At 41.9% G+C, this 126004-nt stretch overlaps 4 protein-coding genes across 4 annotated transcripts; 1 reads left to right on the top strand and 3 right to left on the bottom strand.

Annotated features, from left to right (window-relative positions):
- The first annotated feature begins 4955 nt into the window (after positions 1 to 4955).
- Positions 4956 to 41657, top strand: LOC139445425 (glycine receptor subunit alpha-2-like). Its single transcript, XM_071226571.1, has 8 exons — positions 4956 to 5149; positions 29017 to 29123; positions 30491 to 30558; positions 32955 to 33175; positions 35057 to 35139; positions 38470 to 38607; positions 39340 to 39692; positions 40259 to 41657. Exons 1-8 carry the CDS (start codon positions 5088 to 5090, stop codon positions 40436 to 40438), a joined length of 1212 nt encoding a protein of 403 aa, XP_071082672.1. The 5' UTR covers positions 4956 to 5087; the 3' UTR covers positions 40439 to 41657.
- A 3998-nt stretch (positions 41658 to 45655) lies between these two features.
- LOC139444702 (tissue alpha-L-fucosidase-like) lies at positions 45656 to 63514 on the bottom strand. Its single transcript, XM_071225631.1, has 8 exons — positions 63160 to 63514; positions 61035 to 61141; positions 59475 to 59605; positions 58498 to 58631; positions 57049 to 57146; positions 55757 to 55889; positions 53553 to 53723; positions 45656 to 51624 (listed from the first exon to the last, which is right to left on the bottom strand). Exons 1-8 carry the CDS (start codon positions 63510 to 63512, stop codon positions 51369 to 51371), a joined length of 1383 nt encoding a protein of 460 aa, XP_071081732.1. The 5' UTR covers positions 63513 to 63514; the 3' UTR covers positions 45656 to 51368.
- An 8242-nt stretch (positions 63515 to 71756) lies between these two features.
- LOC139444703 (melatonin receptor type 1B-B-like) lies at positions 71757 to 75176 on the bottom strand. The gene is made up of 2 exons (XM_071225632.1): positions 74924 to 75176; positions 71757 to 72577 (listed from the first exon to the last, which is right to left on the bottom strand). Exons 1-2 carry the CDS (start codon positions 75174 to 75176, stop codon positions 71766 to 71768), a joined length of 1065 nt encoding a protein of 354 aa, XP_071081733.1. The 3' UTR covers positions 71757 to 71765.
- Positions 75177 to 104449: 29273 nt separating this feature from the next.
- On the bottom strand, positions 104450 to 123668 carry LOC139445739 (glycine receptor subunit alpha-1-like). The gene is made up of 8 exons (XM_071226944.1): positions 123580 to 123668; positions 117372 to 117610; positions 115899 to 115966; positions 114136 to 114356; positions 110147 to 110229; positions 108819 to 108956; positions 106607 to 106965; positions 104450 to 105076 (listed from the first exon to the last, which is right to left on the bottom strand). The coding sequence occupies exons 1-8, from the start codon at positions 123582 to 123584 to the stop codon at positions 104861 to 104863; spliced, it is 1329 nt and encodes a 442-aa protein (XP_071083045.1). The 5' UTR covers positions 123585 to 123668; the 3' UTR covers positions 104450 to 104860.
- Positions 123669 to 126004: the final 2336 nt, after the last annotated feature.

The following is a 126004-nucleotide window of genomic DNA, read 5'->3' as shown; positions in this document are numbered from 1 at the left end:
AGAAACATCAACCAAAAGTTAGCGAGGGCGCTTTTCAAAGCATTGATGTTTGTTTGTTTGTTTGTTTATTTGTTGTTAAACGCCGCACTCATCAATATTCCAGCTACATGACGGGGCTTTGTAAGTAATCGACCAGACAATCCAGTGATAGCCATCGTGAGCATCGATCCACGCAATTGGGATACAATGTTATATAGTTTTTCTTTATGTTCTTTACCGGTGTTGTTCAATAACCATTCTGACCAAGAAACCCCCTATCGATCAGCCCATATTTTCAATACATCATTCCAGCTGATTTCATGATGTGTATATAAATTACATTGATAGATATGGTAGAGACGAGATTCTTTACTTAACCACCTGTGTTGTTTTAGAGATCACAACACTCCACTGCTTCCGTATCTTAAACGTTCGATTCTCCACATGGGTACAATGTGTGAAGCCCATTTCTGGTGTCCCCCGTCGTGATATTGCTGGAATATTGCTAACATCGACGTAAAACTCAACGCATTCACTCAACAGTAGCTGCCGGTGTAGCCAGACCAACGAATTGCATACTCAGACGACTGGGTCACCCGTGCCCCCCCAAGGAATCGGGGGAACGATTTTACTGCCTGTGTGACGGATAGGTAAAAAAACATACAGTGTATACAATTATTTATTCATCGTACTGAGCAGCAATGAATCAGACCAAAAACAAGAACTATTTTGATTTTGTTCATTCTTGAACGTTCATTAGAATAGTACTCGATACAGAGCTGCAACGTCTTCGTATATTTGCTCTATTTAGTCATTCGGACTTTCCTCACACATTAAGCTGACATGCCGTAATATGACTAGAATACTGTCCAAAGCCGTCTGAAACCGTTTGAGCTTTCAATGTAAAAAGGGCCGGTGTCCTATTTGCTGAATAAAGCATTCATTCACACTGTTCAAAGCGGCGTTAATTCCAACTCACTAACTGAACGAAGAGCATCAAAGAATTATGACCACACGGACTTCCATACAACTGTAATTGAGCAAGTCTCCGGAACAGCACAACATGACGCAGCTATTGGCCCGTTGATTAACATTGGGTGGTGCAGTAGCCATACCTTCAAACACACCCATGCGTGAACGTAAGCAATGAGCCTCTAAACTTCTAAACACAATACACTCTTTTGTGCCGTGTTTTTCGGAACGAGGAATTAAGAGAATGTAATCGTTCAACGATAATGACTTCAGTCACGTGGTGCAGTCAAGCACGGTGGTGTTTTCAAAAACTGGAAGTTGGTATCGATTGATTACATCTGAGAATACTTTCTGGTAAGTCTAACGGGACACGAACCGCTAAAATTGTGTCAATCTTGCAAGAATAACACGTGGACGCCAAGAAGTTCTCCAGCTCGCTTGCATAATTTTGTCGGAAATAGTTTGTGACATCGACGTTATTATTACATCAGGAGCACGGCTGGCCCAGTCGCCTAAGGCACCGCAATTCACTGTGCAGAGTTACGTCCCTTGTGTATGCCATGATCCTATGGTAGAGCGTTCGAATCTTAGGTTGCCCTGATAATGAACATTTGAATGGTTTGTCAGCACCATACCCACTCTCGTGGGTTTCACCAAAGAGGTAAAATACCTGCATCTCCTCGGGCTCTCATCCTCCCGCTTCTTGCTAGGATGTAACTGAAATACATGGCCAATCTAAGGGGCGGTCGGGTAGCCTAGTGGTTAAAGCGTTCGCCCGTCACGCCGAAGACCCGGGTTCGATTCCTCGACATGGGTACAATGTGTGAAGTAAGCCCATTTCTGGTGTTCCTCGCCGTGATATTGCTGGAATATTGCAAAAAGCGGCGTAAAAGCATACTCACTTACTCACTGACTCACATGGCCAAGCTGTTTGGCCGGGATGTGAGAACCAATATTTAATGCCCCTGGCGAAGATGTGGAAAGACATAGATGAGAATATTCTTCAGCTCTCGGGTTTCCTGATCGCATTGTGCCAGCATCCCGACTAGAGGGCACAGGAGACCTGGCGTCTTTGGCACCGCAATTGTGTTCTGTTCTTCAGAAGTTCCCGAATCGTCTGATTGTGGGTTCGAATTCCAGATTCGCCCTGATTATGTTTCTAGATTTATCAGCTACATTACAGAGCTCGTGGAAAACGTCTAACGTATAACCTACCTCCCTCCCTCCCTCCCTCCCTCACTCCGTAATGAGCATTCAACAATTAGGGGAAATGTAATTACAATTGCAAATATGTGAAATCTGAAAACTTTGTGTAGTTTTATAGGTCAATAGTCATACCCCACAATTCTAGCTTTTAATAAATGGTCCGATGTGATGTTGAGTTCCTTCAGGCCAAACTTCATGTAAATGCGATAATGCCAATACCACAATAGATAATTGCCTCACCGACAGAGCTAAAACTGTTTTAGAGCAGAGACAATATTGACTGTTGCCTGTTAAATACAACATGTGTTTGCAGACAAAGAATGTATTGTCAAATGATGCTGCTGTGTATATTATTAGCCTCGCGTGTAATGATCAGTGATGTTCAAAGCGTTCTGACAAACGTAATACAGTAGTAACCATTATAAACGTGTGTACTTTTATACCATATATGTTCAAATAGTCAAGGTAATCTATTTAACCTTAATAAATAAATATCCCCGGAAAAAGCACCATATATTTCCATATAATATTGCAACAGTTTAAAATGGCATCCTTCATTAATTCTCAGACGAAATACGTTTGTTTTTTTGTTTACAGAATGACATACTCACATTTGAACTACAGATTTTGGTTTGTTTGTTGTTTAACGCCGCACTCAGCAATATTACAGCTATATGACCCCGGTCTGGAAGTAATCGAATCTGGACCAGACAATCCAGTGACTGACATCATGGGCATCGATCCATGCAGTTTGGATGCGATGACATGCATCAACCAAGTCGGCGAGCCTGACCACCCGACCCCGTTAGTCGCCTCTTGCGACAAGCACGGGTTGCTAAAGACCTGCCCAACCCCGGATCTTCACGGGGCGAGTTATTTACAGATAGTCATGGTACAGTTAGAATATTGCCGGCTGTGGCACACAACAACATGCAAACAAACACGACTGTTTGTTGCGTCATACTGATGTTGTATAAGCTTTTGCTTGTTTGTTGTTTAACGCCGCACTCAGCAATATTCCAGCTATATGACGGCGGTCTGTAAATAATCGAGTCTGGACAAGACAATCCAGTGATAGACAACATGAGCATCGATTCACTCAATTTGGATATGATGACACGCATCAACCAAGTCAGGGAGCCTGACCACCCGATCCCGTTAGTCGCCTGTTACGACAAGCATAGTCACCTTTTACGGCAAACATGGGTTGCTGAAGACCTATTCTACCTTGGAACTTCACAGGCTGTTGCATAAGCGCCTGGAGAGGTTTTTTTGCATTGGATCGGGTGCTAAGTGGTAAAAACTGCATCGCGAGGGTTATTTTTTGTGTTAAAAGATCAATGTTAATTGCATGTCAGGGTGTAATGCTTTCCGACATTGTATTCCCTATTGTTCGACTTCTCTAAACCATCCTTCCATGACGCAAACAAATTCATCGATTCCTTACATAAATATTCACGTTAATTCATATTGATTCATCTTCATTTCTTACAACGATACTGAACTGAACAATGGTTTCAAATGATAATCCTAAACTCGACAGACTGGAAACGTGACAATGATGAGACAATCTTAATAGCTGTTTAACCAATATTAACGACATCAGGTCGTACACCGTTACAGATGTTCTATTACTTTTGTTTTATTAATAGTGAGTATATCACAACGAAAAAATCCAAATTCCATACATTGATTCATTAATTGAAAGATAGTGCGCAGTCGGAACAATATGAACCGCGTATAGAAAATATACACTTGGAAAATTAATTTGAACGCTAAAACATTACAAATGTTATGAAAACGTTACTAAGCTGAAAGGGCCGTGAAGATCCGGGATAGAGTAGGTCTTCAGCATCCCATGCTTGCCGTAAAAGGCGACTATGCTTGTCGTAAAAGGCGACTAGCGGTATCGGGTGGTCAGGCTCGCTGCCTTGGTTGATGCATGACATCGATCCCAATTGCGTGGATCGATGCTCACTGCATTGTCTGGTCCAGACTCGATTATTTACAAACCGCCGTCATATAGCTGGCATATTGCTGAGTGTGGCGTTAATCAACAAACAAACATACTAGGCTGAAAACAGTCGCCAAAAAAACTGCAAACTAAATGTCCACAACACAGCTATGATACCCGTGTCAACTACATCACCGTCGAATAACCATTTCTTGTTTTTGTCATTTTAGCCACCATGAGACATAGTTGTATACTTTCTTTTGCCCTTCAGTTTAGTCCGGTATAACGGGGGTTCACTGTGTTTCAAATGACCATTCCTTCACAACGTGTTACCCCGTGACAGTCAGGGACTGAAGTGGCCCCTAATACCCCATCCTTATCGTAGGAGCTGAATAAAATGGTACCCGGATGATCAGGATATGTGGTGTGCTCATACTATCAATCACTAGTTTGTCAGAGCCAAACGTCGTGATATGCTAGGGTATTGATGACTGTGACGTTAAACAGCAACAACACACTCACACGGTATACAATAGATTATTCATCTTTCAAGCTGATTAATTACATCAAACAGTCAACGCAATTAGGAATTGTTTTTAAAAAACTCAATCGAATGGAATGACTGGAAACTTGCGTATTCAAATACAACTTGACATCAACACAACTCTTAATGACAGAATCCCAGCCAAGTGATTGAGTATGTCCTAGACGCGTTGCTCTGGTTCAATAATATACGGCTCAGCCAAGGTTAACAATACCTATGTCACTAGAACACCGCACTGTTGAGCGAAGGGCGCTCCAGTAGTAACGCCCGTCATTCAGTTAATCCAACCCCACTTATAACCCGCGGAAGGTGATAATCCACAGGATATAACTCTTCAGTCGACTCGGGGTTCCTGTCTGACATAAGCCGGGCTATTTAAGCCGTGTGTCCCCTGTTTTTGGAACGGAACACATTCTCTGTGGAAAAGCGAGGATGGCGCGAATGGGAGGGACGCTTGTGCTTTTCTGCTATTATTTGATCACCGTGGCGTTCAGGTGAGAAACATTGTTCTTATTTGTGCTACGAAATACTTATCTGTTTCATACTGCTAAACGTTGATTGCATCAGGTGAACGCTAAACGTGTTTTGACAGTTGTTTGTTTGTTTGTTTACATGTTGCGAGGATCATGAAACCTACATTTAAAGGTACAAAAGACAGTGACGTCAGTTTTAAATGTCAACCCATTTATATTTATACAACCTGACAGTAGTAGTACATATATACTGCAAATGTATTCATTATGAAATCTGTTGTATGTCGCATGTGACCTACATACGCTCATAAAATTATGTAAAAATAGTCATGTATAGAAGTATGGATCGTAGAATATATAACGAATAGCGTACCTTCGACGTGTAAAAGAAAAGGATCTGTTCTAAGATATGAAAACAAACAAAACCATTTAATAATAAACAGGCCGAATGAAAGCATGCACCCACGTTTGATGTTGGCTAAACATGAAACAAACAAGAAATGGTTATTCTGTTGTGATGTATTTGATACGGGTGTCATAGTTGTGTTTTGGACGTTAAGCTTGCAGTGTTTCGGCGACTGTTTTTAGCCTAGTCACATTTTGACAACATTTGTTATGTTTCGGTCAAACCCAGTTTCAAGCTGCTACTTTTTTTGGCCTGACAGTTGTCTTGTGTCAATACAGTAAACTACGGTTATAACGAACTCAAAGGGACCACACGTTTTAGTTCGTTATAACCGTAGTTCGTTATAGGCATATATATAGCATATGTACGGCAAATGGCCGGGACCCCAAAACAGTTCGTTATATCCGCCAGTTCGGTATAAGCGTGTTCGTTATAAACGTAGTTTACTGTAATATATAATACAAGTAATTATATAAACTCATGTCTATTTATTATTTGAGCAATGTTCAGAATACCCGAGCTTGTTGCTGTTACGAGTTTTAATGTCAGTGTCAATTTTAAATGAGTAACTATTGGAATTCAACGAATTCAATCATTGAATTATCTATAATGCCGAATAATACGCGCAGATTAAAGCTAATTCAATTCATTATTCAATACCGAAAGTAAATGAATACCACCAGCGCACTTGCTTAGCTTACCAATCACATGAAACTGCCCGGTATTGACTAGGACAGAGAAACTAACAAAACAATCGTGCAATGGATTCAAAATGAGACGTAATTTATAACGGGCGTCTTCAATCTAATAGGCACTTGTCATGCTAGGACTTTTGTGATAGGTGATTGAACGCTTACATCATGGTGTCGATTCGGCCACGGTAAGAAGCCATAGAATTAAAATTTACCTGTTTGACTTTGCCTGTTGAAAGGGTAACTCTCACGTGTTTCACCTGCATTCCCACCTATATTCTCACCTGTATTCTCACCTGTATTCTCACCTTTTTGCATCGACCAGCGGCAATCGTTTCTCGCGGTTGTGTATCAGTAATCATTGGCCTTCATAATGCCCTTTATGCAGTAAGCGCTGCACTATGACGGCGGTCTGTAAACAATCGAGTCTGGACCAGACAATCTAGTGATTGACATCATTAACATCGATCCACGCAATTGGGACACGATCGCTTCACAATTGACCGTATTGTGTAGGATCGGGACACGTCATCGAGATCCCAGTATACTAATAATGGACGTTGCACATATAATTGAAATGTTTATTAAAGCCATCTTGATTTGTATTGCATAATTATTCTACGTTATTCAATACTATACAGATCCAGACGTTGTCGTTGACAATGGAACGCGTGCATATTGTACATTTATTTTAAGTTGATTTTTTCATGACCTTTCATTGATATGAATGGGATTTGATTTTTCCCGAATATACATACGAGCTCAGCAATACAATTATTTGAATGTCATAAAATGTAGATTGATTGTCGGTTATTAGCAGGTATTTCAAAGGATAATATAGCGTATGGCGTTAGTTTGAGTAAGAAACGACTAACGGGATCTCGTTAGTCAGACTCGGTATGATATAATATGAATTGGAACTGATTTTACCCGAATATTTGTACATACGAGCCCAGCAATACATTTATTTGAATAATGTAGCGTATGGCGTTGGTTTGAGTAAGACACGACTGACGATCGGGCGGTCCGACCCGGTCACTTGGTTGATATATGTCATCGTAACCCACTTGCGTTGATCGATACTTATGATGTTAATCGCTGGATTGTCTGGTCCAGTCTCATTGTTATCATTTACAGTCTGCCGTCATATATCTGGAATGTTGCTAAGTTCGGCGTAAAACAACAACAATGATATAAATAATGTGTTGTGGTTCCAAAATTAATTTTTTGAAGACCCCATTTGAGAAACAAATAAATTGAATTGCTGCTGACTACAAAAATATTATAACTCAATAGTCTGTCTGCAACATTCACCAGAATATTAGAAATATACCAAATGGTTGATTCTTACGGCAACACCCTACCATTCCCAGGACTAGACTATTTCACAGAAGAGAGAAAATTGAATGTGTACAACCATTTGTTGGTTATTGCTTCAAGTATGGGGTATAGCGTCATGAATCAAACGGATTTAATACGTACCTCGAAACCTTCAAATTCAATTTAGCACCGTCATATTAACACGTGGCATACATGTAGCTCTACATCCAAAACACGGTAAACCGAAAGCCGAACCCACATGATGTCTTCTGGGAGAAACTGTGCAGGTATGTATTTGGGTGGGGATTGAAAAACCGTAAAAGTTTTGGTATTCAAATGCTCCCTCGTAATTGTAATTGAGGGAGTGTTTTTCAGCGCCGCGTTGAGCAGTATTTCCGTTATATAACGGCGTGCCAGCTTGACGTATTATGATGCCACACTCAGCAATATTCCAGCCATATGACGGCGGTCTGTAAATAATCAAGTATGGACAAGACAATCCAGGGATTGATATAATGAGCATCGATCGACGCAATTGGGATACGATGACATGGATCAACCAACTCGTAAGTCGCCTCTTACAGCAAGCATGGGCTGCTGAAGACCCGGGGTAGAATAGATCTTCAGCAACCCATGCTTGCGGTAAACGTTGAGATGAATCAATATGAATTAACGTGAATATTTATGTAAGGAAACGATGAATTTGTTTGCGTCATGGAAGGATGGTTTAGAGAAGTCGAACAATAGGGAAGACAATGTCGGAAAGCATTACACCCTGACATGCAATTAACATTGATCTTTTAACACAAAAAATAACCCTCGCGATGCAGTTTTTACCACTTAGCACGCAGCCCAATGCAAAAAACAACTCTCCAGGCGCTTATGCAACAGCCTGTGAAGTTCCAAGGTAGAATAGGTCTTCAGCAACCCATGTTTGCCGTAAAAGGTGACTATGCTTGTCGCAAGAAGCGACTAACGGGATCGGATGGTCAGGCTCGATTAGCCAACCAAGCATAACTTTTGTGTTTATAATTCCGAAAGAAATATTAGGCCACGTCCACTAAGAAAGTACTGTCTCCTGATTGGCTGATAATAGAAATTTACACAGTTTGCACAACGCTTTTTACGTTTATACCTCCCTAAAGCAAATAATATTAAAGTCTTTTCTTAACCATTGTGAAATGCGTCAGGGAAAATTAAATATCGATTGTTGATATATATAACTCAACTTTGATTAAGATTTTGTATCCCTGGTTGGAGTTCAAAACATGTTACTTTGAACTTTCTTGTCATTTGCTTCAAATGGAAGGGGTAAAATGTCAGTTTTGTCAATAAAAGCGACAAAAAACATTTCTGTAACCATAACAAATCCATAAGAGTAATGTACGATTCAAACGATATGAGCATGTGTATATAAAACACTAGCAAATATTGATTTTTAAAAATTTAAAAGTTGTGTGTTGTCGCAACGGATGTAGTTCTATTATATATGAGGTTGCGTTCAAAGCGTTTTATTTCGGGTTCTGCCATAAGTTCAGGATTAGAAATTTACACTCGCCTGTTAGCCCGGGGCTAGTATAAATGTCTGTAGGCTCGTACAAATTTCCAAATTTCCAAACTGTTTCAACATTACAAAGGCAATTTATCTTTTAAATATCTCTTAAATTTAGTTCTAACCCTGAATTTACCGGTATGTATACACTTGTCAGAGGGGTACTCAAAGTACGTGATCTAGACTACCAGTTGTCGGACTTTCACTTTGTGGAAGCCTCGGTGGCTGAGTGGGTTGGATCGCTGACTTTGTGTGCTGGCGATTAAGTGCCTCACTCTGGCAAGTGTGGGTTCGAATCCCGGACGGGACTCAACCCCCCAAAAGTACGAGAATCTGTACTTTACTAAGAAAGTGTTATCACAAATATAACATTTGTTACACCTGAAGTTATGGTTGATCAACACTGGCTTACTCAGGGTGAACTCCTCAAGCCTGGTTGTCAGAGACCTGGTAACCTTAGGTGACTCAGTTGACACAAAGTTGAATAATCAAACGCCCGTTCATGTAAGGTCTCTCGACGTCGCCTTTAGAGTGTGTGCATATTGGTTCACTGTCTCCTGGGAGATAAGAGTGTCTGTGAAATATTTATCACCAGTGCTCAGCATGTTCATTGCACTAGTTGCCTTGTCATTGCCGTTAAATTGTTGTTTACAAAAAAATATTTCAACGGACGCTTCAAACTTAAAACGTTCAAACGACCACCTTCTTTATTAGTGAGTAAGTTGGGTTTAACACCGCTTTTAACAGTATTCCAGTTATATCACGGTTATATTCCTTAATGTGGGAGGAAAGCCCGAAGTGATGCAGGTCTTAGACGTTTACCACTTCGGTGAAACCCACGAGCACGGGTATGGTGCTGACAAACCTAGAAAAATAATCGGAGCGAACCGGGATACAAACCCACAATCAAAGGTTCCTGGCGTGTCCAAGGGACGCAACTATGCACAGCGAATTGAGGCGTCTTAGGCGAATGGGCGTAGCTCCTTACATTACCAATAGATAGTGTACGAATCCCAGAAATCCTCCGACCACCACCTCTAACCCCATCCCCTACCCCATCCACACCCCTATCAGCACAAGCCTTAACAAAGCGGTAAATGGCAGCGGCCTGCGTTAGGGATTTCCGAGTCTGTCTTCCAGACCCTGGAGAATATACGGGGCGGTCGGGTAGCCTAGTGGTAAAAGCGTTCGCTCGTCATGCCAAAGACCCGGGTTCTGTTCCCGACATTGGTTCATTGTGTGAAACCCATTTCTGGTGTTCCCCGCCCCGTTCCCCGGTGTTGCTGGAATATTGCTAAATTATTTAGCAAGTCTAAATTGTCTCAGCTATGAAATTAAATGACATAACTTTTTGACTAGCACTGAACGTAAGTCGAGGGATTTCCTCCCACATGAAGCTAGCTCGTCATGATACAGCCAAAAACTGCTCAATGTCACTTCAAAGTCTACTCAACTCATGGTCATGGATAATTAATTCCTCCGTCTGCAATCTTACATCACTGGAACTGCGCATAAAACCGACACGACCAACTGGTTAACACACTATTTGGGCCCAGAGCAGTTTCCCTGGGGCCGTTCCACAAAGGGTCTTACAACTAGTGCTGCATGCACTACTAACTCTTTAAGCTCAGATAGTGAGAGAGAGAGAGAGAGAATGTGTTTATTTAAGTGTCACGTGCACATTATATGATAAAATACAAAATGTACATTCATAGAATGATAAAAAGCACCCGGCCATATGGCCTATGAGACACTATAATCTAAAATATCACAGACCAACAATAAGTTAAGAAAGCACAAATGACAAACAGTCCCTACATTCAATATATAATTAAAACATGAATTATACCCAAACCTGCATGAGAACAATCATACAGGTCTATCAACAACATAGATTCTCGCACAGACATGCATTCGCCGAACGCATACACACATGTACATACACACACGCATACACACATATCATACACCTAGACCCACAGACCATACATACACACATACCTACATACACACACACATACACAAACACACACACACACACACCTACACCTACACACAGCCACACACACAGCCACACACACACTTACTTACAAACATTACAGAAATTACGTTAACTACGTAAATCATAAAAGAGCATTCCTTCTTCTAACCATGAGATGAATCTTAGAAGCAAGTAGGAGTTGGCAATTAGGATTTTGCATTAAAAACACATATTTTTCTGTTGGGTTTTTATGCGTAAATTCAAGAAGACGTCGTACATTATATCTGAGTACAGTGAGCAGGTGATGGTGAAATGGGCTTCATCCTCGATCTCTAGGGGGCAGAGAGGACAGATTCTGTCATGAAGTGGAATAGGCGGCTTAGAATATCTGCCTGTCTCTACACACAGAGGCAGACAGCAGGCTCTCAGTCGTATGAAGGACTTGCGGTGGTGTCTAGACATTGTATTGGTTACATAAGCTTCTGGGTACAGGTCTTTCTTAAACATGCGATAAGTCCTACGTTTATTTCCGTTTGTTAAATTTCCTTTATCGTCCCATATGTCAGTACACCACTTCTGTTCATCCTGAATGTTCAGCTGCTTGCGAATAAGTAGTACAGTGGATTTAAAAGTAACTGCGGTTAAGTATTGCTCAAGTCCCAATGCTTTACTCAGCTTCTGCACTCGGTGTTCCCAGGATCTCCTCCGGTTGAGTGACCACTTATGTATCTTGTGTGGTAGTCTGGATTCGTGCATAAGTCCCACTCTCATCCACAATCTGAAGACCTCAAGACGTTGTTCGAAGTTTTACGACTGGCTCCAAGGAAGAAGCGACACGCTCTGTTTTGGATTGTCCTAGCACTAAGGTCGCTTTGTGGAACCTCCACTAATCGGACACCAGAAGAAAGAACAAGAATGGACCAGAATGATGAGGTCACCGTTAGGGCGATTAGTTCTCTCAACCGTTACCGTTATTCAACATTCCGACAGGATTAACCGTGAGAAAGTTTGGACTGGCATCTAAAGGTAGAGACTGAAACTCATCGAGCGTGTTGTTGTGTTAGGCGAGACTAAAAAAATCTTTGTCTTAACGGATGACTTTGGAAGTAGACAACCTTTTTCAGGAGTCTGAACTTTATTGATGTTTTCACGATATTTCGGTGACAGTCTATGTTTTCGCGAAAGTCCCAGCATTTCCGGAGATATTGGTGTTTGGTAATTGACTCATTATGTCCAGCAATAGTGAGTGAGTGAGTGAGTTTGGTTTTACGCTGTTTTTAGCAATATTCCAGCAATATCACGGACACCAGAAATTGGCTTCACACATTGTACCCAGGTCGTGTCCAGCAATAGATGAATCACGGGGTTTAACGAAGCCTTTTAACAGACTGGGTGTATTTTAGTCGGTGTTTTGAGGGGAGCATACAAGTATTACAATAGTGTTGGTGCACCAATCACAAGAATGGCTAACATTTAGTATTCAAACAGCAACAAAGCAGATCAAGTAAAATAAATGTACCAAAATATGTGACCGGAAAGGATGTCCCCGTCGTGCACCGAAATGGTAGACAAGCGCGCTGCATTGGGTAGATCTTTGTTTGTTTGTATGTTTGTTTGTTTGTTCGTTTGTTGTTTTACGCCACACTCAGCAACATCCCAGCTATGTGACTGCGGTCTGTAAACAATCGAGTCTGGAGCAGACAATCCAGTGATTGATATACTGAGCATCGATCCACGCAACAGGGATACGATGACATGCATCAACCAAGTCAGCAAGCCTGACCACCCGATCCCGTTAGTCGCCTCGTACGACGTATAGTCGCTTTTTACGTCAAGCATTCGTTGCTGAAGACCAATTCTGACCCAGATCTTCACGGGTCTCAGGGGTGGACCTGGGAGTTTTAAATTTTGTTTGGTAGGGGAAGGTGTGGGTGTCTAAATCAGACAGTCATAGGAAGACGGGGGATACCGCTGGGTTCTTCTGATCTTACATAATACAAAAGCATTATTTAGTTCACCCGGAGTGCATAAAGTTCTTACCTCCAGATACTATGGAATCCTGGAAGGACATTGTCGCGCTGTTGCCCTTTGACCATGTGTTGCATTGTTGCATTGTTGCATTGATTTAAGTGAAAACAATTATTCAAAGGGCGACAATGCGACAAATGGTCAAATGTGGCGTTGTCGCATTATCGTGCTTTTGTAATTTTTGCTTGTTATAGTACGGGCGTCAACGCGACAATGTCCCTTCCAGTATTCCATAACATACATCCTGCAATTGTATAACGGTTCGGATCAGAAGCTGGCCTCGTGTTAATGCAAGCCTTTATGCCCTGGTGACTCACCTGTGTCCGAGAAGAACTAATGCAACTAAATTTCATACAGAATCAACGTTGACATTGAACGTCGATAATGACGTTTCATTGTCCAATTGTGTACTCCGTATCTGGGTGTTTGCGGAACACCAATGCGTGTGTGGGTAATACTGAGTGTGTGATGTCGTGTTCTCTAGTATCATCAAGTGCCAAACAATGAAAAAAAGCGACCTGACAACTGAACACGCGCACCTGCACAATCCGTGCAGCCTATAACAACAGGTTCGTCCGTGGACTACAGTGCAAATGTATCGAGTCACGGCGCATGGGACCCGTGAAGATCCGGGTTGGAAAAGGTCTTCAGCAACCCATGCTTGCAGTAAAAGGTGACTATGCTTGTCGTTAGTGGCGAATAACGTGATCGGGTGGTCAGGCTCGCTGACTTGGTTGATGCATGTCATCGTTTCCCATTTGCATAGATCGATGCTTATGATGTCAAACACTGGATTGTCTGGTCCATACCCGATTATTTCCAGACCGCTGTCATATAGCTGGATTATTGCTTGGGTGCGGCGTTAAACAACAAAGAAACACACGAACAGACAATACATGGCGCATGGACGAATATATATTGAGCATGATCCCCACGTGCAACGTCTCACTCACTACCACGGTCCCCTGTTCAGTGGAAATGGAATCTTCCAGTACCCCATATTTTCCTACAACGGGTCACGCCCATTTTTAGTAGCCCGTTTGTCTTTAAGTACAGGGCCGAATCTCGTAACGGTCCTCTTTGTACAGTCGAGGGAGTTTGGATTAGATATTATTTTTGTAGAAAAAGATAATGTTACCAACGTTGTGGTACGATTAAAAAACTTCTATATGAAAGCATGAAATTGTTATGTATTGGGGATGAACAAAATGTCTGCCACTTGGGTATAAATTGGCCGATGACAGAGCTTGATCAACTTGTAGCTAAACAATGACGTCTTCTCGTGACTGTGTGTATAGTGTCTATCGTGTGTATCTTGACTACAATGAAGCAAAACACGCGTGAGTGGTTTTATTAGCGTCTTTGTAAAACAACAAAAGATATCTCTTAATATACACTTCTGAAAATACAATAGATTGACGTATTTTGATATATAAAATACAGGCAGGTGGTCCGTCTTGTGACAGCATGGTCCAGATCAAGTTGCCAAGTCATAGGTTCCGATGGCTGAGATTGCATTTTAATGCTTGCAAAACCTGTTGTATATAGACGTTGGCTGTCTGTGTCACCGTGGCTCGTGTTTACCCATGTCACGGTCTCATGCCGATCTGTTCCTCGGGTTTATTTTCGACACCGCTCGGCAAAGTCCGGCGGGCGTCATTGGTGAGATCATTCTGTGTCAGAGAATTAATGGCCCGACCTTTTCATTCTCTGATGATCTGATGACACTTTCAAATCATGTATTGACTGGATGGATGTTATCTCTAGGCGCCTTAATCTGTTGTATTCCCCGGTGGTCCAGGAGAGAATATCACCTCCGACTCCCGCGCGCAGTATATTTAAAGACTTTCGAGATCTGGTATCTTCCCCCTCCAGACTTCGTTTAATCGTTCACGATTTTCTCGCTACTGGCGTGGTCACGATCGAAACTCAGGTTTCGTCGGTAAGTGGGTTCGGGGCTATGTCGATCTAGATTCTGACTTAGTCTGGTTGTACTGAACTAAACTTAGTTACTACGGTTTGTAATACTTAGTTTTGCTTGTAATCTGTGGATAACAAACCTTCCCTTATGTTTCTAGGTTTGTCAGCACCATACCCGTGCTCGTGGGTTTCACCGAAGTGGTAAACGTCTGAGACCCACATCACTTCGGGCTTGCCTCCCACATTAAGCTGACACGCCGTGATGTAACTGAAATACTGTTAAAAGCGGCGTTAAACACAACTCACTCACTGTTTTCGTACAATAAGACTGTTATAACTACAAAGGTACACAGAAGAATAGTGTTTGTTTCCGGTTTCCATGACAACGTCAGTTAAGGAATGTCTAGGTGACATAGGGGTCCTCGACGGAGGTCATTCCATTAACTCTAACGAAGTATCTTTAAGAGTAATAAATATACATGAGGCCAAAGTAGATGCACTTAGTAGCCTACTGATGGAAATGAATGGGAAAAGGCTCTAGTCCCAGCAAATGTGATGCTAGTCCATCAAATACAACTTTGTTTTACTAAGAATTGATTACGTACATCAGTCTATCTGTAAAAGAAAACCCTTTTAGAAGCCACAATATCTTAATGTTAAATAAATCACGAACTACAATACCTTGATTAAGACTGAATAACCCATTTCTGAGTGATAAACAATATGTCGGTTTGCAATACCAAACTGGGCGGCAAAAGAAAGTATAGGTCGAGTTCCATGATCGAAAAAAAAATACCAAGAAGAGGTTTTGTTGTGAATTATAAAATAATCTAGGGAGGGATAACAAATGGTTGATCAACCACAGTTTGAATGAATTGTGCAATCACAGGTAATGTAAGCTCAAGGTAAACAATGGTGGGGTAAGAAATTTCATTTTCAAAAGTTGTCGGAAATGTCACCAAAAATTGTCAGACACACAACAAGTTCATTGTCGACACAGTTGCCTTCAATAGCGTGTATGACCTCAATACGCCGCCTAATCGATGACGTCAGTCTTCTGATGACGTGGACTGGAATCCGTTGCCACTCGTCTCTCAGGGCCTGCTGCAATCCCTGTCTGTTGACGGGAGGCTGATGGCGTGCTCTAATCTGTCTGTCAAGATGGTCCCACAGGTGTTCAATAGGATTCATATCGGGTGAGTGGGCAGGCCAGGGCAAAACGTCAACGTTTTGCTGGTTCAGTTTTGCAGTATGGGGCCTGGCATTGTCGTATTGAAACAATGTCCCCTGCTGTTGATTTTGTAAGAACGGAAGCACAACTGACTGCAACACTTGGTCTCTGTACTGCACAGCGATCAGGTTTCCCTGTATAATCACCAAATCAGTCTTCTGATCACCATAAATACCGCCCCACACCATGACATCTCCCCCGCCGAATGGATGGACCGCTCGAATACACGCATGAGCCAAACGTTCCCCTCTGCGTCGATAAACTCGTTCTCTGTCGTCATTTCGAAACAAGTTAAACCGACTTTCATCAGTAAACAGCACTCGACGCCAATTTCTTACTTGCCAGCGTTGAACCTGCCTCGCCCATCGCAGTCTCAGGCGTCGATTTTGAGCAGTCAGTGCCATTCCTCGGAAAGGACGATACGCTCGGATTCCAGCATCACGCTGTTGCTGCCGTCGCCGTCGTCGTTACGAATCTGTTTCGCAGGTGAATGAGCCGTATCTGACCGTCTTCCACTGGGGTTGTCAGTCGGAGTCGTCCGGTTCTAGGCCTGTCCTGTGTCAATGGTGTACAACCAAACCTTCTGGCAATTTGGACCTGCGTTGCCCCCATTTCGGCCATACCGATGTCTCTCTCTCTCTCTCTCTCTCTCTCTCTCTCTCTCTCTCTCTCTCTCTCTCTCTCTCTCTCTCTCTCTCTCTCCTGTGACAGTCGTGGCATATTTTTGTGCGCTTTCATCACGTCTGGTTATACCCTGCAGACGAACGCATTTATGCAGCTAACATGCACGTGCAGTTTATGCCATTTTTTTTTGTCAACGCACGAGCGCCATCAAGGGTGGCACGTTCGGCAGTCATATACCAATTTTCCACTAGTTCAATCAATCAATCTTTATTTCAAGTACTGAAAAGGCCATAGGCCTATAGTACATATATACATACAGTAGCAATGGGTGCAATAGGAATTACATATATCGTAACAAAATATCACATCTATAATGCAGAGGATCTGATGTTCATTGCATGATATATATACATTGAAAGATATTTTGTGACTGTTTCATTTTGGGATGACATGAGGATATAAAATTTGTCTATTCTAGGATTCAGATAAAAATAGTTATGTATGTATTCTTTTCTGATATTTGCATACAATGGACAGACTAGCAAAAAATGGTATTCATCTTCTATCTCTTTGCAAGTACAATATTTACACAATCTGTTTTCCCTTGGTATCGCTAAATGTCTACCTTTTTCTATTAGAAGGTCATGAGAACCACATCTGAAACGGGATAGTGCTGTTCGGAATTTCTTAACATTTATATCCAAAAGATATTTTTCGGTCAGAATGAATGATTTAAAACAGGTGTAATGCTTTAACTTATTATGTAAGTTTAGTGAAGAGTACCACTTTTGAAAATACATATCTTTTAGCCTTTGTCTTAAATCATATATGAAACGATCTGGTACATATCCACTAGTTATTGATACTTTATAAAATATCAAGGTACTTAGCAAACCTTTATTATGGGCAAGGTGTAAATGGGCCTAGTTGTCCGAACACCTATAAAACAGTTTACTAATCAATCAATCAATCAATCACTAGTTATTGCTGTTTTTAGGAAAATTACAAATTGCCAACGTATACTTTCTTTTGCCGCTTGGTTTACATTCTTCATTTTAATATTTGTTAGACGAAAACATATTGTTATGGAATAATTATTCATGCAATATGTATTTTAATTGTCATAAAATAGATATACTTTTATGGAAAGCCTTGCCATGTACTGAGATGCGTAAATTGAAATGAAGCAATATATCGACTTGTTTATATTGTCATAAAATGATATTTTAATTTAAATTAATTTAATGCAGACAATAAACGTGTCATATTAGGATAGGTAAGCACTGTCAAGTACTAAATATGTAAATGTAGAAATAACGCGATATGTAATTTATGTTGCCACAAAATTAATTTTTAATTTAAATTGATTTAATACAAAGAATAAACATAACCTTGAAGTGAACCTCCCCAAGTACTTACGAATGTACACGTGTTTAGAAGCATTTTGTCCCAAAAAACAAAGCTTTGGTTTTTGTTTGTTTGTTGTTTAACATTTAGCAATATTCCAGCTGTATGACGGCGGTCTAAATTATCTGGACCAGACAATCCAGTGATTGATATCATGAGCATCGATCCCCGCCACTGGGATACGATGACAATGCACGAACCAAGTTAGCTCGCCTCTTACGATAAAAATAGGTTATTGCTTGAGTAACTAGTATGTCTTAATTATCTGCAGACCGCCTCCGTGGCGTAGTGGTAGAGTGTCCACCCAGAGAGCGAAAGGTCGCAAGTTCGATTCCCGGCCGCGTCATCCCAACCCAAACTCGTTAAAAGATGGTACTTGTTGCCTGGCGCTCGGCATTAAGGAGCCAAAACAAGGACTGATCGGCTCGGAGTCAGTTTACTGTGTCTGAGTGGGGTATTCATGTTCAACTGCGGCATGGTATCTCAGTGGGCTGGCACTATAACCTCATCTCACCTCACCTAATTATTAACACAATTCAGTTTTCCCAATAATCTAAAAGCCCCATCAGAGGAATAGGTTAATGATAATATTTCATATGACCTCTAGGAGCTCGTTGAGTGCAAAATGATTACTATCACTGATAACAAGAAGGAGGAAGAGTGGGAAAAGCTTGTCAAGATGCAGATGTCGGCATCGATTTTGGAGCACTGAAACATTCCTATAGCAACATTCTATCCTCGATGCTGATGTTTCCTGAGTACACGTACTTGCAAAGTCGATTTCTACCAAATTCATGCCTTTTGATATGAAACATGTATACAAACATTTAAAGACGATGTCACAGGTAATGTGAGGGTTACATTTTACACAAGGATCAACAGATTTTAGACTTAGTCTGCAGCAACCCATGCTTGTCGTAAGAGGCGACTAATGGGATCGGGTGGTCAGGCTCGCTGACGCATGATGCATGTCATCGTATCCCAATTTCGTGGATCGATGCTCATGATGTCAAATCTGGATCGTCTGGTCCAAACTCGATAATTTACAGACCGCGGTCATATAGCTGGGATATTGCTGCGTGCGGCGTTAAACAATAAACAAACAAACAAAATGCATCGCAATGCTATTTTGCTAGATAATAACTGGTTGGTCATTCCAAAATGATAATAAAGATGGATCGCTTTTTGTAATTCGACACTATCTAAAATTACTTGTTTTTAAGTCAGTCGGATTGTCAGGTGTGATTATGTGTAAAGTCAATATTCCAATGTCCTTTGTACAAAATGAAAGGAACAGACATGAAGGAAAGCCACCTTAAGCCAAATATCGACTTATCAGTGTTCAAGACATCTAGAAGTCGATATATTAGTTATCATGTCACACGAATTCCTATTATACTGCATAGTATGAAATTTATGTAACGATCACAAATATATCCGCATGAAAAGCGAAATATAGACTTCGAGTTAACGATTAGCTTTATGTCTGAAAACATTCTGACGCTTGCTGAATTATTAAATACATCAAGGGAAAAAAACTTCTCTGTACACACGTGAATTTCAATATCATCGAAATTCTTCGATTGCAAATCCATAGTTTATGTATATGCACAGGGCAGCGCATTGAAGACTGTAAATAATGTTTTAGGAGAATCTATGTTTTTTATCAAAAGCATTCACAATTCGTAATAAAAAATAATTCTTACTAATAAGATGACTACGGAAGCCTTTTAGGGCCGTTTGTTTTTTTTAATTTTTTCGATACTATCTTGAAATTTCAAGATACTAAGTTGAAATTTCAACTTAGTATCTTGAAATTTCAACTTAGTATCTTGAAATTTCAACTTAATATCTTGAAATTTCAACTTAGTATCTTGAAATTTCAACTTAGTATCTTGAAATTACAAGATAGTATCTTGAAATTTCAACTTTGTATCTTGAAATTTCAACTTAGTATCTTGAAATTTCAACTTAAAATCTTGAAATTTCAACTTAGTATCTTGAAATTTCAACTTAGTATCTTGAAATTTCAACTTAGTATCTTGAAATTTCAAGATAGTATCGAAAAAAAAACAAAAAAACAAATGGCCCTAAAAGGCTTCCGTAGATGACTCCACGTCGATGCATTTATGTTCTGTCAAGTTGGCCCTGTAATAGATAAAGTGGAACCTAACCGTAAGGTAAGTTCTATAAACTATGTTGATCATGCGATACTTAATAAGTTGTTTGGGCCAGACAATGATTTCATACAAGATAGAACAGGACGTATCAATAAAGAATTGATCTATCCTGTTAGTGGATGCTGACGATTACGTCCCCATCCCATTACGTCCCTGCATCAAACTGAAAGATGAAACCCACGAGCGAAATATCTTTATTTATAGTCAAAAGGGACATGTAATTGATTTACCCTGCTTCATGGTCGTGTAACTGGTATAACATGACGTAATGATGTAAATGATGTACTTTTGTCCTCTTTAAACAGACGAAACTCAATTATTTATGGCTGTTTAAATATTGCAGGAAGTGCATGTCTAATATTAGCATAGAGCGAGAAACTCTCTATGTTTAACCACCTACTTATCTGATACCAATTGAGCATCAGTTTAAGGTATTCTGTGACCCGTTGAGCGTCAATTTAATTTATTCTGTGACCCGTTGTGCGTCAGTTTAATGTATTCTGTGACCCGTTGTGCGTCAGTTTAATTTATTCTGTGACCCGTTGAGCGTCAGTTTAATTTATTCTGTGACCCTTTGAGCGTCAGTTTAAGGTATTCTGTGACCCGTGGAGCGTCAGTATAATTTATTCTGTGACCCGTTGAGCGTCAGTTTAATGTATTCTGTGACCCGTTGAGCGTCAGTTTAATGTTTACTGTGACCCGTTGAGCGTCAATTTAATTTATTCTGTGACCCGTTGTGCGTCAGTTTAATGTATTCTGTGACCCGTTGAGCGTCAATTTAATTTATTCTGTGACCCGTTGTGCGTCAGTTTAATGTATTCTGTGACCCGTTGTGCGTCAGTTTAATTTATTCTGTGACCCGTTGAGCGTCAGTTTAATTTATTCTGTGACCCTTTGAGCGTCAGTTTAAGGTATTCTGTGACCCGTGGAGCGTCAGTATAATTTATTCTGTGACCCGTTGAGCGTCAGTTTAATGTATTCTGTGACCCGTTGAGCGTCAGTTTAATGTTTACTGTGACCCGTTGAGCGTCAGTTTAATGTATTCTGTGACCCGTTGAGCGTCAGTTTAATGCATTCAGTGACCTATTGAGCGTCAGTATAATGTATTCTGTGACCTATTGAGCGTCAGTTTAATGTATTCTGTGACCCGTTGAGCGTCAGTTTAATGTATTCTGTGACCCGTTGAGCGTCAGTTTAATGCATTCAGTGACCTATTGAGCGTCAGTATAATGTATTCTGTGACCTATTCAGCGTCAGTTTAATGTATTCTGTGACCCGTTGAGCGTCAGTTTAATGTATTCTGTGACCCGTTGAGCGTCAGTTTCTGTGACCCGTTGAGCATCAGTTTAATGTGACCCGTTGAACGTCAGTTTAAGTTATTCTGTTACGCGTTGTGCATCAGTTAAATGTATTCTGTGACCAGTTGAGGATGAGTTTAATGTATTCTGTGACCCGTTGAGCGTCAGTTTAATTTATTCTGTTACTCGTTGTGCATCAGTTTAATTCCTTCTGCTACCCATTCAGTATCAGTATCTTAGCATTCGTCTAGGCCCGTGTGGTCATCTCGTTCTGTCACACGTTATACAGCCAGACTAAGCCGTTAATCGTCCTAATGACCAGCCCCCGTCAGCTGTTTGACAAGGGTGGCCCAGTCGTCTATGGCGCCGCAATTCGCTGTGCATTATAACGTCCCTTGGCCATGCCAGGATCCGATGTCTGTGGGTTCGAATCCCGGGCTCGACCTGATTATGATCCTTGGTTTGTTAGCTTTATTGTTTCCTAAAGCCGTATATTATTTGGGTTCACTCTCTGTCGCTCGCTCGCCCGACCACACCCACTCACATCACCGTCAATAATACACATACGCCGACATCCGACGGTTTCTTAATGTCGGCATTACCCAACCCCTGGGGTGTCAGATCACAATATACATCCGCGGGTCTATAAAGATTTGCGGCAGTGTCATCCGGTTTATGTGTTTACACAGACAATGACAACATTTTGTTGTTTGGCATGCGTTCAATACAGTCATGGATCCACACCCTGTGCTGTGTGTTCATGAAGAGAGGGGTATGGATTTATTTGGATGGAGAATCCTTCCTTTTAAACGCACCTATATTGTGAACCTGGTCTTTATGAGTGAGTGACTGAGTTGGGTTTTAACGCCGCTTTTTAAACAGCATTCCAGTTATATTACGGCGTGTCAGCTTAATGTGAGGGGAAAGCCAGGTTTTTATGATGACGTCACACTGTGCCATTTGTGAAAGTCGATGGGTTTGACCATGTCAGCTTGATCTTGCCCGTCAGTCCTTGAACACCCGTGTGTGTCTATGTGTCTGTCATATCTCATGTCCACCTGTCTCTGTACAATTGTTCTTGCGGCCCGTTTCACAAAGCGACCGTAGCGCTACGACTACCGTAACTCCTACACTTTGACATAGACTTACGACCGTCTTAGTGCTACGATCTCTTTGTGAAACGGGCCCCTGGTCTGTGAAACACGGGTGTGAAGATCCGGGTTAGAATAAGTCTTCAGCAACCCATGCTTGCCATAAAAGGCGTCTATGGATCAGGATGTCAGGCTCATTGAGTTGGTTGATGATGAAAAACATGATATGCATGTAACAAATGTTATATTTGGGATAACACTTTCTTAGTGAACTAGAGATTCGCATACTTTTATAGGTTGAGTCCCATTGGGATTCGAACCCACACTGCCAGAGTGAGGCACCTAATCGCCAGTACACAAAGTCAGCGTTCTGACCCACTCAGCCAACGAGGCTTCCACAAAAATGAAAGTCCGACAACTGGTAGTCTAGATCACGTACTTTGTGTACCCCTCTGATAAGTATAACATGGCACATTTGTTACATTTGACCACTTTCTAAATGGCATTGTGTGTTCGTGACATGAATGCTTCTAAATGGTGGCTGATTGTGTATATACGTAGGTAAAAAACAGTTTCCTGGAGAAATATTCGAACACAAACAGAATTGAGGAATAAATCGAAATGTTCGATCTGCCAATGAACGTCACTCACGAGAGTCCAGTTATTTCCGACCAAATGCAGAAAACAAGCCTTTATCAATATACGCCATGATGTGCATTAAGACTGTACACAGCTACCTGAGTTTCACCGATATATTCAAACATGTCTGTGTCATAACTCTATTGTGTAAACCATCCATAATTTTACAGTGATGGACAATTGGTTGTCAATTATTCATGCCACATTATTTTGAACACACATTTTAATTAATGTACACATGGAATTGACGGAACTACATTCTTGTGTTAACACTCAATTACTTTTTGTTGGAAGAAAATGTCCAAAAAATACGGGTTTTTTTCAAAATCTAAAAGTAGTGATCTGTTTTAAGTAACTTTCCGTAACTATTCGACCGCCTCCGTGGTCCAATGGTACAGCGTCCACCCGGAAACTGAAAGATCCGGGGTTCGAGCGCCAGCCGCGTCATACCAAAAGACGTTAAAAGATGGTACTTGTTGTTACCCTGTCTGGCTCTCGGCATTACGAATGTTTTGTACGAAGGCCAAATAATGCCACTTTGGTACCATAATGTTATTTTTTTCATATCAAAATTTCTCGTTATTGCAATTATTTTCTCGTTATTTCGATTGTTTTCTTGTTACTTCGATTATTTTCTCGTTATTTCGATTATTTTCTCGTACTTCAAGTATATTTCAAAAACTCGAAATTTCGAGAAAGTAATTGAAATGACGAAAACATAATCTAGGTAACGAGAATAAACACGAAATAACGATAAAGAAATCGAAGTAACGAGAAAAAAATCGTAATTTCGAGAAAATAATTAAAATAACGAGAAATTTTGATTAAAAAAATATGATTGTGGTACCAAAGTGGCCCCATTAGGCTTTCATAGTTTTGAACCATTTGGGAGCGATGTTTTCCAGAAGAGCTTTTTTTCATTTACAAAGATGATGAAGGGAACAACTTGCAACAGTTCTGTGACTTATTGCACCAATCTAAATGCTCAACGTGTAACCGTGTCTGTGTCTGTCCATCTACGCGGACATCAGCTTGACCCTCTTGATCACAAGAGGACAACATGATAGCCTAGTTGAATAAGCGTCAACTGCGAACCTTATAGAAGATATATTGCAAAGTAGATTTCCATCGTATTATTTCCAAAATCGTTAAAACACATATGCTACAATTTCAGTATTGATTTTGATACCATGTGTCTTGATGTTGTTATAGGCATCAGAATTAATCTTTAATTTTGGTAAGCAATTTAAAAAAATCAAACATATTTTTCAGAAGTTAGGCGGCTTTGTAACCTGAATGTGTACATCAAATTTAACTTTTGCATGGAAGCAGTTTCTGCACTGCTACATTATGTTACAGTTCTGTTCCTTTGTTCTGTTTGTCCAATAGTAAGCGACACGTGTGTGAGCAAAATGTTTGTTTGTTTGTTTGTTGATTAGCGCTGCCCTCAGCACTATTCAAGCCTTTTGACGGCGGTCTTAAATAATCGAGTCTAGACCAGACAATCCAGTGATTGATATAATGAGCACCGATCCACTCAATTGGGATACGATGACATCAACCAAGTCAATGAGCCTGACACCCGATACCGTTAGTCGTCACTTACGACAGGGGGCGGTCGGGTAGCCTAGTGGTTAAAGCGTTAGCTTGTCACGCCGAAGACCCGGGTTCGATTCCCGACATTGGTACCATGTGTGAAGCCCATTTCTGGTGTCCCCCGCCGTGATATTGCTGGAATATTGCTAAAAGCGGCGTAAAACAATACTCACTCACTCACTCACTTACGACAGGAATAGACGGCTTTTATGACAAGCATGGGCTGCTGAAGACCTATTCTAAACCAGATCTTCACAAGGTCTGGTCATATGTGTTTGAGCACAGCATCTTTGGTATTGTTTTACTGGATTCAGAATGCTGACCCTGATGAAACGTCTGTCATAGCCTTAAATTCAAATCAAAATATACTCAAGGCCTTTCCTTTTGAAATTTCAAAAGCTACCAGAAATTGTGGACGTTTCTGAATTCTGTAATAAGTCACTGGTGTGATAATGAAACATCCATTTTATTATTTGACCCCTTCACCTCGACAAGGCTTCCTGGAAATGATAGATTAGCTTGCAACTGTGAAGCTGAATATTTCACTATTGCGAACCTAGGGACCAACCATCATATAACATTGGGGGTCTGGGATTTAATCGAAAATATTAACTATCCCTAAAATTCTTGAAAACCCTTATTATCCTTCTGGCAGTTGTTTGTTTGTTTGTTTGTTGTTGAACCCCACACTCAGCAATATTCCAGCTATATGACAGTGGTCTGTAAATAATCGAGTCTGGACCAGACAATCCAGTGATTGACATCATGAGCATCGATCCACACAATTGGGATACGATGACATCCATCACCCAAGTCAGCGAGCCTGACCACCCGATCCCGTTAGTCACCTCTTATGACAAGCATCGTCGCCTCTTACGGCAATCATGGATTGCTGAAGACCTATTCTTTAGGCAGTTTAAAATAGAGAAGTTGACTGCCACAAAAAGAACATTGTTGCAAGATGTTTTCTTTAAAAAAAATAGATTTAAATTTTAAAAAACCCGTCTTTTTAAACCTTGGTCTTGTATAGGGGACCATTTATATTTGTAAAGCTTAGTAATTTGTTTAAAACACGTTTAAGCTTTTAAAATGTAATGGATACGTGCTAGAATATTGATGTTGGCAGCAATTATCTTATGTGGTTTGCTGTTCTTTCTCAAAGTACCCCAACCTCCGTGTGATTGTCCATTAACGGGTAAATTTACATCCAGGATACGCGCTTGAATATTGATGTTGACAGCAATTGTCTTAAGTGGCCAGCTTGTCTTCCTCACAGTACCTCAATCTCCATTTGATGGTCCAGTAACTGCTAATGTTATATTCAGAATATTCTAGTTATTGAATGTTCAAGTCATGGCACCGTGCAGCCAAGTGTTTATGTGGGACAAAAACACCGAGTCTAATGGCTTTGTTTCTATACAGCTACTGGCGTGAACTGACTCGGCAACATGTTAAATGTATGGTACAGTGGATCTTTTCGTTGATTTCAATATGGTGATAGATGAATAAATATTGAGGCTAAAGTGAACAAGTAATATAAACCACTTTAATACAAGTATCGCATGGGTAAAATATCTAATATGCATTTATTTTCTAGTATTTCAATGTTATATAGGGTAAAGAAACATATACTGTTATTTAAAATATGGAAAATGTTAACGAAGGTTAACAGGTGAGATATTTTCTAATATATCCATTTAGATTGTTGTTTTAGATTTCATAATATGTTGAATCGTGGTTTTAAGAATTACAAGGCTAAAATTACTTCAAAATCTAAAAAATGGCAGGTACGTGTGGTTTTAATACAAGACACACACACACACACACACACACACACACACACACACACACACACATGCATACAACAGAATACATTTTTAAACGTGTTTGTTCATGAACAGGTAAATGAAGTATGTGACTTTCGCTTTGATCCTTTGATCTCTCTCTCTCTCTCTCTCTCTCTCTCTCTCTCTCTCTCTCTCCCTCTCTCTCTCCCACTCTCTCTCACAATCTATCCCCCACTCTCTCTCTCTCCCTCTCTCTCTCCCACTCTCTCTCTCTCTCTCTCTCTCTCTCTCTCTCTCTCTCTCTCTCTCTCTCTATGGTTATAATCCTTACTATGGGCGGTGGGGTAGCCTACTGGTTAAAGCGTTGGCTCGTCATGTCGAAGCCCGGTTTCGATTGGGCTATGAATTAACATCTAGTTGGCTTCACACGTTGTATCAATATAGGGAATTAAATCTGGGTCTAAAGCGTGACAACGAACGCTTAAAAAGCTAGGCTAGTCCTCAGCCGGATTCGGAAAACAAAATGGATGATCACTTGTCGAAAACGTTACGTACCATATGTGAAAACATACGTTCAGATATAAAGGAAAATGTTAGCGAGCACGATCATCAATTTGCTCTATGCGCAGCTGCCTGGAATCATCCTTTGAGGAAAATACCCGATTAGGAACACGATGTCAATCACGTCCGACGGATCTAGGCCGAATCGCCAAGTATCAGGTGCTTGACTTAATCTCGTCAAAAGAATCTGCCGTTCATCATTCGCTGGAATATACAGATAATATATTAATACCTCATTATTGAGGTGATATTGTGTCCTCTAATTACCATGAATTATTGAACAACTGCGATCTGGGTTCAAAGGTAATTATAGCGTGGTCGACAAATGTGGTGAAAAAGCGATCGGTCAAGCGTAAAGGAGATTAACGCACATGCTATTAAGTCATTTGCGATTTCCAACACACACAAAATCGAACTTATTGATGCAGCTCCGTCTTTCATCTTTAATGCTTCCGGATATTGATATGGTGAGGTTGTGGTGTGGGATGATGTGATGCTATTGATTGATTTGTAACGCGGCTCTGTCCCTTAACTATGGTTTGGGTTGTATGTGAATGCATGTTCATAAAATGCGAAGCAGCGATGTTCCTTACTGTATGACAAGACGACTGAGTGTACATGTATTACAACACAGAGATCTTCCCAAGGCAAGGGAGTTAACTGACTATAAAAGTCCAATTACCACCCTTGCGGAAATAGGCTGGAATTATGGAGCTATATTTTGGCTGGACTAACGAGTTTATTCATAGTCCGATAAAAATTGCTTAACGAAATAGAGAGTTTCCAAATCTGTTCATCTAGGTGTTCATGCGATCTGATGCACTTAGCGAAGTAAGACCCGTTTTATTGCAACATAAGACCCGTTTTATTGCAACATAGATCTTGATTATCGATCAGATCGTCTTGACTGGGCGCCGCCATTTTGTTTACATGTGAGTGATATCAGCGGTGGAATCTGATTGGTCAATAAGAGGACTGGTGGCGCTATGATCGAGCCCAGAATTTCCAGCCAAGTTCGGCAAGGTTGGAAACTGAACTTTTACAGTCAGTTAATTAATCGAGTCTGGAACAGACAATCCAGTGATTGACATCACGAACATCGATCCTTTTCGGAATACGATAACATGCATCAACCAATACCACCCGGTCCCGTTAGTCCCCTCTTACTGGTCGTATATGTAAGCAGAGATAGGGGGAACATATTTTATTAACTGACCAATAACGAGATCCTGTGCATTCTGAGTGTCGTAGCTGTCTGAATTTAGTACTAACGCGGCACGCTTCGGACGGTCGAAGTATGCTATCGTTTCAAATGAATTCTGCAAACAGTATAGATCTAAGTCCAGTTACAGTATAATTTACTTGCAAGTCTTGTCACAGGTATGTAAGGTGGCCCATACCCGCCACTGGTGGGATCATGTTCCCCTGTAAACTTCTATATGTTATCTCACCAGTGGAAGTATTTGGCGGCCGCCAGATAAAATATAGAGGCATACAGTGAAAAATGATCACACCAGTGGCGGGTATGGGCCACCATAGGTATATATCTATGACATGTTCTTATTTTCACTTCAGTGCTCCTGAAATCGGCAACAGCTCGTGGAAGATGGAGCGAGACCTCATCAACAGGCTGCTTGACAGTAGCAGATACGATGCCAGCATTCAACCATCATCAATTTCCGGTAAGGGAGATAACTCCCGATGTAAAATATGCCCACACTTTCCTTCCTATTGAATATTGTCAATGCATGTTTCCAGTTGTGTGGTTCATTACAAGGATTTTGTATTGTTCATCTCATTATTTCTAAACCGAATAAGATACAGTTTTACCATTGTAAGCCGGATACCATACAGTGTCCCAGTCGTCAAAGTGGCCGTACTCGCCGTGCAGAGTTGCGTCCCTTAGGTGTACCAGAAACCTACACTCGTGGGTTCAAGTCCCAGATTCGCCTAGATTATGTTTTGGGATTGTCAGCCCCATACCCATGCTCGTGGGTTTCACCAAAGTGGTAAACGTCTGAGACCTGCATCACTCCAGGCTTTCCTCACATATTAAGCTGACACGCCGTGATATAACTGGAATAATGTTAAAAGCGGCGTTAAACCCAACTAACTCACTCACTACTATTACTATACATCTACCACTACGACTACCACCGCTACAACTACATTCTACAATTATTGATGTTGCTGTTACTGCAGCTACTACTACCACATCATTATTACTACTACTACTACTACTACGACAACTTCTACTACTACAGTATAACTAGTAGAACAACACACAAACACTCACACACACCCGTGAAGATACGGCCAAGTTCCATTTGTTTTTAGCAACCCATGCTTGCCGTAAAAGTGACGATACTTGTCGTAAAAGGCGACTAACGGGATCGGGAGGTCAGGCCCGCTGACTTGGTTGATACGTATCCCAGTTGCGTATATCGATGCTCATTATGTCAATCACTGATGTCAGTCTCGTCAAATAAAGATTACTGACCGCCGTCATATAGCTGGAATATTGCCGAGTATGGTGTTAAAAAAAAAGAAGAAAAAAAAGAAACTACTATTGCTGATGCTGGTCCTGCTTTTTCGATACAAACAATTCGTCTGCAAAATTAACTAATGTTACTTCGTTCAATCATCACAAATTACTCTCCAGTTCTTTTATTCGTGGGGGGCTCGGGTGGCCCAGTCGTATAAGGCGCCGCGATTCGCTGTGCAGAGTTGCGTCCCTTAGGCACGCCAGAAACCTAGGATTGTGGCTTCGAATCCCGGTTCATCCCGATTATGTTTCTAGGTTTGTCAGCACCATACCCGTGCTCGTGCGTTTCACCGAAGTGGTAAATGTCTGAAACCTGATCACTTCGGGATTTCCTCCCACATTAAGCTGACACGCCGGGATATAACTGGAATACTGTTAAAAGCGGCGTTAAACCAAACTCACTCACTCTTTTATTCGTAGTAAGAAAACCGGAGTCAGTGGCACACCTGTTCACAACCCTATATACTCTACGATCTATATGTGATAAAATGTGTTCTTTTTCAGGGATTCCCACAAAAGTTGAAATAGACCTTGTGCTCAATTCAGTCGGACCAGTCAACGATATTGATATGGTAAGATGTCAAGTTTTCACCACGATCTACCACCATGTATCTGAGAGATCCAGATGAATTCAAGACACTGCGAAAAATGTACTGCTTGCTGATAGAAATGATTAGCTGTCAGGCAATAGAAGAGATTTTATCGGACATGCCAACAAACAGATGAGCTTAAAAAATTATGAAAACATAAAATAATAATTATCCACATAAATAGTTTTATTTGCTAGCATAGATGTTTTTGATCCCAATTTTGTTCAATTTAAATAAGTTACACAAATGTAACTACACTAAAATAATGATGAAATGTAACCCACTTTATAAGCTGATGACTTCAAAATTGAATCGCGAGTTGACTTCGCTTACGTCCCTCAGGCATGTAAGAATCCTCTGATTGTTGGTGGGGGCACGGGTGGCCCAGTCTTCTAAGGCGCCGCGATTCGCTGTGCAGAGTTGCGTCCCTTGGGTACGCCAGAAACCTATGATTGTGGGTTCGAATCCCGGTTCGCCCCGTTTCTGTTTCTAGGTTTGTCAGCACCATACCCGTGCTCGTGGGTTTCACCGAAGTCGTAAACGACCGAGACCTGCATCACTTTCCTCCCACATTAAGCTGACGCGCGGTGATATAACTGGAATACTGTTAAAAGCGGCGTTAAACCCAACTCACTCACTCTGATTGTTGGTTCTTCCTGCTTTTAATTATGTCTTACTAGCACCTTCTTTGGGTTTCACCAAAGTGGCAAACATCTGAGACCCGCATCACTTTGTGCTTTCTTCTACACTTTTAAACTGACGCCGTGATGTATAACTGCTTTTGTTTAGAGCAGCGTAAATAAGGCGATAAAATCATTTCAATAATCAAAATATACGACAGATAACAGCAGAGTCCATTATTATTAAACTTCCGACTATATCATAATCTGTTGTTTATGAATGTATATCACACGGTGATGGTAACAGGTGTTCGCGAAAGGTGAGCGTATCCTCCTCCTCTGGTTGCACCCGTCGCAAACACATGCAGAGGCCAGGCAAGTTTACACTTAAACAAACACGGACACACATAGCACGATTCAAAATAGGGAACTGCATGAGACATAGATTTTGTCAGTGATGCGTCAAATTTGGATTATGTTACCTTAATAATTTCTGAAAGCCTTTCTAAGTCCCCCGACCCGTGAAGATCAGGGGTAGAATAGGTCTTAAGCAATCCATGCTTGCTGTAAAAGGCGCCTATGCTTGTCGTAAGAGGCGACTAACGGGATCGGGTGGTCAGGCTCGTTGACTTGGTTGATGCATGTCATCCATCACAATTGCGTGAATCGATGCTCATGATATCAATCTCTAGATTGTCTGGTCCAGACTCGATTATTTACACAGACCGCTGTCATATAGCTGGAATATTGCTGATTGGTGCGTTAAACAACAAACAAACAAACAAACAAACAAACTAAGGCCCCCTGTACTGACAGCCTAATCAGACAACTGGTGAGTCGTTTGATGCTGCTTGAATTATTCCAAGAAAGGACACGCTCGATTGTATCTCAAAAGTGGAATACACTCACTCACTCCAATTAGAATACTTGGTCAGAATGACTAAATGAAAGTGACAATGGCAAGAAACTCACTTCTTCCATTATTTCTTTCTTTCTTAGATTACGGCATAAGGATTTTCAGATCGACAAATCTCTTAAAATTACTCACGGTTACTTCCTCTAACTAATAGCTCCATGATCAATGTTTTAGGTGGGTGCAAAAAATATTAGGGAAGACACCGAATAACCTATCTTTTCTACATATTATATCTGCTAATGGCGTTATTTTGGTTCGTTGGGATATTTGTGTCATTAACCGTGTATACGTATCCAGCATCAGGGATCAGTTATCAGTATCAGGACACAAAGTGGGAGAGTGTCATCAATAGGTACTGTTTGTCCAGCTGTGCCACCATCGACCGGGGGACGGACTCGGGACATATTGATCATTCCCAGGCTTTGTCTAGACGCTGTCATGAGTGCTATCAATACAATACAGTCTTATCATTGTTAAACCGGATAAGATACAGTTTTACCATTGTAAGCCGGATACCATACAGTGGCCCAGTCGTCAAAGTGGCCGTACTCGCCGTGCAGAGTTGCGTCCCTTAGGTGTGCCAGAAACCTATACTCATGGGTTCAAATCCCAGATTCGCCTAATTTATGTTCTGGAATTGTCGGCACCATACCCGTGCTCGTGGGTTTCACCGAAGTGGTAAACGTCTGAGACCTGCATCACTCCGGGTTTCTTCTCCTACACCAAGCTAACAGGCCGTGATATAACTGGAATACAGTTCAAACCGGCGTTAAACCCAAATCAATCACTTCAGTAGGCAAAGCAATATGTTCAAATCCGAGTTTGTATTTTGTTTGTTTCAGGTGTTTCGTGCTAGCTTTTTTCTCCGTCAACAATGGGTGGACCCACGTCTTAAATTCAACGAAGTAAACCACAGCATCGTCCTGAGCGAGAAGCGACTCTCGCGGATGTGGGTGCCAGACATCTTCTTCCCAGAGTCGACAGAGGAGACTCGTCACATCATCACGACGCCAAACGTTCTCATTCGTCTTCATCCAGATGGCTCCATCCTTTACAGCCAGAGGTAAGGACCAATAAACCTAAAGAAATAAATGAATAGCAAAATAAATAATTATGACAGAGGATTGAAAACAGATAGATTTATATATTTTGAACCAAAACGAAATCCGCACGAACACCTTTGAGAAGAACCAATACCAGGTACCCGTGGGGCGTTAATCTGGAAATGTATCAAAATATATAATTAATTTATGATATACAAATGTTTACAAAACGTCAAGCACTACTCTTTGTAGTTTGTATTTATCCCGAACTTCCGCGTATCTTTTGAAAATATACTTACGGGCATAACAAAGTATACACCCATGTTTGATGGTGGCTTAGAATGAAACAAACAAGAAATTGTTGTTCGATGGAGATGTATTTGATATGGATGTCACAGTTGTGTTATGCACCTTATATGGCAATTCCATTGGTTAATCTGTACCACGTGACAAAACAATACATTTCAATGTTGACCCCGAAATCATGTGACTGACTCGGAACTAAAATATTGACTCGTCACATGATCAGTATTGACCTGTCACGTGATGAATATTGACCCGTCTGCTAGAAAACAAGATGGCGTTGGGTACGATAATTTTACGGTTCGCAGCTAAGTCACCGTAACGAAACAGAAGACGGTTTAAAGACTTCATAAACTTTAAAGTGAATTTCGGTGTAACAAAACGAATGATTACTCTTGACGAGGTCAATATGCGAAAACAACGACCCTCGGACCCGACCCCTTCGGCTGTCTGACCACCTTATGGGTCGGATCCTCGGGCCTTGTTTTCGCATATTGACACAGTCAAGAGTAATTATTTGTATATTTGTATGGAATGATACAAAACAAGTAATTACGCCATCGATTTCATGGTCTCTATTTGGATACGTACATGTCACTATATAACAAAAGGGAATGTGTGTCAACGGAAAACAAATACAGGATACAATTATTACAAATGGATGTTTCTGTGGACATGTACTGTAGTGGGGCGGAATTATTTTCTTGGTGTATATTTCGCAGGTTTAGGTTTAATACACCTCGTCCATTGTTCAAGACCGACATTTGAAATAAATATCTTTCTTGAAACAGCGTCCGAAAAACCCAGGATCGCCAAAAATATTACATAGTTTAGGTAGCTTGACGCAGGCTCTTGACTGATTATTTTGATATTTTTTTAAACAATCATTCATTCCACGAAAAACCGGACAAATAATTCAGCCTCGGGTATTACGAAAAAAAATCTTTGTTTGTTTAACGCCGCACTCTATATTCTGCTGATATATTCCTGCTATATGACGGCGATCTGTAAATAATCGAGTCTGGTGGACCAGTCAATCCAGTGATTGACATCATGAGCATCGATCCACGCATTTGGGATACGATGACATGCATCAACCAAGTCAGCAAGTCTGGCCACCCGATTCCGTTAATCGCCTCTTGCGACAAGCATAGTCGTTTTTTACGGCAAGCATGGGTTGCTTGAAGACCTATTCTAAACCGGATCTTCACGGGTCGGTTTTACGAAAGAAAGATTGTTTGTTGTTAAATATACTGAAGAAATCGTGTTGTGAAGGAGGAAACATGACCCGCATCCCCTTTAAACAGGAAATAATTGTGTGTCTCCAGCGATACTCCCACACAATAATCTCAAATGGTCGGGACCTCATCTCAAACGATTTCACCTGGATTGGTATCTGGAATGGTACCAACGGGTTTGTTTTGGGTTTTTTTGCATCAAGGACGAACAAGGTCCTATTTCAAAACACAGAATTAATGGTATGCTGAATTGAGTGAGTATGGTTCTACGCCGCTCTTGGCAAAATGCTCCAATATGATGAATTGACCAAGACGTTTAGTAAATGATAAGTATAAGATACGCCCTGTCTTTTGTCGTAGGTTGTCAGTGACTATGCAGTGTCGGATGGATCTGAGCAAGTTTCCACTCGATCGGCAAGAGTGTGGCATAAAGATGGAAAGCTGTAAGTATAGAGAGAGAGATAGAGAGACAGAGGGAGAGAGAGAGAGAGAGGGGGAGAGAGAGAGAGGGAGAGAGAGGATCAAAGATCAAAGGATCAAAGAGAAAGTCACATACTTCATTTCATGAACAAACACGTTCAAAAATGTATGTTGTTGTATGCATGTGTGTGTGTCTTGTATTGAAACCACACACGTACCTGCCATTTTTTAGATTTTGGAGTAATTTTAGCCTTGTAATTCTAAAAACCACGATTCAACATATTGTGAAACAGTAACATGGACATATTAGAAAATATCTTACCTGTTAACCTTCGTTAACATTTCCCTTATTTTAAATAACAAACTTGAGTATATGTTTCTTTACCCCATATAACATTGAAATACTCAAACAAATGCATATTAAATATTTTACCATTGCGATACTCGTGTTAGGGTTTTTCATATTATTTGTTCATTTTAGCCTCAATATTTATTCATTTATTGCACTTTATTTCAACATAATGAAATCAACGAAAAGATCCACTGTTCCATACATTTAACATGTTGCCGTGTCAGTTCACGCCAGTAGCTGTTTAGAAACAAAGCTGTCATTAGACTCGGTGTTTTTGTCCCACATAAACACTTGGCTGCACGGTGCCATGACTTGAACATTCAATAACTAGAATATTCTGAAAATATAATTAGCAGTTAATGGACTGGAGATTGAGGGACTGTGAGAAAGACAAACTGGCCACTTGAGATAATTGCTGTCAACATCAATATTCTAGTATTCGTATATTCGTATCCATTGGGCTCCTTAAATTGGGCTCCTTAAACTTTAAAAGGGTACATTAACAACATATTATAAAGCTTCACAAATCTGTATGGTCCCCTATACAAGACCAGGGTTAAAAGAGGCATAGAATCGGCTCCCTGTCTAGGCTTATACAGTGTGCGCCTTTGTTTGTTTAAGTTAACAGTTTACTTGCTTTTGCATGTGTTTGTGACGGGATACGCTCACCTTTTCGCGAACTCCCTGTATCGTCACTATTTGAAAGTGATTCATAGACACATGCTCATGATATAGTCGGAATCGTACAGTCGACAGCAATAATAAGGAAAGGTTGTGTGCTTTTAATTTTACGGTGCAAAAATTTGTATTCTTTGACTCTAACACAAACTTTTAGTTTTGGGAGGCATTCTTTTCGTAAGCCGTAAGTGATGTTTGAAAGACGCAGCTTGCATAGTTTCCATTCACAGTGTTCAAATGTGTTGTTGTGTATGTTTGTTTGCAAAATGCTATGTCAATGACACGTGAATCTTTGGACACCCAATCCACAAGCTCCTTCCGAGCGTTACACCTTCGTTACACTCTCGGTAACATCGCTGCCACCAGTGTGGGCGCGGCCATTGAAAGAATCTTGAAATTTGCCCTCTAACCCCAAATGTAGTAACGTGCATTCTTTTGTTTGTGTCTTTGTGAATACCATCATAGTTAATTTTGAAAAGGTTTGCGACTGAACATGTTTTCCAGATGAATTTACTTTGTTGTCTGTATAATCAGATGGGTTCGAGGTTGCAGACTAACGGAAAATCAACTAACTTCTCCCTTACATTCTTACTATATCAATTACATGATAGTTTTAATTAAATGAAATTCCAATTGACAAACAAAGAAAGTAATTTAGCAGGGGTAAGTGTATTCGGCGTCACGACAGTCGTCACTTGTTTGTAAACATAACGGTCACTTGGTTGCGAGTTCAACTCCAAGCATGGTTGTGGCCACCCATCACAGTAGGGAGTTTTGACTGGTGGCAACGCTTGTATAGAGAGCTCCGCGAATGGGCTATCGCTGTGAGGAGCTTGACCCAACCATTGGCATCATTGAAAAACAAAAATACAAAATTAATTCCAACTATAAGCTGCATCCAGGTCGATCTGAGCTGACCATTATTTGTAAAGTCACTCAGAGAGTATCTCTCCCTCTCCATCTGCAACACATTTAACGAATGAAGTGAATGAATGAATATTGGTGATTGCCGTTTGTAGCCAAACACATTTTGGGAATCAACCGGAAGTTGTCAGCGTGACTAACTCACGCCTTAAGCGAGAGACACACTATGCCTCAGAAGGGTAATTTCATAATTTCATGGTCACGCTTCACATATTTCAGTTTCCCTTGTTCATACTGCCGAAATTTGGATTGTTTTGTGTCGCGTATGTTCCCAATAAAGTCAAGACAAGATTTCTTTTAAGTAAGGATAAGAATTTATGGATGAACAACTTCTTTATTACAATTAAGAGCGACGTTTCGGTGTAGGTTCTAACACCGTTATCAAGCAAGTGAACCTACACCGAAACGTCGCTCCTAATTGTAATAAAGAAGTTGTTCATCCATAAATTCTTATCCTTACTTAGTACTCCAACTTCTAAATGCCTATCAAAGAAGATTTCTTTTATTCCAACTTGTCTCATTAAAATTGTTTATCGAGGCAAGCTCGACATAAAACATTCAGAATTCCTATAAGTTCATTGATTAAAGTCATAGTCCCGACAAGACAATCTTGGGTTTTTTCATCTTATCTGATTTAAATTGTTTATCTGAACAAGCTCAGCAGTAATTGTCTCTGCATCCTCTCCGGCCATCGATTGAAGGCCTGCTGAATACTTCATAAGTTAGCGGTGATATCGATGCTTGCGATGTGCTGTCTTTGTGCTTGACGATGTAGTCATGATAAATTGCATCACGAGAAAGATAAGGCAATTGACAGTGTCTGATGACGAGTATATTGAGTAAGAAGACGAGAACACGTTCATTATATATTCTGTATCACTGTATTATTTATACTGTTGAGATTTTTACCAGATTGTTTACTATAAATAAAACTCGAAAGACATGAAACATCATTAATTATTGTTTGTTTAACACCGCACTCAGCAATATTCCAGCTATATGACGGTGGTCTGTAAATAATAGAGTCTGGACCAGACGATCCAGTGATTGACATCATGAGCATCGATCTAGGCAATTGGGATACGATAACATACATCAACCAAGTCAGCGAGCCTGACCACCCGATCCCGTTAATCGCCTCTTAAGACAAGCATAGTGGCCTTTTACGGCAAGCATCGGTTGCTGAAGACCTATTCTACCCCTGATCTTCATTGTAATGTCTTTAGGCACCAAACACGGTAATGGCGTGAGCCATCATAAACTGCTTGGTGAAGAGCATGTACTAGCGTCTGTACAGAAACGTCCCCATCAAATAGTTAGATGTTTAACTCCATAACTCTTCATTGATACGACAGTTGCTAAAATGCCACTTACTGACCGTCCTACTGTTTGTCCACAGACGGTTACACTACTGACGATGTGTACTTCACGTGGTCATCTGAACGGAAGTCCACCAGTGTCATGCCAAACGCCTACATCCCAGATTTCACCCTCACGAACGTCACTGCACACGACTGCACGGCTAAATATGAAACAGGTACGTTATCTTTAATGTTACAGAGATACCTCGTCTATCCGGGCTATACCGTCCACATGTAAGTGACCTCATTTACGAATTTCCGTATTAATGATTGGTTAGTCGTTCATTCTCTGAATTAGATGCCTTAAATTTTGACAACCTTTATGAATTCACAGAATCAGTAGCATATGACACTTGCAAAGTTTATGAATTCTGAATTAACAAAGAGTTTTCCAGAAATCATAAAGTATCCGAAATAATTGTTTTATTAAATTTGTTAAGTTTGTAAATTCTCTGAATTAATTGCCTAGAATACTTGCAAAGTTTATGGAATCTCTGAATTAAATGTTTATGTCACTAGCAAAGTTTATGAATTTTCAGAATTAATTGCATAGGACACTTGCAAAGTTTTTGGAATCTGGATATAGATATGTTATATTCTTCACTCTTGGATAACGGTTATGAGATGCCCATTCAAAAGGGACTCAACAAGATCGATGTTTTACCCTGAGGATCAAGTTCAGTTCGTTATTTGACCTTTAGGGAGGTCGGGTAGCCTAGTGGTTAAAGCGTTCGCTCGTCACGCCGAAGACCCGGGTTCGATTCCCGACATGGTTACAATGTGTGAAGCCCATTTCTGGTGTCCCCCGCCGTGATATTGCTGGAATATTGCTAAAGGCGGTGTAAAACCGTACTCACTCACTCACTCACTATTTGACCTTTGTATCAGAGTTTAGTGACCTGTTCTAGGTAGCTTCACGTGTATCCAGGCGAGACTGGGCTTGAAACGAGAGATCGGCTTCTACGCTACACAGACCTACATCCCCAGCATCCTCATCGTCGTGTTGTCCTGGGCTTCGTTCTGGATCGACCACGAGGCAGTTCCCGCCAGAATCTCCGTGGGGCTCCTTACAGTCCTCACCATCACCACCCAGAGCTCAGGTGCGCGCGCACAACTTCCCAGGGTTCCCTACGTGAAGGCCATCGATGTGTGGATGTCGGCGTGCCTGGTGTTTGTGTTTGCCGCCTACATGGAGTATGCTGTCGTCACGGTGCTGTCTCGAAGTTACCGGAAGCAGAAGGCGAGACAAGAACTAAAAAAGGTCTTTCTTTGTTTATGAACGCGCTTTTATTTTTAGAGGTAAATTTATGATCTGTTCCTCGGGATTTGCGAACAAAAATCGTTCATCGGACATGCTGGATGTTCTGTAAAACAATGTGGTGTGAGCAATAAAAACTGTTTCACTCTTACCACCAGAATATTAACATATAGGTACCTCAGTAATTCCTAGTGGACATATTTATTACTGGAGACTCGTGGCATGATTGTTATCAATGATGAAACAATCAACGATTAAAAGCTGAGCTCCCCGTGAAGATCCGGGTTAGAATCGGTCTTCAGCAAACCCATGCTTGTCGTTAGAGGCGACTAACGGGATCGGGTGGTCAGACTCGCTGACTTGGATGACGCATGTCATCGTATCCCAATTGCATAGATCGATGCACTGGATGGGCGATTATTTGCAGACCGACGTCATATAGCTTGACTCATTGCTGAGTGCGGCGTTAATCAACAGCAGCAATGGTGACATCTATTTTTGCAATAACGTATTTTTCATCCTGAAAAAAAGTGTGCACCTTATATTTATTAGTTTATATACATTTTCAGAACTCCAAATCGACCATGGCTACAGTTTCTGACGTGGACGTGACCATCACTGACCAGGCCAAGAAACCCAAGGACAAGGACACTGGTCGCTTCGTGGACAAACTCTCTCGATTCATTTTCCCACTGGCGTTCCTCATATTTAACTTTGGCTACTGGATTTGGTATATCCACATTGCATAGTGTCGAAAACACTGGCGTTCTCAAGAAGCCTTACATACGAGGGGCATGGGTAGAAAGCGCCGCGAATCGCTGTGCGGAGTTGCGTCCCTTAGGCGTGCCAGAAACCTATGGTCGTGGGTTCGAATTCCTTATTCGTCCTGCTTATGTTCCTCGGTTTGTCAGCACCATGCCCGTGCTCGTGGGTTTTACCAAAGTGGCAAATGTCTAAGACCTGCATCACTCCTGGCGTTTTCTCCCACATAAAATAGTGTTCAATGCAAAGTTAAAACTCGCCCACTCACTCACTCATTCATACGATACCTCAACAATAGTGTCAGTTTTATTGGATCGAATCCCGTATCTGCCAACATTATCATTTTATATCTGTCAGCACCATGACCTGGTGGGTTTCGGATCAGTGGTGTAGCCTTGTGGTTAAAGCGTTCGCTCGTCACGCCTCAGACCCGGGTTCCATTCCCCACTTGGGTGCAATGTGTGAAGCTCATTTCTGGTGTCCCCTGTCGTGACATTGCTGGAACATCGCTAAATGCGGCGTAAAAACCATACTTACTCACTTGTGGGTTTCACCAAACTAGCAAAAATATACGGAATATATTCCTGTTGGTGTTTCCTTCCTCCCCAAGCTGACATGCTGTGATATAACTGAAATACTGTTCAAAGCGTCGTTAAACCAAATTCACTGTTTGTCAAAAGTCGGTTTACCTTTTTGAATGCTATTCTACGTAAAAGCGTAGAAGTGTTCTAATCTACGTCAAATTCAACGTTTCATACCATAGTTTTTTTCAAATTTAGAACAGCAAAAATGATGTCATCGTTGATAAAATGTACAACTCGATGTACATATATATGTAGACACCTATATATTTTTATTCAGAGATTACCTTTGCGTAACGGATACTGATGAAACCGTTCATCATCATAATCATCTCCGTCCACACAAAACACATTCCTTTCACAGTTATGCAGAACTCATGGACGTGTATATATGTTTTGTACATTGGGTCAGTTTGTGATTTCTCGATCTCAGGATACACGTGTCAGAACAATAAAATTTAGTTATTGTGAAGTACGAGAAGTGTCCAGCTGAGGGAAGAACACAAAGAAGAAATTAAAACACTTGCTCAAATTAATCAGTCTACACAAAGCAGACGCCAGACTAAGGGCGTCCTCTGTTTTGTAGAAAAGAGATATGTATATTTTTGACATGTTTGATTCGTGACCGACCATCTAATATTCTGGGGGGGTGGATTTTGCTTGAGACTGTTGAAAAAAATAAAATTGACTGCTACATAAATAACATTGATGCAAGGTGGTATTTTTTAGGCTCATTTTTTAAATAAAATATATCTGGCTTTGTAGCTGCCAAACTGTCTCATCGTCTGGATTTCCGGATTTATCAAATCGAGTGTATGGAGTGCCTTTGTCGAGGAGACGGCGGATTTCTAGTATATATATATATATATATATATATATATATATATATATATATATATATATATATATATGGGGGGAGTCACAGTTCATAATAAATATACAATATATTTGGTAGCTGGCGTGTTTTTGTTGTTTTTGTTTGTAAACAGTATGTTGCAAAACAGTTACAGTCTATAGATTTTGCAGTATCAATATGTTTGAGGAAGGAAAAAACTAAGTTTGTTATCTTTCAGACACCTATAAAAGATTGGAATCGACCAAAGGACCTCGCGGTTACAAGGTGAATATTTACATACATCCTGATATCAACAGACCAATACTCGTAAAACATGCTGATCGTGGCCCACATTAAGAACACAATATTGAGCTTTGATATCACCAATCGATAAAACATTTTGATGTGGAGTGATTTGTGCGTTCATCGAGAAGAAAGGACCACGCTTCTCCTTAGCTGAAGGGTTAGTTAGGTCCATTATTGATCCAAACCGGATGTGCACCATGTTGATTGTCCTGACCACCTCCACGATGTCATCGACCAGAACCGGAAGTTCTTATAGATGTCGGTCATTGTACGGGGAACGTCTTGTTAAGTGTTTTGATGGTTCCTAGTTTAATATGTATGAAGTTATATACTTCATCTTCATGCCCTTTAAACACGAAGCTGTGAAGACTGATTCATGTCATAGAAATAGACACGACACAAAGAAAACCTGGTAAGCCAGAGTCCTACCCTCAAGCAAAACAAGAATCAAAATATTGATGAAAGTCCGGGTAAGAAAACATTTGAAGTCTTCTTCTTGTCATCATCTCCAGCCGATTTAAAGTTATTGGTTATATTTTTGAATGGATAAAAACATACTTGTTGGTGCGTGACTTTAGATTTGAAGCAAGAAACAGTTACTTGATATCTTGATTTGTTTAAAAATGCCTTGAGAATATACTTTGATCTTCAGTAAATCGATTTAATGGTGTGGCTTTTTTCAAAATAGCATGACGGTAAAGATTGTGAGAAGGGGTTATATTGCCGTGTTTGTTTCTGAAGTGATTTTTAAAACGTGAAGACAAAAACGTAGGCTATTAAAATGTATTATAACCATGAAAATTAATTATTAATATATAGGGTGACATATACATGTAATTTCATCTGAAGAGTTTTGAAGTGTTATTACTACTACTCTTGCGAAAGGAACTTTTTTGCAGTAATATTCTCGATTATTCTCGATATTCCCGATAAAATAGTTTTCAAGAGGCCATACTACACAAAAACGACATGGCGGTTATTGCTCAATACGCATTATTATTGTAAACCAAATTTTGCCTAAAGCCAAAATGTTCATATAAATGAATCTAAACATATTTGTGAAACATTAATCTGACTTGATACGTGGTTTCCAATACATGTGCAATAGAAGTTGTCAACCGATCTCGTGAGGTATATGGTGTAATGTACCCTGTGTGTGAGCCGATGTTTACTTTATTTCTTTGTTTCTTTGTTGTTTAACGATATTCAGCAATATTCCAGCTATATGACAGCTGTCTGTAAATAATCGAGTCTGAACCAGACAACCCAGTGATTGACATCATGAGCATCGATCTACATAATTGGGATACGATGACATGCATCAACCAGGCCAGCGAGCCTGACCACCCGATCCCGTTAGTCGCCTGTTACGACAAGCATGATCGCCCTTTACGGCAAGCGGGGGTTGCTGCAGACCTATTCTAGCCCGGATCTTGACGGGTCGCGATCCGATGTACATATATAGGCTCACACACAGGGTACGTAACACCATATGCCCCGATAAGTTGACAAATGAATTTATCTAACCGACATTCATTCACACTGACCCGTAATATATGTCCGAAAGCTCCGCGTAAAACGATTTGATTCAGCCCTTTGGACAGCTAGCAGACGACGTAAACCAACCGAGTTACTTCCCTTAACCCAATGCATTCGGATATACATCGGTTTATTTCAGCTCAACGATACATATACGAGATGAGCAAGTTACCTAAGGTGCGTTACGATTGATTTCTCCGATGGGAAATATTTGCCCGCCCCTTAACCAGTCAGAAGCAAGAAGTTTAATGTAAGGTGATAATGACTGGCACTGGTCAGGCTCGGTGTCTTGGTTGATGGCGTTCGTTGTATCCAAACGGTTTGGGTCGTTGCTCATAATATCAATCACTGGCTTGTCTTGTCCAGACTCGGACGTGTACAGAGCGCCGCCATATGGCGGTAGCGAGGACTAAGATCTGATTTTAATGAGATTGGGGAAATTCCTTTTCTGAAACACGGAGATGAGTTGTAGCGTTCATCAAAACGAATTCTATATTGTGTCCAGGCGATACCCGGACAGCGGTACTGATGGTGTCCCCAAGTTGCATCTAATACGGCAAGCATGGGATGGTGAAGACCTATTCTACCCCGGATCTTGTGATAAAATAGTATAGAATAAGGCTGTTTTTTTAACAGTGTTCCAGTTAATATCACGGCGTGTCAGCTTAATGTGGAAGGAAGCCCAGCGTGATACAAGTCTCAGTCGGGTTCCCTGGGTAGGGGGGTCATGCAGGCTGTACAGATTTTAGAAGATTAGGAAAACCAGGAAACACGTGAATGATTGACTCTGGGATTCGAGACGCGATCATAGGCTTCTGGCAAACCTAAGGGATGCAACTCTGCAGAGCAAATAGTGGCGTATTGGACGAGTGAGGCGACAATTTCCCCTTATATTGAGTGAGCGGGTTGGATTTTAACCTTTTTGAACATTACAGTTATATCATGGCGTGTCAGCTCATTGTGGAAGACACGCTGGCGAAGCTAGCTTTAGACAAAGCGGATACACAACCTATTCCCTTTAGGAAACTAGAGATAAAAAGCAAAATCAAAGCCTCCATAGCCAAAAGATGGCAAGCCCAGTTGGACGCAAGTAAGATCGGCAGATAACTATACAAAATTTAACCTAAGATCCACCAAAAGCCATTCTCATACTCAATTGAAAGGAAAGTTGAAATTGCCATCTCACGCCTCAGACTCGGTCACAAAGAGCACTATGGCAAGGTTTGTCCATTTTGCAATCAACCTGTATCCTTTGCTCACTTGTTACTGGAATGTCAAGACATCATATCAATACAAAAACGGAAATTCTATGAATACCAAAACTCGCAATATATATATGTACCCTACTCACACACACAAGTTCCAAAGATGGACAGGTCAGCCGAAATTGCTAAGGTGAGTGAGTGAGTTGGGTTAAACGCTGATGTTAACATTATTCCAGTTATATCACGGCTTGTCAGCTTTAATGTGGGTGGAAAGCGCCAAGTGATGCAGGTCTCAGACGTTTACCACTTCGGTGAAACCCACGAACACGGGTATGGTGCTGACAAACCTAGAAACATAATCGTGGCGAACCGGGATTCGAACCCACAATCATTGGTTTCTGGTGTGCCCAAGGGACGCAACTCTGCACAGCGAATGGCGGCGCCTTAGACGACTGGGCCACACGTGCCCCATAAATTGATAAGGCAGAAGGCGACCACTTCAACACTTAAAGCAACAACAATTTGGGAGAAAAGCCCGAAGTGATGCAGGTCTCAGACGTTTTCCACTTTGGTGAAACCCACGAGCACGCGCATGGTGCTGACAAACCTCGAAACATTTTGCAGCTATGCCTCTAGATGGCTGAAACATTGCCACGGCGTCCTTTATCGCTCCCTAACATTAAAATTCAACCTGGTCAACTGATAAGTATTTCAAAACAATTGACAGAAACACAAAACTGTATAACTTAATTTATTCAATAAATGTGAAAAGTGTCAAAAAGCATTTGGGCATATATGGAATATATACATATCAACCAAGACAACCATGAAAATATCTCTATATTCATCTTGTGGAAAATATGACAAATTGATCCTGTTTTTGACTAGAAGTCTCTGGTCATTTTCACTCAACAACAAAAGTTTAAGCAAGGATGTTCCCTGGCGTGAAATCCTGCATTCTGTAAGTAAAAAAACTGAAAACGGTTGAAACCTCTAGTGGTGCACGTCTTAGTCATTTACCACTTTTGTGAAACCCAAGTATGGTGACAAACCTGCAAATACAATCAGTGAATATGAAGCAATGGTCATAGGCTTCGAGTTTGTCCAAGGGACGCAACTCTCCACTGCGAATTTTGGCGCCGTTAACAGCGGAGAAGGGAAAGGACATTTTGAAGTGTAACGTCTGTCGTAGGACCAGCCCATTGCATCAAAACAGCCTAATCCTACATGAGTGTGTCTTGACGGGTGGTACGTGGTGTATAGATGATAGATCAACTTGTTTAATAATCACCACAACACTTTCAGTTATCAATAAATTCACAGGATGAAAAACGTTTGTTGTTGCGTTTATATAAACCAGAGGCGGTATATCGGTATATGGTATCTGTATAAACACATCACCCATTCAATGATTGATCACATTTCACTTCAGGTGTGACCACCAATACCCTGATGGTGTAAAATTACAGTATCAAAACAAACTACAACCGTTCATACCTGGATCGAAATTTGAATTAAAGTAATTACAGTTGACACGAGATTGTTGTTGTTGTGGAACAATGCATGTCAAAGTTGAGAGTTGAAGAAATAGGTGAGGTAGATCTTTAGTAAGGCCTTACAATGTTTCACTAACAGGAACTCGTTATTGGTCAGTAAATAAAAATATACCCCCCTATATGTAAGTAGAGAATCTACTAACATATATATATATATAAAGGAGGTATATATTTTTATTTACTGACCTATAACGAGTTCCTGTGGTTTTACTTGGTTTACAGATCCCAGTCCAGTTTTAAAAACATCCTGCTGAAAGCATTTTAGTTTATATCTTTGTTGCAGCCAACCAACCAAATATGTAATAAAGTCTGTAATACAAAAAACAAAACCAAGTATAGATCTGGCCTTACCTAATGTGAGCACATGCTGTAAACAGCTTATGCAATGTGCTAGAAACCCAACACTTGCTCATAAACAGCTGTCAGATGATTTTCTCATTTTGAAAATTTTGAAATAATACTACCAGGCGATTGATTGGGATTTGACTGATTGTGAGTGTCGACAAGTTGTCATACGAATATGATTCGATGTTGATATGGACTTTTCCAGTTTCATTCCAAGTTTAATAAACCCAAGTAAACATTTCCAAAAGCTGTGGCTCTTTTTAAAGAAGGAAATATCTTGGTATTCCTGTCAATAGTTATGTGGTTTATCTATGAATCGGTAGAAAAAGAAGGGGACATCTTGACCAAAGATCAACTATCCAGGGCCCACTTGCACAAAGCCATCTTAGTACTAAGATTACCATAAGCCTATGTTAAAGTATGGGAGTAAGGATCATCTTAGCGCTAAGATTACCTTAAGCCTATGTTAAAGCATGGGAGTTATGATCATCTAAGCGCTAAGATTGCTTAATGCAAGTCGACCCTGTTTACATGTATATATCGAAGATCAAAAGCTACCTAGCAAGAACATGGCGAGATTATCTCTGAGCATCTCCAGATGGAATGTTTAAATGAGTTTTTAACCGCAATGAGTTTAAACCTGGTGCTGATCACAAACTGGTTTCATCTCACTGATGAGAAATGACCTGAATGTTGCGCACATGACCATCACATTGTATTCACACACATATTCTCACAAACAAACACAGAATGTAGAAAGAGTGTTTTGTTTCAGAAAAAAACAACATTGCTAGTACTTCAAAGTCTTGTATACACACTATGGTACTGTGAGACATTGACCCTTGGGAACTGTCAGGTTGCGCTCAGTATATAAAATGAATGTTGCATCAATTGCACAAAAGTACATTCATACAGAAATATCTTTCATAAACAAATTCCTGCTGTGCTTCGTCTGATCATTTGAAGACAAATGGAAAAAATCAAAATTATGGCTTGAAAGAGAATTCCCTGAACAAGCATGACTTGTGAAATATTTTAATGTTTAATTTATTTCTAAGACTGGCTGCTTTTTAGTAGGGGCGGCAGGCCTGTAAACCGAAAAATAACACATGTGGTGGCCCAATGGAGTCTGGGAAATAATTTAAGCAATTAAAAAAATACAGGTCAACATGGGAAGGGGAGATAAGCTGACAACCTGAAACTTAAAACACACATCTGAATGCTTTATTTTTTCTTTTCTTGTCTTCTTTATTTCACTTGACTATATTGTTCAAATGACAGTTTTGATTTTGACACAAAGGTTTTTGTAAAAGAAACAATAGGATTTATATAGAGAATCTCACCCTCATGTCTTTTGATATCAAATATATCAACGCGAGTTGATAAAAGTGAAAATACTCCGAGGCCTGCCGACATTATTCTTCCAACCTTTTTCAGTTTGTAGACTGTAATAAGTAGTGTCTAAGTGTAAAAAGAACTGCTAACAGCTTCAGTAGCAGAGCCATTAGTGATGTCATTTGACTGTGACGTCATGGCAACCAATGACATCACAAGGGTCTGCAAAGCATTGTGATGCAATTTCATTGCAGCGATGTCTACAATGTAGATATCGCTGGATCTCACCCAAGCATATATCTCTGTGGGAGCCAGTTTGGGATGATAAATCATGTAATGTAACCAAAATGTGCACCATGTCCAACTTGGAATATATATTGTTTATGACAATATGCAGACTATGAGTTATGCTATTGTCGAAGTATGAACCATGGATTTATTACATATACAGATTGAAGTGAAATATTGCACAAGACTCACATCTTAAAGCAAACCAATACACAAAGCAAACACCAGACATCCTCTAAAAAACAACTATCTATGATCCCCAAGGAGCTGAGGATGAAATTTATCGTCAATTCAAAAATAATCACAAACATTATTGTTCCATCATAATCAGTTGAAATTACATATGCACATATAATCAATACTGTAGAGGTAATAATAATCACGCATCTAGTCAAACATTTGGATTAAGAAATCACAACATGAATGTGATTAAAAACTGTGGAATGTATGCTAATTTGTGTGTTGTATCGACATGGTCAAATCATTGCTGAACATATACATCAGACTTACAGATATGATCAATGACATTTCATATGCTACCCTTTGTCTGAACACATCTGTTGAATCAAAATGCAAGTACAATCAAAATCAGTTTGTAATTGTCTCGGTAACAGATTGGTTTGGCCCCATGTTATCTGGCTAATCACCTCTACTCAGAACTATGTTTGTTTGTTGTTTAACGCTGCACTCGGCAATATACCAGCTATAGAATAGGTCTTCAGCAACCCATACTTGCCTTAAAAGGCGACTATGCTTGTTGTAAGAGGCTTATACCGGGATCGGGTGGTCAGGCTTGCTCGCTGACTTGTTTAATGCATGTCATCGATCTCAATTGCGTGGATCGATGTTCATGATGTCAATCACTGGACTGTCTGGTCCAGACTCGATTATTTATACCTCCCATTGCTTCTGCACTATCATAATACCATTGCAATGCCACACTAAACACTCCTGACCCATGAAGATTCCAGGGTAGAATAGGTCTTCAGCAACCCATGCTTGCCGTAAAAGGCAACTATGCTTGTCGTAAAAGGCGACTAACGGGATCGGGTTTTTGGCTCGCTGACTTGGTTGATACATGTCATCGTATCCCAATTGCGTGGATCGATGCTCATGATGTCAATCACTGGATTGTCTGTTCCAGACTCGATTATTTTACAGACCGCCATCATACAGCTGGAATATTGCTGAGTGAGGCATTAAACAACAAACAAAGAAACAAAGAAACTAAACACTCCTAATCATGACTGAGTTCTTTCCACAGTTAAATGTATGTGGTAATATTGCAAATCTGAAACATGACTGCTGACAAACAACTCACATTGCACATTGAAAGACTTCTGGTTACACACAGTAGCATGGATGTTACTATAGTTACTGGTTTAGTCACTTACAGCCTCAAAATTAGAAATAGGGGGCTCTTATTGGAAAGAAATTTTGGTGAAAAAAAATAGAGTTGAAAGATTGTAAATTTTGTGGTTTATGCTGACAGCCTCAATGATATAAAAGAAAAGTCTGTGTGTATTATAAACGACAGATATATTTTCCAGAATTTAATTACCCATGATTAAGGGTGCATATAACACACGAGTACGTATTTTACAAGAAATAAATAAGTCTGGTGTACATTGATCAATTGGAAGGGGTGCTAATTGGGATTGTTCACTAGCCAATATATTAGCAAATATCGCTGTGGGCGCTTATTAGAGCAGGGCGCTTATTACGTCAAGTATGGTATTAATACTAGTGCTTAATGTGGATCACTGAAGATGCCTTTCATACAACAATTTCTATAAACTCAAGGGACTCGTCATATTGATGAAATTGCTTGTCATTGCCTAGTGTTCCTTATTAGCAATCCTTCAAACTGGTCAATCAAGCTAATGCCATTACTTACGTTTGTTGGATCATTGATCCGTAGAAACTATTTTATCAAAGACAAATTCAAATCTTTAAAAAACAAAACATTTTGCTGACACATCACATATAAAAATAGTACTGGACTAATTAACATTTTTAAAGAATAGCAGAAACAAGACTGCTATAATGCTAACTTGACATTCATATTTTGTGAAATCAATTGGGTGTAGTTGATTCAATATACCCTTGTGCCTCCCCCTTGAAACACTAACTTTGACTAAATTTATTCCTTCAGTGTTTTGGGAAAAGTCAACTTTGTATTCTGATTACATATTGTTCTGAGCACTCACTCTGTCTTAGCTTAATTCATTGGATAAAAATTATAACTAAACCATACAACAGTCGTATGTGTTCACCATCCTCCTGAGGCAAGGGAATCAACTGACTATAAAAGTCCAGTTTCCACCCTTGCCGGACTAGGCTGGAACTCCGGAGTTATATTTCGGCTGGACTAACAAGTCAATGCAAAGTCCAATCAAAATCGCGTAACGAAATCAACATTCGGTTTGTAAACAATATGGCTACTGCCGTGCAGATTTCAGTCGATTGCAGGATTTGCAAAACATGTGTGCAGTCAACTTGGCGTCAACAAGATATTTTCTAAATCTTTTCATGTTTTTAATCAAGATGCGCAACCGATTTGATGCACTTAGACAGGTAAGCCCTTTTTTAAATTACGATATAGATGTTGATTATCGATCATATCATCTTGACTTGGTGCTGCCATTTTATTTAAAGTAAATGCAAGTGATATGAGAGGTGGAATCTGATTGGTCAATATGAGTGATATAGAAGGGACATAATTTGTAACAGCCACCGGTGGCGCTACAATCAAGTCAGGAAATTCCAATCTTGTTTATCAAGGGTGGAAACTGGACTTTTATAGTGAGTAAACTCCCTTGCCTCGGGAAGATGGTATTCACAGGAAATAGTTCACGATTATGCATTCATCAGCCATGAGGATGTGGAGAAGAACACAGTACATATCTTAAGGACACGTCTTTCAATTAGTTGATGAGACCAGTTATCTTGAAGACCCAGCCCCAGTCACAGGGCATCCTGTTGGCAGGGATAGCTGGGATGTCGATGTCCATGCCGTCCATGCCGTTCCTATGCCATGTGAACTCCCCTTCGTAGCCAATCATACTCACTTCTGTGCCGACCTCAGGGTCAGGAGAGCCAAGGGTCAAGGTCGCACCCTCAGGCCAGTCCAGGACAATGGCGTACACAATCTGACCAGTTGGTCCATCCCGGGAAGTGTACCTATGTAAATATACACTGTGTGGTCAGTCATCAGAGGGAAGTGTACCTATATTAATATACACTGTGTGGTCAGTCATCAGAGGGAAGTGTACCTATATTAATATACACTGTGTGGTCAGTCATCAGAGGGATGAAAGGAGCAATGTAGGGATCTCTGACACTTCAAACATCGTTTTTGTCTGAAAGGTTTGCACAATTGAGAAATGAGCAGATGTGTTCCAATAAATTTCAATTTGACAAAAGTTGCCCAAAATGCATATTTTAAAGGTATAAGAAGATTTTTCCTTTTAGAAAGGAAGTCTCAAGCTGATTTTTTTGGATATAGCTTTTTTCAAATGGCTGTCATGGCGCCAGATGTGAACCTCTTGAACAAACTTGGGTGTTATCACCGGTGGAAACAAGTATATGAAGATTCAGCTTCATTGGTTCAGTGATTTCTGAGGAGATAATGTTTACAGTGTGATGAATACATCTTAAGGGAATTTTGGTCACTCTTAAGAGAATGGTCAAGTCACACAGGCCAAATAAAGGTCAAAATTTATAATAACGCGGAACATCTGCTCCGAGACCCACTACTACAAGGGGTGACTGAAGCGTTCTGAAGAAAACTGCAAGATGTGGCTTCGGAAGGGGCATCCTTTTCCAGTGTTGTCATAGTGAAACAATTTGTTCAGTTGACTCAAGGCTATGCCTCAATGACTTCATGTAAATAGCCACACTAATAGATTTCACCATAACACAATTGCTTCTATGCAAGGCTCAGAACTTATGAGTCAACCTATGTATACTCCTATGTAAGAACCTATGTAAGAAAGGGGTGTGTTTGGAGTGGTGTGTCTGAAGGAGGGTGTAAGAAAGGGGTGTGTCTGAAGGAGAGTTTAAGAAAAGGGTATGTCTGAAAGGTGTGTCTGAAGGAGGGTGTCTGAAGGGGGTTTGTCTGAAGGAGAGTGTAAGAAAGGGGTATGTCTGAAAGGTGTGTCTGAAGCAGGGTGTCTGAAGGGGGTTTGTCTGAAGGAGAGTGTAAGAAAGGGGGGTGTCTGAAGGAGGGTGTCTGAAAGATGTGTCTGAAGGAAGGTGTCTGGAGGGGTTTGTCTGAAGGATAGTGTAAGAAAGGGGTATGTCTGAAGGAGGGTGTCTGATGGAGGGTGTCTGAAGGGGGTTTGTCTGAATGGGTGTGTCTGAAAGGTGTGTCTGGAGGGTGTTTGTCTGAAGGAGAGTGTAAGAAAGGGGTGTGTCTGAAGGAGGGTGTCTGAAAGATGTGTCTGAAGGGGGTTTGTCTGAAGGAGAGTGTAAGAAAGGGGTGTGTCTGAATGGGGGTGTCTGAAAGATGTGTCTGAAGGAGAGTGTAAGAAAGGGGTGTGTCTGAATGGGGTGTCTGAAAGGTGTGTTTGGAAGGGGTTTGTCTGAAGGAGAGTGTAAGAAAGGGGTGTGTCTGAAGGAGGGTGTCTGAAAGATGTGTCTGAAGGGTTTTTTTCTGAAGAAGGAGAGTGTAAGAAAGGGTAGTGTCTGAATGGGGGTGTCTGATAGAGTGTCTGAAGGGGGTTTGTCTGAATGAGAGTGTAAGAAAGGGGTGTGTCTGAAGGAGGGTGTCTGAAAGGTGTGCCTGGAGGGGGTTTGTCTGAATGAGAGTGTAAGAAAGGGGTGTGTCTGAAGGAGGGTGTCTGAAAGATGTGTCTGAAGGGGGTTTGTCTGAAGAAGGAGAGTGTAAGAAAGGGGGGTGTCTGAAGGAGGGTGTCTGAAAGATGTGTCTGAAGGAAGGTGTCTGGAGGGGTGTGTCTGAAGGAGAGTGAACCAAGTGAGTGTGTCTGAATGGGGGTGTCTAAAGGAGAGTGTCTATAGGCGTGTGTCTGAAGGAGGGTGAAACAACGGAGAGTGTCTGAAAGGTGTGTCTGAAGGAGGGTGTCAACTCAAAGACTCTAATGTATTACCAGACATTGGGAGTGATGGAGTCGTTCTGGTAGACCCAGGGGTGGGAGGTGTAGATGGCCTCTCCATTGACCCCCAGCCAGGTCCCCAGGTCCAGCAGTCTCTCCTTGAACACAGCCGAGATCATGCCATCCGGCTCCGGCCCAATGTTGAGGAGGTAGTTGCCCCCACAGCTACAACAGAGTGGCAGTGTCTACAGAGGGGCTTCAGTATTCACCTTTGCATTCATGACATGGAGCACACTTGGTAGAGTATTTTTATACAAATAATTTGTTCCAGATACTAAAAATAGACTCAACCGCAAAAGAAACACAAGTCAAGTTTTTGGTTTGTGAAATGCACAAAATAGCAGCTTGTGAAAAGAAAAGTATACATATGTATGCATTTTCCCCCTTGTCCATCCTTTAAATAAAAATACACCAAGCATTTCACACTTGTCTTCGAAAAAGGACGGAAAACATGATTCGATTAACTGAACTCCTGTGAGGTCTTGCCATGAGGATGCTACAGGCCAGATCAACATCAACTGCAGTAGCGAGGCACTTTGGATGTCATGTGTCTACCATCACCATATTGGTCGCAAGGCATCAACATACATGCAGAGTCCGAGGGTCACTACTCTAGCGCAGGACCGTTACATCCGGGTGACATGACAGCAACGAGCAACACCGACAGCTGCAACCATTCAAGGTCCACATCATGCAATGTCAGTCGACACAGCTTGTCGTCTATGAGCGGCATTAATCAAATGTCGTAGTCCTTACGATGGGCCCATACGTCACCGCCAACAACATCTGCAGTAGGCCCACGTGTTGGCAAAGTCAATAGTGGCAACAAGTTGTCTTCTCAGATGAATCAATGTTTAAATTTTCTCACGCCGACGGCCGACCGGTGGGGAGAAGGAAGCATCATGGTGTCGGGAGGCTTCAGTTATCATTACGAGACCCCTCTACACGTGGTCCGTCAGCGCAGGACTGCTGTCGTGTACAGGGATGATGTTCTTCGTAATCACGTAAGACCTCTCTTCCTGTGTCAACCTCAACTCAAGGTCTTTCGGCAGGAAAACGCTTGTCCCCATACAGCATCGGTCTTTAAGGACCTCAGAGTGAATAACATTCCTGTGATGCCCTGGCCTCCTATACCACCGGACATGGCACCAATTGTACATGACTGGGACATTGCGGGAATGCGGGAATGGAACAAGATTCCTCAAGCCTTCTTCCAAAGACTTGTCGACTCAATAAGACGGCAATGTGCGGCCTGTATCGAAGCTAGCGAGACCACACATGCTATTGATGGACAGAGACCACACACGCTACTGATGGACACGACTGACACTTGTCATTTATCTGTTTGGGGGTACCCTGTTTTCAGGGGGGATTTTTCAATAAACATGGGCAGTTGTCATTAAACAATCAACGCCCATTTGTTATCAAATGTTTTTCCTGTTATCATTTCTTAATATCATCTACATATCTGTTATGGTCTTAACGTTATCCGCATTTGATATACAACTTGCTTTTATTTTGCAGTTGAGTATATATTACAATTTATTTCACAATGATATTTATATTTTGTTCCCTGGACGTCCTGAAAAAATAATATGGCTCATTCTTTGTCAGAGGAGTTAGACATATACAGCATAAAGAGGTAAAACTTGTTGGCAATAAGTAAATAGTATTAAAAAGAATACCAACACGGTGGCTATCAAAAGTAATAGGCATATATGGAGTGATAAAATAACATGTTCAATAATTAACAAGAGGACAAAGTCATCAATGTCTGCACGCAATGGTAAATACTTGTGAAAAATATATGAAACTTGTTGCCACGGAAACTCCAAATATATATTTTTAAAATCCTAACAATCAAAAGGCACTAGTTCACAACTAGACTTATCTATGTATCAACATGATCAAATTTGGTGAAGAAATATTGTGAGGTTTTCAAGGTCTGCTCTGGAAACAGCATTTTGTGGGGGATAAACAAACAAACAAACAATGCACGCGATGCAGATGAGGATAAGTGATGAGGATGAACAAAAGAGAAAAGAGAAGCAACCTACTTAAACATAATTTTCTGACAGACTTAAAAGATATTTTGTCAATGATTTGGATTTGGCACTTATTCTACAGCCAGACCATAAAATAGAATAACATTATAAGATAATATGTGAGAAGGGTTATGTTCAATTGTAAAGGCTCACCTGATCACCTCCACCATGTTGGAGATTATCTGATCTGTGGTCATCAATTCCTTGATTTTCATGTTACGCCGGAACCCCCAGGAAATGGGGTCAATGGACGTCTGACACTCCCACTTGAAGGGTTGGAGCGTGTCTGAACACAAGAAAATATCATGAGGTACACCAGTACACATATTAACACATTTCAACTGTTTCGCCTCTATGGGATTCTTGGTTAGAATTGGTCCTAGAACATGTTACAAGTATACGACAAAACACTTTTCAAACAATACATATTGCAATACTTTTTGTGTGTTCTGGTATATTGGGTAAAAACTATATTACAAGTTCCATTAATGTTTGCATCGTTTAATCTAAAATCTACACAGAAATTGATTCACAATTGATTTTTTCCCTCGAAATTGATCGACAAAATGCCAGAAACATGGAGGTGATTTTTCTCCCACTTTGTTATCTCCCCTGTATCCATGACTACAAATATTTACTTCAGTGTGTTGACAAATGATCTTCGTGTACAATCAGTGTCAAACACTTCAGCTCCAAATATCCCACTGCCTTTATCTGCATACCCCAGCTACATCTAAGGGGAACAACTCACTAAACACTTCCCTCTCAATAATAACATTGTCCAGTATATGACATCATCAAGTTGCAAGCGCAAGCGCAAATCTCCGGAAATGATGTCACAACAGAACAACTTTTTATCGCGAAATAAACCATGCTTAGTTCTTTATTGCTATTTGCAAATTATCGAGTAGCTATCTCATATTTGTTATTACGAGACAACAGAAACAATACAGAAATTTGAAATTGGTTTCAAGTAATTATTTAGAGGACCAGCACCAGTGAGACTATTTTTAATTACCCCTACCAATCCAAAATAATTTTGAGGTTTCATAAAACATCTTGTTGAAAGCAGTGATATACATTTAAACACTGAATGGGAACACTGAAAAGTGAATGGATATACATACAATTGTATGTTTGTTTGTTGTTTAACACTGCACTCGGCAATATTCCAGCTATATGACGGCAGTCTGTAAATAATCTGACATGCATCAACTAAGTCAGCGAGTCTAACCACCCAATCCTGTTAGTCGCCTCTTACTACAAGCTTGGGTTGCTGAAGACCTATTCTCTACCCGGATCTTCATGGGTCAGTGAACACGGTGAAGACAAGTAAATTTCCAGTGAAAGTAGTCCTCTTTGACTAGTAGCATTCAAGGGCTTTATTCTCAATGCTGCACTTTTGCTACAAACAGATATACACATGAGTGAACAGATATACGTACGTGGATTGAACTTATCCTGACAGTTGAAGAAGCCGCCATGGCGACATGTACAGTTGATTCCCCAGGCATCATTGATGACCACATTCTCCTTCACGGGACTGTCACACAGGAAGTAAATAGTAACATATCAAGATCATGATGATCCACGTCAGAATCAGATTTTTCTCTAGCGTTTGTATGTTTGTTATGTAACCCTGCACTCAGCAATATTCCGGCTATATGACTGCGGGTCTGTAAATAATCGAGTCTGGACCAGACAATCCAGTGATTGACATCATGATCATCAATCTTCACAATTGGGATACGTTGACATGCAGGCTGACCACCCTGTTAGTCGCCCCTTACGACAAGCTTGGGTTGCGGAAGACTTGTTCTAATCCGGATCTTCACGGGTTGTATTGTTGTTGAAGTGGAGGCCAAATATCAGAATGCATAATGGGTTATCTCCCTTTTATTGGGCACGAGCAGGTGATCAGAGACTTGTCAGGTGAGAAAGTTCTTCGTCATGACTGGTCTTGCCAAGGTTTAGTGATGCTTGGAGTGAGTTACCAGACAATCGATCTAGGCAATTGGGATACGATGACATGCATCAACCAATAAGCAAGTCTGACCACCCAATCCCATTAGTCGCTTCTTAAGACAAGTATAGTCACCTGTTATGGCAAGCATGGGTTGCTAAAGACCTATTCTCTACCCGGGTCTTCATGGGTCGGTGAAGACAAGTACATATCCAGTGAAAGTTGTCCTCTTTGACTAGTAGCATTAAGGACTTTATTCTCAAAGCTGCAGTTTTGCTACAAATTGAAGCTTTATAAAACAGACAGAAAATGTAAACGCAATAAACATTTTTGTCTCGTTCAGGCAGGATCAGCTTCAAACTCTGAGGATGAGTGAAATGAGTCCTCTGGACAAATCTTTTATATTCTTTGTAAATACCGTTAGAATCAATAATTGAAAAATTGCAAGGAAAAAATGTTTTTGAGTAATCGAGTTGTGATTTATCAGGCATCAAAAAAGTGCAAGCATGTGCTTTCAACATGTTCAAGAATATCTGTACTTTCATTACGTTGGGGTGGTGGGGTAGCCTAGTGGTTAAAGCGTCACGCCGAAGACCGAGGTTCGATTCCCGACATGGGTACAATGTGTGAAGCCCATTTCTGGTGTCCCCTGCTAGGAAATTGCTGGAATATTGCTAAAAGCGGCGTAAAACCATACTCACTCATCATGTGGGTGGTCCAAAATAAAGAATACCACAGCTAACCAGAAACATCTGTCTGCTCAACCATGAATGTGCACACAGGCACCTTGCTATTTTTTTTCTCTGAATTTGATCGGCAAAACGTCGTCACAAGGTTATAAACTGATTGCAGATCTTCTGGGTCAAAATATCAAACGTTATTTGGACCATTTGTTGTTGACAATCCATGCGTTCTGCTGCGAGTGACTGACCTGTCATTGTACATCCAGGCAAAGAACTCCTTAGACTGCCAGTAGGTGTCCGTCGCCTCCCAGTCTCCGTCAGAGTGAATCATGTCGGGCAGGTACGTCTTGACCAGATGGTACAACTCTGGCATCGTCTTCCTCTGAATAATCAGACAATATCAAACACATTAAAAATTATTGTTTTATTTTTAAAAATTAATATACAGCCACAAGTTTCTGTAGCTAACCTGATAAATTAATCAAAACAGCATCAATCATGTCAATTATAATTTCATAATGATAGGTCATTGCAGGGTAAAAATGACATCCTTAGGATGGGACCTTTAACCTTTAAAGTTTGAATTGACCTTCATTCAAGGTTGAGGTCACTGTGCCTACAACTTTACAAACGACCTTCAGTGACTTTGACCTTAGAGATGGTAGATGGATGTCACAGGCCTTTAGGTTGGCATCACCAAGTTTAATCGTTTGATTATTTCTTAAGTTAACTTGCACACCAATTTTATTGACAAATATGACCTTGAAAATGACCTTGACCTACAACAAAAGTGATTTTAACATCCAGAGTTTGACATCATGAGCATTGTTCCACGCAATTGGGATACAATGACATGCATCAACCAAGTCAGCGAGCCTGACCACCCAATCACACTAGTCTCCTCTTACGACAAGTATAGTCTACTTTTATGGCAAGCATGGGTTGCTGAAGATCTATTCTACCATGGATCTTCACGAGTGAGTGAGTGAGAACGGTTTTTCGCTGCTTTTAGCAATATTCCAGCAATATCATGGCGGGGACACCAGAAATGGGCTTCACACATTGTACCCATGTTGGGAATCGAACCTGGGTCTTCGGCGTCACGAGCGAACGCTTTAACCACTAGGCTACCCGACCACCCCTGGATCTTCACGAATCTCTATTTGACACATGAACATGGCTATTGTTGGAACATTCAAACTCATCAGCACTGATAAAAACTTACAGTTACAAAGTTGTTGGTGGTGAAGTTATTGGCCTGGTCTTGGAGCCACAGTGGATTATACCACTCAAACAGGGAATGATAGAGGCCAAGCTTCAGGTCTGTCTTGTTTCGCAGAGCAGTAGTTAGCTCCCCTGGAGACAACGTAAACACATCGTAATACATGGCAACCAACAACCTCATCATCACAGGTTCCAAAAATATTGTTAAACATGTGACGTCGTAGGGAGTGAGTGAGCAAATGCTTAATGCCACAGCCAGCAATATTCCAAGCTATACGTCTATTGTTCACTGTGCTCTGTATATAAACTAATTTGTACCATGCTAACTTCAATATTTGCTATACTCCTGACAAGGTTCACACAGATATCAAACATTTAAATTCAAGGCCTTTTCAAGGCTTTCAACCATCATTTTCAAGGCAATCAAGTGATTCACATCATGAGCTGTATTCTATGCAATTGGGATAAGATGACATGCATCAACCAAGTCAGTGAGCCTGACCAGCCGATCCCGTTAGTCGCCTCTTAAGACAATCATAGGTTGCTGAAGATTAATTCTCAACCGGATCAGGGGGCACGCGTGGCCCAGTCATCTAAGGCGCCGCGATTCGCTGTGCAGAGTTGCGTCCCTTGGGCATGCCAGAAACCTATGATTGTGGGTTCGAATCCCGGTTCGCCCTGATTATGTTTCTAGGTTTGTCAGCATCATACCCATGCTCGTGGGTTTCACCGAAGTGGTAAACGTCTGAGACCTGAATCACTTCGGGCTTTCCTTCCACATTAAGCTGACACGCCGCAATATAACTGGAATACTGTTAAAAGCAGCGTTAAACCAAACTCACTCACTCACTCACTCTCAACCGGATCTTAATTGTTACTTTCTTTGGGTATTAAATCATACAGGTTGGCACCTCTGTTGGCTTTCAGTACATTTTTACATCTTTGGGTCTAGTGTATTACTATGAGGTATTTTTAAAACTATGACTATGTATCAAATAAGTAAATAAAGAATGAGTGAGTGAGTTGGGTTTAACGCCGCTTTTAACAGTATTCCAGTTATATCCTGGCCTGTCAGCTTAATGTGGGAGAAAAGCCCGAAGTGATGCAGGTCCCAGATGTGTCCCACTTCGGTAAAACCCACGAGCACGGTTATGGTGCTGATAAACCTAGAAACATAATCGGGGCGAACTGGGATTATACCCACTAGTCATAGGTTTCTGTCGTGCCCAAGGAATGCAACTCTGCACAGCGAATTGTGGCGCCTTAGACGACTGGGCTACCCGTGCCCCCCATTAAATAAAGATATGTAAAGAAACAGAAAAGGCTACATTGGGTAATCACACATTGATGTTATTATACTACTATTTTATTAATTTGTTTAAGCATATTTATACACACATGATACACAAACAACTCACTGGGCAAATTAAGATTTTGTGTTCATACATTTGTAAACAGAAACCCAGCTGATATGGAGCTATGTTACCATGGTTACAATCATATTCATTGACATGAATAAAGGTCAAAGGGATCAAAGGTCAGCATGGTGAAGGGCACCTACCAACAATATCTCTCCCGGGACCAACATCTCCGGAGTTCCAGTTCCAAGACACATTGGACGGCCACATTGTGAAGCCATCATGGTGCTTGGTTGTAAACACAATGTACCTGGCAAACAACGAACCATATACATGATGTGATACAACAATGGAGGTTAAGTTTGCAAGGAACCGACCATTTGATATTCGGGGTGGGTGCTGCGATTTGTTTGTTTGTTTGTTTATTTGTTGTTTAACCGCGCACTTGGCAATATTCCAGCTATATGGCAGCGGTTTGTAAATAATCGAGTCTGGACCGGACAATCCAGTGATTAACATCATGAGCATCAATCCACGCAATTGGGAAACGATGACATGCATCAACCAAGTCAGGGAGCTGCGACTTGTATTGAGACCAGATATATTTTTTAGCTGAAGCTGCAAAACCAGATATTTTTTTAATTAAAACTATGAGCCAAAATATTTTTCTGCAACAATGTATTTTGGTGGCAGACAATTTCTTTTTCTTCAAACAATATGACACATATATATTATTTTTACGAATTTTGGGGGACAATTTTTATTTGATAAAATCCCAGGCCCCTACAAGAATATCAAATGGTCAGCCCCTAAGATCTGTTTGAGGTGGATTTTGAAACAATGAAATGTATAACTGATGTTCTGCAACATGTTGAACACAGCAGTCAGACAAAACCAGTGGTTGATAGCAGGAGGATCGGTCTACATTGTCCAGCATGGTGACGCACAAGCAGAATGAAGCTGCCATAAAGGTTTCAAGTACTGTCCTTGGGATTCGAATCATGGACCTTCTGATAAGAGGTCAATTGCCTTGTCCACATGACCAAATAGGTTAATGCTCTCAGCAAGCTGACTGTGACATGTAAGGGTGTGGCACTATACAACATGCATCCTCTCACTATATCTAGTTACATATTTTCACTTTCCCTCACTTTCACTTTGTTTTATATGTTGTGTAATGCAAAACACAGAGACAGCCCAGCCATAGCCAGAGGTCTACCTGTATAAATAATCAAATCTGGAAAATCACAAATCAGTGACTGATATAATGAGCAATGATCCACGTTGTCAAGGTACAAAGACAGAGAACCAATCTAGTCACCAAGCCTGGCCTCAGTCTTGATCCATTAAGTTGACTGATTTAGCAGGACAAGTTGAAAATCAGGCCATGCAAGTAGAATTATAAGTTTACCATTACCAATTACTTAGCTCTGATTAATTAAGCGTTGGCTTCCATTGTCTATTGCTAATCACCCTATTAGCGCCAATCACCTGTTGGCTTCCTTCTTAGTTTCTACCCTTTGTTATTTTCCACCTTTTGTTATCTTATTAATTCTATTGTCCTTACATGTACATGTATGTGCTCTCTGCCTCATCGCATTCATTCATCTGATGAAGGAGTAAGCATATACTCCGAAACGTTGTGTTCATCCTAATAAAGAAGTTGACATCCATATATTCTCTTCCTTATGTGAATCACTTCTAAATGCCTTTCAAAGACCTGTTTTTAACTTGACTGTAACGGAGGGGCTCGAAATCATGTGATGTATAAAAGATGGTACCTGATTGATTAGTCTCGCACTGCGAGGCATTATGATTATTGCTATAAAATTAACAAGACATGGTTATTTTACCATCCAAGTGTTAACAGAAATAAATTTTCTCAAAGGTAAGACTTAACTTTAGTGTATTGGGATAGTTATTAGACACCTCTTTGAATGGCACTTAGAAGTGATACACATAAGGAAGAGAATTTATGGATGTCCACTTCTTTATTATGATGAAACACACTGTTTTAGAGTATATGCTTACTCCTTCATCAGGTGAATGAATGCCATGAGGCAGGGGGCATCTATATATACATGTAAGGACAACCAAAGTAATAAGGTAACAAAGGGGGAAACTAACAAGGGAGGCCGACAGATAATTGCTGATGGGTGATTAGTTATTAGACACGTCATGAGAAATACTTCTTAGGTGCTCAAAAACCCATACCACAGGGATATATTAGTAAGCTCTAATGAAAATTCCCTGCTAAATAAGGATACATAATATAATCTGGAGATCTAACATCCTATATATAAGGTAAATAAGCAAACAATAATTTACTTCGCTCCGGAATCTTGGAAAAGTTCCACCCATTCGTCCGCGTTGAAAAATTCTGCCGTAAACTGTGGAGCAAAATCTCCATAGGTAAAATCGTCCCTGTAATTCTGTTGCATAAACTTCACAACGGCCGGATCGCCATTCATCAACTGACTCCAAAACCACTCTGTACTAAAACTTGGCACTGAATAAACGCCCCAGTGGATGAAGATTCCGAACTTTGCTTCATCAAACCATTTAGGCAATGGTCTCGATTCCAGTGATTCCCAAGTCGGTTCATAACGAATGTTTTCGATGAAACCAAGGCAAAGAGCCAAGAGGAACAGCGAGGGGACAAAACCTGTGCGAGACGCCATTTTGTAATCATGTGATCGGCACGTTATCAAGGTCACGTGACCTTGTTTACGTTCCGTTTCCCCGTTTCCGAAAGGTCATGACCTAGGCGGAAATAGACGTGTGCAGCGACCAGGGCCCTGTTCCACAAAGCGATCTTTGACCCACTGATCGTAAGCCTATGATAAAGTATGTGAGTTAAGACCTACTTAGTACTAAGATCGCTTTGTGGAACGGGTTCCTGAACGACCAGAAACGTGCGCCCATAAATGATGGTACAAAACTATCTAAACTGGAGATAATTAAAAATTTAAATTTACAGGTGTCGAACTTCGATTCGATACCTGTAAATTTTGTTTTTTAGCGGCATTGCCTGAAAGTCGGGCCGGGCCAAGACGTGCCAAAGTGTTATTGGCTACTTACTTCATTATCAAACCTACATATTATTGATGCAACATTCACACATGACATTTTTGAACAAGCACCAATCAAAAACGTGCACCATAATTAAGTAATTCGGAGTCAATCACTTGAAAACCAGAAAGTGGAGCTGTGTGTCAGCGTTGCTGATCTAGGTAACATCACCTTACATGTAAAAGAGCAATCGTTAAACATGTTAAACGAAATAAGATTTGAAACGTTTCAAATACTGCCAGCTGGGGTGATACAAATTTCCATCTACCGACATAGCGTTTATATTTATAGGATGGTACTATATCTAAGTAAATACCACCTTATAATGTCCCTGTTCATCGTATTTACAGCAGACGCGTTGGAAAAAGAAGACCTCTTCTCTCTATACTCTCAACAGTCTCACAAGTGTTCGGTCTGACTTGGCCCGGGCTGTCAAAATCAACTTAAACCTCACAGATGTATCATCAAATGGATTCACATCTATAGATTAGTATCATTTCCACTAGACTAACATTTAGTCTCTGAAATCTTATATTACACAAGATCCTTCTTGACTCTAAAAAAAAAAAATCCCTATGCTGATTTAGCTTGAGCTGGCTAGACTTGCTTTTGTATGAATTTCTAGATTATGTTTTTTTTCATAAAATAAATATATTCCACGGTCATGGTGCAGGACTACATTTCCACCTACATATCACTTTACTGTGTCTCAGATCGCTGTATTTAAAGAAAACAAGGGCCTCAAAGTGAAGCCCTTTTCCCTCTAAGTTCTCAACATAGTCTTTATCAAAAGTGTTTGGCTTGTGTTGGGTCCGACTTGGCCGGGCTGTTAAAATCAACTTTAAACACACAGATGTATCTTCAAACGTGTTATAGATTAGTGTTATATCAACCTATATCCCACTTTATGATGTCACAGTGTATCGCACTTAAAGAAAACTGGTCTGTTGAAGTCAAGCACTATAGAAAATCGACCGCCTCCGTGGTCTTGTGGTAGAGCGTCCGCCCGGAGAGCGGAAGGTCCAGGGTTCGATCCCGGGCCGCGTCATACAAAAAGACGTTAAAAGATTTTACTTGTTGTTACCCTGTCTGGCGCTCGGCATTAAGGGGCTAAAACAAGGACTGGACGGCTCGGAGTCAGTATACTGTGTCTGAGTGGGGTATTCATGTTAAACTGCGGCATGGTATCTCAGTGATCTAGCACTATAAATCGGCATCAGTCCGGACTAGAACAGCCACACACACACATACACGTGCATGCACGTCGCTATAAAAGTGCAATAATCTTGGACGCGACGTTAAACCTCTAAAGAAAATCTATGTCTATGTATCATGAAATGTTGAAACTATGTTGAGAAAGTAGAGGGAAAATGGCTTCACTTTGAGCCCCTTGTTTTCTTTAAATACAGCGATCTGTGACATTATAAAGTGGCATATAGATAGATATCACACTAATCTACAGATGTAAACACATTTAAAGATAGACCTGTGTGTTTGAAGTTGATTTTGACAGCCCGGGCCAAGCAGTTTTTACCTGCAAGTCATGGAATTTAATTGTCACGGGTTTCTTAGGGCAGGTTTAAGATACCTCTCGTTTTAAGTTAACGAAGTATATACTATTGCTAGATTTTAAGCTTGTAAATCAGAAACATCAGTGACTAAGCATTTCGACATTTCACAGAGCGCAATTTCCCCGCACAAAATCGGTAAGGCGACACCACTAGAGATCCCCCAAGATCGGGGAGACCCCGCGTCACATCAACAACCCAACATTGCTACATCGTCTTCGACAATCCGAAAATTCGAGTTAGATCGCCATCGATTATGAAGTAATATTTATGAAGATTTGCAATGGCCCGGACCCGCGAAGATCCGGATTAGACCTTATCGTAAGAGGCGACATAACGGGATCGAGTGGTCAGGCTCGCTCACTTGAATGATTAATGTCACTGTATCTCATTTGCGTGGATCAATGCTCATGGTGTCAATCATTGGATTGTCTGGTCCAGACTCGATTATTTACAGACCGCGGTCATGATACTGGGTTATTGCTGAACGCGGCGTTAAACAACAAACAAAAAAACAATGCATCACCTTCGAAACAGGACACTCACTGTAGCATACATTGCAACATACTCATTGTTTACGTCCCATATCTGTACAAGCTGTTCATCACCGTTAACGAGCTGCCGGAATCCGATAAAGACGGTCCCACGTAGGTGTTATTTTACCTCAAAGTAGTCCACTGAACTGGCTGCACCATCTCCCCGAGCCAAGGGAGTTAACTGACTTTTAAAAGTCCAGTTTCCACCCTTGCCGAACTAGGCTGGTATTATGGACGTTGGCTGGACTAATGAGTCGATGCATTGTCCAATCAAAATCGCGCAGGGAAATCGAAATCCGGTTCGTAAACTGTCATGCAGATTTCAGCCGATTTGAGATTTTGCAAAGCATGTGCACCGCCAACTCGTTGTCAACAGATAATTTCCAAAGGTGCTCACGTGATTTGATGCACCTCACGATGTAAAACCGTTTTATCACAATATCGATCTTGATTATAGATCAGATCGTCTTGACCGGGCGCCACCATTTTGTTTGTTGCAAATGCAAGTGACACGAGAGGTGGAATCTGATTGGTCCATAGGAGAGGCACAGAAGGGACATAACTCGTAATAGCCACTGGTGGCGCTACGATCGAGCCCAGTAATTCCAGCCTAGTTCGGCAAGGGTGGAAACTGGACTTTTAAAGTCAGTTAACTCTCTTGCCTCGGGAAGATGCGGCTGCGCTGGCGTCGATTACATCACCGCGTCGATCCACGTTCCCAGCATTCTATTCTTGTCGACTATGTGGATTGAGTGGGAAGGCTCGGTGACCGACGAGGTTGGAATGTGCTCATAATACCAACCACTGGTTTGTCTGGTCCAGACTGCACTGAACAATATTTACATACACGTGGATAAGGAAGCTTGACATTGATGCATCAGCGTGACGTCACACGCTCCAGTTCCTCTGATCATCCGGAGTCGAGTCTGCTTTGTTTCTGTGCCAGTGACGCATACAAGAACAGAATAGCAGGACTATCTAAAGTCCCCTTCACAGTGGGTATTACGCAAACGCCCCCAAAATTAGAACCTCTAGTTTAAAATGTATACATGCACATGGATTATGTGTTTTATGCAAACGTCTTATGTCATGAGTGAGTGAGTGAGGTTTTACGCCGCTTTTAACAATATTATCACGGCGAGGGACACCAGAAATGGGCTTCACACATTGTACCCATGTCGGGAATCGAACCCGGGTCTTCGGCGTGACGAGCGAACGCTTTAATCACTAGGCTACCCGACCGCACCTCTTATGCCATGAAACATCCCTGTATGTTTATCATGCACAGACAATTTTTTTCCGAAAGGATTGAGTGGATATAATCCGATAAGTCATTTTATAAGAATCCGATAGATAAACAAAAATCAGTATGTAATATGCATGTTGAAAGCAGTCTTGTGGTAAACACATTCTGGCTTTTCGTTCTGTCAATGTACAAAGAGGCACGTGCCAGATTTGTCAGATATGTTTTTGTTAAAATATCAGTCTGAAAGATTAAGTTTGTAACGGGTAACTCGGGTATTCGGGTTGGATGGGTCCTCAGTAGGACCCGGGTACCCGCAGGACTACCCGGACCCGTGGTTAGTCACGTGATGTATTGTTTAATAACAAAAACTCACTATAGCTCAGTGGTTACACTACATGTCGCTAATGTTCGCATTTCTTTCTAACGATGCACACATTCCTTTTGACTTGTATATGTTTGAGCAAAGATAAAGCTTCTGTTTACTTCAGTGAACGCATGATCTGATTGTTTGATACATATATGCATCTTATTCTCTCTGTGTATCTAAATAGTTTTGGCCAGGGCTGCGGTAAAACCATTACCAATCAGACATTTTGTACCCAACTCTTGAGGCTTGCAGTTGGTACCCGGGTAGGGTCGGGTAATAGGGGGTCAGGTACCCGGGTAGTAAATTTGGACTCGTCTCAGCCCCAGATTGAGTCGATACCACGCAATATAGGACATGTTTAGAGAGGGTAATCGTCGCAGAAACTTAAGAGCATCCGTTGTCCGCCTCGTTGAAGTTGATCAATGGCGACTTCAGACGTCACGTGGTATATTATATACTGTGTCAAATTAAAAACTTCACATTTTTAAAAGTAATCCCATATATGATATACAACGGACAAATGTATCAGAGAAGGTAATTTCTAATCATTAATGTCCAAAGAAGGATTTTAATTAACGGTGGTAACCATAATTTGTTCCAAGCACCTACGGTATTCAGTAATAACATCAACAGTTTAAATCATAAGTCCCAAGCACGAGAATCTGATGGCACACAAGTTCAGTAGCGTGTATGGCCACCATGTGCGTTGACAACTGACACACAACGCCTCCGCATGGACCTTGCGATGCTTGTGAACACATGATTGGGAATACGACGCCATTGTTGCTGCAAAATGGTGCCAAGATCTTGCAAATTCTGTGGTTGGTTCTGGAGAGTGCGCAGACTTCTGCCAAGAGCATCCCAGACGTGTTCGATGGGATTGAGGTCGGGAGACCTTGACGGCCAGTCCATGACGTTGACTCCCGCATTCTGAGGGAAATTCCTTGTCAAAATTGCTGTGTGGGGTCTGGCATTGTCGTGTTAGAAGATCAAACCGGGTCCATGTGCTGCCATAAAAGGCAGAAGTTCTGGTGCCAGTACCTGGTCGCGGTAAGCAGCAGCGTTGAGGTTGCCACGGATGACAAGAAGCCTGGAACGTGCATTGCCACAGAAAGCACCCAAAACCATGACACTTCCGCCTCGAAATCTGTCAACTTCCTGTACACAACACTGGGCGTAACGTTCATGACGGCGCCTCCACACCCTCGCCCTACCATCAGCAAATCGAAGATTAAATCGGGATTCATCACTGAAGACGACTTGATTCCAATTCCTGAGTCCATCGTCAGTGTCGCTGTGCCCACAATTGACGTTGACGTCTGTGTAATTGAGTAAGAATCGGCCCGCAGTATGGCCGTTGTGCTTGAAGGTGAGCAGTTCTCAGACGGTTTCGAACAGTTTTCGCACTCAGTCTACCCCTAAACAGTTCATTTCTGGTTGATGTAGCCGTCAAAAATCGGTTACGGAGGTGACGTATGACAATCTGACGACCCTCTACATGTGACGTCACACGTGGTCGACCTGGCCGAGGGCGATCAGCGGTGGTACCCGTTTGCTGTAGACGCGTCTTTAAATCATAAACAGTCCGTCGACTACAACCAATCGTCCTTGCGACTTCAGCTACGGACGTTCCCGTCTGCAACATGCCGATGGCACTTTCACGTTGCACATTTGAAAGGCGTGGCATGACAAATGGCCGTAAAGACTTTTGTTTTCTTGTGTTTTTCTTTTTTTGTTAATGACTGGTAACACGTGCGGTATTATGGCCACGTGACCAGTTGCACGTGAAAAAACAATTTTGCCACTATAGTGCTGTGCACATGATTTTGATCGATTCACCTGCACAGAAACGGGTGTTATCTGAAGACAATACGTGGCCATTACTGTTTAAATACACAATAAGGGCCCACAATGATAACTGGTCAAAATGTTAAAATTTTAGGACTGTGAAGTTTTTAATTTGGTTCAGTTTATATATTGTATGCACGTGGTAACTCAAGGAGGAGGACGAGCTTGGAGCACCATGATGGCAGGTCCCAATAGAACAGAAGTTAATGTTTAATTCCGAGCAACATAAGAGCACCACATTATCGGACATGTTCAAGAAACACAATCCACGAAGGACATGATCAGGAAGCATTAAAGGACATGATTAGGGAACATCACAGGGCGTGATTAGGGAACATCATAGGGCGAGATCAGGGAACATCATAGGGCATGATCAGGGAACATCATAGGGCGTGATCAGGGAACATCATAGGGCGTGATCAGGGAACATTAAAGGACATGATTAGGGAACATCATAGGGCGCGATCAGGGAACATGATTAGTACATGATTAGGGAACATCACAGGGCGTGATCAGGGAACATCATAGGGCGTGATCAGGGAACATCATAGGGCGTGATCAGGGAACATCATAGGGCGCGATCAGGGAACATCATAGGGCATGATCAGGGAACATCATAGGGCTCAATCAGGGAACATCATAGGGCTCAATCAGGGAACATCATAGGGCATGATCAGGGAACATCATAGGGCTCAATCAGGGAACATCATAGAGCATGATCAGGGAACATCATAGGGCATGATCAGGAAACATCATATGGCATGATCAGGGAACATCATAGGGCGCGATCAGGGAACATCATAGGGCGCGATCAGGGAACATCATATGGCATGATCAGGGAACATCATAGGGCGCGATCAGGGAACATCATAGGGCGCGATCAGGGAACATCATAGGGCGCGATCAGGGAACATCATAGGGCGCGATCAGGGAACATCATAGGGCGCGATCAGGGAACTTTAAAGGAGATGATTAGGGAACATTAAAGGTCAAGATCGGGAGCATCACAGGGCGTGATCAGGGAACATCATAGGACAAGATCAGGGATCATCATAGGGCATGATCAGGGAACATCATAGGGCGCGATCAGAGAACATCATAGGTCGTGATCAGGGAACATCATATGGCATGATCAAGGAACATCACAGGGCGTGATCAGGGAACATCATGGGGAGCGGGGACATTAATTTGAGCTGGGACATATTGCGTCCCGGAATTTCCCCCGGTTCCAAACATTAAAATTTGACAAGGAAACATCTTTGCAGATCACGAAACACCAACGAACACCACGAAACATCGTGGAAATAGTGAATGTAAAGAAAGATGATGAAACATCATGAGACTTCTCGTCACATCATAGGACATGATTAACACCTTTTATATTCATTGAAACGCCATGAAACGTCACGAAAATCCTCGACACATTCAAACAAATTGACGAAACGTCATGAAAAGTTATGAAACCTAAAATTTCATGGAACATCACAGAACATCCTACAAAACCACGAAAACACCAAATGAACGTCACAACGTTAAATACCATTTATTTCATTTCACTGAGCTATTATTAAGTGATATGTAACACTGGTCAGTGAAATGACATAACATTGTCCGACTGTATGACGGCGGTCTGTTAATGACCGAGTCTGGACCACACAATCCAGTGATTGACATCATGAGCATCGATCTACGCAATTGGGATACGATGGCATGCATCAACCAAGTCAGCGAGCCTGACCACCCGATCCCGTTAGTCGCCTCCTACGACAAGCATAGTCGCCTAACAATACTTTTCGAGCTGTTTCAGAGGTTCCTCAAAATGTTTTTTTCTTTTTTCTTTTTCAGTAGATGTAAATCTCTGGGTGCTCCGGGGGAGCCAGCACATGGTACCGACAGGCCACGGATCATGATCTCTTTGTTAAAGAGTATCTGTTCCGGTGGTGAAAAATGTCAATACTCCCATGTTTTTACAAGGAAAATGTTTCCATGGCCTGGGATTTTGTTCCCCCTCATTTCTCTAGGTGTTTTCGGTCCGGTATAAATTCCCAAGTGAAAGTGTTCCCTAACTGAGTTAGTATGGATTTACGACGGTTATTGCAATACTCCAGCAATATCACGACAGGGACCTCATATATAAATTTCATCATGTCGACCTTAAATATACAAGTTTATTTCTTCGTATCACTGAAAATGTGTTCCACATGCTTGAGCTCAATTTCTCTGTGATGTTCACTGGACGAGATACATTTTCACTGGTAATATTAAAATGGTGATAATTCATCCTTTATTCAACTTTACTATGGCGTCATGTTTCTGGAGGTAACTACCGCAATGTCAGTTCTCCCGTTGTCGTGACTGCCTTGTGGGGGCTGAATGGTCGTTGAAAGAGCAGCTTGACGTACAGAAACACATTTGTTGAGGCCAAGGATTTCGATGAATGCTTTGTGGAACTTCCTGTTCGTGACGTAATACACGAGCCAGTTGATGGACGGGTGAAGGTGAGCGAACACCACGATAAACACGTGCAGCTCGTGCTGGAAGGTGTCACGTGAGTCCAAGACGATCAGTAAGGCGTACGGTATCCAGCACACGGAAAACACGATGTAAATGATAAACAGTGTCTTTGCTAGTTTGAAGCTTGGAGTTCGATCAGTTGACTTATCATTTGATCCGGGGTGGGTTGCACGTGCATTATGTACCCGTGAACGAACAGCTCGCACGTGTTGGTACATGCGCCCATAGGATATCCCTGTGACGCCGATCGGAATCCACACCATGACGACGGAGAATACGACGGTGTATGGATACGTCGCCATGCGCTCCCAAATACACTCAAGGCTCTTGTGGTCGAAGGAATGCCCGCCTATGTCGGCGAGGTTGAGGAGAACGAGGCACATGCCGACACAATAAAATAGCACGCAGTAGATGACGCAGTTGCGGGTGCTGAAGATGGATTTGTAGTGACTGTGGTGGACGATGAAGACGTATCTGTTGCAGCTCATGGCGGCGATGGTCATGAGAGACGCCACGCACGACATCGTGCACAACGAGCCTATGACACGACACAGTCCTGGGATGCGGTCGAAGAAATCGGAGCCCTCAAGTTTAGCTGAAATACAAAAAGGAGAAAAAAACCAAAAGATTTATAGACTACAAACACGATCCATGATTTAGGGTAGAATGAGCCTAGAAGAACTGTTGCGATGGAACAGCTTAGTGGTTAAGGCGCTTCCTCGTCACGTCGAAGGCCCGGGTTCGATTCCCCTCATGGATACAATGTGTGAAACCCATTTCTGCTGTCCCCCGCAGTGACATTGCTGGAAGATTGCTAAAAGCGGCGTAAAGTCAAACTCAGGTACTCCTGGAGCAGCTTGATATTTGACGGTGTTGTTTATCGAAATCGCGATTGCCAGTGCAGCGGTGAAGACTGCTATCAACCACTGGTTCGCCATCCTCTGTTTTCCAGTGTAATATATATCCATTCTATCAAGATAAATACCCTGGACCTGGTCATAGTGAGTGGGTGAGTGAGTATGGTTTTACGCCGCTTTTAGCAATATTCCAGCAATATCACGGCGGAGGACACCAGAAATGGGCTTCACACATTGTACCCATGTCGGGAATCGAACCCGTGTCTTTGGCGTGACGAGCGAACGCTTTAACCACTAGGCTACCCGACCGCCCCGACCTGGTCATAGCATCATCATGATGCTAGAAATAACCACCCAATCAGAATATTCTCCTGAGCGAGAGATATTCTGTGCTGATTGAGCGATTGAGGTGCTGACGTCACTTCCGAAACGAACCTAGACAATGGGTGCGGGTTTTTATCACAATAGTGAGTGAGTTGTGTTTAACGCCGCTTTTAACAGTGTCCAGGCGCGTCAGCTTCATGTGGGAGGAAAGCCCGAAGTGATGCAGGCCTCAGACGTTTACCACTTCGGTGAAACCCACGAGCACAGGTATGGTGCTAACAAACATAGAAACAGGGCGGATCCGGGCGAACCAGGATTCGAACCCACAATCATAGGTTTCTAGCGTGCCCAAGGGACGCACCTCTGCACAGCGAATTGCGGCGCCTCAGACGACTGGACGATATACAATACACTGGATATCGTGGATGTTGGCTTGCCTGGTCCAGACTTTATGGTGGTTGGTTGGACTAAATAAGTAACGTATGGTCTGGATTTGTACCATGACCGATAGCATGTAATCGTAACACATGATCGATGCTCATGATGTCAATCACTGGATTATTTTCAGACCGCCGTAATATAGGTGGAATAATGCTGAGCGCGGCGTTTAACAACAAACAAAACGGTGTACACCGTTGTTCATGCTTTCGCCCAATAGTTTGAGTGATCCGCACTCGATTATTTACAGGTCACGTGATTCAGCTGGAATACTGATGCCACCTGTCCAAATTACCATTTTTTTCTGTGATGATAGGAAAACAGAAAGATAAATAATGGTTGTTTGGAATTTTTAGCCAAACTTTTTTTTTGTAATCAGCATAGCCACAATTCGCTTTGCAGAGTTGCGTCTCTTGGGCACGTCGGAAACCTATGATCGTGGGTTCAAATCCTGGTTCGCCCCATCTTCCCGAGGCAAGGGAGTTAACTGACTATAATAGTCCAGTTTCTACCCTTGGCGAACTGGGCTGGAATTATGGAATTTTATTTTGGCTTGACTAACGAGTCTACGCATAGTACAATCAAAATCGAGTAACGAAATAGATATCCGGTTCGTAAACTGCCGTGCAGATGTCGTCCGATTGCGGGATTTGCAAAACATGTGTACCGACAACTTACCGTCAACCGATATTTTCCTAATCATTTTATGTTTTTAATCAATGTGCTCACGTGATTTGTTGCACTTCGCGAAGTAAGACCCGTTTTATTACAAAATAGATCTTGATTATTGATCAGATCGTCTTCACTTGGCGACGCCATTTTGTTTGAAGCAAGTGTAAGTGATATGAGAGGTGGAATCTGATTGGTCACAAGTGGGGGGCATAGAAGGATCATGACTCGTAATAGCCACAGGTGGCGCTTCGATCGAGCCCAGAAATTCCAGCGCAGTTTGGCAAGGGTGGAAACTGGAAGTTTACAGTCAGTTAACTCCCTTACCTCGGGGAAGATGGGTTTGCCCCGATTGTGTTTCTGGGAATGTCAGCGCCATAGCCGTTCTTGTGGGTTTCAAAAAGCGGTAAACGTCTGAAGACTGACATGACAGATTAACTCAGCAATATTCCAGCTATATGACGGCGGTCTGTAAATAGTCGAGTCTGGAACAGACAGTCAAGTGATTAATATCATGAGCATCGATCCGCGCAATTGGAATATGATGACATGTATCAACCAAGTCAGCGAGCCTGACCACCCGATCCCGTAAGTCGCCTCTTACGACAAGCATAGGTTGCTATTCTACCCCGGATCTTCACGGATCGCCTCACCTATGATGCTCATTGGGTTCGCTAGCGCCGTCACATACAGGTCGGAGCAGGCCAGGTTGACTATGAAGATGGACTCCACGTTGTGGAGAGACTTCCTCGTTGCCACGGACGCCAGAATCAAACCATTCCCCAAGGTTCCTGCAAGAGTGGCAAGTCCTAGTATAAACAGAATCGGAATCGCAATTTCTGGTTGGATGGTCAAGAATTCGTGACGTCCAAATGTCAGCCGAGTGACGTTGTCCTTAGTGTCCATTCTGTCTCCGGCCGTCCACTTGAATTCGGTCAGGCTGACCAATTGGCCTCACATGGATGTTCTCAGAGGTTGGTAGAATGAGTGGTCAGACAGTGGTCTTCTCACGAGGATAAATGGACCTGCAATGATATCCGAACCTTAAGGTTATGATATGCAAATATGGTTTGATAAATGCCCATAAAGATTATATGAAAGGTTGAATAAACTCTTACTTACTTTCCTTGTGTCGAATACCCTTTGAAAAAAATCAAACCGACAGCAGCTGATCACTGAGTAACAGCAACCATAACATAATCACTGATTGATCTGTTTATAATAGGAACAGCCCGTGAAGATCCGGGTTAGAATTGGTCTGCAGCAACCCATACTTGCTTAAAGGCGACTATGCTAGACGTAAGAGGCGACTAACGGGACCGGGTGGTGAGGTTCGCTGACTTGGTTGATGTTTGTCATCGTATCCCCATTGCCTGGATCGATGCTCGTGATGTAAATTACTGGATTGTCTGGTCGAGGCTTGATTATTTACAGAACGCCATCATATAGGTGGAATATTGTTGAGTGTGGCGTGAAACAACAAACGAAGAGACAAACTATAATAGGTACATGTGCATTATATTTTGTTCGACATAAACGCCAACCAATAGGCCTGTGGCAGGTTGATCTTGTGTCGGCCCATAGTTTCATATTTGTATGGGTGTTTATGGCCTGCAGTAAATTCACGTATGAATTTAGTTGTCACAATAAGCTGAAGTTTTTTTTAATGAGGTCCTGCAGCTTCTGAAGTCTGTGGGTCTTGATGGCAGTCTGGCATCTTTTTGCATTTCAAATATTCATATCCCCAAACATTACTGGTAGTCCTCAATTAAATCTACATTAAAGTGTTTATCTGTACATGTTGTGTTTGTTTGTTGTTTAACGCCGCACTCAGCAATATTCCAGCTATATGACGGCGGTCTGTAAATAATCGAGTCTGGTACACACAATCCAGTGATTGACATCATGAGCATCGATCTACGCAATTGGGATATGCATCAACCAAGTCAGCGAGCCTGACCACCCGATCCCTACGACAAGTCGCCTAATAGTCGCCTAATAATACTTTTCGGGCTGTTTCAGAGGTTCCCGTTAGTTGCCTCTTACGACAAGCATAGTCGCCCTTTACGGCAAGCATAGGTTGCTGAAGGCCTATTCTACCGCGGATCTTCACGGGTACATATGTACATGTATGTCATTTGAAACATGTATGACGCAGACGGATGTGCGGAAATGTTTTTAAGATAGAAAAACATCATCTGGATCAAAGATTTGCTCGTGTTCAATTATCAGAAACTTCTCCATGTGGAAATACTAGATACATTACATAAATGAAACGACTGGTCACTGTGACTTGGCCAGTAGGCCATTACCTTCGTAATGTTTTGTATCACGAAAGTAATTGCTCATTAGATGCCTCCCGACCAAGAATACATTACCAAATAATTTAGTTACAAAGTTTTTATAAGTACATCAGGAACTAGTAAATGAGTTTAATCAACACGGAGACACCACCATACAAATATGCAGGTGGGCTGGATAGAAAGGGTCATACATGTACTCCCGTAAACAAGACTATTTGCTGGTTCAAAGAGAAAACGGTGGAAAGGCACTTTGGTGTCGAATAGACTCCATTGAACAAAAATTGCGTCCAAAGACTTCATCACATTTTATATGGTGATGTCTCCTTTCGCCAGGTTCTTTTCTAAACTTTATGTTGATGCGCCATCACTTCATCCCAGGCAATAGATATTGCAATGAAGCTCCGTCGTTTCACATGTTCAACCGATAGTCGGCGTGTTATTATACAGAAGTTGTTGATCTGTGCTCAAGTCGGGAACACAGCGTTAAATACAACCACAAAGAGAGACGCATGTATTACATCCGTGGAAGCATTAGAACACATTCAGTAAACACAGCAAACATAAGAACATATTCAGTAAACACGGCAAACATTACAACACCTTCAGAACACACAGTAAACATTACAACACCCTCAGTAAACAGCAAACATTACAACACCCTCAGTAAACAGAAAAAACATTACAACACCTTCAGTAAACAACAAACATTACAACATCGTCAGTAAACAGCAAACATTAGAACACTCCCAGTAAACACAGCAAACATTAGAACACATTCAGTAAACACGACAAACATTACAACACCTTCAGTAAACACAGCAAGTATTATAACAACTTCAGTAAACACAGCAAACATTACAACACCCTCAGTAAACAGCAAACATTACAACAACTTCAGTAAACAGCAAACATTAGAACACCCTCAGTAATCAGGAAACATTACAACACCTTCAGTAAACACAGAATACATTGCAACACCTTCAGTAAACAGCAAATATTACAACACCCTCAGTAAACACAGCAAACATTACAACACCCTCAGTAAACACCAAACATTACAACACCCTCAGTAAACAGCAAACATTACAACACCCTCAGTAAACAGCAAACATTACAACACCCTCAGTAAACAGAAAAACATTACAACACCTTCAGCAAACAGCAAACATTACAACACCCTCAGTAAACAGCAAACATTACAACACCTTCAGTAAACAGCAAACATTACAACACCTTCAGTAGACAGCAAATATTAGAACACTTCCAGTAAACACAACAAACATTAGAACACATTCAGTAAACATTTATTTTAAAACACCTTCGGTGAACACGGAAATGATTTGAAGACCTTGAATGATCACAGCAAACATAAGAACACCTTCAGCGAACACGGAAGTTATAAGAATATCTTCCGTACACTAGGAAAGCAGTAGAAACTTCTAACTGTCCAACTAAGTGAACGACCTTGGTACGACCAACACAATAACCTTCCTGGTGGGTTTGACCAAAGTGGTAAACATCTGAGACCTGCATCACTTCGGGCTTTCCTCCCACATTAAGCTGACACGCAGCGATATAACTGCAATACTGTTAAAAGCAGCGTTAAAACACATCTCACTCACTCCTTCGAATACAACTCCGTCGAGTACTGAGAGCAAATCAACGCATACACTGTTGTGCCAAGACGTACCCGTCACCCCTGCAAATATAATGGACCGTGCCACTCATTCAAAATCAGTTCAGTCACAACGCACGACAATGTGTATGCCGAGTCCGTGTTTACCAGTGAGTGCAAGTGTTTTGATACGTCTAGAACCACGTTTGGATTTTTTTGTTCAGGAAACGCCATCCCCCACTTGATGGAGATCATCCTTTTTAATATCAAGATAGGGTTTCACATTATATTTTTGTAGATGATCGATGATGTTGTTGATGTTGCTGAAGTTGTTGATGGCGCTCTTAATGAGTTCCTAGCGACTCTTGCAAAGTACCACTGCAAAAGGTCCTGAATTGACGTAACAAACATATTTAACAGATGCATCGTTTATGACAAGCTTTTTGTGGATTAATGGTTTCGTCGATAGGTTTCATTGTCCTGATACTAATGTCAAGCAGTAATAATGTGTCGCCCACAGCTGGAGACAATCAATATTGACCGGTATGAAATACCATTTAGCGTACGTGCCTCCGGTTGTTTTGCTCTATCCAAAAGTTGTTTATTTGATGATTTAGCAACACATTGTTCTCACTTTTAAAAAAGTAGGGGGTCATAAAATATAAATGTCACTACATAGTATTAGAACGAAAATGCGTATTGACGACACATATCCTGTGCAAGAACGTTTAAGTCTGTAACACGAAACAACAAAGCAGTAGAGTCACACACATGCGTAGGCCGTCATTAACGATTTTGACACTTTCAAGGAATGTCGATTAATTGATCGTTTATTCTGTTACTCTTATTGATTCTGCTCGTCACACAGTTGTGATTTTTTTATTTCATTTATGTTCTGGGTATGAACTAGGGATGCGGCGTCTGCAACACGCGATGCCTCTGCGGGCGATTTGCATGCTTGAAACTGGCTGACGTCAGCGTGCAGTGGCCAATACGTTTAATGTTTCACTCTCCGTCGGTGTGATTACCTATGGAACAGGTACCAAGAAACTCAAAATGTTGACGATCGATCCCATTCAGTGCGTCCCAGGTCAACAAGAGTATCGACTGATCCGAAACCAGGCTCAACGAAATCGAGCACAAATGGCGAATCAAATTGCTGCAAATTTTCATCAGGCAACTGGAGTGCGAGGTACGGGGAACACGATTCAGAAGCAGCTCATCTCCATGTTCCGTGTCCACGTGTTGTGTCGCCCGTTGTTGCCAACACAACAATGGTGTACACAACGTCGAAACTAGGGTTATCTTTGCTTTTCACGTGCGCCAGAAACCTATGATTGTGGGGTCGAGTCCCATTTCGCCCCGATTATGTTTCTAGGTTTGTCAGCACCACACCAGTGCTCGTGGGTTTCACCGAAGTGGTAAACGTCTGAGACCTGCATCACTTCGGGCTTTCCTCCCATATTAAGCTGACACGCCGTGATATAACTGGAATACTGTTAAAAGCGGCGTTAAACCCAACTCACTCACCTTAGTGTTTCAGATGAGTCCCGATTCACTTTGTACTTCCTTGATAGGCCTGGTCGTGTCTGGGGAAGTCGAAATGAACGTCAGGTCAAACTGAAACCTCATGGCAGATTTGGTGTTGGATCGGATATGGTGTGCGGCGGCATCAATATGACTGAGCGAACCCCACTCCGGTGTGAGTTGGGTTTAACGCCGCTTTTAACAGTATTCCAATTATATCACGGCGTGTGAGCTTAATGTGTGAGGAAAGCCCGAAGTGATGCAGTTCTCAGACGTTTACCACTTCGGTGAAACCCACGAGCATGGGTATGGTGTTAACAAACCTAGAAACATAATCTGAGCAAACCGGGATTCGAACCCACAATCATATGTTTCTGGCGTGCCTAAGGGACGCAACTCTGCACAGCGAATCGCGGCGCGTTAGACGACTGCGCCAACCGTGCCCCTTGTGCAAGGATGGGTCACTGTACAGTACTATTGGTTAAAAAAAAACACAAAAAACAGCATACTGACACCCTTTGTTGTTCGGTTTGCAAGGAGTGTAGGTCAACGTTTTGTCTTTCAGGACGACATTGCCCGTGCACACCGTGTATGAGTCGTCGGTGCTCACCGCTATGAGCACAAGATTCATAGAATGCCATATTCCAGCCATGAGACAAGACCTTTCACACATTTATCGACAGGCAAACTGATCTTGACTGGCAAGCGACATGTTGACGAAATTTTGCGTCCTGTCGTTGTTCCCTTAGCTAGAATTATTGGCAGAAATTAATTTTGAACTGCAAGATGACAATGCCAGACCACAGCACAGGTCGTCATCGAATATCTCCGGGGAGAAGACATACGAACATTGGACTGGCCCGTTAATTCCCCTGACATGATCCCCAATAGAGTATCTGTGGGATGTTCTGTAGAGGGGAATGTCCCAGTAACTCTCAATTCCTTACAAATAATGGAGCAGAGGCCCATTATTTTTAAGGAATGGGAAGTTACGAGAATATTCCCCTACTTAAAAGTCATCCCTACTTTTACACTTTGACAAAATATTCTGTAGTTGAAAATATTTGAAAAATTCAAATGCTGATTCAGGATAATGTACAGTTGACAAGCAGCTCTCCATTCCTGAAAAATAAAGCGTTCAAACAATAGAATGACGTCACAGATGTGTTTTAACGGGCGGGAGTGAACGCCAGACACCGAGCACCCCACAACGTGGCCCAGCTTTGGATTGCTCTTCAGACGGAATGGTGGGCAATACCAAGGACAACCACACGCAAGTTACATTCCATAACTTTTGAGGAACAATCGAGCATGCCTTTCTACCAAGACGTCAAAGAGCGCAATACGACTTTTGCGCAGAAGTTATTTGATCAAGGTTACAACATTCAAGGCGTCAGTAAAGCTTTCAAAAGGTTCTATGGTCGACATGTGGAAGATGACGCATCAGTGACAAAAATATGTCCGTTGCAATTCCCTATTTTGACTTGTACCATATGTTCCCGTGCTTTTTCAAGTGAACAATTGACTTGCCTTTGCTTGTATTTATGACGGGTTGCCATTGGGCACGATACGCTCACCTTTTCGCGAACACCTAGTATCATCACTATTTGAAAGGGATTCATAAATACATGCTCGGAATCATACAATCGACAATAGATATTTGAATATGGAAAGTGTTTTGTCGCTTTTATTCAGACTCGGTGATTTGTTGGTTGCGTGCCATAGTCCCTGCCTGTGGCATTGTGTACAGACCACCGTTACATACATGGACGGTTTCTGAATGCAATAGTAACGATAAAAAACAAACATAAACTACACAAACAAAACACTTTCATTTCTAAATCATCGGAACTGTTGGCCTTTGTGTGTTGCCCTTGTACACCGTCGGCGTCGTCAGTCTTTACAGACTCGCTGACCTGGTTGATGCATGTTATCGTATACCAATTACGTGGATCGATGCTCATGATGTCAATCACTGGATTGTCAGGTCCAGACTCGATTATTTATCCATCCGACGTCATATAGCTGGAATATTGCTGAGTGTGGCGTTAAACAGCAAACAAACACAACGTGAAGCAGCAGGTCCAACCAGGTCAGTCAACCTATAGAATCACGTCAGGCAACCAATCCAACAACAGGAGTCCAACCACTAGAGTCAAACTATAGGATCACGTGAGTCAACCCATCCAACCACGAGGGTCAACTCATCCAACCACCGCCGTGGGTCTACCCATCTAACCACGTGAGTCAACCCATATCCAATCACATGTGTCAACCAATTCAGCCACGTGAGTCAACCCATACAACGACGTGAGTCAACCCATCCCTTCATACAAGGCAATACTGTTATATTTGAATCCCTTGTTCAACTCGGACGAAGGCGAACGAGATATGCGGGACGCGCGATAAATCGCTTCCGGGTGTTTGCTTTGCCGACATGCGGGCACAACCTCGTTTTGGACTTTGACCTCGGGGTCATGCAGAAATATCAAGCGGGGTCTCTTCAAACGGTTCAAAACGTTCTCCAGACTTTAGCGTCGTGTACATCATTAACTGCGTGTATGGACGCCACTGTAACTAAACTAGATCAAAAACATAAATTTTATGATACATTCTTCGAAACTGCCTGGAAAAGTTTGCTCAAATTCCGTAAGAAGTTTATTCAGTAACAAAGACCACAAAGCCAAGAGTACAATATATAAGATAAAACTTTTGCACATGGACAGATGGGACAAATGTTTTACTGCCCCAATACAGTATTTATAATACATTTCTTTTTAAATATATAGCAATATTTTCAATTAACAATACAGTTTTTGCAATTGTTGCTAATGGTTGATTGAATTTTGCTCGTGATGGATAGATGAAATAGTAGCTTAGGATGTAGAGATTTCTATTTTCCATATAAATTGGACAAACTCAAATGAAATGGTATTCGTCTTCAATGATAATTTTATTATATTATGATTACATTTATTACATTTAAGTAAAACAGTATTGGCTTTGTCATTGTATCGAAACTGTTAAATACCCAACTTATGGCTCAGACATGGGAATTTACATAGTATGTGTATAAGATCTTTATTCTGGACTTTACTCTATCGTATATTTCTCTGGTTCGAGGACAGACTTATATGTCGAATAACGATTTAGAAATGATGAAGCACTAATTTCGGCATGCCAATTCTGAATCTATGTGTCTTTACATCTTTGCTTAATACATTGTATAAACTTAGATATATTGCCTCAATCCTCTGCGATTCATACACATGTAAATCCAGTTTCTAATAGCAGTAAACGAACATGCGCGACCCAGTTGTGGCTGCCGTTTCCATCCTGTGATTCAATGTATCACAACATGATTTGGGGGCTTGATAAATATTCATATACAACAGCCTGCAGAAATAGACCCGTGAACACCCGGGGTAGGATAGGTCTTCAGCAACCCAGCTTGTCGTAAAAGGTGACTATGCTTTTCGTAAAAAGGCGACGGGATCGGGTGGTCAGGCTCGCTGACTTGGTTGATGCATGTCATCGATCCCAATTGCGTGGATCATGATGTAAATTACTGGATTGTCTGGTCCAGACTCGATTATATACGGACTGCCGTCATATAGCTGGAATATTGCTGAGTGCGGCGTAAAACAACAAACCAAACCAAACCAAAACCAGCCTGCACAATTACTTTATACAATGGCTAAAATAATTAACAAAAAAGCAACTTCGTATGATTGTTTCATGAAACGAGGTGTCCTAAAATTAAAGTGGGGGCTAGAAAAGGATATACGCCATCAGTTTTTTTTAACAAGCACACATTTACAGATGATATATGTCGGATCGCGCCTCTATGTTTGCCGGAGTAGCAGATTTCTTGAATTCCTTCATGCATCGACGCAAAAGTAAACACGTGTATGAAGATACATGGGACTATCGATGTATAATGTACGAGGTTAAACAGCTTGAGACCGTTTAGTGGGAACAGGATCGATAGTGACGTGACGTCACATCAAACACCAGAACTTCATGATGTTCGTACAGGCTAGCCAATCAGATGGGTAACCACAAAGTGCCAAACTATTAACATGGCTCTATCGTCGCGATTGATTTTAGAACAAATTCTGAACGTAAGATGAAATCAATTTCAAGCCGACAGTAATGTTCCAAGGCCTATCGACCTATGAGCAATAAAGCGTTCATTTCTTCTAGTCTAGACCTCAGACCAACGCCCTAAGAACAGATCTTCAGCAACCCATGCTTTCCAAAAAAAGGCGACTATGCTTGTTCTAAGAGGCAACGATCGGGATCGGGTGGTCAGGCTTGCTGATTTGGCTGATGCATGTATCGTATCCCAATGGAATAGATCGATGATCATGATATCAAACACAGGATTGTCTGGTCCAGATACGATTATTTCCAGACCGTCGTCATATAGTTGGAATATTGCTGTGTCCGTGGTTAAACAATAAACAAACAAACAAACAAACAAATACATAAACTAGAACTGAAACAACTTTGACCCAGCAATCGTACCGCCACGACCACTATTACTGAATGATAGCTACAATCATTGAGAGGAAGAGGGATAACAAAATAATTGTTCCAGAAAAAATGAGGGGAAAAATGTCTTAGGTGCCCTGAAACAAATGTGTTGTGTCAATAAAAATAATTCACCTCCTCCTTACAAAGCCAACACGTCTTGTAGGCGTGACCGTCTATATATGATTTCTCTGGCAAACGGCTCAGCGTGCCCTCCGCATAACAGTACCATTTCCAATGAAGAAATCACTGAGTATACTTCGCCAAATGCATTATACCACTAAACCATGCAAATTACTGTCATGTTAACAGAATTACGTAGACTTCAGCTTGTAAACTGCCGGGCAAAAGAAAGTATACGCCTACGTCCGTGGCTACATGTGAAACAAACTAAAAATGGTTGTTCGATGGTGATGTATTTTATACGGGTATCATAGTTGTGTTTTGGACCTTAAGTTTGCAGTGCTTCAACGTCTGTTTTTGCCTAGTGAAATCCAATTTTCAAGTGTTTACTTTCTTTTGCCCAGCAGTTTACATAAATCGTGTGTTTTATTTCATTTAAAAATACCACAAGTTACTTAAAAATAAATGTATTTTCCCCTTCATATATTATTAACCCCGTTATAACGTCACACGATGGCGAAGTTATAGTCTGGCACATATTTGAAAGTATGCTATCAGTTGATATTTATTTATTTATTTATTTGTTGATTAATGCCACACTCAGCAATATTCCAGCTATATGACGAGGGTCTGTAAATAATCGACTCTTGACCAGACAATCCAGTGATTCACATCATGAGCATCAATCCACGCAATTGGGATACGATGACATGCATCAACCAAGTCAGCGAGCCAGATCCAGATCCCGTTAGTCGGCTTTTACGACAAGCATGGGTTGCTGAAGACCTATTCTACCTCGGATCTTCACGGGTCCTATCAGTTAATAAAATCCGATATTCTTAATATACACTCTTCAAAAAGAGAAAACGCACTGGTAGTATGTAGTTTATTGAACCTAACTACACAAAACATCCGGTACATAAATTGGATATATGTTATTTGAAAATGTTGGTGGCCTGATATTCGACAAACGGTGCGTCAAAACGCAGCCATTGTCGATTTGCAATGTCTTAAACGGCATTGTTGTCACATTTGTTCAAAAATTACATGGAGGAAAACAGTAAAGCAAAATGCACGTGCAAGTTGTGGCATTCGTAAGGCGTGGTAGTGGCTATAAGAAGGCAAGCACCAGCCAATAATTTCTCATTCAATTGTCAACATTTTTCAAGTTCGAAAATGCCGAGACTCACCGCGGCCTATCGGAACATCGTCATAGGAGTGAGTGAGTGAGTCTGCTTTAACGCCGCTTTTAACAGTATTACAGTCAGCTTAATGTGGGAGGAAAGCCCGAAGTGATGCAGGTCTCAGACGTTTACCACTTCGGTGAAACCCACGAGCACGGGTATGGTGCTGACAAACCTAGAAACATAATTGGGGCGAACCGGGATTCGAACCAACAATCATAAGTTTCAGGCGTGCCTAAGGGACGCAACTCTGCACGCAAATCGCGGCGCGTTAGACGACTGGGCCACCCGTGCCCCCTCGCCATCAACATCCACCACCACTGCCCCCTTTGCCGCATTCAGAACCGATACACACAGTTCAATTCCACTGCAGACCGTCCGAGAAACGGCCGACCAAGAGTTATCACCCCTGCACAGGATCGCTACATTCGACTGTTCCACCTACGTCATCGCAATGCCACAGCTACGGAGACTGCAGGACGCATCCCTGGTTTGAGGAGGATATCGGACCAGACTGTCAGGAACCATCTTCGCGAGGCTGGAATCGGTCCCAGAAGACCCGTTATCGTCCCTATGGTGCAACAGATCCATCGACGGCGACGCTTGCGTTGGTGCCATACCTTACAGCCTTGGAATTTGAGAAACTGTAGAAGTGTGTGGTTTAGCGATGAATCAATATTTCTTCTTCACCGGAGAGATGGAAGACAACGTATTTATCGTCGTCGAAATGAGCGTTTTTCCCCACATTGTGTACTTGAATTAGACAATTTCGGTGGCGGTAGTGTCATGGCATAGGGGGCCATACCCTACACCGCGAGATTTGACTTGGTTGTGGTTCAGGGAAATGTGACAGAAAATCGCTACATAAATCAAATTCATCAACCTCACCTTCTTCCAATCATTGACCGCCAGAGGGAGCTTTTTCAACAGGACAACGCTCCACCTCACACAGCTCGTGTCACGGTAGACTACCTTCATAATGCCAACATCAACGACTTGCCCTGGCCGTCGAGATCACCAGATCTCAACCCAATCGAACACCTCTGGGATGAACTCGATCGACGTGTACGTCAACGTCAGAACACGCCCAAGAGACTCCCACATCTGGCCAACGCGTTAAAAGCAGAATGGCGCAGAATTCCGCAGGACAGAATTCGTACACTTATCCAGTCAGTGCCGAGGAGATACAGAGCCGTGATTGCTGCCCGGGGCGGTCACACGAGATACTGAGTTCAGCGCCACCTTGTGGCCTTATGTGACATGACAATGAACAGTTTTCAATGCCTTTGTACAGCGACAGTATGTGAATATCTAGCTCCAAAATTTCATATTTGTATCTATGATATTAAATTAAATATAATATATCGTCTTTATTAGGTACAATAAATCTTCTAAAAATCTACCTGTGCGCTTCTTCTTTTTTAAGAGTGTACCTTCCATGACAATCATAGTATGCATACGAAGTCCTATTCCAATCTATTCTCGGTAACATCGCCCTGAACACACTTAGGTACGTATTTCAAGTTAGACGAAAGGAAACAGGGTTCTTCTTAATTGCTGTAGGAGAAATATTTGTCCAGAAAGGAAACCAGTACTTACAGATAGCAACCTGCCCTTCAGACCAACAGCTCATCTACTCAGCTCATACTTAAATATAGACCAGCTACGTGCGTTTGCATATGGTAGAGATATCGTACTTCTGTTAACAGAAACACCACGCCAAACCACGCGTTGCAGCTGTCACTGCCAGCATCAAATTTGTCAACATTTAGATTATTTATAACCGATTTGTAACAAACTACAGACCCGTGGAGATCCGGACTTGGTTGATGCATGTCATCGTATGCCAATGGCGTAGACAGATGCTCATGATGTCACTCACTGGCTTGTCTGGTCCAGATTCGATTATTTATAGACCGCTGTCATATGGCTGGAATATTGCTGAGTGCGGCGTTAAACAACAAACAGACTACATATCTAACATATGATCAAATTGTAAACTGCCTAAAATAAGTTCATAATAAATTAAATTCTTGATCTTATTATGTTATACATGGCCAAACGATGCAGCACGTACCTTGCAACTAGTGTCCATTTGTGTGAGGTAATGACCAGACCCCCGTGCCTGTAGATTCACAACCGACCCTATCCATGCCGTGGCTGGTCAATACATGTCGTCTTCTCCAGCAGTACAGCTAGCGGTGTGCTCCAACTGAACAACTGACGCACACTCCAGAGTAACACCTTCTCTGCTGCAGTCTTGTAAACTCGCCCTCACCGACGTCCGTGCACTCGAGGCTCATTGTGACGATGTGGATTTGAAGCTCTCTTGTAATTATACCGAAGCTCTGTTGGGATTCCTTGAAAGATTATGAAAGACTCTAATCAATATTTGAAATAACATTGCCTGAATTGTGCTGGTATGTGAGTGTGGATTTGTTTGGCTATCCCCATGTTGTTTGTAACAACGTTCGATCAAGCTGATGGCATTCATATAGTTATATATCTAGATTGGGTGAGATGAAATGGGGTTTCACGTCGCGTCCAAGATTATTGCACTTATATAGCAACGTGCATGCACATGTGTGTGGCTGGAGTCCGGACTGATGCCGATTTATAGTGCTAGCACACTGAGTGAGTGAGTTTGGTTTTACGCCGCTTTTAGCAATATTCCAGCAATATCACGGCGGGGGGCACCAGAAATGGGCTTCACACATTGTACCCATGTCGGGATTCGAACCCGGGTTTTTGGCGTGACGAGCGAACGCTTTAACCACTAGGCTACCCAACCGCCCCGCTAGCACACTGACATACCATGCCGAAGTTTAACATAAATACCCCACTCAGACACAGTATACTGACTCCAAGCCGACCAGTCCTTGTTTAAGCCCCTTAATGCCGAGCGCCAGACAAGGTAACAACAAGTACGATCTTTAAACGTCTTTTGGGCGGACGCTCTACCATTAGACCATGGAGGCGGTCTCTAGATTGGGCAATGCATTGTAACAGTCAGGGTGGTAGCTGCATCAGCTACATGAAGAACAATTCTGTTCAACAGGGGTCTAATCTGACATTCGACACAAACAACCGATATATCACCGATATTAAACCACATGGTTGTTTTAAAGATGCCAATTTTGATCATCACAAGTAAATAAAATGTTTCAGGCAGCCTCATTTTTTTTCGCGAACACCTGGTGTCATCACTTATTTTCAATGATCAATTCAAGGTCGTTCTGACGTGACCCGTAACGGGCTGTCGTCAGATCTTTGTTTAGCGGCATCGAGAACTTAGATCTGATTTTAATAAGATTGGCTTATAACGAACTACGGTTATTACGAACTAAAATTAGTGGTCCCTTTGAGTTCATAACCATAGGTTACTGTATTCGAAATTCAAAGATGTCATATAATGAGTAGAAAATTAAAAACAGAAGTTCTAGGAGTACACTGTGGCTCAGAGGAACAAATCTGATTGATGTAAATTAAAGCGACAAAACCCTTTCCATATTCATAACAAATCTCTGCCAAAAGCAAAGCCCTTTGTACGATACCAACTATATCATGAACATGTGCTTTCGAATCACTGTCAAATAGAGATGATACCCGGTGTTCGCAAAAGGGTGAGCGAATCCTGCCCCACTAGAGGCATCCAGCACCTGACAATGGCCGTCCAATCAATAGGTTAAATAATTTGGTCCAACTGCCAACGGGCCAGGTGCAATTTCAATGTGCTCTTTCCGCCTTGTTTAGTTCCAGTTGGTAACACAAACCGCAATTGTGATGTTTCATCGTGGACTGAATGACAAAGCGAGTAATTGCCCGGGCCACTGCATCCCTCAGGGTCAGATCAAAGTGGACAATCTGTGATTAGTTTTCCACCATATTGTGAAGGACGCCGCATACAGGTATTCCCATGGACTCTGTCAGTATAACAATGGACGTTCACATTCATGGTGGCAAATTAACGTTAACTGTATTCCGTCAACAGCATTGAGCACTTTACAAGAGCCGATTGGTTAAATCCCTTTGTTATGAATTAATGCTGCTGATGATGATGCTGTTGTTTATGATGCTGATGTTGCTGCTACTGTAAATGATGCTGATGTTTATGTTGGTACTACTGTTGCTGCCTCTGCTAATGTTGATTTATGTTACTGCTACTGTTGCTGATACTGCAGATGTTGTTATGTTGGTGATGTTGCTGATGCTGAGTTTGCCGGAACCACGACTGATTAGGCTTTTTGCTAACAGGGGATACTTTCCATCACATTTAAAATTTAAAGGATCTTTATACCAGTGTAGGACCGCCTCCGTGGTCTAAACGGAGAGCGGAAGGTCCGGGGTTCGATCCCCGGCCGCGTCATACCAAAAGACGTTAAAAGATGCTACTTGTTGTTAGCATGTCTGGCTCTCGGCATTGAGGGGCTAAAACAAGGACTGGTCAGCTCGGAGTCAGTATACTGTGTCTGAGTGGGGTATTCATGTTAAACTGCGGCATGGTATCTCAGTGTGTTAGCACTATAAATCGGCATCAGTCCGGACTAGTACAGGCAGCCACACACACACACACATGCACATGCATCCATACCACGGTACAGATTTTCGATTTCCCGACTCATGACGGATACAAGTCGTCGAGCACGATGTTACCGAACCAACAAGATAACCAACGCTGATACCCAAACAACACGGTAACACACGGCAACTAACGCTGATACCCAAACAACACGGTAACACACGGCAACCAATGAAACATCTCCGGTTTTAGTCAACAGTAAAGACAGCAGCATCTAACAGTTACCTGTTTACTTTGGACCCACAAAGAACTTGCAGATTGTGTTACAGAACAAAAATTTTTCTACAGTTAATTGTCTACTACATGACAACTTAAACATGTATCCTTAGTGTTATACATGTAAAGGGTGAGTTACCCCCAGAAGATCCGGGTTAGAATAGGTCTTCAGCAACCCATGCTTGCCGTAAGAGGCGACTAACGGGAGGTCAGTCTGAAAAGGTGAATGAATACTAGTAGATACAAAATAACGGACAAATAATGAAGAGGTTTTCTAAGGTTGTTTTTTTCTAAGCGTACATGTATTCTAACTATTTAATCTATATCGTTGAGTTGCGGAACAAACTGCGGAATGAATGTCGAATGTATTCTTCCGCAGTTAACAAATAGGGTTTTAAAAGTGGATAGGATACCATCAGACTCATATTAATATTAATGGAAGTTAAATTTTAATGCATCCGTCTGTCAATAGTATTATAAACACAATCGATCGAAGAATACATTCTCACTGTACTGGTACATATGACGCTAATAAAATACTTGTTAGTGAAATGTCCGCACGATTCCCGGGCTCTCTCTCTCTCTCTCTCTCTCTCTCTCTCTCTCTCTCTCTCTCTCTCTCTCTCTCATTTTTTTCAGTTCCCAACCCCTTAATCTCACCACACACCTAATTAATTAACAGTTCCTTTTTGTAAAAATATCGTGTATTTTTGGTTGATTTTCAGATGAATATGTCAGACGAAATTCGAATGGCAGCTGAGCCATCATATTGTTTTAAAACATCTAACTATAATAGCACTCACTCACACACTCACTCATGCACCGGTAAGACGGAAAAGGATGGTATAAGTGAGTGAGTATATGGTTTTACGCCGCTTTCAGCAATATTCCAGCAATATCACTGTGGGGGACACCAGAAATGGGCTTTACACATTGTACCCAGGTCGGGAATCGAACCCGGGTCTTTGGCTTGACGAAAAGGATGATATGACATCTTACACGTCCCATTGAAAAAATGGACCTGTTACATCACCGTGTATCACCGAAATATAAAAGAAAAGCCAAACGTAAAACAGGGCATAAACGTTACCCGTCACCCATATTGTTACCCGTCACACCAATTGCATAAATATTGTTTTCTCGCAAGTGAGTTTGAATTCGAAGTTATTGGATCAGAGGTCTCTATCTCCATGGCTGTGGTGGCGGATGGGGGACATCGCTTGCTCGCTCTATCGCTTTCTCGCGGTAAAGCAATATTCCCTGTCCATTATATGGGTCGCATGTGTTATGTGTTTCTATACGATAAAAACTATATAAGTAAAACAGCATTATTTAACAGTACAGAAGTAGGTGCTTTAATAACAATGCACGGATTTCTGCGTAAAAAAAGAATTTGATTGATTTATGTCCCTATTTAGGAGTTTTATTGGATCCCCCGCCCCAAGTTATCGAAACACAGCAAATATCACCGCTCATTACCGCTGAGCACTTCCTACCAATAGTGTTTTCCTAAAAACAACACTTAGGTTATATCAATGTTTATTCTGTTTGCGGAGTAGATGTCATCAAAGTGGAAGTCCTCACCCAAGCAATGGTAATACTACCGGATGTCCATTCTAATTTTTGGATGACATATTGATCTCAGTGGTTTACTCTCACTTTGCCAGCAGGCTGGGGAGATTAACTTGTACGGTCCAGTGACCTGCCAGCTATAGCCTGTTCTGATTATCTGAGCTCCTTGATAACTTAGCTGTGACCCACTGTGTTCAGCTTAACAGATATGAACATAAATGTAATTTTTAATTAATACAAACTACTGTATTATATTGTCTTGAAAAATTGTACATCTGTACATAAATGTAATTTTTAATTAATAATTAATAAAAACCTATACAACTTCATAATTTTTTGTGTTATATCTACCTAGACAGGCTGTTGTCTGGCTATAGTCATTCAGTGAAAGTGAAACAGTCTATAGTGTTAATCCCCATTGTTGTAGGGATTATCACGGGCTACTGATTTTTAAACTAGAATAATAGCTGCTGGCAAAGTGAGAACACCCCGATCTCAGTAACCGAAATGTAGAAATACAGTCAAGTTTCGTTAACCCGACATCGTCGGTTGCACATTGTGTCGGATTAACGAGTATGTCGGATAAACGAAATTAAGTGATTTGTGATCGAAAATCGGACGTCTCATAGCTAATAACCGTGTGTACCTTATAATAAAATCATTAAAAATAGAGACATTACTCATTGAATTTATCACATGAACGACACACGTTTCCTCGTGCAAATGCAAGTGCTACTGTCTTAACAACTTGCTTCATCTACTTAAAATAGTCTGTCAGTGTTTTCTGTTTCTCACATTTTGAAGGCACATTTCTTAAAGTCCCCTGCATTTTTGTAATGAAGTCCCTGTCAGTAACGGAAAACACATCTAAGTGGTGCTCGACGGAGTATGCAAGTTGAGATGAAATTCTTTAATATCCCGGCATCAAGTGACTGAATGTGCATTTCACATTAGTTTCACATGAGTTGTGTCGACAGTAGCATGGGATGGGGCGTTGTCCAACAGCAATACCACGTGGCGTCGCTCCAATCGCATTTGCCGTTCCAAGATCAGTAGCCAGGCTTTGAATATTATTGAAGTCATCCATGCTTTCTTATTTACACACCAGTGACAAACTGATGTAGGGTCAAATGTTCATCTGGCTTCAATCTGTAAACTACATTTGTATAGCTTTGTACATACAGGTTTGAATAGCTTTTCCTGTTAATTTAAGTTAATCTCTGCAGCCAGCGCGTGTCAAAACACGGGGTTGTGTACGTATAGGGGAATGTCCGAGTAACTCTCCATTCCTTAAAAATATTGGAGCAGAGGCCCTGCAGGGGCCGAGGCCCATTATTTTTAAGGAATGGAGAGTTACGAGGATATTCCCCTACTTAAAACTCATCCCTACTTTTACACTTTGACAAAATATTCTGTAGTTGAAAATATTTGAAAAAATTCAAATGCTGCTTCAAGATAATATACAGTTGACAAGCAACTCACCATTCCTGAAAAATAATGGAGTGTTCAAACAATAGAATGACGTCACAGATGTGTTTTAATCGCGGGCAAATGACCACGGACTCAATATTTTAGTGTATTTTTTAAACAAGTAAAGTTTGGTTTTCAATATTGTAGTACATATATGGAATCAAGTCACAAAAACGCAACTGCTACAGAAAAGCATGCATTCCATGCAAAAGTTGACTTTTATGCAAGCCCAATGCATTTCACTACCCATGAATGGGTATAAAAACATGTGCGTTAACGGGATTCCATATGCATTGTTTAGCATCGTGCTGACAACAACCACTCAGAAAAACAACAAAATTACGCAATTATTCAACATTACAAAATGCCACGCCTGTCCGAAAATGAGCGTCTGCGAGCCATTGGTATGCTTTAAGCAGGATCGAGTCAGCGTCAATTTAGCGTCCACAGAAACACCATTTGGTGTTTATGGCAACGTTGGCAACAGACGAATGCAGTCAGAGACCATCCTCGGTGTGGCAGGCCACGCGTAACCAATAATCGACAAGACAACTGGATTCGAACAACACACCTACGAAATCGATTCCAGCCAGCAACAGTGACGGAATATCTTCACAAACCGTACGTCGCCGCCACCAGATGTGCAGGGATTGTCGCCAGAAGTACCCGCCAGACGTCCCATTTTGGTAGGAAACCACCGTCAAGCACGTCTACAATGGTGCAGACAGCGTCTACGCTGGACGGCCATGCAGTGGGGACAAGTTCTATTCACTGACGAGTCTCGTTTTCACCTCAGCCACAGCGATGGACGAATTCGAGTCTACCGACGTCGAGGTGAACGTTACGTCAATCATTGTGTCATGGAAGAAGATCGGTTCTGGGGCGGCCGCGTTATGGTATGGGGTGGGATTACAGCAAGACAGAGGACCCGTTTGATAGTGGTAGAGGGAAATCTCAATGGACAGCGCTACCGCGACTAGATCATCGACCCAGTTCTACCGTTTTTGCGTCGTCATGGCCCAGGCATCACCTTTCAACATGACAACGCCCTGCTCGACTTGTTCAGGATTCTCTTCAACAAAACAACGTGAATGTCATCCCCTGGCCGGCTCGCTCCCCTGATCTCTCACCAATCGAGCACATGTTGGATGAGATGGATCGGCGCCTTCGACGTCAACCACGTGTTCCACAGACACTCCAGGAACTTCGAAACATGCTCCAGCGGATATGGACAGATATCCCACAGGACTTTGTGCGACGCCTGGTCCATTCCATGAGACGAAGATGTGTTGCTTGCATCGCAACCAGAGGTGGACACACACGCTATTGATATTTTGGCATGTTCATGTTTTTTTTTAATGAAATCACGCATTTTCTTAAGTCAGTATGGCAAATTAAACCATTTGAACACTTACAGGAGTCTTTTATTTGTTGCAAACCGAAATTGTTTCAGATTTGGTAAAAAACATAACTTAGCATTAAATCTTATTCAATGTCACAGGAACTTTTGTTGTTCAGTATACTATTCAAAAGAAGTTAAAGAACACCTGATTCTTACTATGGTTAGTCATTAGAGAAAGCGATAGAGCCAGAAAGCGAGAAAGCGATATTTCCCATAATGCCGTACATTAAAACGGTTTTTGCTGATATTTAGTGATCCATTCCTGTAATTCTCACCGCTATTTTGCCTCTTATAATTGGATTTTTTAACATCTTGTAGTAGATAAATATGTTACAAATACACACGGTTTTTTTTCTCGTTTAGTTTGTATATATACACACGTGTTTATTTTCTTGTAGTGTAGTAAATAAGCAAGATTCACAGACTAAAACAGAATAGTCACTGTTCATACTTTCGAGCGCGTCATTAACCCGTAACCCCATTCTTTGGACAATGAAATGAAATGGTTGTATATATTATTTAAAAACAACTCGTTTCTTATAATTACTTTCGACCAAACTGTCTAAGGGAATTAAATTTAATGCTAAAGTGCTTGTAAAATAAAGTTTAACTTTCCCGCCAGGGGAGACTAGATATCCGATTATTCTACAGGCTCAGGCAGGAATATACATATTTATGTAACAATTCTCTATCGATTGAACGGTATGGTTAACAATTGTGCGATCTGATGTGAGTTATGTAGTTATCTACTACATTTTTACACAGACAGTGAGTCACACACACACACAAACATACACACACATACAATTAAATTTTTGACAAAACTATACTTAAGATATACATATAATTTTACAATGATAGCTGATTTAACATATGATGTAGATAATCATAGTAATGCATTTCATATTGTTATCAACTTTAACTATGTGGCCACACTAATTATTATGTCTCTCCATATGTGTAGTTTACACAAGTACACATATCAACTGTGGTAACGCCACAGCGATGGGGGCAGTCGGGTAGCCTAATGGTTAAAGCGTTCGCTCGCCACCCCTAAGGCCCAGTTCGATTCCCCACATGGGTACAGTGTGTGGAGCCCATTTTTGGTGTTCCCCGCCGTTACTAGATTATTGTTAAAAGCGACGTGAAACCATTCTCACTCACTAGCAGCGGTGTTTATCAAATTACTATATGCAAATACATATACGTGTAGATTTGCACAAGACAAGAGACACAATCCAAGTTAAGCATACATCAAATGTCAAAAAGAACATCTATGGATAACAGTACGACACACTGTAACATCATATACTACCGAAAACAAGTTAGAGAACACTCACAATTATATGATTGTATTTTTGCAAAACAATCAGCCATGACTAATTAACCATAGTCTTCTCAACTCCTTTTGAAAAGAATATATTCCGATTTTAACCTGATTTATTTAGAGCGTATTGCCATGATCTGCCACGCGCTTTCGGTGTGATGGTCACATACAACTGAATATGACCGTAAATCAATCAATTACATTTTACGCAAAACTCTGTGGATTGTTTTAAAATCACCTACGTTAAATTAGGTTTTAAGTAAATAATGAGAAAAGTTCAACATTCCCTCCCAGTTGCAGCAGATATCACAAGCGGCCCCTATAGCGGCCAAGAGGGGACATTGCTTAACCGCGAGAAAGCGAGAAACCGATAGAGCGAGAAAGCGATGTCCCCTCTCGGCCACCATAGTAAACCTACACTAACCCCTGGATACGTTCCCGTGCTTCTTGCGATCGCAAATTACCCGCCCTTGATTTTCATTAACACTTTACCGACTAATTATACGTCGACAAAAGGAAAAGGGGATATGTAAGGGTGGGTAACTCGTATTAGCTAGAAACCAAAGCCACCGACACTTTTAATGGACATGAAGGCATCCTTTCAATCAAAAGTTTTGAATGCTTTCTTTCGCATGTCAGTCTGTTTTTCGATGTTGAATTTCTCGCAAACTCGATCATAATCAATGGTACTTGCCAACCCAACATTGAGGCTAGTTTGTAACTCGCATTCTGATTGGAACGTTAGACCTAGTAGCGTAGCCAATCAAATTGGCAAATGGAAATCAAGGGCGGGTAATTTGAGATTGTGATAACCACGGGAATAGTTACAGGGGTTAGTGTAAGTTTGTAGGTTTGCTCTTAGTATAAAGGATGCTCTCTTTGCAGCGTCGTGTCACCTACATCAGACTGAAGGCTGTGCAAGTAGCGGCTAACGGCTCCAGGGTATTTATGATATACTTCAGCGTGAAAGACTGAGTTTTCTGAAGTTGAGAAAAGGGATATTTTCATAGCAGTGAACATAACACTTTGACGGAACTACCGTCATAAGAGAGTTATCTCCCCTTAAATTGTCTCCCTTTGTCGTACGCAACCAGCCCGTAACACATACTGTTGACGTTCTTTTTACGTTAGTTCCACGTTGACAAGGCAAAATAATGCCGGATGGTCATTTACAGGGTTAATATCACTTCTAGCCGGTTATTCTTCTCTCGAAAATGTTTCGTTATAAACTGTAATGCTCTCGAATTTACGGCTAACGACACTCGTGAAAATATCTCCTTTTCCCCCGTCACTCGATGACAGAAACATGACATTTCACTCGACACATGAAATACCCTCTATTTATTCTAATATTATGGATATCAACTGAATAATCGAGAATGCAACACTATAGGAAACTAGTAGATCCAAGCATAATTGCCTGTGCTGTCAAGCGAAATGAAAAAATCAATCGGTTTCCCAGGTCTGCAGGAACGCGATGGAATTCCGTTCCTTCGACTGACATTTGTTCCGAAATAGTTATCTTATTTAAAAATATATATCTACAAAATAAGAATAAGAAAATCCACATGGGACCCAGAACAATCCTTAGTTTCAGGGCTGAGGCAATATAGACTTGCCAAAGCATTCCAGACCTGACTCCTTAAATTATTTTCTTGGATCTGGGTGACAGACTAGCCGTCCCTGGCGGTATCAACGGCATTAGTATCAGCTTCTGCCAGGCTCACACTACACCCCATCCTTCTATGACACAATAGCATGAATACTTTATTAAGCTGTGGATAAATATCATGATCCATTCTAACTGTCCACATAACGAATGTGAAAATACCACACGTCTCAAAGTTATGTCTTGATTTACGCTCAAGGATGAACCGATCAATTGATTTCTAGCAAACGAAATGCGGAATTTTCTTTCAGGAAACGATTATCCAATTCAATCGTCCTGAAGACGATTCTTAGAAGAGTAACGAGGTTCCACCGAAGGACATTATTACCCTTTCAATACCGAAATTTGTGATGTTTCTGAAGCTGAACACTCCAATTATATGTGAGTAATGTCATTATTACCTTCTCTGGAGTTCCAGTCTTGCAGGGAAGTCCGGCCATTACGTCAAGTGACAAGGCAATATAACAGTTGAATACAAAATACTATCTTTAAACACTATACGTCTCACGACTTTACCACGACTAATCGATATCTGTTTGTATCTATAATCGTTTTTTAGATATAGCGTACCGTATTTCTTCTACTAGACGCCGGTCCTCCAATACAATTAGTGAGTGAGTGAGTGAGTGAGTATGGTTTTACGCCGCTTTTAGCAATATTCCAGCAATATCACGGCGGGGGACACCAGAAATGGGCTTCACACATTGTACCCATGTCGGGAATCGAACCCGGGTCTTCGGCGTGACGAGCGAACGCTTTAACCACTAGGCTACCCGACCGCCCCCCTCCAATACAAGCCGGCATGGCATCAAACGCTGGATGAGTCATGTTCTGTGGTGCATGGTCCCTCCCTTTAAAAGGGAAGAAAGTGTACTTAACAAACTGACCCGTGAAGATCCGGGGTAGAATAGGCCCAGTAGGGTAGTTAGTTGAGCCTAGAGGGAGTGTTTTGAGCCTGGCTAGGGGAGTCATGTGATCCTAGGCCCATATGAGTCTAGAGTCGAATTTAGAGGGGAGTCGTTTGAGCCTACTACACAGGGTAATACGCTCTATTGGAGGCCGGGTCTATAATACTGGGACATGTTGGTGATTAATGACCCTTCCTGCAAATGTACCCTAAGTGTGACTTAGAGCTGCCAGTGTGTCAGAGAAGACGCTGGCCACAACAGCTCACGCGAAATTAAACTAAAATTGCCATGGCTTTTCAGAATCATGCATGATAATCATGTACAAACACATTATTGTGTTTACGCATGATGACCATTAAATTTCACGATCATTGCGTGCATTCGTATGAAATTCGTTTCACGTTCATAATGCACGTGGGAGCGACTCAATTCAAACTTCCAATAAATCGTTGACGTTTTGTCACTGTGAAAAGCAACTTGTTGACTGTCAAGCCTCGTAAACGTTATGCCACGCCTATTTGAAAATGAGCGTTTGCGTGAAATTGGAATTCTTGAAAACAGGAATTGCACAAAACTTTGTCGCTACTGGTAATCCTTGATAAGTTGAACCAACTCACAAAACGCGTTTTGGACAAGAAGGCGGTACATATAACCCGTGCAAACACATTTGGTGTGTGACAGGTAGCGAGGGTGTACGCACGTTGTGCACGTGCAGGTCACGACGATGGAATTGACTACGCTCCCGTGGACACGCGTGTTGCTCATTAGACTTCTGAGAGGTCGGCGTGACAAGTGGACACCACAATTCTCTAAAAGTTGAGTGATAGAAGTTAATTACAAAGAAATAAACACGTCAAAGCTAAAACTAAACATGTATACATAATAAGGCTCGAGAATTGGCCTGAAATGTCATAAATCTCTAGCATTGTCAAAAGCCAGCATTGCCACTGGTCTGTCTGTACGGACGCTAAAGCGCATCAGAGCAAAAGGTTTCGCTCGTGGCAAAGAATTCCATTTTTACAGCAAATGAATTCACTTTATGATCAGGATACTTCTCAGTTGTTATTATCTATGCAAATCTGCTGTCGTCATGTTCCCAGTCTTCGTGTATACCTCAGATCAGCACGTGCTGCCATGTGCTATTTCAGTCACCACTGGGACACACTTTTCCATCGTACAACTTGTCGCGGACCACCCGCTACTCCTTTCTTCACAATGGTACCCCCCAGTAGACGGACTTCCTTAGATGAATATGAAGGGCAGTCCCCCTGTGTGATTTTCAGTGATCCATTCATATAAATTTTAGCCTTTTATTGCCTTTTGCCTTTTATGCCCAGTGTAATATGTTTGGGCAGATAATCGAGACTGACCATTTATGTCGTTGGCGTTTTATAATTTCACGTCTTCGTGTTTTTTGGTGACATGCCCTTTTTATGCATGTATTTGATCAAAATAGTTTCTTAGAATTCTCCATTTCCCCTCTGTGAAGATGACATCAGATGCAGACCCGTGAAGATCCGGGATAGAATAGGTCTTCAGCAACCCATGCTTGACGTAAAAGGCGACTATGCTTGTAGGAGGCGACTGACGGGATCGGGTGGTCAGGCTCGCTGACTTGGTTGATGCATGTCATCGATCTCATTAGCGTGGATCGATGGTCATGATGTGAATCACTGGCTTGCCTGGTCCATACTCGATTATTTACAGACCGCCGTCATATAAATGGAATATTGCTGAGTGCGGCGTTAAACAAACAAACATCATATATAGTCATAAGGGGTTAATAGTCAGGTCACAACTCAACTTATTCCGGCTTACCAGTAGGCGTTTTGATCCACACCATACAGTCACACTGAGGTGGACGCCAACAGGCTAGCAACACCAGGGACCGACCGCGTTCTGGACGTCCAACGTCACGTCGGCAATATAATCACATACGTCTCGTTCAAAAGCCAAATCGGGTTCAGACTGCAACTTTGACAGACCGCAGCATCCCTGATTACGTCTGATGAGGGTGAGGAATGTGAGGAATCGTTTAGGAGAGCATAACATCTGACCGCGACGTTCATCTGCCATGGGATAAAACGGATCTTACATCGCCAAGTGCATCAAATCACGTGAGTACATTGATTAAAAACATGAAAAGATTCGGAAAATATTTGTTGACAATGAGTTGGCGGTGCAAATGATTTGCAAATCCTGCAATCGACCGAAATCTGCACAACAGTTTACGAACCGGATTTCGATTTCGTTGCGCGATTGTGATTGGAGTATGCATTAGACTCGTTAGTCCAGCCAAAACGTAACTCCATGATTCCTGTCTAGTTCGGCAAGGGTGGAAACTGGACTTTTATAATCAGTTAACTCCCTTGCCTCGGGAAGATGAGCAGTGACATGCCTTGGTCCAGATCTGGAATAACATCCCGCAATCCTTCCTCATCCACCTTGCGTCGTCAGTGAGACGCCGTTGTCAAGCGTGTGTAACTGCTAATGGTGGTTACACCCGATACTGTCAAGTGTACTGACAATTGACCCCGAACCACTTTCAAACCTACGATGATGTTTACCGAGGGCATGCCACTGTCATGGCGTATTCATGTGTCATGAACATCGGGGGCACGGGTGGCCCAGTCGTGTAAGGTGCCGCGATTCGCTGTGCAGAGTTGCGTCCAAAAATCTATGATTGTGGGTTCGAATCCCGGTTCGCCCCTATTATGTTTCTAGGTTTATCAGCACCATACCCGTGCGCGTGGGTTTCACGGAAGTGGTAAACGTCTGAGACCTGCATCACCTCGGGCTTTTCTCCCACATTAAGCTGACATGCCGTGATATAACTGGAATACTGTTAAAAGCGACGTTAAACCCAACACATTCACTCACTAACATCGATATATTTGTCTGTTTTCAAGTCGTTCTTTGTTTGCGTCTGTTTCCCTTGACAGTCAGTGATGCACAGGAACGTCTATTCGCTCAGTATACAAGGATGAGTGAGTGTTCCAGTTATGTCACTGAGTGTCGGCTTGATGTGGGAAAGCCCGAAGTAATACATGTCAAAGACATTTACCACTTTGGTAAGACCGCCTCCGTGGTCTAGTGGTAGAGCGTCCGCCCGGAGAGCGGAAGGTCCGGGGTTCGATCCCCGGCCGCGTCATACCAAAAGACGTTAAAAGATGGTACATGTTGTTACCATGTCGGGCGCTCGGCATAAAGGGGCTAAAACAAGGACTGGTCGGCTCGGAGTCAGTATACTGTGTCTGAGTGGGGTATTCATGTTAAACTGCGGCATGGTATCTCAGGGAGCTAGCACTATAAATCGGCATCAGTCCGGACTAGTACAAGCAGCCACACAAATACATACACGTACATGCACGTCGCTATATAAGTGCAATAATCTTGGACGCGACGTTAAACCCCATTTCACCTCACCTCACATCACTTTGGTGAGGCCCACGAGCACGTGTATGCTGCTGACTAACCTTGAAACATAATCGGAGCTAATTGTGGCGCCTTAGACGACTATGATGAATGTCATAAACATGCACCTGGCCAAACAATAGTTATCGATTGTCCTCATCTCTTTCTGGCAAAAACACGCAAAGAAAGCATTTTAAAGTCGAGGCAGGTTAACAGGTACAGGGGAGGTGACATGGAAGACGTCGCGTTGAAGATATTGCACTTATATAGCGAGGTGTTTGCGTGTGTGTGTCTCTCTGTGTGTGTGTGTGTGTGTGTGTGTGTGTGTGTTTGTTTGTTTGTGTCTCGGTGGCTGTGTGTGTGCTTGTACTTGTCCTGACTAATGTCGATGTTATAGTGCTAGTCGACTGTCCACCATGCCGCAGGTTGACATGAATACCCCACTCAGACACAGCGGTATACTGACTCCCGAGTCAGCGCCTAGCGCCAGGCGCCGTAACAACAAGTACCATCTTTTAACGTCTTTTGGTATGACGTGGCCGATGTATATACTCACACGCAAAAGAAACGCAAGTAGTTTTAAGCAAATAGGTAACAAACACGGAACCATAAATTGATACGAGTTTTAGCATGTAGTGAAGCCTGATGGTGTTATCAGTATTTTTTGTTGCATTTTGGAAGCCCCGAGTAAAAACGCAACATAAAAAACGAATCGCCAAAACGCACCATTTCAATGAATATGTGGGTATCATGCACCCATTTCTCGCGAAATCGAAAATGCACGAACTGTCACGAACTGTGGTGGGTATAAAACTGTGGCCGTTTCTTGGACCTACCGCTCCTTGGTCAACAATGCCACGCCTAACTCAAATTCAGAGGAACCAGGCTATCGGACGTTTGGAAGCTGGAGAGTCTGTCCAAGATGTTGCCCGTCATTTCAACGTTAACATAACCACAATTTACCGTCTCCTGCATCGATACAATGCTACACAGACCACAGATGACCTTCCTCGGAGCGGCTTCTCAGTGATCTATCATCTCTACACGCATGTTGCTGTATACTGACTCCGAGCCGACCAGTCCTTGTTTTAGCCCCTATACGCCGAGCGCCAGACATGGTAACAACATGTACCATCTTTTAACGTCTTTTGGTATGACGCGGCCGGGGATCGAACCTCGGACCTTCCGCTCTCCGGGCGGACGCTCTACCACTAGACCACGGAGGCGGTTCCTTTGTTGATAGCCGCTCTGCAGGTTATATTATCAGTGTGCACTACAACGTTCTTGTTCTGAAAAGTGAGTCTCCATCGGGCGATTGCCAATACCACAGCCAAAATGTCTTTAACATTTTACATGTTCCTTTGAAATCTGCCAGTACCGGCAAGCAAAATTTCCCTCAGCATACGCGCCAGCTGCCGTATCACAGGCATCCGTGGAGGGATACTTTAAAGGAACAAATGACACCAAGCTGACTGGCCCTTTGAAGGCATACACAAAATCACGCCACCAAGTAATGTCCTCTTGGCACTCTCCAATGAGTTTCCAATGAGTGACTATTCTTGACATCAAACAGTCTCCGCCATAATTGTTCTGCCTCCTTGTACGATCTGTGCCGCCCATCTTAACTTGCCTTTAAACTCTTAGAAGATCCGTGAATTATTCTCACTTCACTGCTGATAATGAGAAGGATCTTGCCATAAAAGGCGACTATGCTTGTCGTAAGGGGCGACTAAGATAACGCGATTCACTTGGTTGATGCATGTCATTGTATCCCGATTGCGTGGATCGATGCTCATGATGTCAATTATTGGATTGTCTGGTCCAGACTCGATTATTTACAGACCGCCGTCATGTAGGTGGAATGTTTCTGAGCGCGGCGTTAAACAACAAACAAACAAACAAATCAAACTGCCATGACTTCGGCTGACTTTATACAGTTACAACACTGCGAGATACAAAACAGAAATTCACGTTCAATATTTATTCCAATCAATCAATAGTTTTTAAAACGACAGGTCGTATTTTTCAATTTTCAGAATACAATCAGACGAGGCTGTGATTCACTGCTGGCAAAATTGACAGGAACTTCTAAATTATATTTGAAAAACATCATAGAGTGCATTAGTGTTAAGTTTTCAACGTCCCGCTCAAGTTTAAAATTAAGTCTGGATGTCGGTCTCAAGGGTTTACACATATAAAGTAACTCAGTGAAAGGACAATTGCGTGGATCGATGCCCATGATGTCAATTACTGGATTGTCTGGTCCAGACTCGATTATTTACAGACCGCCGTCATATAGCTGGAATAGTGCTTAGTGCGGCGTTAAACAACAAACAAACATTTGTAAGAACTGCCTCAATATTTTTTCGCATTTATGGAGGTAAAAACGTGAACACAGTTGTGCACACTTTTGGGTTTTCGGGTTTTCACGAAAGCAAAAAATATATACATAATTCATTTTCTAAATGGCCCAGGGTATAAACAGTGAAAGGAAAATATTCTTGATGACATCACAAAAGCGTTAGAGTGAGTGAGTGAGTTTTGTTTAACGCCACTTTGGACAGTAATTCAGTTCTATCATGGTGTATAAGACGGGCGAAGGTAAAACCCACGGATCGAACACACGGGCTGCGGATCTTACCATAACCAAGGGGCGCAACTCTGCGTGCACAGTGAATTGCTGCGTCTTAGACCACGTTAGCGTTAGAGGCAGGCTTAGAAAGTGACATAAGTCTTGATTCTTGATTACTTGATCCGGCCGTTTTCGAGTATTGGTTGGCGTGACAAGACGTAATACATCCAGTAGACGATGTTAAAGACCAAGAATGCCACAGGGAATACACTCCTTGAAGCCTTATCAACGTTCCTCCCCGGGTCCCTTCTGCCTTCGTGCGCTAAGAGGTCATTGTCGTTTGTGTCACGTGTTTCTATTGCATACTTTTTGCTTGTTGCCATGGAAACCTGCAGAATAAGAGTAAATCATGATTAACACAAAAATTCTAGTTTTTTTAACGCTGCACTCAGCAATGTTCCAGATATATGACGACTGTCCGTAAGTTATATAGTCTGGGCCAGACAATCCAGTGATTGACATCATGAGCATCGGTTTACGCAATTGGGATACAATGACATGCATCAACCAAGTCAGCTGGCCTGATCCCGTTAGTCGACTCTTACGACAAACATGGCTTTCTGAAGACCGATTCTCACCCGGATCTTCACGGGTCGCTCCGCTGACTTTTCGTTGAGTCAATGAGTTTTATGACCGTGGAGATCCGGGTACAATAGGTCTTCAACAACCCATGCTGGCCGTGAAAGGCGACAATGCTTGTCCTAAGAGGCGACTAACGGGATCGGGTTGTCAGGCTCGCTGACTTGGTTGATGCTCATGATGTGAATCACTGGATTGTCTGGTCCAGACTCGATTTTTTACAGACCGCCGTCATATAGCTGGAATATTGCTGAGTGCGGTGTTAAACAACAAATAAACAAACAAACAAATGATGATTATTATTTTAGGCCGCAGTCAGCAATGTTTCGAACTATATTCACGCGACAACCAACGCAGGGTACGACGTCACACACTCGTCTCACGTTACCCGGTCAAAAGTTATTTGGAAATAAATAAATGCAAGTTATTCCATGGCATTTGATCGGCTAACCAAGCAATTTAGGTTTCCTCAAATCTACAATTTGCTGGTAATACAGTGGGCGGGGCTTGTGTTGCATTATTCGCTCAACGATATCACTAATTTCGTATCAATGTCTTTAAGTTGTTATGTTAATGATTTTAAATATGCAATCTGTGAATATATTATTGTTGACTACTTTATATTTTGGCATTTATGGAGGTATAAATGTGCACACAGGTGTGCACACTTCTCGGTTTTCGGGTTTTCACAAAAGCAAAAAAAAATACATAATTCATTTTTTAAATGGCCAAGGGTGCTGTTCAAATAACGCTACGACTGCCGAAGCAATACGCCGCTTAAGCTTTTAGCAATATTCCAGCAATATTAAGGGAGGTGACACCAGAAATTGGCTTTAAACGTTGTGCCCATGTGGGGAATCGAGCCCCGGTCATCGGCGTGACGAGTGAACGCTTTAACCACAAGGCTACCCCACCGTACCGAATGACTGTCGTACCTCGAAGTCAAGTATGGTGGTTAGCGCTTAGCTGCCTTCGTGGAACAGGACACTGGTCAACGAATCGGGAGATGCACGTATGTTGTTAACACGGCAATCAGCAATATTCCAGCTTAATGATGGCGGCCGTAATAATCGGGTCTGGACCAGACAAACCTGTGAGTGTTATTATGAGCAACGATCCACATCGCCGGGGTACGATCACACGTTATAAACCAAGTCACTGAGCCTAACCACCCGATCCATCAAGAATTCAAACCCGAGCCCTATCGAGAGGTCTCTGGAAGATTGGAAATTGATTTCCGAAAAACAGAAAATTTGACTTTTCGTGCTGCGTGTACATACAATCTTTTCCTTGTGATTGCCACCTGCCTTGAGCTTTTTAAACCTCCGGGACAGCACCGTGACGACAGCATACTCCATGTAGGCGGCAAACACGAACACCAGGCACGAGGTCATCCACACGTCGATGGCCTTCACATAAGGAACCCTGGGAAGTTGTGCGCGCGCACTTGAGCTCTGGGTGGTGATGGTGAGGACTGTAAGTAGCCCCACGGAGATTCTGGCGGGAACTGCCTCGTGGTCGATCCAGAACGAGGCCCAGGACAACACGACGATGAGGATGCTGGGGATGTAGGTCTGTGTAGCGTAGAAGCCGATTTCTCGTTTTAGGTGGAGAACTGCTCTCAGGCATGTAAATGTTCCTGTAAATTTTAAAGCGACAGTTTGATATATTTCGCAATCTGCGAGAGGAATCGAAATGTTTAAAGCCATATAGATAATGTATATTAAGAATATATACCATCTCTTCGCATACATCACGATACAGACTTTGTTTGTTTGTTTAACGCCGCACTCAGCAATATTCCAGCTATATGACGGCGGTCTGTAAATAATCCAGGTTGGACCAGACAATCCAGTGATTCACATCATGACCATCGATCCACGCAATTGAGATCGATGACATGCATCAACCAAGTCAGCGAGCCTGACCACCCGATCCCGTCAGTCGCCTCCTACAAGCATAGTCGCCTTTTACGTCAAGGATGGGTTGCTGAAGACCTATTCTAGCCCGGATCTTCACGGGTCTGCATCTGATGTCATCTTCACAGAGGGGAAATGGAGAATTCTAAGAAACTATTTTGATCAAATACATGCATAAAAAGGGCATGTCACCAAAAAACACGAAGACGTGAAATTATAAAACGTCAACGACATAAATGGTCAGTCTCGATTATCTGCCCAAACATATTACATTGGGCATAAAAGGCAAAAGGCAATAAAAGGCTGAAATTTATATGAATGGATCACTGAAAATCACACAGGGGACTGTCCTTCATATTCATCTAAGCGACGCAAAAGTAGTCCAGAAGTTGACCCAAGGTCGCTGGAAAAAGTGTTTGAAGTCAGAGATGATATTGACATATAATGTGTGAACAATTTTAAATCTGAACAATTTTCTACGAGATACCACAAGCTTTTCGATCGATTTACCCCCGAATCATATAAAGTAAATTATTAAATCGTTCAATTATAGTTTGGATTGAGAAGTTCGTGAGTAAGTTGTGTTTTTTTCCAGGCATATTACGGCTGTGGGGGCTCGAATCTGTGACATGCCAACGCCCCTGGTTTTCCTTTTTGCATGTTCTTATAGATTGAGGAGAGAGTTACAGAGCGTCAGATCAGCAGCGTATTTGCCAACCACCCCCACACACAAACTATTCAAAACCCAATTCCTTTAAACTAACTTGCGCCCAGAAACGCGTGCATTAAATGAAAAACTTAAATGTATAAAAACAGCGCGGAAATACCCAATGTAGCTTTCTCAGCATTCGTACAAAGGAGCTAATTTCCGAGATACAATTACGAGCTAATTTACTTTCCGAGTCAAGACTATAAATTTAGAACAGTTAATCTTAAAATGTTCATTAATTTGGGGAAAACCGAATAGAGTGATGCCTCGATGAGTGAAAAATTATTGGTTATCCAATGAAAAATGTAATAACCCAATTAGAATAGAGACCCTAGAGTAAAAACTAAATTGATCAAAAAGTTATCTGGAACTCTGGAGTTAGGTTAAACGCCATTTAACTGTGCTCCAGTTCTATCACGGCGTGTCAGGTTAACGTGGAAGTGATGCAGGTCTCAGATGTTTACCACTTCGGTGAAACCCACGAGCACGGATATGGTGCTGACAACCCTTGAAACATAATCGGGGCGAACCGGGACTCGAACACAGACACATGTTTCTGCGAATTGAGGCGCCTTATACGACTGGGCCACCCGTGCTCCCTGTTCTTTGATAGGTACACAGGTGGCCTAGTAGTTTAAGTGTTGGCCAACCCCATCGGCCGAGGTTCGATCCCCGCATAAGGGTATAAAGTCTGAAACCAGTTCTGGGTGTATCCTGGCAGTGGTACTGCTAAAAGTGGCGTAAAACAATACTCATTCGCGATTTATGGAGGTATTTCATTATGATACTCAAGTGTTATTGAATTAGGTGCGATCACAGACATGTTCACCCACTGACGCGCGCCACTGGTCTATCCGACCATACCTATAGCATATGTTGAAGAACAGTCCTCGGCAATGACGTCAGAGATGCTGAAGTCAGGGATGTTTGCCTCGGGCTGCACTGACGTCGCCTGACGATGCCCACTCCACCGGAAGTACAAGGAGTCGGCGGTGAAGCTGTCTGAAACAACATTGTCTTCTTACAGCCATGATTCCACAAAGCAGTCTTAAGGGATTGACTATTTAATTCTTGGAGAGGGGGCATTTATATTTTATCTGAAAATATCTAGAACAATTTTAAAAGAACATTAAACACTAAAACAATGCAGCACACTGTGTAATTTGGAAGTACTTGACGACCTCGCCACTTGAATCAGTATCGAGATGATTATATAAATGGGCATTCACACGGTATAACTAGTTGTATACAACCTGTATGCAATTAGTTGCACGAACTGAAGTCGTATACAACTCGGCATTAACGCCTTTTGATTGGCTGCGTTCATACAACGTGTCATATGAAAATAGAACATGTTGCAAGTTGCAAACGTCAAACTTTGGACCGACTTGCCCGTTCACACGATGCAATGTGTTGAAGGCAACACATTGTATACAACTAGTTGTACCGTGTGAATGCCCCTCAATGAAGATAGCTGCATTTGTCCTCATACTTGTAAAGTGAAAAACGATAAGGAATATTATTTATAGAAATGACAAAAAATTAAAAGTGCGTTTTTGAAGTCTTAGAAATATCCATTTTGCGACAGAAAAACATCATCATTGAGTTTTGGTCACGTGGTTATAATCCGGGTAGGATTCGGAAGTCACTTATTTTTGTTCATGATGTGACATAATGAAAATCAACAATCTTTGACAATGATCTTTCTGCTCTTGAACCAGTTACGATATCGGTGGAATCTTGGACATCTATCAAAATGAGATCGATGACTAAAAAAGAATTTCACCCTCGTAACACGAGTCAAGCTTCGGAGTTTTAAATTTTATCGACGAGTATCGATATAGTTGCTTTCAAAAGAGTGAAATAGATACGGGATTAAAAAAAGATTTATGTTTATCACCCAACATCACTCTTCCCACGTTTTCAGTGTGAAAACAAACCAGTGCCTTGAGTGTGAAAGTACAACCAACCATCTCCAGGGGCAGGATTAGTGACGTCGTTTGATTGCGACGTCATAGTATCAAGCGATATCCCCTTGTGGAGGCCAGGTTTTGGTAATCGATGTATTTATTTGCCAAGGAGATATGGACGTTCGGTATATTTGAAAATAGAACCTTGTTCCGATTTTCCCCAGTTTAATATCGTGCTCTTTGTTGAGTAGACCCAAAAGCACCAAACAATCAGGCACTTACAACTTTCCATAGCTATGTAACAGGTCTGAGAGTCCATGGGGAATTTGACCAGGTTCATCTGGCACTGGACAATCACCGACAACCTGGAAATAGAACGTTTGTAGAAGTTGTACTGTTGAAATATAACATCAGTTGTCAGTCGTCGTCGAGGGGTATTAGGGGTGACTATTGGTCTGAAACACTATTGCGATAACTATTGATATTGGAAGAAACTATTGCGATAACTATTGATATTGGAAGCAACTTTTGCGATAAATATCGGGGTATATATGGTGTGATGTACTGTGTGTGAGTCGGTTGGTTGGTTGGTTTGGTTTGGTTAACCCGCACTCAGCAATATTCCAGCTATATGACGGCGATATGTAAATAATCGAGTCTGGAGTTTGGTTGCTGAAGACCTATTCTACCCCGGATCTTCACGGGTCACAAGTGTGTGAGCCTATGTACCCCTAACCGCATGGTGTGATGTACCGGTGTGAGAGCCTATGTACCCCGAGCTGTATGGTGTGATGTACCAGTGTTAGAGCCTATATACATTGAGCCGCATTGTGTGATGTACCGGTGTGAGAGCCAAGTACCCCGAGCTGTGTGATGTACCGGTGTGAGAGCCTATGTACCCCAAGCTGTATGGTGTGATGTACCGGTGTGAGAGCCTATGTACCCCAAGCCGCATTGTTTGATGTACCGGTGTGAGAGCCTATGTACCCCAAGCTGTATGGTGTGATGTACTGGTGTGAGAGCCTATGTACCCCGAGCTGTATGGTGTGATGTACCGGTGTGAGAGCCTATGTACGCCAAGCCGCATTGTGTGATGTACTGGTGTGAGAGCCTATGTACCCCAAGCTGTATGGTGTGATGTACCGGTGTGAGAGCCTATGTACGCCAAGCCGCATTGTGTGATGTACCGGTGTGAGAGCCTATGTACCCCAAGCTGTATGGTGTGATGTACCGGTGTGAGAGCCTATGTACCCCGAGCTGTATGGTGTGATGTACCGGTGTGAGAGCCTATGTACACCGAGCTGTATGGTGTGATGTACCGGTGTGAGAGCCTATGTACCCCGAGCTGTATGGAGTGATGTACCGGTGTGAGAGCCTATGTACCCCGAGCTGTATGGTGTGATGTACCGGTGTGAGAGCCTATGTACCCCAAGCTGTATGGTGTGATGTACCGGTGTGAGAGCCTATGTACCCCAAGCCGCATTGTTTGATGTACCGGTGTGAGAGCCTATGTACCCCAAGCTGTATGGTGTGATGTACTGGTGTGAGAGCCTATGTACCCCGAGCTGTATGGTGTGATGTACTGGTGTGAGAGCCTATGTACGCCAAGCCGCATTGTGTGATGTACCGGTGTGAGAGCCTATGTACCCCAAGCTGTATGGTGTGATGTACCGGTGTGAGAGCCTATGTACGCCAAGCCGCATTGTGTGATGTACCGGTGTGAGAGCCTATGTACCCCAAGCTGTATGGTGTGATGTACCGGTGTGAGAGCCTATGTACCCCGAGCTGTATGGTGTGATGTACCGGTGTGAGAGCCTATGTACCCCGAGCTGTATGGTGTGATGTACCGGTGTGAGAGCCTATGTACCCCGAGCTGTATGGTGTGATGTACCGGTGTGAGAGCCTATGTACACCAAGCTGTATGGTGTGATGTACCGGTGTGAGAGTCTATGTACCCCGAGCTGTATGGTGTGATGTACCGGTGTGAGAGCCTATGTACACCGAGCCGCATTGTTTGATGTACCGGTGTGAGAGCCTATGTACCCCGAGCTGTATGGTGTGATGTACCGGTGTGAGAGCCTATGTACGCCAAGCCGCATTGTGTGATGTACCGGTGTGAGAGCCTATGTACCCCGAGCTGTATGGTGTGATGTACCGGTGTGAGAGCCTATGTACACCAAGCTGTATGGTGTGATGTACCGGTGTGAGAGCCTATGTACCCCGAGCTGTATGGTGTGATGTACCGGTGTGAGAGCCTATGTACACCAAGCTGTATGGTGTGATGTACCGGTGTGAGAGCCTATGTACACCGAGCTGTATGGTGTGATGTACCGGTGTGAGAGCCTATGTACCCCAAGCTGTATGGTGTGATGTACCGGTGTGAGAGCCTATGTACACCGAGCTGTATGGTGTGATGTACCGGTGTGTGAGCCTATGTACGCCAAGCCGCATTGTGTGATGTACCGGTGTGAGAGCCTATGTACCCCGAGCTGTATGGTGTGATGTACCGGTGTGAGAGCCTATGTACCCCGAGCTGTATGGTGTGATGTACCGGTGTGAGAGCCTATGTACGCCAAGCCGCATTGTGTGATGTACTGGTGTGAGAGCATATGTACGCCAAGCCGCATTGTGTGATGTACCGGTGTGAGAGCCTAAGTACCCCGAGCTGTATGGTGTGATGTACCGGTGTGAGAGCCTATGTACCCCGAGCTGTATGGTGTGATGTACCGGTGTGAGAGCCTATGTACACCGAGCTGTATGGTGTGATGTACCGGTGTGAGAGCCTATGTACACCAAGCTGTATGGTGTGATGTACCGGTGTGAGAGCCTATGAACCCCGAGATGTATGTTGCCCTGGGGTTAGAGGAACTCTGGGAGGGTCACTATAAATATGGCGGTCTCTAGTGGAGTCATACAAAATAATACACATATTTGGAAAAGGGTCATTTTATGAACATTTTAGAATAGAACGACAAGTCCTTTTGCACTTTGTCTTTTCAAATGTCTTCAAAATGTACAAGGACACGGGAGGTTTTAATCCAGAAATATGACAAGCATCAGGAGGGTCATTATTTTCTGAACATGGAAACCTAATGATACTAATTGGGCTGAACTGGACCTGCATGAGTTGTCCACTTGCCTTGCCTTCATTTGTACATACATCGAGGGGCACGTGCGAACAGAGCTGGGAACATACATGTATATCATGCTCCCACAGTTAAATTAGTTTTTAATACGGTTATTGAAACACTGTTGCTTATAATATACGGTTATTTGAATGTTGGTCATGATTTAAATAGGTTAGACCAGTTAACTGGCCATTTCAATGACTATAAACATTGGATTCTCGTGGTCAAACCAGAGACCATATATCTATTATATGGTCTCTGGTCAAACGTAATGGTTGTCTGGATATTGAGGATGCGCTGGCACAAGGGAGACCACTCTAGTTATGGTGGCAACTAGAGCCGACTCCTCAAATAACACTTCAAGCTAAAATTCGCCGCAAATTGTCAACTACAGTAATTAGTTACAAATATTAGTAAATCACGAAAGTAACAAGCTCTAAATTGTGGTCGCATGAAGCCAATAGCTTTCTCTCAATACTGGACGAAATCAGTTTGGTATTGATCCTGGTGAACTGAGTAACCTCAGCAGGATGGTATTCAAAGATCAATTTGCAGTCCTGGCACTAAATGAAATATCGCTAAAATTGATCTGCGCACTCAGTAATCTGAGCACTTAGTCTATGTTAAAGTTATACGAGTTAAGATCGTCGTTGTGCAAAGCCGCGAAACCCTGCAAGCTGAATTGTGGCACCTCGGGCCGCCGGACCAACCATGCCCCTCAATCTTTTAAATAATGGAATCATAAGCAGAATTTGGGATTCGAACCCTGCACAACCAGCTGTTCCTGGGATCAAGCGAAGAAGTTAGAATGCTGTAAGAGATGAGATAAGGTGGAATTGGGTTCAAGTATGTTTTACTCATAAATAGCGACGTGTGTGTGTGTCTGTGTTTGTGTGGTTGTGGTTTCTTTTATTGGCCCAGACCTACGCCGGTTTCATAGTGCTAGCTCACTGAGATACCATGCCGCAGTTTAAAATGGATAACCCACTCTGGCACAGTATGCTGACTACGAGCCGAGCAATCCTTGTTTTAGCCCCTTTATGCCGAGCTCCAGACAGGGAAGCAACAGCTACCATACTTAACGTATTATGCGGCCGAACCACAGACGTTTCGCTCTTCAGACACTGAACAAATTCAACCTACCTTTGTGTAAAGAGAACAGTGCCGTTGGGGGAGAGTCTGATCATGACGTTTGGCGTCGTCAAGTTGTGTAGAATCTCGTGTTTTGACTGAGTGAAGTAGAGATCCGGCACCCACAGCGACCCGAGCCGCTTGTGACTTATGACGATGCTGCGGTTGAAGTCGTCGTACATCAGACGGGCATCTCGCCACTGCTGCCGCAGGAAGAAGCTCGTGCTCACCTCCTGAAACACCAGGGTGAAGACAGTGGTCATCTTCAATACTTCCTGAGGCAAGGGATTTAACTGACTATAGAAGGCCAGTTTCCACCCTTGCCAAACTAGGCTGGAATTTCGGGTCTCGGTCGTAGCGCCACTTGTGGTTATTACGAGTTATGTCCCGTCTATGTCCATCCTGATTACCAATCAGATGCAATCTCTCATATTACTTGCATTTGTTCAAAGAAAATGGATGCACCCAGTCCAGACGATCTGATTGATAATCAAGATCAGATTCTATATTGTAATAAAACTGGTCTTACCTCTCGAAGTTCATGGAATCATTTGAGCACGCACATTAAAAACATGAAACGATTTGGAAAATATCCGTCGACGCCCAGTTGACCGTACACATGCTGTGCAAATTCTGCAATCGACAAATCTCATTAAAATCAGATCTGAGTTCTCGCTGCCGCTAAACAAAGATCTGAGGACATCCAATTAGGGATCACGTTAGAACGACCTTTAATCCGACCAATCAGTGCGTCGCTTACCAGATTATGTCAGATTAAGTGACTGTCGGAATGTGATTTCTAATCATGCAATCTCGAAAACTGATTCCTTCAAAATCATCGTCTATCTCTCGCCTCCGTGGGATAAAAATTTGAACAGAGGAGGCGTTGCACAGTACGCGTGAGGCACTGCCATACAATCTCAACCATATATTAGACATTCCGGAATGTTCGTTTGTTGAGTTTTCAAAATTTTAATCGAGAACTGTGTCAACATACTTTTCAAGCGTAGTCTGAGATGGAAGTCGCCATGTTGAAACGTGTGCCGTTAAGCTCGAGAAAGCTGATGTCGACTTCTTCTTAGTCATTTTAGTGGTCGGTCAAAGTTCGCGAAAGGTCGTTCTGACGTGACCCAGATCTTTGTTTGGCGATAGCGAGAACTAAGATCTGATTATAATGAGAATGGCAATCGACCAAAATCTCCACGGCAGTCGCTATGTCCATTTAGTTGCGCCATTTTGATTGGACAATGCAGTCTCGTTAACCTAGCCAAAATGTAACTCAGAATTTCCAGGCAAGTGCGGAAACTGGGTTTTTACAGTCGGTTAACTCCCTTGCCATGGGAAGAATGTCGTGGATCGATGCTCATGATGTTAATCACTGTATTATTTCTATACCGTCTGTTAGGTCCAGACTCGATAATAGATAGAATTCCTGCAATATAGCTCGAATATTGCTGAGTGCCGCGTTAAACAACAAACAAACACAGTACACAGAAAGGAAAATCCAGAAAGAATATGCGTTCAGTTTGTCTGGGAAATATATTGTGTTTTCTGTCATTCACAGGAACAACTTGCGTCTCCTACAACCAGCGGAAACAGTATCAAAATTAACTGACGCAGACGAATCAATCTTAACAGCGCGATTGGTGTAAATAGAAACATTTAATACTCGCAATCGTATCAATGTCCCAAACTACTTTGGCTCCCGATAGAGGGTAAAGAAAGCAACCGACATGCTATTGGAGGAAGTCGCCATTCCGATGCCGTTGACCTACCATTTTGATGTTGCTGACTGGACCGACTGAATTCAAGGCCATATCAATTTCAACACGAGTTGCCTCCCCTGTGAACACAATGTCAGGAAAATGTATTTTCACATATTTGTCATTTCAAATTATTCATATTCATAAAATACAGATCCGTGAAGATACGGGTAAGAATAGATCTTTAGCATCCAATGCGACTATGCTTGTCGAAAGAGGTGACTAACGGGATCGGGTGGTTAGGCTCGCTGACTTGGTTGATACATGTCATCGTATCCCAACTGCGTAGATCGATGCTCATGCATCCATCTCTGTGCATCAGACCGTGCCATGCTGTTTGAGTTATGTAGACAAATTGGGACTGCAGGCAGAATGGAAAGTCACCTTGTGAACATCGCGTTTTGGGTCAGTTGGCGTTCCGCGTGCAACGGAAGAGTCCATTTCAATTCAACAGGGGACTTATGTGAGTTCTACGTGTGCTCGTCTATGCGCCACTTCGAATAAGATAAATGCACAGAAGCCCACAAGCAAACGTTCCACCCCGGCTGCACGGATTATGCAAAACCGTGGGTCAAGTGTCGGGTCAGGATTTTTCTAAAGTTTGTTTAGCAGTAAAGCAATTTCTTTCCAGATACCTTCAACTTGTATCGCCAAGCAATAGTGAAAACAAACTGCAGTACACGTCCATTTTGCACGTGCAAATTGAGGTCTGGTCTGGTCTGGTCTGGTCAGTCAATTTATTGTCTCAAGTCTTTTCACGGTTATCAACACTTTGAGAAGCGTTCTAAAATGGTGAGTTGAGTGAGTGAGTGAGTGAGTTGGGTTTAACGCCGCTTTTAACATTATTCCAGTTATATCACGGCGGGTCAGCTTACTGTGGGAGGAATTTGCTCCGTTTATTGTCTGGCCTTTCCCGAAGCCTTCGGGCTCGCGTGTGGAGATGGTCATGAATATGCATGAGGGCGTCTGTTTTTAGATACGGACTCCTGTGGTCCACCATGCTGGCACCCTCAGCATCCCAGAACAGGATGCCTTAACCCTTCCAGGTGATATGGCAGTCTTTGCCGTCATTGGTTATGGGGATGTTAAACGCTTCCTTAGTTTTGTTCGTATAGAAGTAATGAACCCAGGTTTCATCAATAGTGACAAATTGTTGCAAGAACCTTTCTCGGTCAGCTGGATTATCACGAGACATATTGTGCCTGGGGCGTTTTTGATGTCAGGAGCTACCGAACCCAACGAGCTGATAGATTCCCGTTAGTCAGGCTCGATGACTTGGTTTGATGCATGTCGTCATGTCCCAATTGTGAAATTCGATGCTCATGATACCAATCACTGGATTGTCTGGTCCGGACTCGGGTTATTTACAGACCGCCGTTATATAGCTGGAATATTGCCGAGAGTGGCGTTAAACAACAAATAAGCAAACAAAATATACCACGGCGAAACGTGAAAAGATCTTAAATAACCTTGACCTTATCTTACCTTCATCAACGCCCGGTCTTATTGTCGCATCATAACAGTCTGGGTCCAGCAGACGATTGAGGACATCACGTTCTGTAATATTGCTATCTGCTCCATGAGCTCGGGGAAGGCTGAGACTCACCAACGCGAAGACAACTAATACAGAAAATCGACACGCCATCTTGACGCAACCCGAGATCTCAAAGATGTGTTCCCAAAGCTCATCTCTCTCAAAGGATTTCCCTCCAACAATGACTGGCCTGAAATGTTAATGCATAATCGTTTATGCAACATAAATCGTTCACCTGTCAAGGCTTAAATTGATTCAATGCGTACTAGCTTAGTGGCAGGACTATGAATTACTTCAACGTGAGATAAATCGATGGGCATTTTCCGGGTGTTAACGTCAATATTCTTTTATCCGTCGATATTCAACCCGGATGATCTTAACCGGATATAACCCACATAACCAAAAAAATGTGTACTCGACCCCTGCAAAGACAAAAATCATTTTTAATTGAGAATTGTACACATGGTGAATTTGTAGATGCAACCAATAACATATGTATTTTCATCACAGGCGTGTTGACTTCCACGGATCTTCAATCAGATAAGGATTGTTTATGTTTCGATGGAACGTATTATTGCTCCAGCATCCAATGATCTAGCTACTTACTCTGTACACACCAATCTCCTTGGTCGGATAGACGGCAGATAATCGCTATTCGGCTTGTCCCGGAATAACACGAGTTGGTCACGAATGAATATCAATAATCCAATAAACCCCGAGCGCGCATGTTATAAATACTTCATTACGTGAACTCTTCCGATCCGCTTCACTAAACGCATCGGTTTACGTATTGCTGCGTTTATTTTCCTTGATATTTTGTATCTGTCAATATTCATGTATGCAACAAACTCGTGGTTTAGATGGACACATACTGGTAATTAAAATGCATTGAATATTTACAATCGATTTATGTCAACAGACAAGGTAGAATTTGTAGAAGTAAAAGCCTATTGTTGAATGAATCCTATACTGAAGGAAAGAATAAAGGCAACGGTTATGAAACTGTTATTTGATATACTTGTATGCCATGATATACGATACCATTTGATGAACTGAAAAACATGTCTATTAAAGGAAGTTTGCATCGATCTATGCAATTTGGATACGATGACATGCATCAACAAAGTCAGCGAGCATGACCACCCGATCCCGTTAGTTGTCTTTTACGGTTGTTGAAGACCTATTCTACTCCGGATCTTCACGGGTCATTAAAGAAAGTAAGTGTTTGGTATGACAAATGTGTGTTTGTTATTTAACACCGCGCTCAACTAAATGACAAACCAGTGATTGATATTATAAGCAACACCCCAACCGTCCGAGTACGACGACACACATTCAACCACAGACCTGACCCATCCATTCATTAAGTCTCACCGTTCAAAGATACATTGTAGGTCCTGGGGACCAATTCTAACCCGGAATTTCTACGAAGTTGCATTATTCAAATCAGCATATACTCATCGTACATCCCAATACATATTCCCTGGAAAACAGGTCCCCGATATGCTTGCTGACTGAAGTTGGTCGGGTGTCCCGTCCTCTTGCCTTTCGTCAAAGTGGTAAACGTCGAAGATCTGCATCACTTTGGGATATCCCTTGAGGGGAATGTCCGAGTGACTTTCCATTCCTTAATCCTTTCCATTCTCTTGCGAGGGATATTCTCCTAACTCATCCATACCTTTACCCTTTGACAAAATATTCTTTTGTGGAAAATATTAGAAAAATAAACCAGAACTCTTTGTAGACTGTATTTATACTGCGCGAGTCGCCCTTGCGTGATGCACGAGGAATACGTTCTCGGCCGCTGTTGCACGTGCACCAAGCTCCGTCGCGAGCCGACATTTACAATGCATGGTACGGCTCTTCATAATTTCGTTGTGTCCTGAACTATAGTAGTTATCAATCGCTTGCACATTGTCAATACATGCTGGCGGGAATGATAGGAAATATAGAGCCCCGAACAAGGATATATATATTACCTGATTTGTTTTTTTCTCGTCAAAGATTGATCTATTTGCTATAAATATAAACATTGTTGTAGGTAACCTGCTCTAACACAGAGTATATATTAGCTTTTAAGCATTATCCAAAATTATGAAAATAATTAATATTTAATTTCGCACCATACCTTCATGTGCCGCCGTAGCTGAGGTTGACAATTACACGTTCTCAAATGAAACGATGCGGGTTCGAACCACGCCTGGCGACACATGTTTTCGGGGGAAAATATATATATATACACTGGTAGATAAATGTAAAACATAGTTCCGCCCATTCCAAGTCGAAATTCATTCAAAGGTTGATTCAAGATAATGTATTGTTGACAAACAACTCTCCATTCCTGAAAAATAATGGAGCGTTCAAACAATAGAATGACGTCACAGACGTGCTGTCATCCCAAATCACGTTGACACATCATGATATAACTGGAATACTGTTAAAAGTGGTGTAAATTCACCAACTGAAATGAATCCGCCATCACTGGATTGTCTGGTCCAGACTCCATTATCGACAGACCGTCGTCATACAGTTGGAATATTGCTGAGTGCGGCGTTAAACAACAAACGACAAGCATGAAATACTCACATCCCCCGCCAATATGACATGTCCGGTTGTGTGCAATGCATAAGCTCCTGTGAACTATGTCCACTGGGCCTTTTGTAAATGGCCTAATTGCAGCACTAAAAAAATATTACTGCTGCTGTTTTGCCATCTGCAGTTTTTGATAGAATTACTGTATTTGTAATGAGTAAGGATGAGACATATGGACGAACGACTTCTTTATTACAATTAGGAGCGATGGTTTGGTGCAGATTCTAACACCGCTATCAAGCAAATGAAGTACAGTGTATGACAAGAATATATACTGGATAGGAGGTGTTTATACAGTTGCGTGGGTTTAAGATCAGTTACACTGTTGTATTTGTAATGAGTTGTGTTATTACTTAAATAAATATTTATAAAACTCCTAAATAGCAAAAGGCACCAGTTCAGTACGTGTCTGGTAAACATGCAAAGTTTTGTAAGAAATTTTTTAACGTTTTTATAGTTACGCTCCGGAAACGAACAGCACCCTTATAGAACTAAAGTCCAACTTGTAGCCATGGAAACGAAAAAACTTTTCTTTTTTTTTTTAAATTCCTAAATAGCAAAAGGCACCAGTTCAGTATGTGCCTAGTAGACATGCAAAGTTTGTAAGAAAGTATTTAATGGTTTTTGAGTTACGCTCCGGAAACGAATACCACCCTTATAGAACCTAAGTACAACTTGTTGCCATGGAAACATAAAAAATAAAAATTTATAATATTCCTAAATAGCAAAAGGCACCAGTTCAGCATGAGTCTGATAGACATGCAAAGTTTCGTAGAGAAATATAAAACGGTTTCTGAGTTATGCTCCGGAAACGATTTCGGGACGCACACACGCACACACGAACACACGGACGGAACCCATTTGTATATCCCCCGCCAACTTCGTTGGGGCGGGGGATAATAAACAAACCAACAAACACTTCTGGGTTTCCTGAGGGCATGGGTTGCCAAGTCGTCTGAGGCGCCGCGATTCGCTGTGCAGAGTTGCGTCCCTTGGGCGAGTGAGAAATATATAATCGTCGGTTCCAATCCTGGTTCGTCCCGATTTTCTATTGTCAGCACCATACCCGTGATCGTGGGTTTCACCGAAATGGCACCTGCAACACTTCGGGCTTTCCTCCCAAAGTAAGCTGACGAGCCGTGATATAATTAGAATACTTTTCAAAGCAGCGTTGAAACCAACTCACTCACTCACTCAATATTCAAATCACAGGCGGATGTAGTTATCGCTAAGAACACGTTGACATCGCATCTATCAAGTAGTTACAAGATGTCGACGGATAATAACGCTGAACACTGCCCCAAACTAATACAGGTGACTGAATAAATATATCGAACGTTTTCATAAATCATGGTCCATTTATGTAAATGAAAGGGATGCAAATATAGGACGTGTATTTAATTTATGTCCCTCACTGTGTCACATACATTTCGCACCGCTCATCTAACAAGCCAGTCAGTGCAAACGGCGTTTAATGCTACTGAAAGGTTTTGTTCGCTGTTCATATGGAAGTAATTTATCGAGCAAATAAAGGTTCATTAAGCACAGAGTGCTATATCTACATTTGATTCGACATACCAAATACAATGTGGCTCAATCTACGTTTATCGCAAACTATTAGTTGGAGCTTATCGACATATAAACTCCTGGACAAGGAAACGCATTGATGATGATGATGATGATGATGATGATGATGATGATGTTGATATACACGTATGTATGGGAAAGACCATCTGAGAACCAAGGGATCGATGCACGTGCATGGTCTACCAGTGAAGATCAGAGGAGAATAGATCTTCAGCAACCCATGTTTGCCATGAAAGACGACCATGCTTGTCGAAAGAGGCGACTAACGGCCGAGGCTCGCTGACTTGGTTGATGCATGTCATCGTATCCCATTTGCGTGCATCCATGTTCATGATGTCAATCATTTTCTGCTTGCCGTAAATGACGACTATGCTTGTCGTAATAAGAGGCTAACAGGATCGGGTGGTCAGGCTCGTTGACTTTGTTGATGCATGTCATCGTATCCTAACCGACCTCAGCGTTCTCAGAATTTGCCACAGCTTGGGCAATCCTTACAAGAAGAAAGGCTATTCATACCAAGGGAGACAATCCGGCGTTTGATTTCCAGCATATGCCCAAAAAATGTCGTGCATGCCTGTATCGGTGCTCTCGGGGCATGGACCAGATACTGACTTTACCTGATAGATTGTATTCCACAAAGTCATTTCTTTACATATCATTTCTGAGTAAGTTTGTGGGTTCCCTTTAAATTTGTTCCTGGTATTAAATAACGAACGCTTATTGATGTTACCATTCTTGTTATCAAAGTAAGCGAGAAATACGTCACAAGTGTTTTAAAATTGCACTAAAGGGGGAACTATTTCAAAGCGTAAGCACGATATCGGAAATGGTAATACATTGATACGAAGCATCTTGTTATGGCATGCGCCCGGGTCGACCCAGAATGGACTTAATTGAACCGGGAAACGAACCAGGGTATATATTCTATGACGAGCAAGCGCACTAACCACCGGCCTACACAATTCGACGTGGATAGGGGCAGCATCTGTAAGTTCATGGTTCATGAAACAAATGTATCGGCCCGTGAAACTTCTTCAGTTCACAGTTAACGCCGTACTGCAGACGTCATCAGTCCCAGGGGAGTACCAAATGTCTTCTATAAAAGGTAGCAATCGACCGTTCATTTACAGCCCTGCCTAATGCAAAAACGAGACTTATGTTATTGTTTCGCAAAATACTATCAGCCAAGGAACGTGTATTGTAACGGTAGTCATAACAGTGGTGTCGTGTGCACAATAGGAATTTCACAGTTTACATCACCTGTTATTATAGGTCTTCCAGGCTTTGGTTATCGTTCGATGGCGTCCTCTAACAAACGACCTATGTTAAATGGCGGCCTCGAATAAGAAACGGTGAACATTTGAATAACATAAGTTTACTCACCTAAAGTCGCCCCTTCTCGTCACGTCTGCCCGGAGAGCAGAAGGTCGGGGTTCGATCCCCGGTCGCGTCATACCAAAATACGTTAAAATACGGTTCTTGTTGTTACCATGCCTGGCGCTCGGCATTAAGGGGCTATAACAAGGACTGCTCGGCTCGGAGTCAGTATACTGTGTCTGAGTGGGGTATTCATGGTAAACTGCGCGGCATGGTATCTCAGTGAGTTAGCAATATAAAATCATCATACGTCCTGACTCGGAAAAGCAACCACACACACACACTAACGGAGAAACATTACCAAGTTGACATGGATTCGAACCCACGATCATACGTGTTTCGCAACTCTGCAAAGCGAATAGTGGCGGTCGGCTAGCCTGGTGGTTAAAGCGTTCGCTCGTCACGCCGAAGACCCGGGTTCGATTCCCGACATGGGTACAATGTGTGAAGCCCATTTCTGGTGTCCCCCGCCGTGATATTGCTGGAATATTGCTAAAGGCGGCGTAAAACCGTACTCACTCACTCACTCACTGCAAAGCGAATAGCGGCGCCTTACAGAAGCAGGGCCCAACTACATCCAAGTGGACATTTTTAAATACTCACGTCATCGTTGTTCAGCTTGTAGTTTATTCCATGGAGGAGTTTCGCCTCTCCTATCACCGACGAAGGCTCAGAACATGACCTGTCTTTCCTGTCAGAACCAGCAGTGTGATCCGTCGGTCTAGTAGTGAAACTCGCTAGAGACATGCAGGTCTGTGTCAACAATGGGATGGTTTTCGATCCACTCTTAATCGTGTCTGATCTAACTGTGTACTGGGTTGGCAGTTAGCAAACATGACTGTTTATATACGCAAAAAGACTGATTGATTTTGGTTGTTAGCTGTGTAACTTCCCACCCGTTTGCTTGACATGAGACTCATTGATCAAAACTTTGCAATATTGCGTAATTTAGGGGTTGAGGGAGTAGTGTTGCTTTTCAAAACTCTACAATGACGGTTAAAGGTTTATAACCTTAAGATGTCAAAACATGAAAAGAAAACCCACAAATTAATTGCAGGTATTGTTTCCATGACAACTAATCTACAGTAGATTATGTGTAATCCGACACCGCTCTGGACGGGGGAAATGTCGGATAAGACAGATGTCGGATTAGACGGTTTCATGGATGAATGCGACCGCAGTTCATTAAACTTGTAAATTTAAACTTGATCATATACATTGCAAAAAGACATTACAAAACGAAATGAATACGTATAGCAGGACTTTATTAATCACATACATTGTAACAGATATGTATCAATAAACAAACAACAGTTCCGTTAGGGAGGAATTATCATATATAGTTGCTTGGGGTCTCCATCTAAGCTTCTTCCTCCGACACAAGCAAGGACTAGAGCAAACGGGACTTCTTTGTAGTGGAGAATTTCTTGATAGCAGCCATGTTCTGCAGCACTTATGAAAAGTTCTTGTCAGGCACTGATTATTCCGAATCATCATCATCATCATCATCATCATCATCATCATCATCGGATGTCTCAGCTGAAGATTCAGGTTCAGCTCCAGTGCTCCAATGACCAGGGTGCCGATGTACACATCAACCTTAGCACAACGACACCCAATCAGATTCCCAATGTGTGTTCTAAGCTGGGATGACGTCATCCAGGTGATGATGAATTCTTCTTCCGGTTGTGGGTGCTGATGTGACAGTGGAACGTCATCGTCATCCTCAGAAAGGGACGCCGTCACTGGTTGGGAACCCACACTCACGGAGGCATTTCTGTTTGGAATCTTTTGTTGTTTCTAGTCAGGCAGCAAGACTTCAACTTCTTTATTTCCATAATACACCACGCAGTAAGACATGGAATATCCCAATACAGTAAACTACGGTTATAACGAACTCAAAGGGACCACTAATTTTAGTTTATTGTAACCGTAGTTCGTTATAAACATATATACGCCATATATACAGCAAATGGCTTGGACCAAAAAACAGTTCGTTATATCCGCCAGTTCGTTATAAGCGTGTTCGTTATAAACGTAGTTTACTGTATGTGTATAGTGTATGAGTAGGCAGTAAATGTACATCGGAAGGGTAAATAAAAAAATTGTATTAATTTACATAGCTACTTTAATGAAGATATCTTTGTACTTAAGAATAACTGCTGTAATTTATAATAATTTAATTTAGGTATTACATAATCATAACTGTTAAGAAAGTAAGGACATTCAAGTATGTAGTGGAATGCATCGCCAACTGTTAGTTGGCACAATGTACAGACTGTCAGTATATGCACTATTTAACCAGCCTCCTCTTTCCACTGGTAATGAGTGATTACAAGTACGACATATTAATAGTAAATTAGAAGGTTGACATAAATCATTTACCAGTGTGTGTGTGTGTGTGTGTGTGTGTGTGTGTGTGTGTGTGTGTGTGTGCGCGCGCGCGCTCCAATTTCTGGTTTTAAACATGGATACAGAAAACGTACAACTTTATGTATAACAACTTGTGGTTTAATGCATATAGCGACGTTTCACTATAGATTCTTACACCGTTATCAAGCTGGAGTGATAACAACCAAGTGATGAGAGGTATATGTGCATGACATGTTGTGATAAACAGCAGATTAACATAGACAACAACCAAGTGATGAGAGGTATATGTGCATGACATGTTGTGATAAACAGCAGATTAACATAGACAACAACCAAGTGATGAGAGGTATATGTGCATGACATGTTGTGATAAACAGCAGATTAACATAGACAACAACCAAGTGATGAGAGGTATATGTGCATGACATGTTGTGATAAACAGCAGATTAACATAGACAACAACCAAGTGATGAGAGGTATATGTGCATGACATGTTGTGATAAACAGCAGATTAACATAGACAACAACCAAGTGATGAGAGGTATATGTGCATGACATGTTGTGATAAACAGCAGATTAACATAGACAACAACCGTGTGATGAGAGGTATATGTGCATGTCATGTTGTGATAAACGGCAGATTAACATAGACAAC

The sequence above is a fragment of the Haliotis cracherodii genome, unplaced genomic scaffold (assembly GCF_022045235.1).
Source record: "Haliotis cracherodii isolate W230 unplaced genomic scaffold, xgHalCrac1.p SCAF_6, whole genome shotgun sequence".
Classification (NCBI taxonomy): Eukaryota; Metazoa; Mollusca; class Gastropoda; order Lepetellida; family Haliotidae; genus Haliotis; species Haliotis cracherodii.
The sequence above is the reverse complement of the archived record's forward strand: the minus strand, read 5'-3'. Positions and strand labels throughout refer to the sequence as shown.

Coding starts and splice junctions, on each gene's coding strand:
- LOC139445425 (XM_071226571.1), top strand. CDS start 5,088: ATGGCGCGAATGGGAGGGACGCTTGTGCTTTTCTGCTATTATTTGATC. Junction 29,124..30,490: donor TCAACCATCATCAATTTCCG/GTAAGGGAGATA, acceptor GTTCTTTTTCAG/GGATTCCCACAAAAGTTGAA. Junction 33,176..35,056: donor TCCATCCTTTACAGCCAGAG/GTAAGGACCAAT, acceptor CTTTTGTCGTAG/GTTGTCAGTGACTATGCAGT.
- LOC139444702 (XM_071225631.1), bottom strand. CDS start 63,512: ATGGCGTCTCGCACAGGTTTTGTCCCCTCGCTGTTCCTCTTGGCTCTT. Junction 59,606..61,034: donor TCCCGGGAGAGATATTGTTG/GTAGGTGCCCTT, acceptor CGTTGTCTCCAG/GGGAGCTAACTACTGCTCTG. Junction 51,625..53,552: donor TCCATCACTCCCAATGTCTG/GTAATACATTAG, acceptor ATATTTACATAG/GTACACTTCCCGGGATGGAC.
- LOC139444703 (XM_071225632.1), bottom strand. CDS start 75,176: ATGGACACTAAGGACAACGTCACTCGGCTGACATTTGGACGTCACGAA. Junction 72,578..74,923: donor GAACCCAATGAGCATCATAG/GTGAGGCGATCC, acceptor TTTGTATTTCAG/CTAAACTTGAGGGCTCCGAT.
- LOC139445739 (XM_071226944.1), bottom strand. Junction 110,230..114,135: donor ACTGTTCTCTTTACACAAAG/GTAGGTTGAATT, acceptor TTCTATTTCCAG/GTTGTCGGTGATTGTCCAGT. Junction 106,966..108,818: donor TTCTTCAACATATGCTATAG/GTATGGTCGGAT, acceptor TAAAATTTACAG/GAACATTTACATGCCTGAGA.